Source organism: Muscardinus avellanarius (assembly GCF_963383645.1).
Source record: "Muscardinus avellanarius genome assembly, chromosome: 11".
Classification (NCBI taxonomy): Eukaryota; Metazoa; Chordata; class Mammalia; order Rodentia; family Gliridae; genus Muscardinus; species Muscardinus avellanarius.
Window position 1 is genome coordinate 89937718 of NC_137797.1, and position 118362 is coordinate 90056079.

Consider the following 118362-nt stretch of genomic DNA (forward strand, 5'->3'; position numbering starts at 1 on the left):
CTATACCCCCAACCCTATTTTTATTCTTTATTTTGAAACAGGGTTTCCCTAAACTGTGGAGGTATAGCTAAGTCCCTGAGGCTGGCCATAAACCCGGATTCTCCTATCTCAGCCTCCCAAGTACTGGGATTACAAGCACACACCACCACGCCCAGCTGGATTTAAATGTTTTATTTATTATTATTATTATTATTATTATTATTATTATTATTTATTTATTTATTTTGGTGGCACTGGGGTTCCTGGAAGCCCTTCTACCTCCGGGCTACACTCCCAGACCTATTTTATATTTTTATTTGGAAACAGGGTCTCTTAAACCAGCGCGGCTGGCTTCGAACCTGCGCGATCCTCCTGTCTCTGCCTCCCAAGCGCGGGGATTACAAGGGTGCGCCACCACGCCTGGCGGTTTAAGTGTTTTAAACAACATGTTCAATGATTCAAGAAGGCACTATGAATCCAAAAGGTAAAGGTAAACAGTTCATTTGTGATTGTCCAACGTTTTTGTGTGTGGTGCTGGAGATTGAACCCAGGTGAATTCTACCTCCAGTCCTTTTTAAATTTTTTTGTTTGGAGACAGGGTCTCACCAGGCTGCTGAGAGTCTTGTAAATTACCTGAAGTTGACCTGGAATTCGCAATCCTGTCTCAGACTCCTAAGTGCTGGGGTCACAGGTGTGCACCACCGCCATGCCTGGTGAGATCAACCAGCCTTCACCTAATTACAATATCCTTCACAAAATGCTGGACTAGTTTTGTTTTGGTTTTTAAATAAGTTAACCACTATCATAGAGGAACAATCAGTATTTTATTGGGGAAAAAGTCGGCAGGGTAACGGTAACTAACCTCCATATCTTTAGGAGGGTAATAAGTCTTCCACTTCCAAATTCAAGAAAGGCGTGATCATCTGCCGTAGCTCCCACACTGCACTGCGCCCGAGCACACTCGGGAGCATCCTTTCAAAGATAAACGTCGCATCAATAAATAGTATGTAACATGAAATTCCGGTGAAGGTGAGGATGTAAAACATGACGAAAATTCTCAGTACACGTTTCCTAGGAGGAAAGAAAACATCTGGATTAAGAAGATCCTGTAGCCGGGCGTGGTGGGCACGCTTGTCATCCCCACGCTTGGGAGGCGGAGACAGGAGGATGGCGCAGGTTCGAAGCCAGCCGCTGGTTTAAGAGACCCTGTTTCCAAATAAAAATATAAAATAGGTCTGGGAGTGTAGCCCGGAGGTAGGAGGGTTTCCAGGAACCCTAATACCACCAAAAAACAAAACAAAACAAAACAAAAAACAAAAACTGCACACGTATGTCCACACAAAAACATGCAAACAAATGTTTGTGGCAGCGGTATTCATAATAACCAAAGGGGGACTATCCAACGCCCATGGACTGATGAAGGATAAACAAGATGTGATACAACCACTCAACAGAATATCAGCCAGCCACAAAGGAGGAGGAGTGCCCACCGTGCCGCCACGTGGGCGAGCTCAGGGACCCCGCCACGCAAGAACCGGGGCGAGGGCGTGAGGATGCCCGTTTTCCCTGCAGCGCCTTCAAGGCTCCTTCTCAGTTGTTTTTACAAATGGCCATCTCAAGCCGGGCGTGGTGGCGCATGCTTGTAATCCCAGCATTCGGGAGGCTGAAACAGGTCGCGGTTCTCAGGCAGCCTCAGCTACTTAGTGAGGCTCTCTGCAACTCAGTGAGACCCTGTTTCTAAATAAAGAATAAAAAATAGGGCTGGGGGTGCAGCTTGGAGGTCTAATGCCTCTGGGTTCCATCCCCAGTACCGCAAAAAAACAAATATATAAACAAACAAATGGTCATCTCAATGGGTGTAAAGTGCTCTAGCACCTCAGTGTGGGTGTGCTTTTCCTTAATGACCAGTGGCTTTCATTGGACATCTTTTCATGTGCTTTTGACCAGTTGTATAACTTTGAAGACATGTCTATCTATGCCCTTTGCCTTTATTTATTGATTTATTGATTATTTATTTATTTATTTATTGTGTGGATCTGGGGATGGAACCCAGGGGAATTCGACCTCCGAGCTACACCCCCTGCCCTATTTTGTATTTTTATTTTGAAACAGGGTCTCACTAAGTTGCAAAGGGCCTCCCTAAGTAGCTGAGGCTGTCCGTCCGTGAACCTCAATCCTCCAGTCTCAGCTTCCTGAATGCTGGGATTACAAGCGTGCACCACCACGCCTGGCTTATTTATTGATTTTTAATGGTGCTGGAGAACGAACCCAAAGGCATTCTACCTCAGAGCTACCCCCCAGCCCTTCTTATTTTTTTTGTTTTGAGACAGGGTCTTACTAAGTTGCTGAGAGTCTCACTACAGTGTTGAAGCTGGTCTTGAACCTGTGATCTTCCTGGCTCAGCCTCCCAAGTACTAGGATCACAGGTGTGCACCACTACATCTGGCTCTAAGAGTTCTTTAGATGTTCTGGATACTAAGTCCTTAATCTCCAGAGTTCTGAAAAAGTTGTGATCATTCCCCTAAGTGTCTCATTAATCTTACGAAGGAGAAAGTTTTCTGGGTCTTTAATCTACCATTTTCACTGATGTCACTTCTTTCTCTTTCCTCCCTCCTTTCTTCCTTCCTCCTTCCTTCCTCCTTCCTTCCTTCTTTCCTTCCTTCCCTTTTACTTATTTATTTATTTACTTGACATTGGCTGGCCGGGCATGGGGTGCACACCTGTAATCCCAGTATAGGAGGCTGAGACAGGATTCCAGGTTTGCGGCCAGTCTCAGCAACTTAGTGAGGCCCTCTGCAACTTAGTGAGACCTTGTTTCAAAATAAAAAATAAAATAGGGCTGGGGATGTGGCTTGGAGGTAGAATGCCCCTGGGTTTCAATCCCCAGTAACACACACACACACACACACACACACACACACACACACACATTAAAAAAATTAAAGCCGCAGGTATGGCTTGGAGGTAGACTGCTCCTGGGTTCAATCTCCAATACCAATAACAACAACAAAAAAATCCTTAAAGATATAGATAGATCTTATATAGAGATAAACATAAAGGTATTGCATATAGTTAGATTTTTTAAAACATATATGTATATATATGTTCGCTAGATCTACAAATCAATAAGCCAAGGACTAAAACACCAATAAACAAACAGATTTTTAAGGAGCGTCAATAGATGACTTACAAAAGGAAACACAATTTAAGGCAATGCTTGAAAAGCTTTGGTCCTGCGGGAGCTGTGTGCAGCCCGGGGCCTTCTCGACTCACCACACCGCCAGGCGGGGGCTGGGCAGGGGGCTCCGCCGTCCTGGGGGCGCCGCGGCCTCGGGAAGCTCTGGCTCCATCTCTTCCACATCCATCTCTCCCGAACTGCGAGAGTCTGATTCTCTTTCTTGCACGTGGTACACCCCCAACTTAGTATTCAGCAGACTCATGTCCTTATAAAACTTCTGGAAATTTTAAAAAGAAGCAGTCAACTATCTTGTTTTAAAAGTCGTTTGTTTGTAGCCGGGCGTGGTGGCGCACGCTTGTAATTCCCGCGCTTGGGAGGCAGAGACAGGAGGATCGCGCGGGTTCGAAGCCAGCCGCGCGCTGACTTAGGAGACCCTGTTTCCAAATAAAAATGTAAAAATAGGTCTGGGAGTGTAGCCTGGAGGTAGAAGGGCTTCCAGGAACCCCAGTACCACCAAAAAAAAAAAAAGTCGTTTGTTGTTGTTGGTAGTAGTGGTGTTGTTCTGGTGTTGGGGATGGAAACCTGGGCCTGTGTACAAGCTAGACAAGCCCCCCACTGCCAAGCTACATCCCCATCCCCCTGGCTAAATTTTAATTTTGAGGCAGGGCCTCTGTAAATTGTTCAGGCTGGCCTCAAACTTGTGATCCTCCTGACTCAGTCTCCCAAGCAGCTGGTATGACAGGTGTGCACCATTGTGCCCGGCTTTCACAGTCTTATTTGTAGGTGAAGCAGGTGCTTTTTCTCGAGACACCTCAGGCACCCACAGGACAAGTCATGTGTGTGCGTGGGTCCCGGAGGTCACTGGCAAGTGCACGCTCACTTAACAAGAGAGTGTATCTTGTTACATGTTCACAGTGTAAGGCAGCATCATGGTAGAGTTAACACCCACACACTCGTCTGTACCTATGGGATTATTTAGTGTAGCTATGTTCTTTTTCGAGATTGTTTTGGGTATTTAGAGTTCATATTTCATGTTAGGATAAATTATTTCTGGAAAAAAAATAAATGTATGATAGTTTAACCTTAAAAAAAAGAAAAAAGAAAAAATATCCTCTGGTAAGAAAGAAAGCAAAAAGAAATATTGAAATGTTCTAAGTGATCAAAAGCTTGATATCAGACAAATTAATCTGTTATGTGAGATTATCAATGTTAATATTGGATAAATTGCTATAATACTAGATGTCAACCACTAAGCCAAGCATGGGAAGGAGGGATGGGGAGGGAACGGGGTGGGGATCGGGTAGGGGCTAACTGGGCGATGTGTGCATGTATGTCTATAAAAGTTTTTTTTTTATCCCAATATGATGTATGAATACAGTGCACCAATACAAAAATTAAAAAAAAGAAATCCTTAGCTGGGCATAGTGGCACAGGCCTGTAATCCAGTACTTAGGAGGCTGAGACAGGAGGATCACACAGGTTCAAAGCCAGCCTCAGCTACTTGGTGAGGCTCTCAGCAACTTAGTGAGACCCTGTTTCCAAATAAAATATAAAATAGGTCTGTGAGTATAGCCTGGAGGTAGAAAGCCCCTGGGTTCCACCCCCAGTACCACAAAAAGAAAAGAAAAGAAAAAGAAAATACACAAGGAATACGTAACTGATTACACATACAGATATAGGGGCCGTGCAACACACGCCAGTAATTAAACTGCACATCCCATGTTGTGAAGTAAGAGGCACCCAAGGGATGAAATGGAGCAGCTGAGGTTTCGGGGCCAAATGTTCTGGGTAAGTGGGAGGAGCGGGGCCTCCAAGCAGGAGACAGGCTGGCAGGTCCTTCCTTCATCCACCTGTCCACATCCCTCCACATCTGAGATCTTGGGGAAGGAATTTAAAGAGGGGCCTTTTTCCTGGCTGCGAGCTGAAGAGAGGTCTGGAAGAAGACGTGCCATTTGAACTGAACTTGGAAGAGCGGGTGAGCAATGGACCAGGAGAAAGCTCCAGACAGAGGGCGAGAGGTGGACACGGCTCAGGAGTGTGCGTGCCTGGGAGTTGACTGGAAACAGGAGACATTCTGCCAGCCCAAAGAACGGGAAGGGGGGAAGGAAGGTGCCAAGACTAAAAAGACTTGCGATCCCGGTACTTGGGAGGCTGAGATAGGAGGCTCTCTGTAACTTAGCCAGACCCTGTTTCATTTATTTATTTATTTATTTATTTATTTATTTATTTATTTATTTTGGTGCTACTGGGGGTGGAATCCAGAGGCTTTCTACCTCCGGGCTATACCCCCAGACCTTTTTTATATTTTATTTGGAAACAGGGTCTCACTAAGTTGCTGAGAGTCTAAGTAGCTGAGGCTGGCTTCGAACCTGTGCGATCCTCCTGTCTCAGCCTCCCGAGCGCAGGAATTACAAGCGTGCGCCACCACGCCTGTTTCAAACTAAAAAACATAGGGCAGGAGGTGTAGCTCAGAGGCAGAATGCTACTAGGGTCTATACACACACGACTAGAAAGAACGGAACACACTGTGGCTCAGATTCTAGGGGCAGAAGTACCTCTGCATTTAGGTGTAAACCATCTGGGTCTTTGAAATGGTCTCCTGGTGAACTCTTACCTCTATCCTTTCAATGAGTTTCTCCTTTAACTCATGAGCTTCATTACAATCGCCTACCTGAAAAGACAGCCATTATTCTGGGTAAAATAAAAGTTGTACTTTTCTGGCTTATACAATAAAACCTCTCTCTCATTTTGGTATATCTTATAAAGTGACTATGTTGAAATTGACTTTTGCTCAGTAAAATAGTTACTCTGGCCGGGCGTGGTGGCGCACACTTGTCATCCCCGCGCTGGGGAGGCGGAGACAGGAGGATGGCGCAGGTTCGAAGCCAGCCGCGTGCGCTGGCTTAGGAGACCCTGTTTCCAAATAAAAATATAAAATAGGTCTGGGAGTGTAGCCCAGACGTAGAAGGGCTTCCAGGAACCCCAGTACCACAAAAAAAAAAAAAAAAGAGTTACTCTAACAATGAATTCATGAATTGCTCATGAACTATGAATTGTAAAATCCAAAAGGAATGATCAAAAGACTGGCAAGCTTATTTTCTCTCTCTTTCTACCTCCAAGCTGCACCCCCAGCCCTTTTTATTTTTTGTTTGGAAACAGAATCTGACTAGGTCACTGAAAATCTTGCTGTGTTACTGAGGCTAGCTTTGAACCTGTGATCCTCCTGTCTCAGCCACCCTAGTACTGGGAACTAGGGTGCGTCACCACATCAAGCTAAGGTCATCTTCAGTGTATATGTTGATGCCAGGCATGATGGTGCATGCTTGTAATCTCAGTACTTGGGAGGCTGAGAGAGCAGGATCTCAGGTTCCCAGGCAGCCTCAGCTGCTTAGTGAGGTCCTCTACAACTTAGGAAGGCCCTGATTCCAAATGAAAAATAAATAAATAAAATAGGGCCAGAAGTATAGCTCAGAAATAAAACACACTTCTGTTCAATCCCTAGCACCCCCCTCCAAAAAAAAGTATACATTTAGCCAGGCATGGCAGCACATGCCTGAAACCCCAGTATTTGGGGGGCTGAGATAGGAGAATCACAGGTCATGGCCAACCTCAGCTACTGAGTGAGGCCCTCAACAACTTAGGGAGACCCTGTTTCAACATAAATAAGATAGGGCTGGAAATGTTGCTTAGAGGTTGAATGTCCCTGGGCTCAATCCCCAGCCCCCCCCCCCACAGTATACATTTATATAATAGCCACTTATAAATCATCTATTACTCTATTTATTATACTCCTACTTTGTTCCTTGGGGGGGGGGACCTTCCACCAGGACACTAGTTGGAGAAACAGTATGTTTCTGAAATAATAAAAAAGTATTTACTTTATTTTTAATTTTTTGCAGTACTGGGTGGGAATGGAACCCAGGGGCATTGTACCTCCTAGCTACACCCCCCAGCTCTGTTTTTTTCTTTCTTTTTTTTTTGAAACAGGGTCTCATTGAGTTGCAAAGGCCTTGCTAAGTAGCTGAGGCTGTGTGCGAACCGTGATCCTCCAGTATCCTTCTGTCCCTGCCTGCCAAATGCTGGGATTACAAGTGAAAGTATTTAATTAATTAATTTATTTATTTATTTATTTTACAGGTCTGGGGATGGAACCCAGGGGCATTCAACCTCTGAGCTACACCCCCTGCCCTATTTTTTAATTCTTTAATTAATTAATTAATTTGGTGGTACTGGGGGTGGAACCCAGGGGCTTTCTACCTCCGGGCTATACTCCCAGACCTATATTTTACATTTTATTTGGAAACAGGGTCTCACTAAGTTGCTGAGAGCCTCACTAAGTAGCTGAGGGCTGGCTTCGAACCTGTGTGATCCTCCTGTAAGACAGGTCTCACTGAGTTGCAAAGGGCTAAGTAGCTGAGGCTGTGAACCGTGATCCTCTGGTCTTAGCCTCCCAAATGCTGGGATTACCAGCGTGCACCACCACACCCGGCTTATCTACTATGCTCTTCTTTATGAACTGTGTTTTAAAACCGTTTAACCAAGCTTGTAATCCCAGCATTTGGGAGAGGGAGACCAGAGGATGCCGGTACCAGGACAGCCTCGGCTACTTAATGAGGCCATTCGCAACTCAGTGAGACCTTGTTTCAAAAACTAAACAGACTAAAAAAATAGGGCTGGGGGTGTAGCTCAAAGGTACAATGCCCCTGGGTTCTATCCCTGGTACCGCAAAAATAAATAAATATTTTAAAACATATAATTTATAAATGTAAGTCCTTATTATATAAGACTGAACATTCCGGTTCTATGGCTTAGCAAAAGAGCTGTCTGCAGGGAGGGGCTTGTTCCTGTGTTCTTCCTGTGTCTCAACATCTGGTAGATGGTTTTGTGGTGTCTGTCAATAGATCTAGACGGGGCCAAAAGCAAACCCACCCCTTCCAAGACACGAGTGCCCGCTGCTATGTCTTGGCAGAGGGTGGTGGTGCACTCCTGTAATCCCAGTACTGGGGAGGGTGAGACAGAAGGATCACAGGTTCGAGGACAGCCTCAACAAGTAGTGAAACCGTCACCAGCCTAGCGAGACCCTGTTTTGAAATAAAAATAAAATAAAAGAGAGCTGGGGGTATAGTTCAAAGGTAGAATGCCCCTGGGTTCAATCCCCAGTAATACAAAAAAAAAAAAAAAAAAAGAAAAAGGAAAAAAAGAAAGAAAAGAAAGGAAGAAAGAAAGAGAAGAATGAATCATGCTTTCAGACGTTTTAATGAATCATCCCATTAGAGATTGGCAGGATACCGTGATAGCATTCCTTTCTAGGTCTGCCCTTCTGAGTAAGCAGTTCATTAAAGTTAGATTCCATTCTCTAACATTCTCTGAATTTTACATTTCTTTGAAGAACTGTCTTTCCTCCTCGGTTGTGAAGCCATTTTATTATTACCTGGGCCAGTCTGTTACTCATTTCCCTCAGTTGCTTTCTAATTTCCATGATCTTCTTCTATAAATCAAGAGGATATAAAATAGAAGTTATAATAAATACAAACAAAACATATTATTATTAGGAGCAAGCACATCTATGGTCAAAAGGTTTCCAGTTTAGCCGGGCATGGTGGCACATGTTTGTCATCCCTGCAGTTGGGAGGTGGAGACAGGACGATCGCACAGGTTTGAAGGAGACTATGTTTCCAAATAAAAATAGGAAAATAGGTCTGGGAGTATAGCCTGGAGGTAGAAGGGTTTCCAGGAACCACAGTACCACCAAACAAACAAACAAACAAACAAACAAACAAATAAAATAAAAGGTTTCCAGTTTAGCCAGGCAGGAATACTGGTGCATGTCTATAATCCCAGTACTTGGAAGGCTAAGGCAGGAGTATTGTAGGTTGGAGGCTGTCCTCAGCAACTTGGCAAAAATATGTGGGGAGGTAGAACGCCCCTGGGTTCAGTCCTCAGTACCAAAAAAAAAAAAAAATTCAGGTTTATTAGAAACGGCCCCTTTTCCCCATTTTAGGTGCTAACCTACAAACCCAGCATTAAATCAAACCAGCAAGATGCTATGGGCTACGTCCTACCTAAGTGGCCGCTGAGCTCGAGGCTGAGCTGGTCGATACACTAATGGAGCCCGGGCATCCATTAGCAGCTCCCAGCCCCCAGCAGCTGGGAGCTGCACGGATATGCAGGTTCCTTACGCTTTCTACCAAGTGAGCGCAGCACCAACCTTGAATGGAGTGCGTAATTACTTAGGTAAGAGCTACGTTGTGGTCATTGATTTTCATTGATGGTTCAGTTTATTTATGTAGTAAGATTCATTATACAGAACTTGTCAGAGACAGCTAGAGAGAGACATCTCAGAATGGAAATTTGGAGTGTTCACATGGAAATTTCCAACAGCTTTGTGGACTTGGGGGCTAAATATCAAGCAATAACTAAAGGCTGCCTTCAAGTGCATTCCACAGCTTAATAGACTGTGTGGGTGTGTGCTGCTGCTAGTGGTAGTGGTGGTGGTGCTGGAGACTGAACTCGGGCATTCTTTCTCTGAGTTACACCCACAGCCATTTTTATTTTTTATTTTGAAATACTCTTGCTAAGTTGCTGAGGCTGGCCTCTAACCTGCGATCCACTTGTCTCAGCCTCCCAGGTACTGGGATTACAGGCATGCAACATCACATCCAGCTAAACATTCCTCCAATGTTTGTTTTGTATTTTTTTGGTGGTACTGGGGTTCCTGGAAACCCTTCTACCTCTGAGCTACACTCCCAGACCCATTTTTATACTTTTTTAAAATTTGGAAACAGGGTCTCTTAAGCCAGCGCGGCTGCCTTCGAACCTGCACGATCCTCCTGTCTCTGTCTCCCAAGCGCGGGGGATTACAAGCGTGTGCCACCATGCCCAGCTCTTCCAATGTTTGAAGCTGCCTTTTTTGTTTTGTTTTGTTTTTTGTTTTTTGTTTATGCCGGTCTGGAGATGGAACCCAGAGGCATTTGACCTCCAAGCTACACCCCCTGCCCGATTTTTTATTCTTTATTTTGAAACAGGGTCTCACTGAGTTGCAGAGGGCCTCACTAAGTAGCTGAAGCTGGCAGCAAACCCAGATCCTCCTGTCTCAGCCTCCCAAGTACTGGGATTACAAGTGTGCAGCACCACGCCCGGCTCATCCTCTTTATTTTTTCATGATTTGCAATTTCCTGGGCTCAAGGGTAATGGAAAAAAAATTTTTCTCTTCAACTAGGGCAAAATGAGACTGTGCCTCAAAACAGGGGAACTTATCACAATTTAAAGTAATTTTTCCCTTGATGGTAAATCTGATGTGCGCATGACCTTTGCTTTGCTTTGCTTTGCTTTGCTTTGCTTTGCTTTGCTTTTTCTAGTACTGGGAGCTGAACCCAGGGACCTACCTCCAAGCTATACCCTCATCCCTTTTTACTTTTTATTTTGTGTGGTACTAAGGATTGAACTCAGGGGTATTCTACCTCTGAACTATATCCCCAGATCTATTTTATTTCTTTATTTTGAAACGGAGTCTCACTAAGTAGTGGAGGGCCTAAGTTGCTGAGTGTCCTGTCTCCGCCTCCCAAGTACTGAGAGCACTGGCGAGTGCCACTGCGCCCAGCTACAGAGGACTTAGGTACTGAGGGATCTGCAAAGCATTACCTTACTGTAATAAAGAGACATTTCTCCTTTCCTTTTTCCATAGCTCACTTAATGTAAAGTCACGAGCTTGAATAAAGCAGAAACTGGCAATTTACAAGAGGTAGTTAGAGCCTGGTGCGGTGGCTGGCGCACATTTGCAATCCCAGTACTTGGGAGGCTGAGACCAGAGAACCGCAACAGTGAATAGGGCTGTGGGTGTGGCTCGGAGGTCAAATGCCTCCGGGTTCTGCCCCCAGTACCACGCGCATACACACATACAACACACACACACACACACACACACACACACACACACACACGAGGTAGTTATATACAGAACGTTTTTTTAAAATTTTTTTATTTTTAGGGACTTCTCTTCAAAAGTCTTCCAGGAGCTCAAAAAAATTATTAGCCAAATTCTGAAGTCTCTTCCATGTCCCAGATTGATTGCTACCTATCAGGTATAACACTCAGACTCCTTTTAAAATGAAGAATAGGCCGGGCGTGGTGGTGCACGCTTGTAATCCCCGCGCTTGGGAGGCTGAGACAGGAGGATCGCACGGGTTCAAAGCCAGCCTCAGTTACTTAGTGAGGCTCTCAGCAACTTAGTGAGACCCTGTTTCCAAATAAAATATAAAATAGGTCTGAGAGTATAGCCCGGAGGTAGAAAGCCTCTGGGTTCTGCCTCCAGTACCACCACCCCCCAAAAAAAATAAAAAATAAAATAAAATGAAATAAAATGGAGAATAGCCGGGCATGGTGGCGCACGTTTGTAATCCCCGTGCTTGGGAGGCGGAGACAGGAGGATCACGCAGGTTTGAAGCCAGCTGTGCTGGTTTAGAGACCCTGTTTCCAAATCAATATATATATATATAATATATATAATATATATTATATATAATATATATTAATAATATATATAATAATATATTATATATTATATATAATTATATATTATATTATATATATTATATATATAATAATATATTATTATATATAATAATATATAATATATACAATATAATATATATTATATATATAATATATATATTATATATATATATAAAAAAATAGGTCTGGGAGCGTAGCCCGGAGGTTGAAGGGCTTCCAGGAACCCCAGTACCACCAAATAAATAAATAAATAAATAAAATTTAAAAAATAAAATGGAGAATAAGACCTTCCTCTGAAAGCCGGGCATGGTGGCACACACCTGTAATCCCAGTACTTGGGAGGCCATGACAGGAGGATAGTGGTTTGCAGACAACCTCAGCTACTTAGTGAAGCCCTCTGCAACTTAATGAGACTTGGTTTCAAAATAAAGAATAAGAGCTGGGGCGAGGTGGCGCATGCTTGTAATCTCAGCATTGGGGAAGCTGAGACAGGAAGATGGAGGTTCGCGGACAGCCTCAGCTACTTAGTGAGGCCCTTTGCAACTCAGTGAGACCCTGTTTCAAAATAAAGAATAAAAAAAATATTTCTCTGACAAGCATTTGTAAGAACCGTAAAGAGGCCAGGCTGTGGTGGCCACTGCCCGTAATCCCAGTAGTTGGGAGGCTGAGACAGGAGCATCACAGCTTTGAGACCACCCTTAGCAATTAGTGAGAATCTCAGCAATTTAGCGAGACCCAGTTTCAAAATAACACATAAAGCCGGGCGTGGTGGCGCACGCTTGTCATCCCCGCGCTTGGGAGGCGGAGACAGGAGGATCGCACAAGTTCGAAGCCAGCCACGCTGGCTTAAGAGACCCTGTTTCCAAAAATAAAAAAGCATAAAAATAGGTCTGGGAGTGTAGCCCGGAAGTAGAAGGGTTTCCAGGAACCCTAGTATCACCAAAATAAATAAATAAAATAAAATGGGGCTGGGGTATATAGGTCAGAGGTAGAATGACCCTGGGTTCAAGCCCTGGTACCACACACCCATACACACAAAAACAGAAATGCAAGGGGACAAAGTGATAGGAAAATTTTGTACATTGTGAGAACAGCACAAGAGCTCTCCAGAAAGACACACTTAAGAGCCCAGGCATTGTGGCATACACTTGTAATCCCAGTATTTGGGGAGACTGAGATAGGAGGATTGGAGGTTCAAGGTCAACCTCAGCGACTTAGTGAGGCCCTCTGCAACTTGGTGAGACTGTTTCAAAATTAAAAAAATAAAATAGGGTTGGGGGTCTAGCTCGGAGGTAGAAGTCTCCTGGGTTTAACCTCCAGCACCAAAAAAAAAAAAAAAAAAAAAAAACCCTAAAAAACAAAGACAAAAAACAACACTCAGAGAGCCAGGCATGGTGGTATACATCTGTGACCCCAGTACTGTGGAGGCTGAGACAGGAGGATCACAAGTTCAAGGTCAGACCCAACAATTTAGTGAGGCCCTCAGCAAGCTAGCAAGACCTTTTTTCAAATTAAAAAAAAAAAAATAGGGCTGGAGTGACTCAGAGGTCAAATGTCTCTGGGTTCAACCTTCAGGAGAGGAATTAAAAAGAAGACAAATATAAGTAAATCTCTTTTGGTCTAAGAATGCAGTGTGTGTGTGTGTGTGTGTGTGTGTGTGTGTGTGTGTGTGTGTAGTGTATGTGTGTGTGAGAGAGAGCCCAGAGATGCCTTCAATCGACACCCTAAACGCTTTTTTAATTTTTGTTTTAGAAACAGGGTCTCCTCTGGTTGCTAGAATCTCACTGTTTGCTGAGGCTGTCCCTGTACCCGCCGCTCTCCTGTCTCTGCCTCTCAAGGATTGGGATTACAGATGTGCACCACCATGCCTGGCTAAGGATGTGGGTTTTGACAAATATTTCTATTTATCATGTGTTTTCTCTGTAGCGGTAGAATACCAAGAGTAAGAAGTTCTCGGCCACATGTGGTGGTGCTGTAATCCCAGTACTGGGGAGGCTGAGAGAGTAGGATCGTGGGTTTGAGACCCGCCTCAAAAAACTTAGCCAGACTGTCAGCAACTTAGTTACTTAGCTACTTAAAAATAACCCTTCCAGAGTGGACAAGGTGAGGGAGGAGGCAGGCAGCCCCGAGCTTCCAGTTTACCTCCATGTTGGCCTCCTGAGCAGGATCAAGGTCCTGGTCTTTCAGGTTTTCAGTTTGGCCCTCTAGGGACATCACTTCATGTAATAAGCTGCAATTAGATCAAGAGATGGACCGAGACTGGTATAACATTGTTCAGTAGGAGAGGTACTTTTGATGTTTCAAACGTGAAATGCTATTGGGTAATAACTGTATTAGAAGGTGAAGTCATACTTGAATTCAAGAAAAGGAAAAGCACTCTACGTAATCTAGAAAATATTAAGGAGATGTGAGGCTAAGCCAAACCCTAAGCCAAACACTGCTAAGCATATAAAGAGACAAGCCACAGATTGGGAAGGAAAAGTTTGCAAATCATATACTGAATAGCTGGGCTTTTATCCACAATATATTAAGAACCCTCAAAGCTCAGTAATAGCCCACTTTTAACTTTTCTTGCATTTTTCATACAACTTTTTTATTTTAAAATATTTTTATTGGCACATTGTAACTGTATATGATACACAGATTCATACTGATACATGAATATATGTGCATATCATCATTTGGTCTGTTTTATTCCCCATATCTCCTCTTTCTCTCCTCTCCTCCCTCCCCATGCATAATAGAGATTGGCAGTGATTGATTCGTATATGCAGCTAACATTCAGAGGCAAACGATGTGAACAGACATTTCATCTAAAAAGATGTCCATATGGCTAATGAGTGTAGGAAAAGATATGCAATGGCATCAGTTATTAGCTAAATGCAAATTGCCAAGCACAATGCAATACCACCGCACTCTATTCCTTATAGCAAACAAACAGAATCAGATAGCACCAAGTGTTGATGAGGATGTAGAGAAACTGGAACTCACTACACTGCTGGAAGGCACACGGTTTTCAGACCAACCTCATCGCCCTACATTTACCTTTTCATCGTGCTTTCTGTTGCATTTATTTTTTGTATAGTGTTGCTAATTTTCTCCATCCAGTCGATGTGATCAACTCCCAGCTGTTTTGCTTGTAAACCCATCTTTGCTTTCCAGTAGTTCAGCTTGAGAAACGTGCTCTCTTGACTCCTGCAGAAATATCCTTATGATCATCGGCAGGTGGATGATGGGTAAATTCACCTATCCCAGGATGCTCTTCTTCTGAGCACCAAGTTGGTCTGCTCATTCAGTTTCTATCACCAAAATGGGCCAGGAGGAGCCAGGTACGGTGGCACACACTTGTAATCACAGTACTTGGGTGGCTGGGGAAGGAGGATTGTGGGGCAGCCTCAGCAACTTAGGGAGGCCCTCTGCAACGTAGTGAGACCCTGTTTCAAAATAAAAAATAAAATAGGGCTGGGGTTATAGCTCAGAGGTAGAACATCCCTGAGTTCAATCCTCAGTAACACATATCATGTATATAAAAAAAATGATGGAAATAAATTTTAAAAAGTAAAAAGGGCTATAGTAAGAGCATAGTAAGAGTGTAGCTTAGTGGTTGAATGTCCCTGGGTTCTATCCCCAGCAGCAGAAAAACAAACAAAAACCAAAAAATGGGTCACATGGGAAATCGGGCCTCAAGAAAAAAAGTTTGAGCCTTTGTCTGATATAGATTTTAACAGGCCTTTAAAAGGAAGAAAAAAAAGAGAATATTTTACACTTAGTGAAAAAAGTATAGATGTATTTTTAAGTTTCATCCACAGAATAACTTAGATATTAGTATCAGGATAATAGTCACATCTCAGTATGTGTGTAGGAAGGGAGGTTGTATCACAAGGATATAAGGATTAAGTCTATAAGGGCTTAACAATATGCTTTTTTTTTTTTAATTGGAGGTTGACCCTAAGGACCTTCTACCTATGAGCTATACGCCTGGCCCAATTTATTTATTTATTTATTTATTTAGAAACGTGGTCTTGCTAAGTTGCTGAAGCTGGCCTCAAACCTGTGATCCTCTCAAGTACTAGGATTACAGACATGTGCCACTATGCCCAGCTGAACACTAAACTTTTAAGGATAATGAGAATAATTTTTTATCTAGAAATTTATCTGAGAGTGTCAAGATATATAGTAATTTCAAGTTCCAAAAAAAGTTTGCAAAGAGAACCCCTGGCTCTGTATCTATTCCTGGAAATGTCCGATTTTGCCGTTGTGCTAGACCACGTTACCTTACGGTTTAAGATGTCTAAGGATTTTAAACCCTCCAGGCTTTCCCTGAAGACCGCGCTAACTTGCACCGTCCCTCCCACATCATCTGGCGCCTCCTCACGTGTGGCTCAAGGCTTACAGTTCAGGGATGCTCGTCTCTGAAAACGGCACAGAGGCAGATGCTCGCGGGTCCTCACAAACGAGATATGTTTCTTGTTCCCCCTGCTTGTTCTGCAGGTCCCAGCGGCGCTCGGCCTCCAGCCCCGTTGTGTCCTGATTAAGGTGATGGAGGAAGCAAAGCAGAACAAGTAGGTTATCAAGAGGGCGGCGGAGCGCCCACCCGCCGACCCCTGCTCCCCGGGAGCAAGCACAGGGCCCGCTCTGAGGCCAGAGTCTCCCAGCATCCCTGTAAGATACCCAGACATAGGCCGGGCGTGGTGGAGCACACCTGTAATCCTGGCACTTGGGAGGCTGAGACAGGAGGATCACAGGTTCAAGGTTAGCCTGAACAACTTAGTGAGGCCCTGTCTATTTTTTTTTTGGTGGGGGGGGGTATTGGGGGTGGAACCCAGAGGCTTTCTACCTCTGGGCTATACTCCCAGACCTTTTTATATATATTTTATTTGGAAACAGGGTCTCACTAAATTGCTGAAAGCCTCACTAAATAGCTGAGGCTGACTTTGAACCCATGCGATCCTCCTGTCTCAGCCTCCCAAGCACGGGGATTACAACCGTGCGCCACCACGCCCAGCCTGAGGCCCTGTCTAAAACTAAAAAATAAAACAGGGCTGGGGTGTGGCTCTGAGGTTCCATTCCCAGCAGCCACAAAGAAAACCCCACTATCTCTAATTCTTATACACCAATTTAAAAAGAGCCTTAATGTCATGGAAAAGACAAGGTGGTAGGAATGTTTAATATCAAGAAGCCTAAAGAGATTTAATGATTGAATGTATTTCATACAACTGGTTTGTATGCTGGGTGTTTTTTTGTTGTTGTTTGTTTTGGTGATGAAACCAGGAGCATTCTACATCTGAGCTACAACCCTATCCCTATTTTTTATTCTTTATTTTAAAACAGGGTCTCACTGAATTGCAAAGGGCCTCACTAAGTATCTGAGGGTGTCCATGATCCGCCATCCTCCTGTCTCAGCCTCCCAAAGGCTGGGATTACAAGCGTGCGCCACCACACCCGGCTGTATGCTGGTTTTATTTATTTATTTATTTTTGCGGGTCTGGGGATGGAACCCAGGGGCATTTGATCTCCAAGCTACACCCCCTGCCCTATTTTTTTTTTAATTCTTTATTTTGAACCCGGGTCTCACTGAGTTGCAGAGGGCCTCACTAAGTAGCCGAGGCTGTCCGCGAACCGCGATCCTCCAGGTCTCAGCCTCCCGAATGCTGGGATGACAAGCGTGCCCACCACGCCTGGCTGTATGCTGGTTTTAAAAATACAGCTCTAAATATTTTTGGGCCACAATTGAAGAAAGTAGAATATTGCAAGAACTGAGGACATTATATTATATAATTATTGTTAGTAATGACTGATTTTGATATGTAGAAGAAAGTCTATTTTTAGAGATGCTTTTTAAGCTAAACAGGGATGAAGTGTTATGTTTTGACCTACTTTTAAAGGGCTAAAAAGCCCATGTACATAAAGATAAAGCAAATGTGATAAAACGTAACCATTTTAGAACATAGGTGTGGGAATGTGAGGGATTGCTGGATAATTCACTTAAGTGGTTTTTTGTTTTGTTTTTTTTGTGCTGGGGATTGAACCCAAGGCCTGGCATATGCTAGAAAAGTGCTCTACCACTGAGCTACAGCCCCAGCCCAAGTTATTTTTTAATTTAAAATCCTTTCATATTAAGGTAATATGAACAGCATACTCTAAGTTTGACATATACATTTTCAAAATTTATTCTTCGTCTTGTTTTAGAGAAATATTCAAGGCATTTTCTGCCACTTCAATTCTAGCCATGCAATCATTAGCAATGATTTATCATTGAACACATCTCTTTTTTAAGAAACTGTATTGTAAGCCGGGCGTGGTGGCACACGCTTGTAACCCCGGCGCTTGGAAGAAGGTGGAGACAGGAGGATGGCGCTGGTTCGGAGCCAGCCGTGCTGGCTTAAGAGACCCTGTTTCCAAATAAAAAAATATAAAATAGATCTGGGAGTGTAGGCCAGAGGTAGAAGGGCTTCCGGGAACTCCAGTACCACCAAAAAAAAAAAAAAAAGAAAAGAAAAGAAAAGAAAAGAAAAAAAAGAAAGAAAGAAAAAAGAAACTATTGTAAAATATCTCGTGTCTTTTGAAGAAGTTTGATCTAAAATTCCCAAATTTCAGCAAAACTATTTTTAATTGGAAAGAAAAACATTTGCAGTAGGGGGAACAGATCAGTCTTTTGTTGAGCTCTCTGGCTGGGCATGGTGGCGCACTCCTGTAATCCCAGTAGTTGTGAAGCTGAGAAAGAAGGATCACAAGTTGAAGGCCAGAATCGGCAATTCAGTGTGAACCTCAGCAACTTACCCTATTTCACAATATTAAAATAAATAAGTAAAAAGGACTGCGGGTGTAGCTCAAAGGTAGAGTGCCCCTAAATTCAATCCCCAGTACCACAAATTTTTTTTATTTGAAAAAATACCTGCATAAAGTACTGGCCATGTCAAAAGAATAATTAACACCCTATAACTCTATGCAGATGGCTATCCTGGGCACTGTATTTGTCCATTCTCATGATCAACCTCAGGGAAATAAAGGCTGGTAGTGAAATCCTCTGGGCCATTTATATGTAGTGACTCGTCCAAGTTCATATGATGCGTAGGTTAAGTGGTAGCCCCAAGGAGATATGCCCGTGTCTTATACTAGGACCCTGCGAATGTTAGTTGGAAAAAAGAGTCACTGCAGGTGTAATTATGTTAAAGATCTTGAGATAAGGCCATCCTAGAATATCTGGATGGATCCTAGATCCCAGGACAAATGTCCTAAGGAAAGACAGAAGAGAGCTGGGCATGGTGGCACATGTCTGTAATCCTAGTACTTGGGAAGCCGAGACAGGAGGATTGCGGGTTCTTGGCCAGCCTCCGCTATCTAGCCAGGCCCTCTGCAAATTAGTGAGACCTTGTTTTCAAATAAAGAATAAAAAATGGGCTGGGGTGTAGCTTGGAGGCAGAATGGCCCTGTAAAAAATAATAAAAAATAAAAGTAAAAAGCCCCAGTAAAAAAAAAAAGTAACAAGCCCCAGTAAAAAAAAAAAAAAAAAAAAAAAAAGAATGAATGCTACTGAAAGACAATTTACAGGCACAGGGTGATTTTACATAGAATGATTCGCTCTAAGATGAAAAGTGTCAGTTATTTTATGAATCGCCAAGAGCAAAAGTAACACATAATACCTATTTCTCTCCCAAGGGCAAAGGAATAAGTCCCTTTTGTGTTAGCAACAGCACGGAGTAGAGCCTGCCATCCTCCGCCTCCTTCCTGGCACGGAACTCCAAAGTTCCATCCTATGGCGAGGAAGCCCCCAGGCCTCGTCCCACCACCGGGAGCTGGGAGAGGCGAAGGGCCCTCTCCCGCACTGTGGCATTAAAGGGCTCACTTACCCACTTTTTAGCATCCACCCGGTGAAGGGAGTCAGTGTGAGGACTTTCCGAGTACACACAGTCTTTGTCGTCTGGTCTGTCCAAGGTGCGGTCCATTTTGTTCATTTCCCTTAGCAAACTGCAAGTCACACGGTGCAAACAGGTTGTTACTGCGCACAGGACCCGAGTGTCGCCAGCCCCGCGCTGGGCACCTCCGGAGGGAGGACCCTCCAGACCCTTCCCAGCCCCAGGGAGCACCTGCTGCCCCTGGACTGAGTTCATTCGGTAAGAATAATGAATCTGTAGTATATCACACAAAAAAGAAATGAAGGGCCAGGCGTGGCGGTGCACACTTGTAATGCCAGTACTTGGGAGGCTGAAACAGGAGGATCTAGCCTCGGCTACTACTTAGTGAGGCCCCCCACAACTTAGCGAGATCCTGTTTCAAAATAAAGAATAAAAAATAGGGCTGGGGGTATAGCTTGGAGGTAGAATGCCTCTGGGTTCAATCCTGGTATTGCAAATAATAATAATAATAATAATAATAATAATAATAAAAGAAAAAGAGAGGGGCTGGATAAGTATTTGTTGACTGAATCCATGAATTATTTAATAATGAGACCCTGAATTCCCAAGTCATTGAAACTGTATGTATATGCATGTGTAAATGTGTGTGAAAAATAAACAATTGTCTTTTCAAACAATAGAGTTAGGCAGGCATGGTGGCACACGCTTGTAATCCCTAAGTTTGGGAGGCGGAGACAGGAGGATCGCGCAGGTTCGAAGCCAGCCGCGCTGGCTTAAGAGACCCTGTTTCCAAAAATAAAATAGGTCTGGGAGTGTAGCCCGGAGGTAGAAGGGCTTCCAGGAACCCCAGTACCACCAAAAAGAAAAAAAAAGTAGAGTTAAACCAGGCATGGTGGTGCATGCCTGTAATCCCAGTACTTCAGAGGCTGAGACAGACAGATCACAAGTTCGAGGCCAGCCTCAGCAACTTAGTGAGATCCTGTTTCAAAAAAAAAAAAAAAAAAAAAGGCTTGGGGGTGTAGCTCAGAGACAGAATGACTCTGGGTTCTTCAGTCCCCAATACCACAAACTAAAAAATTAGGTGAACTGTAGCAAGAATGTGCACATTGAGCCTGGTGTGGTGGCACATGCTTATGATTCCAGTACTTGGGAGGCTGAGACAGGAAGATGGCAGGTTTGAGGACAGCCTCAGCAACTAGTGAGACTCTCATCAACCTAGCAAGACCCTGTTTCAAAATAAAAATAAAATAGGCCTGGAGTTGTAGCAGAGAAGTAGAATGCCCCTGGTTTCAATCCCCAGTGCCACACACAAAAAGAAAAAGGAAAAGGAAAGAGAAAACAAAAGAAAATAAAAGAAAAGAAAAAGAAAAAATGTCTTCCTTGACTTGCCCCAGCTGGCTGAAGAAGGCCCCAGGTGATTTCCATCCGTGACCACCCCGCCAGCTCTGCCCTGACATACCTCCTTGGGCCTCCCGTCACGTGGAGATTTTGGAGAAAGCCACGGTTTTTCTCAGCGAACTGTTGTTCCTTCCCAGCTGTCCTCATCTGCAGAGACGCCTCATCACTTAGATTTGGGGGTGTGAGAGCCATTTCTTCAGACTGCAAGGACAATGGTGACCAAGGTTTTCACACAGGACGGCAGTTACAGCCTCGGCTCTGACGCCAGGCGGCTTCTTTCCCAGGAGTTCGGCCTCGGCCCCTCCCTGCCAATCGGCCAGCTCCCAGGATCCTCTGCCCGAGTATACTGAGTATACCCGGGTATACCCAAGGAGGCCTCCCGGAGGCTCCCCTGGCACACCGCCTCACATCTGCCTGGAAAGCAGGTTTTGAATCCTCGAACGGGAACGTTATGGACAAATATACAAGAGCCAGACTAGGAAACCTCCATGTTTTTTCTGATTATATAATGATATATACATTGTAAAATAAATAGATGAAAAGAAGAAAATAAAATCACTGGTGTTCCAAGGATAACCAGAGGCATGTCACTTACCCTTGTGAATTTCTTTTCCTTTCTTTTTGGTACTGGAGACTGAGCCCAGAGGCAGTCTACCTCTAAGGGACACCCCGGCCCTTTTTTAAGTTTTGGACCAGGCTCTGGCGGCCTCCACCACACCTGGCTAAACCTCTTTAATATTTTGGGAGATCACTTTCTGTTTCTAATTTAGATATTTGTTTTACTCTTTTCCGTTGTTTACTAGATCTTTTCTACTGGTGTAAATACAGCGATGAATATCCTTGTTGGGAATTTTCCGACTCTAATTAAGTGTAATTGCTGGGCTAAAGGTGCCTAGTGCAGGATTTTAAGGATTTAGAGAAATATTCCTAGACTGCTGTCTTAAAGGTTCAAACAGTATATATGGCCACCAGGGGCAGGTGAGGACGTAAACCCTCCCCCCGCCGGGTAGGCAAGTGTCTCCTGGAGCTCACAGTACTCATGTAGTGCAGGAAAAAAAGGGAAGGGGACAGGAGAGAAGGGAGAGAGGTGTGAGGCCGACCCCAGAAGTGCACAGGAAAAGCTACAGGGGAAGACAGGCACAAAACCTAACCCCGGTTATCAACAGAGATTGAAATGGCGGGACCCAGAAACAAATGGGAAGAGACCTTCTCCTCTCCACCCTCAAACAACTGAGAGCTGAGGACCGGCCTGGACCTGGAGGGTGGCCTAGTCCCCAGGACCCTGAGGGACAGAGGGGCCAGTGGGCAAAGAAGAGGGAAGAAGAGGGATAGAAAGATAGAAGGAAGGGTTTTCCTGGAAGACTGGGTTATGGTCAAAACTACGAGCAGGGAGCCACGAAGAAACACACAGGTGGCAGTACTTCTTGGGCAGCCCAGGGCCTGGTGGCTCCTCCTGGGACAAAAGTGGGCTTCGATGCTGCACGTGGCGGCACACACCTCTAATCCCAGTATTTGGGAGGCTGAGCCAAGAGGGTGGCAGGTTCGAGACCAGCCCCAGCAATTCAGTAGGACTCTCAGCAACCTAGTGACTCCCTGCTTCAAAAACAAAATATAAAAAGGGCTGACAGTGTAGCTTGGGGGTAGAAAGACCCTGGTTTCAATCTCCAGTACCAATCAATCAGTCAATCAATCAATAAGAAATTAATAAAGCAAGCCTTGATCAGTGTGGTGATCCACGGTGGCTGTAGAATGAAGCAGCTCTGAGAAGGAGGAGCACCAGGGAAGGGCTAGAACCTTCCACTTGTGACACAGTAAACCTTCCATCTCCTCCAGCCAGGTCACCGTGGCCTGCCCGGGTTTTTCTATTTCCCAAAGGCCTTCAGCGTTACTAAGACAATTCCGAGTGCTGAAATGAATGGGCACTAAACTCTGCCTCGTATACCGTCTTTCTTGTTCAAAAACCAAAATTCTGTACAGATATTGAGTTCCTTATTTTGCCAAATCTCTGTCATCTCAACGGCTTCCCCCAAGAATGATTTAAAAGCCAAGCTGGGCCGCGCGTGATGGCCCATCCCTGTAATCCCAGTATTCGGGAGGCTGAGACACGAAGATTACAGGTTCGAGGCCAGCCTCAGCAACTTGGTGAGACCTTGTTTCAAAACAAAAAATTAAATGGGGCTGCAACTGTAGTTCAGAGGAAGAGTACCCATGGGTTTAATCCCCAGGGCTAGGGAGCGAGAGCCTGGAGAAAAGAGTACTTGGTTCTCCAAATTTAAGCACCCTACAAATAATTTTTCTTCTTTTTCTTCTTCTCCTTCTTCTCTTCCCCCATCATTATCTGGGGATTGAACCCAGGGGCATTCTATCTCTAAGCTACAGCCCCAGCCCTTTTTACTTTTTCTTTTGAAACAGGGTCTCACTAGTTGCTGGGGCTGGCCTGACACCCACGATTCTCTTGTCTCAGTCTCCCAACAGAGGGATGCCACCATGCCTGGCTGCTCCCTGAAAATTCTTTTTTTTTTTTTTTTTTTCGGGTCTGGGCCTGGAACCCAGGGACATTCGGCCTCCAAGCTATATCCCCTGCCCTATTTTTTATTATTTTGAAACAGGCTCTCACTAAGTTGCAAAGGGCCTCACTAAATAGCTGAGGCTGTCTGCTAACCATGATCCTCTAGTCTCAGCCTCCCGAATGCTGGGATGACAAGCGTGCGCCACCACGCCTGGCTGCCCCCTGAAAATTCTACCTCAGACGTTTTCTCACAGTTCAGACAGCAATAGAATCTTAGCTAGCTCATGTTTTTCAGCCCTCGCAGATAACAAGGTGTCCTCTACCTGTTTCTCACTCAGTTCCCACAGCACCCCAGGAGGAAGGTCTCCACACTGGACGTGGCCTTAACCAGCATGCGCTGGGAGGCGGTGTAGTTTCCTTGGGGTCACGCAGCTGGATGACTAGCAGAGCCACAGCCCAGAACTTCCCTGCCCCCAGGATTTGCAAGGGGTGCTCCTGCCGCCCCTCCACGCTGACCCAGGCCAGCGCTGCGCAGCCGCACCTTCTGTGATGATGGACAGGTCCTCTGCGGTGCCACCAGCCACAGATTTCTATTGCGTCTCACTGCAACTGCGAGTTGAGTTTGTAACTACGTGTCCCTAGTGACTGCCACCTTGCACAACTCAGAAATTTCTGCAGCAGGCAAAGCAAACAGGGGCCCGCAGGCCAAATCCAGCAGCCACCGGTTTCTATAAATGACATTTTATTGGGATGCAACCACACTCATTGTGTGTGAAGGGAGGGGCAGGGAGGTACTGGGCATGGAACCCAGGGGCATTCTGCCTCTGAGCTGCACCTCCTACCCTACTTTATTTTTTATTTGAAACAGGGCCTCACTAAGTTGCTGAGGCTGGCCATGAAGCTGCAATCCTCCTGTCTCAGCCTCCCGAGTACTGGGATCACAGGCATGTACTATCAAGCCTGGCTCACACTAACTTTTGAGCATGTCTGTGACTGCTTTTACACCACAGTGACAGAGCTGAACTGCTGCAACAGAGCCCATTTGGCGTACAAAGGCCAAAATATCTTGCCCTTAACCGAAAAAAAAAAGAGCAACCCCAGTTCTAGACCATCACCCTCTTCCATGGTCCTAGGTGTTTGCTATAAATAATCAGCTGGTAGAGTTGAATCAGCTGGGTTTGGTGGCCCACACCTGCATTTCCCATACTTGGGAAGCTGAAACAGGAGGATCTCAGGTTTGAAGCCAGTCTCAGCAACTTAGCAAGATGCTGTTTCAAAATAAAAGAGGCTGGGGGTGTAGCTCAAAGGTAGAATGCACTTGGGTTCAATACCTAATGCCCAAGGCAAAGAGAGACAGAGAGAGGGGACACACACACACGTACACACACAGAGAGAGAAAGAGAGAGAGAGAGAGAGAGAGAGAGAGAGAGGGAGGGAGAGAGAAATGTTGGAGAGTCAGGCTGAGTTCATAGCTGACATCAACATTTAACAGCTGAACCTAATCTTACTCTTCTAGGCCTCATCTTCCTTGTCTGTAGCATGGGGCTAATATTAGTACTACTAATTCTATTGGAGTTGTAAGGAGTAACCCAAGTGTCCCTTGTTTTAGGTTTTTTGTTTTGTTTTGGTGGTACTGGGATTCCTGGAAACCCTTCTACCTCCAGACTACACTCCCAGACCTATTTTTTAAATTTTTTTTTTATTTGGAAACAGGGTCTCCTAAGCCAGCAAAGCTGGCTTTGAACCTGCGCGATCCTCCTGTCTCCACCTCCCCAAGCGGGGGGATTATAAGGGTGCACCACCATGCCTGGCCCTTGTTGTGTTTAACATGGTGTCAGCAAATATCAAGCACCAATATTACCTATCAATCAAAACAAAAGTAGCCACTCTTGTACTAGCCCATCGGCTTGCAAGTGTTGAAAGGAAACCTTGCTCCCCCCCACATTTTTGTCCAGCCTGGCTCCTCTTGGCCTCCCCCTCTCACTGATAATCAGGGATTTGATGCCAACAGAGACTCTTTGGTGGGAGAATGAGATAGTACCGCTGGGAAATAGTGTATATACCTGGTGATCTCCTCATTCTTCCCAGTATGGTAATTGAGAATGCCTCTGAACTTAGGTAGACTGGCCCTGGTCACGTTTCACTGGAAAGTTGTGGTGACAGCAAAGCCTCCTTTCTCCAGCACCGAAGGCAGAGAGGAGGCCATTGAAGAATGGCCTCAGCCAGGCTGGTGAGTTGCAGTTGGGCCCCGCACCCTGACATTCCACTCGGAACGGGCTCACGCCGCCTTCAACCACCTCCTCAGGTCCTAGGCAGCTTCACTCTCCTGCCTTTCCTCTTCTTCCTTTTTCTCCTCCTCTTCCTTTTCCTCATCATCTTCCTCCTACACCTTTCCCCTCTTCCTCTTCCTGCTCTTTCTTCTCCTCCTCCTTTTGAATTGAACCCAGGGGCATTTTATCCCTGAGCTATGTTCCAGCCCTTTAATTTTTTTTTTTTTTTTTGAAACAGGATCTCACTAAGTTGGTGAGGGTCTCTCTAGATTGCTGAAGTTGGACTGGAACCTGTGTTCTTCTGGTCTCAGCCTCTCAAAATCTTTGCCAGCCCATAGGGAGTTTCAGAGAAAAGATTGCCAGTTAGAGGAGTCACATGTTAGGCAGAAATGGCCAGGCCAGCAGCCTTGCTCAGTTACTGGCCTGGGCTGCTCCAAGTATGAAGTACCCTCTGGGGCACAGTGTGGTGGTGCACACCTGTGATCCCAGGACTTGGGAGCCTGTGACAGCAGGATTGCAGTCTAGAGGCCAGCTTCAGCTACTTAGCAAGATCCTTAGTAACCTAACAAGACCGTGTTTTGAAATAAAATTTAAAAAGGACTGGGGGTATAACTCAGAGGTAGAATGCCCCTGGGTTCAATCTGTGGTACAAAATCAATCAGTTACTCAATCATTATCAACATCATTAAAGTAACCTTTTGGCAAAAGCAGAGCAAAATCTGGAGGGAATAAGGATTGGGCCCTATTAACCCGTCGTCCTCCTGTGAGCAGGCAGAGGTCTCTCCTGAAGGGAACCTGAGCCACTCGGCTTCCCATTGGGTCTGTGATGCTCCCTAAACTCCCTTTGTCCGAGTGCTGGACCCAGCACCCTGGTACTTCATCTTCTTTCTTAGAATCCAGCCAGCCCCATCTCCAGAAGGCTGGGGCAGGTGTCAGCATTCTCACCCCTGTGGCCCAAACACCAGATACACAGAGCTTAGAGGGAGAAACGTTTATTTGCTCACAGTTCTGTGGATTTTAGTTCATGTTATGCCAACTTCTGTGGGGGACTACCAGTCCTCAGGGCTTCATAGTGGAGAATAGAGAGAGAGAGGAGAAGGGTTTATGTCAGCTCCTGGAGGTGGATGGAAGAGAATGAGAAGCTCCTGTGATCTACCTGGAAAATCACTGTTCTTGGCCACATCCCCAGGGGCCCCTTCCCAGAAATTAAGCCCTTCCTCCAAAACGGCTGCCTTGTCTAACACATGAGGTCTGGGGGACATGTAAATCCAAATCATAACAAGCTATTCTCTCTCTCTCTCTCTCTCTCTCTCTCTCTCTCTCTCTCTCTCTCTCTCTCTCTCCCTCTGAGATACACCCCCCAGCCATTTTTATTTTTTGTTTTGAAACAGTGTCTTGCTAGGTTGATGAGTCTCACTATACTGCTGAAGCTGTCCTTGATCTTATGATCCTCCTGTCTCAGTCTTGCACATACTGGGATTACAGACATGGGCCACTATGCCTGCCTTACTTTACGATTTTGAAGCAGTCTTGCTAAGTTGCTGAGAGTCAGTACGTTGCTTTATTTTTGTTTTTCAGTTTTGTGCTTGTTGGGGATTTCTTTTACTAAAATGGCCTACAAGTGTGGCAATGAAGTGCTGGCCCCTGTCTCTAAGCACAAGAGGCTGTGATAGGCCTGGTGGGAAAATACATGTGTGAGATCAGCTTCCTCTAGACAAAGGTTATAGCACTATTGGCCATGAATGGGTGTCAGTGATTCACTTCTTTAAATGATACTTTTTCATGGCATTGGAGATTGAACCCAGGGGCATTCTAGCTCTGAGCTACACTCTCAGCCCTATTATATTTTTGAAACAGGGTCTTACTAGATTGATGAGAGTCTCACTATTTTCTGAGGCTGTCCTCAAACTTGCAATCCTCCTGCAGTCTCCCAAGTACTGGGATTACAAGTGTGCAGAGCCACACCTGGCTTAAATATGATGTCTTTAAATAGGAACACACATCTAGCAAAGTGACGTAGTGACTGATAAGTTGGGTCCTGCACTCATGTGACTTTGTGTCACATGACCTCTGCAGGGCAAGGGAGGGGCTGAAACCCCCACGAGAATTGGGCGTTCCCGCGAGTAAACCCTCCTCTCGCGAGATGCATACCTTGAAAAGGAGAGCCCGCGTCCTCAAGCTTCGGACAGGCGCGCGGGCCCCACGGTGCCTCGCCCTGATCCCCGGGAGAGCCGTGCCATTAAAACTTTACATGCCATGTGTACCGGACCTCTCTCGTGTTTTTCACACTCCACCATACGCACATTATTTTTATTTTACTCGCATTTAATTTTTTATTTTACTTATCAGTGACTAGTTGATGAACACATGACCAGTGGCTCAAAAGACCTAACCTTGCATTTTCCCTGGACCAGTGCCTCCATATTCATTAATGCAGTGTCCATGGCAACAGGGAACACAACTACCATTAGTAGTGAGGACTGACTGTAATCAGACATTTTCGGAAGGAGGATGCTACAGTTTGGTTCCACTGCGGTGGGTTCTTTTCCTCAGCTCATTTAGAAAGAATGAACCGGGAAACTCAGTTAAGATTTAGTGCGAGGCAACGAGATTTGTCTCAGAAGCAAAAGTAAAAGTGCCATGTCTCAAAGAAAGAGGGAGGAGGAGCTCAGCACTATTGCCCAAGACCCCCCAAACCCTAATCTTAAAGAGGGCTTGTCCTATCTGGTGTTCCTTATCTGGGTTGCTAAGTTTCCAGGCCAGTAGCCCCCGTGATATGTGAGAGGATAATGTTTCTTTAGCTTTTCCCAAGCCTATGGCCTTCTAAGTTTTAACACCAAATGTATCAATAGGCTAGTCTTGTTCTTTAGTCTGTTCTTTGTTTCAATATTACCCATGAAAGATGCATGGTGTTTCAATTCCTTAACCTTTTTGTGGGTCTGTAACTTTTAGGATTATCTAATCTTGTTGCCATGGTGACACCAGAGCAGACAGCTTCAGAGCTTCTGCCTGCCGATTTTAACCCCTTCACTGCTGCTCTGCTTTTGGATGGGGCATGGGATGAAATCATCTACCCATAACCGGCTATGAGAACAGATGGCAAATGGTAAATAGCTTTTCAATAGTGGTAGAATAAATGGCAAATGTACTGGTATCTTTCTTTTATTTACATGAGAAAAGGTGACTGAGAGCCTCAATGACCTGCAATAGCTCAATCTCAGATGGAATCTAAAATGTCTATTTCAATTCCCTCAAGCAATTATTAGCCCGCCCTCCCTCACTCCCTCCCTCCCTTCCTGTGTGTGTGTGTGTGTGTGTGTGTGTGTGTGTGTGTGTGTGTGATACTGAGGATTGAACCCAGGGCATTCTCTTTCTGAGCTATGCTCTCAGCCCTTTTATCTTATATTTGAAACAGGGTCTTGTTAAATTACCATTTTCTGGCCTCACACATCCTGTCTCAGCCTTCCATGTACTGGGAATACAGGAGTATGCCACTATTTCCAGTTCTAGGAATTATTCTTTCTCTGAGATGATGGTCTCATTTACAGCCACATTTTGCAATAATTGCTGTATGAAGCCAGCAGTGCGAGAAACCACCACCTCGAGCCGGGCGTGGTGGCGCACGCTTGTCATCCCAGCATTTGGGAGGCTAAGACAGGAGGACCGTGGTTCGCGGACAGCCTCAGCTACTTAGTGAGGCCCTTTGCAGCACGGTGAGATCCTGTTTCAAAATAAAGAATAAAAAATAGGGCTGGGGATGTTATTCGGAGGTAGAATTCCCCTGGGTTCCATCCCCAGTAACAAAAAAAAAAAAAAAAGAAAAAGAAAAAGAAAAGAAAGGAAGAAAGAAAGAAAGAAAAAAGAAAAAAGAAACCACCACCTTAAAACACTTAGTTCATTTTATCTTAGTATTCTCCTATAACTTTCAGAATTATATATCCTATGAGAGGCCAATATGCCTGAAAAGCAGTGTATACATAACCATAGGAACAGTCTCTCACCAGTGAACATTATTTTTAACATTGCATACATAATTAAGGAATCGTCCATTCTTGATTTATAGATCTGTTCTCTCTGTGAGAACTCTTCCTCATGCTGATGGACCACCTCTGAGGCTTGGGTTATCAAGAGCCCTGGGGTTACAGATTAATATTAATATAGAGCAGGGCATGGTGGTACACACCTGTAATCCCAGTACTGGAGAGGCCGAGACAAGAGGATCACAAGTTCAGAGCTGGCCTCAGCAACTTAGCAAGGCCCTCAGAAACTTAGAAGACCCTATTTCAAAACAAGAAATAAAAATAGGGCTGGGGGTGTAGCTTAGAGGTAGAATGCCCCAGGGTTTAATCCTCAGCAATATATGTGTACACTGTGTGTGATCTTAATTTATACACATCTTCATATTATTGCACTGAAGTGACACTCCTAGACATATTAGTGTTGGAGTCTAGCGAACTAGATGGGCTGGTTGGTCACAATTGTCCACTAGATGAATTGAGACACCTAGGAAGTTAGAACACACCCTGGGGGTGACTGTAAGGCCGTTTCCAAACACTGGCACACGGCACAGTAGATTAAACATGTGCCGCATCACCCCACAGGCCGGGACTCAGCTGGGACCGAAGTGGGAGGAGCAAGTCGGCCAGCAGGTACAGGCGGGCACCTGCCCCGCGGGTGTCAACCTCCATGTGGGCCCCCATGAGGATGCGGCAGGTGCTCCCGGGCTTCGGCCTCTGCTGGGCCTGCACCACTGCTCCTGCTTGTTCTGAGGCTCCCAGATTCTCAGACTGAACAACACTGCTGTCTCTTGTCCCCAGCCTGCAGACGACCTTTGCGGGAGGATCGTGTGAGCCAATCCAATCTATCTACCTAGCTCTATTCAAATATATAAATACCTCAGTTTGACTCTGGGTGATGTGTGGGTGGGGAGCACACAGAAGCTTTCTGTGCCCCATAGATTAGTTCATACTGTCTAGCCATTGTTATATATATATATATATATATATATATATATATATACATTTTAGTTACAATTGGTGAGTATTAAAGGATAAATTCTAATGCCCAAAGTATGTTAGAAATAGAAAACCAAACCCTATGTAATTGTCCTTTTGTTAGTTTTTAGGAAGAGCTCTCTTCTGGGATGGCCTTTGTTAACCCATGTCTTAGAGCGAGGGGCGGTCCTTTTATTGGAATGGGGAAGAGGGAGCGGAGGATGGTGTGGGGAGGAGCTCATTATTAGTACCTCTGTACCTGGAAGGCAGTTTTAGATTCTAACCATGAGTTTCTGTGTGTATTTTTGGTACGTACTTGTGTTCGTTGTGCACAAAGTTCCTATTTATGTCCTAACACCTTAGCTTCATAGATGTCCCAAAGTGACAGTGTGTGGTAGTAAGTAGAGCTGAGTGAGTTAGCCAATTGTAAATACCTTTTTGTTACCATTGTTAGGAAAGATGCACCGTGGGCATGGAATAGTGACGCCTCTGGACAGTGCGCGTCAGGACTTGCTCATCCGGCTGGATGCAGAGGGGCAGGAGGAAGTGCGCGGAGGTGGAGCAAGTGTTTCTCAGATTGATATTTTGATTTTGATGTGAGCCAGTGGTGTGTGCCTCTTCTGTGCTGTCCCATAGTAACACTTAATTCACTGGGAACATGCTTCCAAACTAATATTGTAGTAGTAGAAATCCGATAACTCTCAGAAACACGCTGGTATACTCTCGCTTTCTATCTCCTTTTAAATAGAGCATTCAGAGAATGCAGTGGTTTACTCAACTCTGCCAATATGTCTACCCAAAGGCCCGTTGCTATTTCTACCTTCGGTGAAATTTTTGTCCCAAGAAAGGCAAGATCGCAATTTTTTCCAACAGGTTGAGTTGGTGCGCTATATCGTTGGTTATTGAAAATACTCTTGTAGCCTTGGGATTTTGAATTGAATATTGATGTGTGGAAAAGCACGATACTGCGATCTTGATCACACAAGTGGCATGTTGGGGGATGTGTACACAGGAATGGGAGGCCACAGCCATCTAAGCTGCTCCTGGCTGGATGACTTTGTTTTTTGCTTCTTGTGTTTTTGTTTCCTGTAGTGCAAATAGGAACTTTAAAAAATTGCCGGGCGTGGTGGCACACACTTGGAATCCCAGCATTCAGGAGGCGAAGATAGGAGGATTGCGATTTGTGGACAGCCTCAGCTGCTTAGTGAGGCCCTCCACAACTTAGTGAGATCTTGTCTCAAAATAAAGAATAAAAAAAAAATAGGGCAAGAGGTATAGCTTGGAGGCCAAATGCCCCTGGGTTCCATCCCCAGACCTGCAAAAAAAAAAAAAAAAAAAAAAAAAAAAAAAGGTTATTGTATAAACCTGAAAAAAACCCCAAATATATGTAATACCTACCATCTATATACATACACACACACAATCTCTATTGGCTCTGCTCTCCTAGCAAACCCTAAAACACTAGTTTAGAAGAAGCCTCAGCTAATGGATACAGTTCATTAGTGACGCGTTCACAAGTGGCTCAGAGGAAACCGGGCACGAGAAGAAGCTGAGGTCAAGTGGTGCTTGTGAGGCTGCCCAGTCCAGTCTGCAGGGGGCAGGCGGGAGGGGACGCTGAAGGAGTGAGGTGCACAACCCCGGGACTCGGGAGGCTGAGACAGGACGGTGTCAGGTTCGAGGCCAACGCGTGGCAACTTAACAAGACTTTGTCTCAAAATAAAAAATAAAAGGAGCTAGAATTGTAACCCAGTGGTAGAATGCCCCCTGGATTCCAGCACCAGCACCAGCACCGCACACGCAAAGTAACTTCTACATTAAGCAGGGTGGCACATCCCTGTAATCCCCGGACTTAGGAGGCTGAGACAAGAGGACTGCAGGTTGAAGGCCAGAGTGTGGTAACTTAGTGAGGGCCTGGATTCAATCCCCAGTAACACACACACACACACACACACACACACACACACACACGGGAGGGATGAAGAAAGGGAGGAAGAAAAAAGGAAGGAAGGAAGGACAGGCAGGCTTGCCTCTCAGCCTCGAGATGGTTGAGAAAGCCAGAGTTAGGGCAGAGTGGGAATCCCGTGACCAGGAATGACCCAGGACAGGACGGCTGAGGCCGAGAGGAAGCGACCTGCGCAGACCTTACTCCTGGAGGGACATCTGTGCCCTGGATGAACCGCGTGCCTGCGCGTGGTGTCTGGCCTTCATTCCTTACAGCGTTTGATAAGACGGGCTTAAGAGGAGGCTGTTATGCTCAGAGCAGAGGTCACGAGCTGAAACTGGCAGATGGAGAGAAAGACAGAGCATAAAAAAGGAGGAAGCGGCCAGAGCGGCGCCACCTGCTGAGCGGAGAGCTCTGTGTTTGGAAACTGCTGGGGCGGTGGCTGGAGACACAGCCAGGCGCGCGCCCCTTGTCTTGGTTCTCCAAAAGGGAAAGACTGACAACTCCGCTTTCTTCTTCTTCCTTCTCCTCCTTCTTTGCCTTCTGTTCTAACAGGGTCTCCCTATTTTATTTGCGGTCTCCTGTCTCAGCTCCCAAGTACTTCCTTTGATTCTGGGGTTGCCCATTAGCCATTTTCATTATTTGGTCAACTGTTAGATGCGGTGTGGGAATGGGAGGTTGAGGGGTTTGGAATCATGTGTTTGGAAAATGAGGGTAGAGGATGTTGAAGTGACCTTCAGGCGCAGGATGAACATAACTAGAAGACCTTTCTCAATGCAGATTTTATCCTTCAGCTAGTAGATATATTAAGTAGACTGTTCTGCTTAAAACTTGCTCACTGCCCCCACTTGAACCACATTATAAAGACCGGAGAAAGAATTAAAAATTCTCAATCCCAGGGGTCCAGAGTTTGGCTGGGACACATTGCAAACATATTTCTGAAATGCAAGGAACATTTCTGGCCAGCCATGGTGGCACATGCTTATAATCCCAGTACTTGGGAGGCGGAGACAGGAGGACCGCGGGTTCAAGGCCAGCCTTAGCAACTTGGTGAGACTCCCAGCAACCTAGCAAGACTCTGTTTCAAAATTTTAAAAAATAAAAAGGGGGTAGCCTGGAGGTAGAATGCCTCTAGATTCAACCCCCAGGACCACACACACACACACACACACACACACACACACTCAAGAATGTGCAGAGATCCAGATAAAAAAAAAGCAACAAGATCAGCTTCAGGACTAGCCATTGCCGCAGTGAGTCTGGACCATGGAGCGCGGGGCGGTGAGCACGGGGCTGGAGGTGGGTCTGGAGAAGGAACTCAGACATGCATCACCCAGGCCCGGCAGGACTTGGCGAGGAGCTGCGTCTAATCCTGCGATGCCATTAAATGTTTTCAGCTGATGGGTTTATCAGGTTGGTGCTTTCCAAACAACACGCTACATCGTGCCAAAAGCACTTGGAAGTCCTTCCACCCCTGTCTGCGCGGTGGAGTCACCCAAAGAGCCTTGAAAGGAAAGGTCGCCTCACCCACCTCAGGCAATTGGAAAGGAGAGGGGTCTGCGGCAGTGGTTCCCGAAGCGCGGCCCCTGGCCCCGCGGCAACAGCATCACCCGGGAATCTGCTAGACACACGCCCCAGGCCTCGTCCCCGACATGGAATCAGGAGTGGGAGTGGACGCTGCAGTCTGGGGCTTCCCAAACCCCAGGTGACACGATGCAGCTATTGTTTGAGAGCCATTGGGCTAGAGGGATGAGTTGGGGGAGGGAGATGGCGCTCCACTCATTAGAAACAGACGATGCTGTCACAGACCCCATCAAGGGTCAGTAGGCTCCTTGATGAAGGGACAATGTCATCTCGGCCTAGTCCCAGCAGTGTCCTAAAGCGGGACAGCCGGGGTGCTGGTTAGACATGGGACAGTTCAGACAGGGCGCCACTGGGTGACATTTGGGCAGGGACTGATTGGATTCCCAAATGAGGAAAGTTCCTGTGTTCTAGACTGAATAGCTGTTCTCCCGTACCCTCCCCCGCCTGGCCCGACTCCCCAGCCTGAACCATTTGGAGAGCAGCCTTCAGAGGCTCACCGGGTTCAGCTGAGCTCAGACAGGCCGTCCCGGGAGTCGTGACCTGATGGACAGACGCCCAGAGAGCTCGCTTGGTGTTTCTCTCCCCACACCTGCCACCAGAGGACACAGCCAGAAGGTCACCACCTGCCAGCCAGGGACCACGCCGACACCCTGACCTTGGACTCCTTTGCCATGAACCGTGAAAAGTGAATTTCTATCGTTCTGTTTGTTTTTGAGATCCAGGCTGCTTGAATGCTCCACTCTCTCCTCTCAGCCACCCAAGTGGCTGGGATTACAGGCCTGCCCAACGTGCCTGGCTCATTTCCATGGTTTGAGCCAGTGTATGGTATTTGTTTAGCTATTCTGGAACAACTAAGATAATTATTGTGGAACAGTAAGTGCTCTCATGGGGACACGTGGGTCCCTGTGAAGTAAATTGTTAAAATCATGCGCCTGTGGTTTTATCTGGGAACGTATGGGTCTGAGTTGCAGCTATAACAAATTGAGCTTAGGTAGCTTGTGTTCCAAGTTATCAGAAATTGTGACTTTTGTTTCGTAAACTAAGGCGTAGATATGAATAATTACAATTAAAAATTTATAAGAAGGTTGCCCGATAAAATATAGAAAGCTCAGCTAAATTTCAGATAAACAACATTTCAGAATAATATATTCCAGCCGGGCGTGGTGACACACGCTTGTAATCCCAGCATTCGGGAGGCTGAGACCAGAGGATCATGGTTCATGGACAGCAAAGGGAGGCCCTTTGCAACTCAGTGAGACCCTGTTTCAAAATTAAAAAGACTAAAAAAAAAAAAAAAAATAGGGTTGGGGTTGTAGCTCGGAGGTACAATGCCCCTGAGTTCCATCCCCAGCAAAGAAAAAAAAAAAAAGAATTATATGTTCCAAATAGTACATAGAATAACAGAATATACTTATACTTTAAAAAGCATTTATCTGGGTGTGGTGGTGCTCATCTATATAATCCCAGTACTTGGGAGCCGGAGACAGGAGGATCGAAGGGTCAGGCCCTGGGATGTAGCTTGGAGGCAGAATGCCCCTGGAGTTCAACTCCCAGTACTGGAAAAAAAAAATAAAAGTATTCATTGTTTATTTGTGTACAAGTTTCTTTTTCCCCCACATCCTCACCAGCTTTTGTTATTTTTTGTGTTTTTGTTAATACCCTTCCAACTGGGGTGTGATAGAGTCTTACTGAAGTTTTAATTTGCATTTCCCTGATGGGTAATGATACCAAGCATTGTTTCATATATGTATTGGCCATTTGTATTTCTTTTGAGAATATCTATTCACATTATTTGCCCACTTGTAAATCAGACAATTTAGCCGGGAGTGGTGGTGCATGTTTGTAATCCCAGAAGTTGGGAGCCTGAGATAGGAGGACCGTGGGTTTGTGGTCAGCCTCAGCTACTTAGTGAGGCTCTCAACAACTTAGTGAGACCCTGTTTCAAAATAAAGAATAAAAAATAGGGCTAGGGGTGTCTGTAGAGGTAGAATGCCCCTGAGTTCAATTCCTAGTACCATAAAAACAATCAGACAACTTTTTTAAAATTAAGTTTTTAGTTCTTTGTATATTCTGGACATTAAAATAACTATCCAGAAATCTTAGAAATTCAGAGCTCGATAAGCCAAATAAAAAATTCAGTGTAGGAAGGTATGGTGATGAATACCTGTAAACCCAGCACTTGGGAGGCTGAGACAGGAAGATCACAGGTTTGAGGCCAGCCTCAGTAACTTAGCAAGACCTTCTTTCCAAAACAAAAAATCAAGAAGGGCTGGGGATATAGCTTGAAGGTAGAATGTGCCTGGGTCCAAACCAATCTATATCTTTCTGCTGAATTTCTCACTCCTGCTCTGTTTCCCTGATTTCATCGAGTTGTTTCTTTGTGTTCTCTTGTTTGTCATGAATCATTGAACAATTTTACATTCTCTCTTTTACATTCTTTCTCACAATCCCATCCGTTTCAGTTTCTTTGGGGTCTGTAGTAGCGTCTCTTTGGGGATGTCCTGTCACTTTGCTTTTTCGTATTTCTTGGGTTCCTAGGTGAAGTGCGCCTCTTCTGCCTTAATGGGGAGCCTTCTTCCTCTGCTGCCTGGAGTATCCCTGGGTAATGCAGCGAGGCTTTTCCATCTGACATCACCCAGGAAACCCCTGCAGCTTCCTCAGCTGGAATTAGTGAATCTGGGCTCAGTGTGCCCTGTATCCAAGATCCGCACCATTTCTGTGGGCCCCGCGGGGGTGGCGCAGATTTCACAGATGAGGCAGAAGGGCGGAGCGTGGTGGAGCCCATGCACGTGCTGTTTCTTAGTGGTCAGGCAGTGAAGGCCCAGGACCTTTGTGGAGGGAGGTGGCGGTGGAAAGCACGGACCCCTCCATGGTGGGCACCTGGTCCCATCAGCAGACAAGGTGCAGGAGCGGGGCATCCGGATACTCCCCATCTGTGCTGCCTGCAGGGCTTGGGCTTCCCTCCCGCGGAGCCAGGGCCATTCTCCTTGGGGCCTGCCTGGGCTGTGGGCAGGCGGCAGTGGGGCAATGGCCTGGGATATGCCTCCTCCTCCTCCTCTTTCAGCTGGAGGGCCCCAGGAGGGCCGCAACTGCTGGCTTTAGAAACGTGTATCCTGAGCCAGATGCAGTGCCACATGCCTGTAATCCCAGCGCTTAAGGATCACAAGTTTGAGATCAGCCTCAGCAACTTGCTGAGACCCTGAGCAGTTTTTGTGAGACCCTGTTAAGAAAAAGGGGAGGGGAGCTCAGAGGTAGAATCTCCTGGAGTTCAGTGCCCTGGAACAAAAATAGAAATATGTGTCCTTACCTGCCGGAGCCAGCCGGCAAAAGTATGGGTTCCGAAGAGAGGAGTGAGGATGAAAGAATTCAATTCTAAGAATGTAATTCAAAGAATTTTAATTCAAGCATGGAAGGATTGCCAGTCCACTCCCGGGTCGATATCTCTACTGGCCGATCCCGGGTTTATCTCTCTTGTCCTATTTATACAGCTCCAGGTCAATCAATCCCTCGTGCCATCACCACCTGAGCTTCTCTGAGACCTTTTACTTTGAACTTTCCATAACCCCAAACCTTATTGACTCTGGGCAAAGGACAGTCAGAAGTATTCTTTTAGGGGAAAACCTTACTGGCTCCCCACACTCACCAAGTTGCTCGATAATGCCTGACATCATTACTAGGAGTGGCACAATGAGTGTGTGTGTGTGTGTGTGTGTGTGTGTGTGTACATGTAGGGGATATTCAGGGAGGGGAGATACATACAGAAACAAGAATCTTTTTTTTTCCTTTGGTGGTACTGGGGACCGAACCCAGGGACATTCTACCTCTGAGCTACACCCCCAGCCCTATTATATTTTAACAGGGTCTTGCCAAGTTCCTGAAAGCCTAAGTTGCAGAAGCTGACCACGAATCTGGGATCTTTCTGTCTCAGCCTCCGAGTATTGAGACTACAAGTGTACACCCCCACCCCCGGCTGAGGAGTGGGTCTTAATGAAGATAAAAAATAGGAGGAAGGATTTTTTTCCTGCCTCATTTAGCAAAAGAGAGGTAAGTCTATACATAGAACAGTGGTTCTCAAATTGGGAGGGGGAGAGAGAAGAAATTTGGCAATATCGTGTGTGTGTGTGTGTGTGTGTGTGTGTGTGTGTGTGTGTACTGTGAAGTACTAGGTACTAGGAATTGAACCCAGGGACTTCTACCTCTGAGCTATACCCCCAGCCTTATTTTATTTTTTATTTTGAAACAGGGTCTTGCTAAATTGCAGAAGCTAGGATCAAATCTGTGATCCTCATGTCTCAATCTCCAAAATACTGGGTTTTCTGGCATGTGCCACCACTTTCAGGGCGGTGACATCTTTAACCAGTCTTGGTTGTCACAACTAGGAGATGCTGCTGACATCTAGTGGACAGAGGACAGGGATGCTGTCCTCTAGACATCACGAGGAATTATCCAACCCCAAAAGCCAAGACTGCCGTGCCAGAGGAACCTGCTTCAGAGCGTGTATTACAGCCTGGACACTATGCAGTGTCCCTGCAATGGAAACACAAACCAGGAGCTTCTAAACATGCTTAGCAGCCGGGCACGGTGGTGTACACCTGTCATCCTAGACCTGGGAGGCTGAGACCGCAGGGTCACAGGTTCAAGGACAGCCTCAGCAACTTAGTGAGACCCTCAGAAACTTAGCAAGACTGTTTCCAAATAGAAAATAACAAGGGCTGGGGGTGTATCTCAGAGATAGAACGCCCCTGGGTTCAATCTCCAGCCAGTACTACACACACACACACACACACACACACACACACACACACAGTACTTGGCTAGGGGAACCTTGGTTTCTCAGCATGGTTTACACTCCTATAAAAGCAAGTGTGAATGTGTGCAAGAATGCAGTTAGATTTCAGAGGCCCTGGGGGAGGTGCTGGCTGCAGGTAGAGCCTTCAGGCTACTGGCTACGGTCTGGCACCAGGGGCCACCTATGTGCAGCGGGCAGCCTCGTGCAGACGCCCCATGCTGGGGGAAGTCCCTAGGGTGGAGACGCCCTCTTTTTTTTATTTGGAGGTGGCCCCCACTACCTAAAATGTCCTTTTTCTATTTATGTAACTTTGGATTGTTCATAGCTGGGAAGGGCTACATAATTTTCTCCTTAAGCTGTCACAGAGAATATTAGTCAACTTCGTAGCTATATTCTTTCCCCGCTGTTTTTCTTCCTATTTATAGACTAATCATTGAAGTCTAGGCATAAAAAAGAACGGGTCTTTTCCAGTTGGGTTATTTTCTGAAGATGCCAGCCATTGTTCTTTGTGTTCTGAAGACACGCAGACAACTTGAGCCCTCTGTTTTGCTTCCGAGGGAGGCGCATCGTGTGGTTGCTCATTAGATGTTATATTTGGAAAGATGTTTTCGTATTCTCCTCAAATACGAGGAAATTCTATTACTGAGATTGTGCAGGGTAAGAGGCCTCAGCAAATCTGGGTAAAGCGGACCAGCCTGACACTGTGCACAGACCAGAGCTACCGGAGTTGTCGAGTCGTGGTGCGTATCAGAATTGCCTGAAGGGGAGCCACGGGTGGCAGCGCGCGGTAATCCTAGTAGCTGGGAGGCTGAGAAAGATTATAGGTTCCAAACCAGCTTCAGCAACTTAGTAAGACTGTTTCAAAATTTAAAAAAAGTGTTTTACATGTCATATATATGTGAAATTATGTTCAGTTTCAGTGTATTGTAAGAGTTTCACATATGTTTAGAACTAGGATTACAGTTAGCGTTAGGACGAATATAACATTTAGTTTAGTTTCTTATATGCATTAGTTTCAGCTATGTTTAAAAGCTCAGAAAAGTGTTTTATATATCATATATTTGTGCAAAAAATAAAAAAAAATGAAATAGGGCTGAGGGCATGGCTCAGAGGTAGAATTCCTCTGGGTTTAATGCCCAGTAACACACACACACACACACACACACTGCCTAGAGAGAGTTTATTAAAACAATATTGTTGGGACCTGTACTCAGAATTCCTGATTTAGTAGACCTAGACTGGGGCCCTGAAATGTGTGATGTGTGTGTGTGTGTGTGTGTGTGTGTGTGTGTGTGTGTGTTGGGCATTGAATCTAGGGACGTTCTACCTCCGAGTTACACCCCAGCCTTATTTTATTTAATTTTTTAATTTTTTGTGGGCCTGGGGATGTAATCCAGGGGCATTTGACCTCCGAGCTGCACCCCCTGCCCTTTTTTCTCATTCTTTATTTTTTTGAAACAGGGTCTCACTGAGTAGCTGAGGCTGTCCGTAAACCGTGATCCTCCTAAATGCTGGGATTACACGCGTGCGCCACCACGCCCGGCCAGCCTTATTTTATTTTTATTTTGATACAGGTCTCACTAGGTTGATGAGAGTCTCACTACTTGCTGAGGCTGTCCTTGAGTCTGCAGTCCTCCTGTCTCAGCCTCCCAAGTGCTGGGATTAGAGACACCGAACACTGCAGCTGACTGGATTCTGCATCTCGGAGGACCTCCCAGGTGCTGCCGCGATCATGGTCCTGGGACCACAGACTGAGAACTAGCGCAGGTTTTTACCTTTAATTTGGATCAATTCTGCTTTGGGTTAGTGTTTAGAAAGTCGCTTCTTTATACCCCAGCATCATAGTATATTGCCATGAGATAAAGGCTAGACGTAGTTCTCTCTCGTTTTTAAAAAACTTTTTATTTTAAACTGGTGCATGTTTTAGCTTTTTTAAATTGCTGTGACTAAAATACCTGCTAAGCACAACTTAGAGAAGTTTATGTTTCTGTTAAATATAAGGTTTATTTTATGTCAAATAAGAGGTTTATGTTATTTTATTGGGGGACACAGAAATTGAACCTAGAGGCAATCTATCTCTGAGCTAGACCCCCAGCCCTTTTTATTTTTATTTGGAAACAGGGTCTCACTAAGTTGCTGAACCTGGCCTCAGATCTGCCATCCTCCTATTTCAGCCTCCCGAGGATTGGGATTATAGGTGTGTGCCACTGTGCCCAGCAGAAAGGTTTATTTTATGGCTCATAATTTGAGAGTTTCTCAGCAACTTGATGAGATTCTCTTTCAAAATGAAAAGGACTGGGGGGGGGGTGTAGCTCGGAGGCTGAGTTCAATCCCTAGTACCACCAAAATTTAAATATTTTTATAGAGACCAAATTATTTTTGTGTGTGTGTGCTACTGGAGATTGAACCCAGAGGCATTCTACCTTTGAGATACAACCTCCAATCCAATTTTATTTCTTATTTGGAGACAGGGTCTTTCTAGGTTGATGAGTCTTACGACTTGCTGAGGCTGTCCTTGAACCTGCGATCCTCCTGTCTCAGCCTCCCAAGTACAGGGATTACAGGTGTGTGCCACCACGACTGGCTCGTGGAAACCAAATTCTATAAAATAGGTAAGATATAGAATAAAGTAAATTTGATTAACTTCTTTCAGAGAACCAACAGCAATTTATGATTATTCAGTGGGAAATATCAAAATCTAATTCCATAACATCATCTCATACAAATCAGATTTCATAGTATTTTAATAGGAATAATGAGGCAAAAACAGGCATCCACACTCGAATCACTGTAGGAAATGAGTCACCAGCAAAACAGCTTCTATCTGGGGGAATTCCTCTGCGAGTCTGATGTGCTTGCGATCAGCTGCGCCTGTTTTTCAGCGTGGCATATTTGGGGAATTTTGCTTTAGCTAACATGTTTTTGGAAATGTTTTTGCGAACTGGTAACAAATAGATTACATCTAATTTGTCACCTCAGTTTTTTTTTTTTTTGTGTGTGTGTGTGGTACTGGGGGTGTAGCCCAGGGGCTTTTCTACCTCCGGGCTACACTCCCAGACCTATTTTATGCTTTATTTGGAAACAGGGTCTCACTAAGTTGCTGAGAGCCTCACCAAGTAGCTGAGGCTGGCTTCGAACCTGCGCCATCCTCCTGTCTCAGCCTCCCAAGCGCGGGGATGACCAGCGTGCGCCACCACGCCCGGCACCTCAGTTGTTTATGAAAGGTTTCCTGACACCCGTGTGAAGAGGTGTCCTGGAGCCCATTTAAGTTCAACAAGAAAATCCTTCTTTCATTCCTTCCCTTTTTTTCTCCCTATCTTTTTGGGTCTGGGGGCTGAGCCCAGGGGCCCTCTACCTCCAAGCTACACTCCCAGGCCTGGTTTGTTTTGTTTTTGTTTTTGATGTATTAGAGATGTAAGCCGGGGGGGCATTCGACCTCCGAGCTACACTCCCTGCCCTACTTTATATTTTTATTTTGAAACAGGATCTCACCGAATTGCAAAGGGCCTCACTAAGTAGCTGAGGCTGGCCGGGAACCGTGATCCTCCAGTCTCAGCCTCCCGAATGCCTGTTTTACAAGCGTGCGCCACCACGCCTGGCCCAGCCCTGTGTTTGTTTGTTTGTTTGTTTGTTTGTTTTTGCAGCACTGAGGATGGAACACAGGGGAACTGTACCTCTGTACCCTAGCCCTATTTTTGAATCATTATTTTGAAACAGGGTCTCACTAAGATGCAAAGGGCCTCATTAAGTAGCTGAGGCTGGCCGCGAACCTGTGATCCTCCCGTCTCAGCCTCTGAAGTACTGGGATTACAAGAGACTGCCTCCATGCCTGGCTTTTTTTTTTTTCTTTTTTTTTTTTCATTTAAAATAGGGTCTCACTAAGTTGCTGAGACTGGCCTCAAACCTGAGATCCTCCTGTCTCAGCCTCCCAACTACTGGGGTTCCAGGTGTGCGCCTCTGTGTCCAGTAAGATGTTTCTTTATCCATTTCTGCCCGGGCCTGGAGGGGATGGCGGCACAGATGCTCTCACTAGCCGTCCCCTAGACGGCTTGGGGGGACTCTTCTCGTTTCTTTTTATATGGCTGTGTAATACATTAGCCTCTCATATTTATGATGCTGAGCTAAGGAATGATATATAAATACAATTTCCATACTATCTATATCAAAAATTTTCTTAAGGTTTTCAAATTTCATTTCACAGGCCGGGCATGGTGGCGCACGCTTGTAGTCCCAGCATTCGGGAGGCTGAGACCGGAGGATCGCGGCTCGCGGACAGCCTCAGCTGCTTAGTGAGGCCCGCTGCAACCCAGTGAGACCCAGTTTCAAAACTAAAAAACTAAAAAAAAACCAGGGCTGGGGGAGTGTAGCTTGGAGGTACAATGCCCCTGGGTTCCATCCCCAGACCCGCAACAACAACAACAACAACAACAAAATTCATGTTGCTATAATAAGTTTTTAATGTATTTTTTAAATTTCCAAATAAGCAGAACATGTGTTTTAGCAATGGACGTGGAAGCAGATCTCAAGGGCCTCGGCAGCGGGGCCGGGTGCTGCAGCTCAGCGAGGGCACTTGCGAATGCTCTCGAGGGCCGGGCAGTCCTAGCGCTGCAGTGAACCGTCCCACAGGCAACGAAGCCAACATGGACCGAGGACCACGTCTAAGAGAGCCAGCCACAGAGAGAAGGATGCTTGCAGGCCTGGGATGTAGTTCAGTGATCAGTGGTTGCCTAGCATGCATGAGGCCCTGGGTTCAATCCTTGAAAAAAAATCATAAAATTTGTGTATATACGTGTGTGTGTGTGTGTGTGTGTGTGTGTGTGTGTATACATTTGTCATGAATCTGATAAGGTTTTAATATCCAGAATATATAATATAATATAATATAATATATATATACACACACACACACACACATATATATATATATATATATATATATATATATATATATATTTCCTACATATCAACAAGACCAAAACCAAAAATCAATTCACTCAATTAAATGTGGCCAGAAGACTTGAGTTATTTCTTCCAAGAAGACACACAAATGGCCAAAAACATGGCAAGGCCCCAACATCCATGATCACCGGAGAAATGCATACAAAATGATAGTGAAGCATCGCTTCAAACCTGTTAGGAGAGCCACTACACACGCACGCACGCACACACACACACACACACACACACACACACACACACGGCCAAAGTCATAAAAATGAGGTAGAATGGTGGTTTCCAACGCCTGGGGATAGGAGGAAATGGGGGCTTGTTGCTCGGTGGGTACAGTTTCAGTTTTGTAATATAAAAATGTTGTCGCGATCTCATGTATAACGTAAATAGTTAACACTACTGGAGTGTACACTTAATGGTTAAGATAGTAAATTTTGATTTTTAAAATTTAGAAATATGTATTAAAAAAAAAGAAACTGCTACCTATTAAGGGGGTTGGGGAAGTAGAAAGGCCCTGCAAGTCCCCCAATAGCCCTGTTTATCAAAGTGCCCACGAAGGAGCGTCAGGCGGATGCTGGGTCTGGATTCTGACTCCAACCATCACGATCTCGTCCAGTCGCGTAGCTCTGGAGCTCCGGTGCCCTTGTGTGTGAACTGGCGATAGCACCAGCATTTATCCGCGGGGTATTATGAGGCTTAACGTGTGTAAGAGGCTCAGGAACACTTAATGAGGGTCGGACTTCTCATCCCTCGACTTCAGCTGAAGAATATGAACTGTGTCACTGGGAAGATTGTTCTAAGCATATCCACACTGGAATTAGCCTTCTACGTCCCACAGAAGCTTAGAAGAATGCTAAACAAATTGGAATGATTCTTGGATCCAGCCGCGTAACTCACTGATGTGACGCATATGTGTATTATAGATATTTATATACAAACTTAAGGCTGATGTCAGAAAAAGCCACTGCTTCCCATGATCTTATGAATGGTACCTAAATAAGTACATGGATAAGAACTTTTCTTTCTTTTTTTTAAAAAAGATTTATTTATTTAGCCGGGCGTGGTGGCGCACGCTTGTAATCCCTGCGCTTGGGAGGCAGAGACAGGAGGATCGCGCAGGTTCGAAGCCAGCCGCGCTGGCTTAGGAGACCCTGTTTCCAAATAAAAATGTAAAAATAGATCTGGGAGTGTAGCCCGGAGGTAGAAGGGCTTCCAGGAACCCCAGTACCACAAAAAAAAAAAAAAGATTTATTTATTTATTTATTTTGTGGTACCGGGGGTGGAACCCAGGGGCTTTTCTACCTCCGGGCTGTACTCCCAGACCTATTTTTTTTTTTAATACTTTATTTTGGAAACAGGGTCTCACTAAGTTTCTGAGAGCCTCATTAAGTAGCTGAGGCTGGCTTCGAACCTGTGCGATCCTCCTGTCTCAGCCTCCCAGGAGCTGGGATTACAAGCCTGAGCCACCACGCCTGGCAGATTAGAACTTTTCATACTTTAAAAACTTTTCAGAAAACAAGAGAAAAAATGATACATTATCATGTCATGGGAAGCTTACTATCAAAATCCATTGCATTTAATTAACCTAAGTGCTTTGGCTCTGGTAAAAGGATTGCTAGATTAATTCAGCAGATTGAAAGTCCTCCCTTCCTACCCATCGACACCACCACCTCCTCCCAGAACAGGTCGCAGAAAGCAGAAAACGTAAGAAGTAAACAGCTGGCAAACACAGACCTCAAATCACTGGGACAGAGAAAGGACCAGTACTGAGACAGGATCGCAGTTCAAGGTCAATCTTAGCAACTCAGAAAGACCTGGTTTCTGAATAAAAAGGAAAAAAAACAAAACAAAACAAAACAAAAAGACTGAGGGTGTAGCTCAGAGATAGAATGCCCAGGGTTCGTTCTCTAGTGCTGAAAGAAAGAAAGAAAAAAGTAGTTAAGGGGCAAACTCTTTTGGAGGATAGAGTTTATTAACTAAATAAAAAACCACAAACTAGTTATTAGTATAAAATATAATTTAATTCCATTCTTTATTTACCACAAAATTTAAAAATAGCAATATACAGACAAGCGCAAGTGAACTTAATCGTATAAGACAAACCTCCCCTGGGGCGCGCGTGGGGGCGGGGCAGGTCTCAGGTCGGCGCTGACCGGCAGCGCATCTGGAAGCTCCCTAAGCCACAGCTGTACACCCTGTGGGAGGGCCCGGGCCCTGCAGGCATTTCTCATCAACCCACACACACCTGAGAAGCCGGCTTCTAGGCACTAGAGTCATTGTTTCTGGCGGCCCTGCTCTGCCCCTAGCACCGTGCTGGACACATCTGAGTTCCAATTCCGAAGCTCAGGGACGACGTACCGGAGTGACAGACACCTCCGGAGCAGGACCTGAAATCAGACGTCACCAAGCACGGGCCAGTCAGCAGACGTGGCCCAGAGCAGGGCCACCGTACCTTCCTTTCCTGATGCAGTCAACACACGCTTCCCTTCAACCTCATTATTTACTAGAAGACTCTATTTTCCTGTTTCTCAAAGGATTTCCACATTTGGTGACCACCATATCTACAACTTGAATCTTATGTGACTTTAAGCTGTCATCCTGTAACAAAATATCTGGTCATATTTTTAAGTTTGCTACTTTCTTTTTGCGTTTTCTTTTGGTGTACTGGGGATTGAATCCAGGGGTTCTCTGGTCTTGTTAAGTTGCTGAGGCTGGCCTTGAACCTGTGATCCTCCTGTCTCAGCCTCCCAAGTACTGGGATTACAGGCCATGCATCAGCGCACCCAGCTGAAGTTGACTATTTTTCAAAAAAGTTTTAGATTTGGCATATGGATTGAGGACCGTGGTTATTTGAATTTACTCAATCAAGGACCAATAAATAACTGTCCTTTAAACAAAGTATTTTGAGGTAAATATCATCCTTAAGGTATAACTTTTGGTCTACACCTCAATACCAGCTACTTCATGAAATGCTCCAGCGCCCCCTGTCCAATGGAAAGACGATGAGCCACGTGCAAAAATGTAAAATCTTCTAGTAGCCATATTAAAAAAGTAAAAAGAGCCGGGCGTGGTGGCGCACGCTTGTAATCCCCACGCTTGGGAGGCGGAGACAGGAGGATCGCGCAGGTTCGAAGCCAGCCGTGCTAGTTTACGAGACCCTGTTTCAAAAAATTATATAAAAAAAAATAGGTCTGGGAGTGTAGCCCGGAGGTAGAAGGGCTTCCAGGAACCCCAGTACCACCAAATAAATAAATAAATAAATAAATAAATAAATAAATAAATAAATAAAATAAAAAAGTAAAAAGATACAAGTACTAATAATTTGAATGGCCTACTTAACTCATATATCCAGACTATCCTTTGAATGTGCAATCAATATAAAATTGTCGGTACAAGGCTTTGCCTTCTTTTTGTGCTACCGTCTCTGAACTCTGGTTTGTAGTTTAAACTCACAACACCTCGCAGTTTGTACTAGCCACACTGTGTGCCTTGTAGCCGCACTGTGTGCCCCGTAGCCACAGCGGCAGGTGGGTCCAGTGCTCAAGTCCTGGGGATCAGGAACAGAGACTCGGAGCCGGACATGAACACAGAGATCAAACCTCCTCTTACAAATGGTAAACTGAGGCACAGGTGTCAAATGGCTCGCGGTTGCATGACCGCAGTCCAGTTGAAGGGTGTTTTCTGATTCTAGGTCCTCTTCCCCTACCGCATTGTTACAGTGGTAATTTTTAAGGTTAAGTAAACAGAGCAAAAAAATGGGTATTGTCTTTATGATGGTTACATATATTTTGTAGATGTATGCTTTCTCACCCAAACTCAAGAAATTAGTCACACCTGTAACTCCAATACTTGGGAGGCTGAGACAAGAGGATTGAAGGCTCAAGGCCAGCCTCGGCAACACAGAAAGACTCTTAACAACCTAGTGATACCCTGTCTCAAAAGTAAAAAGGGCTGGGGGTTTAGCTCAGAGGTGGGATGCCCCTGAGTTCAATCCTCAGTGCTACACACAAACATTTTTTTATGTGTATGAAAAAAAGGCCCCTGGTCTTCGGGACTATAGCCCAGGCCTTAATTTTTTTATTTGGAAACAGGGTCTCGCTAAGTTTCCGAGAGCCTTACTAAGTGGCTGAGGCTGGCTTTGAACCTGCGATCCTCCTGTCTCAGCCTCCCATGTACTGGGATTACAGGCATGCACCACCATGGCTGGCTCAGAAATTATTATTATTATTATTATTATTATTATTATTATTATTATTTTGGTGGAACTAGGGGTGGAACCCATGGGCTTTTCTACCTCTGGGCTATACTTTTTTTTTGGAAACAGGGTCTCACTGAGTTGCTGAGAGCCTCACTCAGTAGCTGAGGCTGGCTTCGAACCCGTGCGATCCTCCTGCTCAGCCTCCCAAGCGTGGGGATTACAAGTGTGTGCCACCACATCTGTTTTCAGAATTAATTTATAGGAGAATTAATGTAGTTTAATCCACAAAAATATGTCACTCCTAAAAATGATAAAAAAAAATTAATGGAATGAATTCCAAGAACCACATGTCAGTAGCGTCCCGATTCATGCAGTTACTGCAAATTTCACACCTGAAAGAACAGTTTTTTGTTGACTGTTGATATGTTTGTCACTACAACATCTGCCAGAAGTTCTAATTCATCACTCGCAGCCTACAGAAGTGTCACGCAGAGTTGAAATGATACTAGCCTGGTGTGGTGGTGCTCGCCTGGAATCCTAGTGCATGGAAGGCGGAGACCAGAGGGTTACAGGTTCGAGGGCAACCTCAGCAATTTAGCAAAACCCTGCTTCAGAATAAGAAATAAAAAAGGGCTGGGGTTCCAGCATGGAGGTAGAATGTCCCTGGATTAATCACTTGTATTCCTCTCACACAGAAATAACACTTTGCTTTGGTGAGGAGCTCAGGGGGAAATTTTCTGGCAAGATATAGCACCATATGGGGAAAGGAAAGCAGATATAAGGCCTACCCTGGAAGCTGAGGCCTTTCCTGCTAATTTCCTAACCCATTTGTGAAGCACAAAAGAGAATATATGCAAATGCATTTGGTAAAGTATAAAGAGTTATTAAAATATAAAGTATACCAGGCATGGTGATAAAGTGATAGATCTGTAATTCCAGTACTTGGGAGGCTGAGACAGGAGGATTGAAGGTTCAAGGCCAGCCTCAGCAACTTAGTGAGACCATGTTTCAAAATAAAAAATAAAATAAAAAGGACTAGGGGTATAGCTCAGAAGTAGAATGCCACTGGGTTTAATCCCTAGTACCACACGTATATCAAAAGATATTATATAAAAATATGATACCCAAGAAGATAGATACATGGAATTTCAAATAAGCTTAATTTTTACACCGAATCTGAAGTACCTCTGGATTGATTGCTATTTGCTATTTAAAATAATGCTCTCCAAATTTTTAATTGTAGAAAATAGTTTTTGAAAAATTTGTTTGATGATGACGACGATGATGATGACGTGTGTGTGTGTATGTGCGGTACTGGGGATGGAACCCAGGGGCATTCTACCTCCGAGCTACGCTCACCAGTCCAATTTTTTATTCTTTATTTTTGAAGCAGGGTCTCACTAAGCTGTGCAAGCCCTCAGCAAGCAGCTAAGGCCGGCCGCGAACCTGCGATCCTCCTGTCTCAGTCTTCCAAGTACAAGGATTACAAGCATGTGCTACCACACTTGACTGAAAATGGGTTTTTAAATGAATTCTTCTTCTTCTTTTTTTTTTTTTTAAATATGTGTGGTTGCCGGGCGTGGTGGCGCACGCTTGTGATCCCCGCGCTTAGGAGGCAGAGACAGGAGGATCGCGCAGGTTCAGAGCCAGCCTCGCTGGCTTAAGAGACCCTGTTTCCACATAAAGTTAAAAAATAGGTCTGGGAGTGTAGCCCGGAGGTAGAAGGGCTTCCAGGAACCCCAGTACCACCAAAATAAATAAATAAATAAATAAATAAATAAATAAATAAATAAATAATAAATATGTGTGGTACTGGGGATAGAACCCATGGGCCTTCTACCTCTGGGCTACACCCCCCAGTCCGATTTTATTTTTCCTTTGGAAATAGGATCCTGCTAAGTTGCTGAGGCTGGTTTTGAGTCTGCGATCCTCCTGTCTCGGCCTCCCAAGTAGTGGGATTACAGGCGTGTACCACTACGCCCGGCTTGTCTTGATCTTTAAAAATGTACTTACCAGTCATTTCCTTCTCTTTGGCTACAAGCAATAAGAATTAATTGCCTAATACTCTAGAAGGCCACAACTATTTCCCGGGTCAGTTAATTGAAACCACTACTTTAAGAGGTGTTTTTTTTTTTTTTTTTTTTTTTTTTTGGTACTGGGGATGGAACCCTTCTACCTCCAGGCTACACTCCCAGACCTATTTTATATTTTATTTGGAAACAGGGTCTCTTAAGCCAGCGAGGCTGGCTTCAGACATGCATGATCCTCCTGTCTCCTCCTCCCAAGGGCAGGGATTACAAGCCTACGCCACCGCGCCCGGCCACAGGTGTGTTTTAAAAATGCGTTTAAGCCAGGCGTGGTGGCGCAGGCAGAGACAGGAGGATCACGCTGGTTAGAAGCCAGCAGTGCTGGCTTAAGAGACCCTGTTTCCAAAAATAAAAAGGTATAAAATAGGTCTGGGAGTGTAGGAGTGTAGCCCGGAGGTAGAAGGGCTTCCAGGAACGCCAATACCACACACACACACACACACACACACACACACACACACACACACACACAAAAGGGTTTATATACATTAAGAATTTTTTTAAAAATCTGTGAATTTTTGATGTGCTGATGATTGAATCTGGGGTATTCTACCTCTGCGCTATATCCTTAGCCCTATTTTACTATTTATTGTTAAACAGGTTCTCACTAAGTTGCGGAGGGCCTCACAAGTTGCTGATGCCGGCCACGAACCAGCGTCGTGTCTGGTTTAAAATCTGTGAATTTACTGTGTGACTTTACACTAGGCATTCAATCTGCCTGGACTTATTTCTTCTTTTAGGAAGAAATGTCAACATAAGCATGTTTTCAACAGTGAAAACCTGTTCTGTGTATAATGAAAATCGCGAGTAACAAATCTTAAGCCGGGATGGTGGTGCACACGTGTAATCCCAGCACTTGGGAGGCTGAGATAAGAGGACTGCAGGTTGGAGGACAGCCTCAGCAAGTAGTGGGACTCTTCATCAACCTAGCAAGACTCTGTTTCCAAATAAGAAATGAAATCGGGCTGGGGGTATAGCTTGGAGGTAGACTGCTTCTGGGTTAAGTTCTCAGTACCCTCCCAAGAAGAGCAAATCTTGTATGTAAAGGTTAATCACCAAAATCTAGGACCTAAGATTGTTCTGTTCTGTAAACAAAGTAGAAACTCTCTTGGCCTTTTCTGTTTAAGTCATCTCACTTAAAATTCATCTTTTTTTTTTTTTTTTGGTGGTACTGGGGTTCCTGGAAGCCCTTCTACCTCCGGGCTACACTCCCAGACCTATTTTTACATTTTTATTTGGAAACAGGGTCTCCTAAGCCAGCGCGCGCGGCTGGCTTCGAACCTGCGCGATCCTCCTGTCTCTGCCTCCCAAGCGCGGGGATTACAAGCGTGCGCCACCACGCCCGGCCTAAAATTCATCTTAAAGTGCTTGACTGAGCCTAAGTCTTCTGTGTTCTTGCTAAGCTTACAGACTAAATGCGGTATTCATCACGATGACTATGAATTGGACTGTCCTTTCACATATTCAAGTACTCGCCATTTTCTTAAGATATATAAGCAATAGCCTCAACTAAGGAAACGCTCAAGAAATAGAGATATTCTAAATTAAACAAAATTACATTATAAATCTGCTTAAATGAATCTTAGACACAGGCAAATGCCAACATACTGCACCAAAAAATACTGCACCAAAAAAATAAAAACAAAGCACAAGTAATATGCATGTGGTATTCTCAGTAAGAAACATTTTTGCCAAAAATATGGCAGCTGGTTAGTTTTAAGCTTAAATTTCCTTATATAAATGGGATTTGTAATAACTCTGATCAGTTCTCTTTGGAGGAAAACATGAAATGCCCCCTATCCTTGTGAGGATAAGGTGCAAATTTATAAAACTTGGTAGTCTTTAATAAAAGACTAGAACAGCATCAACACGGTATTGAAGAACTGACAGTGTTTTGTCAATGAAACACTTAAAATGTTTCTCATTTCTGGAGATAACGTCAAGTGCTAGAGTGTCCATGAGATGTCAGTGAAGTCCCCGGGGTCTCCCAGGCCCCCGTCGGCTTCTAAGTAATTCATGAAGGTGGCCATGGCTGTGTTGTCGCCGTCACACAGGGCATCGAAGTCCAGCGGGGCACCGTCACCTACTGAATTCAAGCACAGGCAGTCTATAAAAGTGGTCCATCACACTCACAGAGATGCAAGCAAGATGACTCTCAGAAATGGCAGAGCCAGCAAGAAGACCACGCGGTGCGCTTCCAGGAGGCGTGCGCGCGCCCTCAACGGCAGGAGGCTGACGTGCTTGTAAATGGGTCACCTATTTTTATGACAATCTGCTGTCAGATCAGCTGCACTTAACTCATCTGATGCACAGAAGTGACGAGGCTCTGTCTTCTAATAGAAGATGACACTGCTGACGGGCACAGAGCCTGAGACAGTTCCAAGTTAGAGGGGAGGGAAGGGGAGGAAGAGGAGGGGAGGAGGGGGAGAGGAAGAGGGGGAGGGGAGGAGGGGGAGGGGAGGAGGAGGAGGGGAGGAGGGGGAGGGGAGGAGGGGGAGGGGAGGAGGGGGAGAAGAAAGGGAAAAGAGGGAGGGAGAGAGGGGGAGAGGAAGGAAGAGAGAAGGGGGAGGGGAGGAGGGAGGGGGAGGGGAGGAGGGAGGGGGAGGGGAGGAGGGAGGGGGAGGAGAGAAGGGGAGAGGAAAAAGAAAAGAGGGAGGGAAAGAGGGGGAGGGAAAAGGGGAGAGGGAGGGAGAGAGGGGGAGAGAGAGACCTGAAGGACAAGTTTAACCTTAATCTCCTTCATGAAGAAGTGCCATTTGTTTAATGCTGAAGTGAGAAGGCTGAGACAAAAAGTATCATCTCCCATCTTCCCTAAATTTTGAAATAGAGGGTAGTTCACCAGATTTTCAATAAAAAAGGAAATAAGGAGAAACCATAGAAATGAGATTTAAGTTGGAGATAGGAAAAAGTTCTAGAAATTGAGGGTTAAAACACAGATGAAGATTCACTAACTGTTCTTCATTTTTGGTGGGGGGATACTAGGGATTGAGCCCGGGGGCATTCTATCTAGAATTATACCCTCAGCCTTATTTCTTGTTTTGAAAGAGTCTTACTAGGTTGCTGAGTCTTGCTACATTGCTGAGGCTGGCCTCAAATCTGACATCCTCCTGTCTCAGCTTCCCAAGTACTGGAATTACAGATATGCACCGCCACATCCAGCTCACTGTTTTCTGGATATCAGGTTCTAATTGAATTTGAGAGTTTATATTTTTATTTGGAAACAGGGTCTCTTAAGCCAGAGAGGCTGGCTTCGAACCTGCGTGATCCTCCTGTCTCCGCCTCCCAAGCGTGGGGATTACAAGCGTGCGCCACCACGCCCAGCCCTGGTTTGACTTTGAAACAGGGTCTTGCTAGGTTTCTGAGGCTGGCCTTGAACCTGGGAAACTTCTGCCTCAGCATCACCATGCTTGGTTTAAGTTATATATGTTTTAAAAGCAAGAGTGCGATCACTGTATTTGGAATTCAGAGCTGGGCATGTTGGCATATGCCTGTATCCCAGTACTTGGGGGGGCTGAGACAGGAAGATCAGATGTGAGGACAGCCTCAGAAATTTAGGGAGACTCTCAACAACCCTCTTTCAAAAATAAGTAAGTAAGCTGGGTGTGGTGGTGCACGCCTGTAATCCCAGCATTTGGGAGGCTGAGACAGGAGAATCGTGATTCTCAGACAGCCTCAGCTACTTAGTGAGGCCCTTTGCAACTCAGTGAGACCCTGTTTTAAAATAAAGAATAAAAAAGAGGGCTGGGGGTGTAGCTTGGAGGTTGAATGCCCCTGAGTTCCAACCCCAGTACCACACATAACCAAAAAAAGTAAGTACATAAGTAAATTAATTAATTAATTAATTAAGGGCTGGGGTATAGTTTGGAAGTAGAATACCTCTGGATTCAATCCCCAGGAATGAACTAACACTCACACACAGACACATAATCTTGGTTTTAAAATACTTTTCTTTCCTGTAATCCTAGTACTTGGGAGGCAAAGAGAGAAGGATTGCAGGTTCGAAGCCAGTCTCAGTGTTTTGTGAAGCTCTCAGCAACTTAGACCGGCTCCAAAATAAATAAATAAATAAATAAACAAACAAACAAATAAATAAATAAATAAAATAAAGCTGGTGTGTAACTTGGAGGCACTATGCCCCTGCGTTCAATCCACAGCACCAAGAAGAAAAGAAAAAAATCCTCAGGGCCTGAAAACAGTGATGAGGAGGAAGGAAGGTTCTGAGGAAAGCCCAGAGACGGCTTACCGAGGAGGGGTTCGTGGCCGAGGGCTGCGCTCTGCTTTGGCCCGGCAGCTTCCAGCGCCCCTGTTTCGGAAGGGCTCAGGGAGAACAACTCCTTACTCAATGTCTGAAAGGACAGGATGGTAAGGTCAGGGAGGCTCCTCCTTGTCTGATGCGGCCCCACCATCATCGCCAGGGGGCCCAGCTCCCGGGAGCTCCTGCGGGCCGAGCGAGGCCGCCTTCACCCAACACTACTCCTAAACTTTGCTTGCGGAGGGGCCAGAGCGATTCTGATTATTTTTCCAGAATGGGTCCTTTTCTCCGCAAGGAGCAATAATCCAAGGGACAGATGTCCTCACTCATTTCCTGACTGTCAGTCCTGAGGGGACTTACGTCCTCGCAGTTCACAGCGTGATTGTCTTTCATTAGGTCTCCTGGACTCGAACCACCGAGGGATGGAGACTGTGACCTTTAAAAAACGACACACAGAACATCTGCTCTGTTTATATGTTTCTCGAGGGAAGTTTTCTTCTCCAAATACATAACACTGTACTAATAAAAATACAGCAATGAACTTGAGACCACGTATCCTGACAGCTTTTACAATCAGACTGACTGCTAGGCACGAGATTTATTATTTATTTATTTATTTATTTATTTGTGGATTTGGAGATGTAACTCAGGGGCATTCGACCTCCGAGCTACACCCCCTGCCCTATTTTTTTTTTTATTCTTTATTTTGAAACCGGGTTTTTGACTATGGATTGCTGAAAGACACTCCACCATAAACAGTAAAATAAAGCATTGAGATACAGGCTCTCAGCTAGTCACGTCACCTATTAATATAAACAAAGTAACAGGCTGACAGGGCACAGGGTCAAAGGGGACTCTCACACACACACAAAAATAAAATAAAAAAAGTTTTCCCAGACATTAAATGGTAGAACTGAGAGTAAAGGAAGATTTATTTACATTCTATTATCATTTTTAAGTGGAAGATACAGTTTTACTGTAACAGGTCATCTCCAAGGATAAAATCAATGAGACGCATACCCAGAGAACAGAATGGCATAAACATACCGCTATGTCTTCATTCTCAAGAAAGCAGATGATGAAATTATAGAGGAAGAAATGGACACAAACGAAATGCCTTGGGCAGCAAAACAAAAATGCAGAGCCTGGCGACCTGTTTTGGGGATTTTCCACAGGACAGTCACTGTGAAGTGCTTGGCTGACCCGTGTGTGTGTGTGTGTGTGTGTGTGTGTGTGTGTGTGTGTGTGTACACTTCCCCTTTCCTTTCCTTTTCGTTTTGTTGTACTGGGGATTGAACTCCAGGGCATTTTATCTCTGAGATATACCACATCCCCTTTTTTTTTTCCTTATAGTACTGGGAGTGGAACCCAGAGGCTTTCTACCTCTGGGCTATACTCCCAGACCTATTTATATTTTATTTAGAAACAGGGTCTCGCTAAGTTGCTGAGAGCCTCACTAAGTAGCTGAGGTTGGTTTCGAACCTGTGCGATCCTCCTGTCTCAGCCTCCCAAGCACTGGGAATACAAGTGTGCGCCACCACGCCTGGCCCCTCGTCCGTTTCTTATTTTTATATTTATTTATTTATTTATTTATTTATTTATTTTCGTGGTACTGGGGATGGAACCCAGAGGCTTTCTACCTCCAGGCTATACTACCAAACCTTTTTTTTAATATTTTATTTGGAAACAGGGTCTCACTAAGTTGCTGAAAGCCTCACTAAGTGGCTGAGGCTGGCTTCGAACCCGTGCGATCCTCCTGTCTCAGCCTCCCAAGCGCGGGGATTACAAGTGTGCGCCATCACACCCGGCTCTTATTTTTATTTTGAAACAGGTTCTCACTAGGTTTCTGAGAGTCTTGCTATATTGTTGAAGCTGTCCTTGAACTTGCAATCCTCCTGTCAGTCTCCGAAGTACTGGGATTACAGGAGGTGCCACCATGCCTGCAACCCTCTCCCCTTTTTTTCGAGTGCTGGGAATTGAACCCAGGTCCTGGTAAGTGCTAGGCAAGGGCTCTAGGACTGAGCTGCATCCCTAGCTCTGGACACTTCTTATAAAACTGACAACTTAAATATTTTATCTTTTTTGTTGCTACTACAGCAGCGATCATCTCTTATATTAGTAAGCTGGTTATTGCTTGCTTATAGAAAAACTGATTTTTAAGTATTGGTTTTGTAAATATGATCATTTTACTTGTAAAGATATTTGCAAGAATAAAGCATTACCTCTGTAAATTCAGGATTTCATTTGCAATGTCCATCCCGATACTACCAGCACCAGGTACCGTCCCGGCAGGTGTTCCCGGCACGCTGATACAAGACTGTTTGGAGGATTCTAAGCAACATAGCACAAAAAAAATTTTTTTTAAGAAAATAATCAATTTAGGACTTTAAAAAAGTATGTCAGTTTGGTTACTATCTTTCAGTTCAAATAATTTCCCAGCTCTTCTTAAAAGGAAGAGACTAGACACACCCTAAAATGCGAGAAAATGTTATGCTCACATCACACACAACTCACGGTGCTGAGATACCCGTGATGTGCAGGAAGCTGCTGGGGGCGTGATCGTGACCCTGGACCCTTAGACAACCCTTCTGCTTAGCCACACACCGGGGCCAAGGCAATGCTACTGCTCCTATTCCCCAACATTTTTATTTATGCAAATAATAAATGAATACTGTCCTGTGGTGGGAAACTAGCATACATAAGTAAGAACCATCCCTTAAAACTTTGAATTTGACTAACAGATATTTAATGAGCACCCCATGGCCAAGGAAGAATGTTGGCCGCTAGGGAGAAAGACACCATTCCAGAGCACGCCTGGAACCCCAGGACCTGGGGGCTGAGACGGGAGGACTGCGAGCTTGAGAACACGCTGGCAATTTAGGAAGACTCTCAGCGACTTAGTGGGACCTTGTTTCAAAAGAAAAAATGAAAATAAAAAGGGTTGGGGGTATGACTTAGAGGCAGAATGCCCCTGGGTTCAATCCCCAGCGACATAAAAAACAAACAAACAAACCCCACCATTCCTGCTCATGGACACACAGTCCAGCAGGAAGCCCGTCCAACACGCGACTAACTGCAACGCAATGTAAGGTTCTAACAGAGGCAGGGACAGGGCGCCGTGGGCTCTCTGAAGGGACACATACACCCCTAGATGTTCCACATATAGTATCTGTTTCCTTTTTAACTTGTCCCTTGCTTCTAACCTAAGTTTGGGATAGCTATAGCTCAACCCAAAGAAGTTTTCAAATTTCCTCTTGAAATCCCCCCAAGACAAAAAAAAAAAAAAACCCTTCATAATATATATATATATATATATATATATATATATATATATATATTGTGTGTGTGTGTGTGTGTGTGTGTATGTGTGTGTGCGTGTGTGGTACTGGGGGTGGAACCCAGAGGCTTTTCTACCTCCAAGCTATACTCCCAGACCTATTTTTATACTTTATCTGGAAACAGGGTCTCACTAAGTTGCTGAGAGCCTCACTAAGTAGCTGAGGCTGGCTTCGAACCTGTGCGATCCTCCTGTCTCAGCCTCCCAAGAGCTGGGATTACAAGCGTGCGCCACCATGCCCAGCTCATGATAATATTAATAATCTTTGGTGTGTATATGATGCGGTAGATTGAACCCAGGGGCATTCTACAACTCTGAGCTATACCCCAACGTGTGTGTGTGTGTGTGTGTGTGTGTGTGTGTGTGTGTGTGTGTGTTACTGGAGATTGAATCCAGGGGCATTCTACCCCCAAGCTATACCCCCTGCCCTATTTTTTATTCTTTATTTTGAAACAGGGTCTCACTAAGTTGCAGAGGGCCTCACTAAGTAGCTGAGGCTGGTTGTGAACCTGTGATCCTCCTGTCTCAACCTCCCAAATACTGGGATTACAAATGTGTGCCACCATGCCTGGCTACCCCCATCCCTTTTTATTTTTATTTTGAAACAGCATCTAAGTTACTGAGGATCTTGCTAAATTGCCGAAGCTGGCCTCAAACCTGTGATCCTCTTTTCTTTGCCTCCCAAGTACTTAGAATCCCAAGTGATTATAGACACGCACCATTGTGCCTGGCTTTATGTAATACTTGTATTTATTTATTTATTTATTTGGTAGTGGGGGTTGAATCCAGAAACATTCTACCTCTGAGCTATACCTCTAGCCCTACTTTATTCTCAAATAGGGTTTTCCTAAATTGCTGATTCTGGCCTCAAACATGTCATCGAACCTCCTGTTTCAGCCTCCCAAGTATTGGGATTACAGGCATGGACCACCACACCTGGCCTTAAGTAATAATCTTAACGTGTGTCTTATTATGTGTCTTTTGCCATCTAAGACTCAAGCCTACCTTCTGATGACTGAGAGCTGTGCTGAGATGACAGTGTCTCCCTGCTCCGACTGTGGCCCCTAAGGAAGAAACAACTTGAGAGGTTTTCCCCCGAGGGTGGAGGAAAGTGCTACAGCAACTACATTAAGCTTTATATATCTGATTAACCAATTCTTGGCCCATTTATGCGCACATACTGTGAATATCACCACCAGAGAGATCAAGTGCCGGGGCCTTTGCCAAATGCCCCGTTACCGCATAAACCGCGTGCTGCTTCATGTCCTAGTGATACAAAGGCAAGATTGTCAGGGTGGGTTGGCAGGTAATACTGGAGGCACACAATGTTTAGTGCTTTTTTTTATCTAAATATTGCAAATAAGGAAACAGAATTGGTTTAATACAACCTTAGAGCGATTCAAAAAAGAAACTTAGAGAAAATAAAACTTAGAACAGGGTCTGGCTAGCACACTGGGCCAGTCATGAAGAGCTGGCTCCTCCTTCAGGCTACAGACCGGCCCTGCCAAGCAACACCTGGACGGGGCTTTGGGCACTCCCTGCACAGTCACACAGGGTACCTGGGCTTAGAAGATGGGTATGCAGAAATGGGGGAGGGGGGTGAAGCAATTTCTAACAATGATACCATTTAAGGACAAGACAGGGCTCTCAAGAGTAGGAAGAAAATTCTTTTTTTTTTTTTTTTTTTTTTGGTGGTACTGTGGTTTCTGGAAGCCCTTCTACCTCTGGGCCACACTCCCAGACCTAGTTTATGTTTTTTTTTTTTTTTTTGGATACAGGGTCTCTTAAGCCAGCACGGCTGGCTTCGAACCTGCGCAATCCTCCTGTCTCCGCCTCCCAAGCCCAGGGATTACAAGCTTGCGCCACCATGCCCAGTGGAAGAAAATTCTTTTACCATCATACATTACACCAAATAAAAAGGAGAATGTTATAAAGGAGGGAACTTTTAGCTTAATTCAGAGAACTCATGCCAATCAAATAGTTGGTCCTCAGCACCCAGGTCAATGTGGGTTCAACCAACTGCGGATCAAACATATTTGGAGCAGGCACGGTGGCACGCGCCTGTGATCCCAGTTCTTGGGAGGCTGAGACTGGCTGATTGCAGATTTGAGGCCGACCTCAGCAACTCAGTGAGATCTATTTCAAAATAAAAAAATAAATAAAGTAGGGCTGAGGGTGTAGCTCAGAGGTAGAATTCCCCTGGGTTTAATCACCAGTGTAAAAAAAAGAAAATACAGCCAGGTGTGGTGGCGCACGCTTGCAATCCCAGCGTTTGGGAGGCTGAGACCAGAGGATCCCGGTTCGCGGACAGCCTCAGCTACTTAGTAAGGCCCTTCTCAACTCAGTGAGACCCTGTTTCAAAGTAAAGAATAAAAAAAAATTGGGCAGGGGGTGTAGCTCAGAGGTCAAATGCCTCTGGGTTCCATCCCCAGACCCACACACACACACACAAAATCCTTTTAGAAAAAGAATTCTGTCTATACTGTTTACGGACTTTTCCTGTCATTATTTCTTAACTATTATGCTACTTAACAGCATTTACATCACTTGAGGTTTCTAAGATCTCGAGAGAGGAGTCAAAGTGCTGTTGACACGCAAGTACTACACCACTTCATAAGGGACTGAGAACACTAAGGTTTTGGTAAGTGAGACGTTCTAGAGTCAATCCCCCGGCGACACCAAGGACAGCTGCAGGTATCTTAAGTACTCATACAAGTCCAGAGTCTCACACTGTGTGTGTGTTAACAAATACTAAACTCAGTATTCTACCTCTGAGCTACATCTCCAACCCTATTTTATTTTTCGATTTGAAACAGGATCTTGTTAAATTCCTGAGAGCCTCACTAAGCGCCTGAGGCTGGCCTTGATCCTACAATCCTCCTGTTTGAGCCTCTCGAGTACTGGGATTACAGCCATGTGCAACCAGGCCTGTCTGGACATATACTTTTAATGCTGTTTTTTTCTCTTCACATTTTTCTAATGAGAAGGAAAAAAAGCAAAGATACCCATTAGAAAGTAACATAAAGGTCTTAACAAAAAAATAACTTACAAAACTAATGTGTTAACAGACACGATGTATTCCAGTTCTTTGGTCCAAGGGTTAGTGAAACTGAACCACTGGCTGTTCAAAGTTACAAAGGAGCCATCTTTCACTCTGAATTTGTATGAGTCCGTAAATATTTTCTCCTTACTCTGCAGAACTTAATGAGAAAAGATAATAATCAGCATACTAGTGTAAAAATTAGTTCTTCAAGGATTAATTCAAATTTCCAATTTAACAGCAATAAGAAATTCAGAGTTGAATCTGTAATAAAAAAAAATAACCCCCAGAGTTGCCCCCTCCGTGCACACCTACCGGCTTTGTGCTTGTCGGTCAAATTACTGTGGTCATCTTGATGGAAATACTCATAACAAGAAGTTCCCAGAAGTTCCTGAGGTAGATAGCCTAAAATCGCTGTTGCCCTGGTTTTAAAATTCAAAGTAAACTTCAGAATTGGTGAATGTCCTCCCTTCAGAATACTCAGAGACCACTCATGGTCAGGACAGTAGGGCAGGGGCCTGGGCCGGGGGAGGGAGGTAACCCATGCTCATCGACCCCCGCCCCAGGCTAGACCTGCAAAATAAACACCCAGCAGGGCCCACACACAACCAGGAGAGACCCCACTACCATTCACCAGGGAGGCACTGGCCGCAACCACACCGTCTCTGCACCACTGGCTAAGAAATGTTTTTCAAGTATACGTTTGGGCTTGAACAAACTTATTAACATATCCATATTATTATTTCACATATTTTCTGCTCAGAAGCCTTAAATACAAAAAAAAATCCAGCATTATTACTAAACCGCACCATTGGTGTGTGTGTGGTGGGGTAGTAGGGATCGAACCCAGAGGCATTCTGCCTATGAGCTATTCCTCCAGCCTTGTTTTATTTTATTTTTATTTTGAGAGAGGGTCTCACTAAGTTGTGGAGGGCCTCACGAGGTTGTTGAGGCTGGCTTTGAACATACGATCCTCTTGTCTCAGCCTCCCAAGTACTGGGATTACAGGTGTGCATCATTGTGCCCTGTGCCACATCTATTTTTGTTTAATGTTATTATTATTTTTTTTTGGTGGTACTGGGGTTCCTGGAAGCCCTTCTACCTCCGGGCTACACCCCCAGACCTATTTTTTATACTCTTTTATTTGGAAACAGGGTCTCCTAAGCCAGCGCACACGGCTGGCTTCGAACCTGCGCGATCCTCCTGTCTCTGCCTCCCAAGCGCGGGGATTACAAGCGTGCGCCACCACGCCCGGCTGTTTAATGTTATTTTTATTTTTGGTAGTAGGTATTCAACCCAGGGGCATTCTACCCCTGAGGTACACCCCCATCCACATTTTATTTTATTTTGAAATAGGGCCTTGCTAAGTTGCTGAGGCTGATCTCAAACCTGTGATCCTCCTGTCTCAGTCTTCTAAGCACTGGGGTTACAGGTGTGTGTCACTGTGCCCAGACAAACCTCATCTTTTTTTTTTTTTTTGGTGGTACCGGGGTTCCTGGAAACCCTTCTACCTCTGGGCTACACTCCCAGACCTATTTTATATTTTTATTTGGAAACAGGGTCTCTTAAGCCAGCGCGGCTGGCTTCGAACCTGCGCGATCCTCCTGTCTCCGCCTCCCAAGCGCGGGGATGACAAGCGTGCGCCACCACGCCCGGCCAAACCTCATCTTTAACACCCTCAAATGAACTCTAGTCTTCACGCACAGAGATGCTCACCTTTGGTCTACATAGACAAACTTCCCATTCATTGCAAACCGAGTTATGAACTCGGTTGGTTTCACTTTAATTCCTCCACTGTTCTGTGGGACGACATACGGATGTAATCTTCCAACTGCAACCAGGCAGGTAAAACGACTGCTGTCTTTCTTTCTGTCTCTTTCTTCTTCCATTCCAACCACATTTGGAGGCCAGCTTCTCAAATAACCAGTGCAGTGGATGGTACAGAATTTTCTATGATCTAATAAGAACATTTTAGAAATGTCAAAGGTGAAGAGAACTACATAAAAAAAAGCATCAGTAATTTCTCCAACAACTGTATGTATGTGTATATGCATGGAAGTCTGTATGTATTTAGTGGTACTCGGGGTTGAATCCATTATACCACTGAACTACCTGCCCCCTGCCTTTTTAATTTTTCTGTTTTGAAACAAGGTCTTGCTAAATTTCCAAGACTGGCCTTGAACCTGCAGTCCTTTTGTCTCAGCCTCCAAAGTATTGGTATTATACAGGTGTACACCGTGCCTCGTTTGAACGACTTTATTCTTTGTGTGTGGGGGGGTACTGGGGATGGAACCCAGGGGCATTCTACCTCTACACCCCAAGCCCTATTGTTATTCTTTATTTTGAAACAGAGTCTCACTGAGTTGCAAAGGGCCTCACTAAGTAGCTGAGGCTGCCCTCAAACCGTGATCCTCCTGTCTCAGCCTCCCTAATGCTGGGATTACAAGCATGCGCCACCATGCCCGGCTTAACAACTTTATTCTTTTTTTTTTAACAGTACTGGGGATGGAACCCAGGGTCTTTCTACCTCTGAGCTACACCCCCAGCCCTATTTTTTATTCTTTATTTGGAAACAGGGTCTCAATGAGTTGCAAAGGGCCTCACTAAGTAACTGACGTGGGCTGCGAACCTGGATCCTCCTGTCTCAGCCTCAACAACTTAGTTCTTGATGGGTTATTTTTCTCAGGAGCTAAATTATGTATGTCAGAAAGCTAACAGACTGGTTTAATTTAGGATTAAGTATAGCTTAATATGTTTCCAAGTGAGATTTTTTTTCTCTAGTACTGAGACTGGAACCCATAGCCTTGCATGTGCTGGCAAGTGTTCTACTGAGCTACAGCCCCAGCCCTTTTCATTTTATTTTGAGACAGGATCTCGCTAAGTTAACCAAGAGTTGAGATCTTCCTGCTTTAGCCTCCTAAGCATCTAGGATTACAGGTGTGTGCCACCACGCCTGGCTTCCAATTCAGTTTTTAAAATTAACATTTGTTAGAAAAAGTTAAATGTCATGTCTTTCATGGTACTGTCTTTATTTATTTATTTATTTTGGTGGTACTGGGGTTCCTGGAAGTCCTTCTACCTCCGGGCTACACTCCCAGACCTATTTTATATTTTTATTTGGAAACAGGGTCTCCTAAGCCAGCGTGCTTGGCTGGCTTCGAACCTGTGCGATCCTCCTGTCTCCGCCTCCCAAGCGCGGGGATTACAAGCGTGCGCCACCATACCCGGCTATGGTACTGTCTTCAATTGATTCATTTTTTATATATGACAATTTATATTCAAAAGTTTAAAAAAGGACGCTGAAATCATTATGCATACATTCCTAAATTTCCTATGTTAGTACTTATAATAGTTAGTAGATATACACGGTCATAGTAGATTATAGAAATATTTTTGGGAGCCTGGCGTGGCAGCGCACACTTGTAATCCCAGCATTTGGGAGGCTGAAACAGGAGGATCGCGGCTGGAGGACGGCCTCAGCTACTTAGCAAGGCCTTCTGTAACTCAGTGAGACCTTGTTTCAAAATAAAGAATAAAAAATAGGGCTGGGGGATGTACCTTGGAGGTAGAATGCCACTGGGTTCCATCCCCAGTACTGAAAAAGAAAAATTTTAGGGAACATTTGGAGATACTTTTTTTTTGTGGTAATGGGAATAGAACCCAGGAGCATTGTACCTCTGAGCTACACCTCCCATTAGTATTTTTTCATTTTTTTTGAAACAGGATCTCACTGAGTTGCGAAGTAGCTGAGGCTGTCGGTGAACCGTGATCCTCCAGTCTCCACCTCCTGAATGCTGGAATTACAAGCCTGCACCACCACACCCAGCCTGGAGATACTTATAATAAAAGGTATAAAAATAAAAACTGACTAAAATACTTCACTCTTGCCGGGCGTGGTGGCGCACGCTTGTAATCCCAGCATTCAGGAGGCTGAGACCGGAGGATCGCAGTTCGCGGACAGCCTCAGCTACTTAGTGAGGCTCTCTGCAACTTAGTGAGACCCTGTTTCAAAATAAAGAATAAAAAATAGGGCAGGGGTTGTAGCTTGGAGGTCAAATGCTTCTGGGTTCCATCCCCAGACCTGCGAAAGAAAGAAAGAAAGAAAGAAAGAAAGAAAGAAAGAAAGAAAGAAAGAAAGAAAGAAAGAAAATACTTCACTCTTCATAAAAATCCCAAGCAATTAACTCAAAGGAAACAGAAAGCCAAACAGTTCTATTGGAATAAAAACCCAGAAATAATCCATATGCTCAGATATCAGGAAGTGCTTAAGAAAAAAAATGAAATACAACAAAGGCATAAAAGATGAGTGGCATTTCTGGCATTCCTTTTATCCTCTTTTTAAAGTTTAAAAAGCAGGGGGATAAAGCCTGATTTAAAAAAAACTATTTTTGTGTATCGCCCTATTTTTATTTTTTATTTTGAAACAGGGTCTCACTAAGTTACCAGGATGCTGGCCTCGATCCTCTGATTCTCCTGTCTCAGCCTCCCAAGTACTGATATTACTGTGCCTGTCTCCTGAAAAGACTATTATTTATTTATCCTAACATAGTTGTTTATGATTAGGTTTAGGAAAGATTAAATTGGCATGATTTGGGAAGATTGTTACCACAATAAAATATTTAATGTAACTAAGATAGCAGCTAATAACAGCAAAGATCCATTGAAAATTCTGTATTGCAGTTTTGAGTGCTTTATTTTATTTTATTTCATTTCATTTCTACCTCCGGGCTATACTCCCAGACCTATTTTATATTTTACTTGGAAACAGGGTCTCACTAAGTTGCTGAGAGCCTCACTAAGTAGCTGAGGCTGGCTTCGAACCTGTGCGATCCTCCTGTCTCAGCCTCCCAAGCGCAGAGATTACAAGTGTGCGCCACCATGCCCGGCTGTTTTGAGTGCTTTAAATGTGTTACTCATCCCGTCTTCTTCACAGTCCAATGCGAGGTCCTATTATCCCTGTTGTCAGGACAGGCCGGCTCCAGAGCTCTGTTTCTGAGCTGCTCCTGTCCTGGGCGTTGTGTGACGGCGGTGAGTGCTCCATCACAGAAGGTGTTCAAACAGGAGCTGCCAGGGCAGGAGGGAGGAATACAGAAGATGTTGCCCCAGAGGGCAGCGTGTGCCAACGGAGGCCGGAGCAGCCAGATGTGGTCAGTACAGAGGCTGCAGGGGAAGTAGCTGATACACAGAGGTGAGGCCTCTAAGCAGTGCACAGGAGCTGGTGTCCTACACCCAACAGACGCCACCCCTGAACCCTCTGCAGGAGACCATGCTTTCAACACAGGAGCCTTAACACAAAACCAAACGTTAATAAGTGGTTTCATTCATACTAACAAAAATGGATGGTAGTCAAAAATAATAAGGCATGAGCCGGGCGTGGTAGTGCACTCTTGTAATCTAGCATTAGGGAGGCTGAGACAGGAGGATCGTGGTTCGCAAACAGCCTCAGTTACTTAGTGAGGCCCTTTGTAACTCAGTGAGACCCTGTTTCAAAATAATAAAATAGGGCTGGGGGTGTAGCTCGGAGGTAGAATGCCCTTGGGTTCCATCCTCAGTACTGATAATAATAATAATAATAATAATAATAATAATAATAATAATAATATAATGGCTTGCCAGGCGTGGTGGTATACACTCTGAACTCAAGTACTGAGGAGGCTGAGGCGTGAAGGTCATAAGTTCAAGGCCAGCCTGGGGAACAGTGAGACCTTGTCTCAAAATGTAAAAAGAGGACCGGGGATGGAGGTCAGAGGTACAGTACTCATGAGCTCAGTTCTAATAATAATGATGATGCACTGAGTTGGGCATTTCTGCAGATTCACAAGTGATGCTGCCTGAAAAATTCTACAATACTCCTACTTAAAAGGACTTTAAGTAATGTGGAGAGAGATGGTAGAATAGCGGAAGGGGATTAGGGGAGAATTTGGACGGGAAAAAGGAGGACCGAGGAAGTTAACAGTTCAAATAATCTTACAACACTATATGCAGGTTATCACTACACGTACGGGAGGAGGAGCTGGGTGGGATGGAGAGGGAAACGCACCAAGAACTGTGTGCGTCTATGCTTCTATCAGTTTGAATGTCACTATGATGTGTGATTACAGTGCACTAATAAAAAGTATAAATAAAAAAGGGTGCCTAAATTGAGAGAGAGAGATCGATTTTAAACAACCTACTTATGCATCTCAAGGACTTAGGCCAGAAGAAAACAATCCCAAAATTAGTATGAGGGAAGAAATAGTAAATAAATTAAATAGAATCCAAACAATTCAAAAGATCAGTGGAACAAAGGGCTGATTCTTTAATCAACAAAATGAACAAACCTTTAGGCTAACCAGAGGGAGAAAAGACCCAAAGAAATAAAGCTAAGGATGAAAAAAGAAACACAATGGATACCAGAGAACGTAAGAGAATCATTAGAAATTGCTTTGAAAAACTATATTTTAACAAGTTAGAAAAACTGGAAGAAATATACAAATTTATAGACATATATGATATACCAAAATTGAACAAAAAAGATAAAGAACCTGACTAGATAGACCAATATTGAGAATGAGATTAAAACAACAACAACAACAATAATAAAAAACTTAACAAAGAAAAGCTTATGACCAAATGGCTCCAGTGACAAATTTGTCCAAACTTTTAAAGAACTAACCAATACTTTTAAACTATTTCACTGACGTTAAAAGGAGGAAATTCCTTCCAAACTCATTCTATGAGGACAGAATTATGCAATTTACAAATTTAACATAGACGCAACAAAAACAGACAACTACAGACCCACATCCCTAATGAACGGAGATGTCAAAATATACAACAAAATGCTATCAAATCAAGTGTAACAGCACAAAGGATCATACACTGCGACCAAGCTGGTCTCATTCCAGGCATGCAAGGATGGTTCAACATACCCAAATCAAAGTAACACATCACAAAAACAGAATAAACAACAAAAAAATCATGTGATCATCTCAGTGAATACAAAAAAGCATTTGATAGCATCCAACATCCCTTCACAATAGAAGCCCTGAATACATTTGATTTTTAATTTTAATTTTAATTTAATTTAATTTTTATTTTTTTATAAGTGGAACATATTGAGAGTGGTGTACATTTAGATTGTGCTTCATGCCCTTCCCCCTCCTTTTACCTCCACCCCCAATAGAGAGGGTCCAGGTTAACAATGTTGTATGTATTCTATTACACATATTGGCATGTAGCTCCTCCATTGAACAACCTCAGCTTTCTTCCTCTCCTCTCCTTCCATTCAAGCTTTGCTGAGATTTCCCCTCCATCATCTGGAGGCCCTCTGGTATTACCACTGCTCCCTAGCTTGGGCATATTAGAGAAAACATATGCCCCTTCTCTTTCTGTGCTTGACTGATCTCACTTAACATAATGTTCTCTAGTTCCTTCCATCTTCTTGCAAATGCTATTATTTTATTTTTCTTTATATCTCTGAATACATTTGAAGGATCATCTCTAAACATAATCATGGAGATATATGTTATCACACACACACACACACACACACACACACACACACACCAATTTTTTTTTTTTTTAATTACTGGGGATTGGACCCAGGGGCATTCTACCTCCAAGCTACACCCCCCATTTTTTTTTCTTTATTTTGAAACAGGGTCTTACTAAGTTGCTGAGGCTGGCTGCGAAGCTGTGTTCCTCCAGTCTCAGCCTGCCAAGAACTGGGATTACAAGTGTGTACTACCACACCTGGCTTAATGGCTATATATGATACACCCAGAGCCAGCTTCATAGTGAACGGAAGAAAACTGAAAGCATTCCCTCTAAGACTAGGAACAAGACAAGAATGTCACGCTCACTGCTTGTAGTAAAAAAAAAGCAGTGCTAAAACTTTTAGTGCTAAAAGTTTTCACCAGAGCCATCAGGAAAGTTTGAAAGTACACACGTCATGCTGAACAAAGGCTCCACCATTATGACTTTGTTTAACCTTAATCACCTCTTTAAAGATTCTAACCACAAATACAGACACATACAGACACACAGGTGTCACACTTCAATATAAACATTTGGGTAAACACGGTTCATTCTGTAACACCCATTTTCTGTGTATTAAAAGGAACTTGCCTAAGGGTGCAGAGTTGCTAAGTGGCACACCTGACACTAAAACCCCCTAAAGTTCAGAGCTGGGTACTCCCTACTCTGCCCAAAGCCTGTCTACCAGAATGTCTGTTGTGAGAGAGAGCATGAAATGAGAACTGGAAACAAAGATAAGGACAGTGTTTTCATGGGGTGAGTGTGCAATTCAGTAGTAGGACAGTTGTCTAGCATGCTTTGGGCCTAGGATCCTCAGCATTAAAAATTTTAAAGGTGCTTTCGTGAGTATTAAAACACTTAGCACAATTCAGGTGTGGTAGCGCACAACTGTAACCCCACTACTTGGGAGGCTGAGAGAAGGATTTCAGGTTATCACAGCAACTTAGTGAGACCCTGTTTTAAAATTAAAAATTAAAAAAAGGAATGTAGCTCAGATGTAGAACACCCCTGGGTTCAATGTCTAGTACCAAAAAAAAAAAAAAAAACCTGCTTCAAAATAAAAATAAATAAAATTGGGCTTGAGCTCAGAGGTAAAATGTCCCTCGGTTCAATCCCAGTACCACAAACAAAACAAGCAGAAGGCACCTAGTACTGTATTTGGCACAGGAAAAGTACTTACTAACTCGATATGAGTGATGATCATTTTAAGTGGTTATCAAGAAATTCGGACCGAAATCTGTAAATAATTTGAATCTTGTAGCTCCCCTGGGTTCAATCTCCAGTAATACAAAAAAAAAAGTTGGTGTGTGTGTGTGCGCGCGCGCGCGCATGTATAACATATATCTCCATAAAAATATCTTTTTTTTTTTGAGTGTCTGGGGATAGAACCCAGGGGCATTCAAGCTCCGAGCTACACCCCCTGCCCTATTTTTTAATTCTTTATTTTGAAACTGGGTCTCACTGAGTTAGAAAGGGCCTCACTAAGTAGCTGAGGCTGTCCACGAACCGCGATCCTCTGGTCTCAGCCTCCTGAATGCTGGGATTACAAGCGTGTGCCACCACGCCCGGTTAAAATATCTTTTTTAAAGGATGAGAAAGTAAATCTCAAGTTGAAGTCACATAAGGAATCCTATATAGTTTAATATGTTATTAGTAAAAATATATTTATCAAAGAATCACAATGTCATAAAAATTAAAACCACATCTAGAACAGTCTAAGAAACTTTCATCAAAATTAACTAAATCAGGCTCTTGAACTACTTAAATTTTAAAAATAAGATCTACTTTCTTTATTTTATTACTTACTTATTTGGCACTAGGGAATGAACCCAGAGGCATATCCAAGCTACACCCCCAGCCCTTTTTACTTATTACTTTTTATTTTGAAACAGGATCTTCCTAAGTTGTTGAGGGTCTTTTTAAGTAGCTGAGACTGGCCTCAAACCTGTGACCCTCTCTCTTGTCTCAGCCTCCCAAGTACTGTGATTACAGGCATACACCACCATGCTCAGACCTCAACTACATTTCCAACAACACCAGAAAGAAAGAAAGAAAGAAAGAAAGAAAGAAAGAAAGAAAGAAAGAAAGAAAGAAAGAAAGACAATACATTTTATATTCATGCTTTACATCATTTGACTTTGCAAAATGACCATACCTTTCTTCTTTAAGTTGGGTAAGCATCCATGTTCTTCTTTGACAGAGATTTTACAGCTCTTTATTCGACAGAAAAAGGATCGTCTGGAGCCAGAGTATACACGTGTTCTTCCAGGGTGGCAATTACTGTGAGCTGGCAAACCAGCTTCACAGCAGAAGGGGCAAGAGAATACATGCAAAGAATATTTCAAATGTTTTCATTATTTTTATTATGTGTGTGTGTGCATGCGTGTGCATGTGACTGAGATTGAACCCAGGTACATTCTACCTCTAAGCTACACCCAGTCCTGTTTTATTTTTTATTTTGAGACAGGGTATCACTAAGTTATGGATGGCTTCACTAAGTAGCTGAGCCTGGTCATGAGCCTGCGATTCTACTTTCTCAGACTCCCAAGTACTGGATTACGAGCATGTGCCACCACACCTGGCTAAATACAGTTTTTTAAGAAATTGAAAAAAGAAATAGTTAGCTCAAATTGAAACACATTTTAAAAAAATCTACTGGTCAAGTAATGCATTCTGACAATTTAAAACACTTGGAATTTATCCCCCACTCAGGGGTAGACAATACACTTAAGTGAAATAAAATAAAAATTGAATTAAAAAATGAAGAAAAACTCAACGATAACAGCTATTAATGGCATAGAACATCATTATTGTTGTATCATAAGTAATTATTTGGCACTAAGTATTTTCAGACATGAAATATGAGCAACTTATACAGGTCTTTCCTATAAAAAGACCGAACCTGTAAAAGAAAGAGAACTGTCTCTCAGCATATAATGAAAACTCCAGCAATATTTTACTCAAAATGATACTTCATATTTTTAATCTCTGAAATTGATAAATGTAAAGTTTACTAAAGAATTCTCATCTTCATGGAGCAGGCCTCTAATCCCAGTATTTGGGAGGCTGAGACAGGAGGATCACAGGTTCATGGCCAACTTCAGCAACTTAGTGAGATCCTGTTTCAAAACAGAAAATAGAATAGGGCTGGGGGTGTAGCTAGAGGTAGAATGTCCCTGGGCTCAATCCCCAGGACCTCATAAACAAACAAACAAACAAACAAACAAACAAACAAATATTATCCTCTTCATAAAATCCTTAGCTGATTTTAAAACTTTATATAGTTTATATATATATATATATATATATTAAATATATGTGTGTGTGTGTGTGTGTGTGTGTGTGTGTGTGTGTGTGTGTGGTACTGGGGCTCCTGGAAACCCTTCTACCTCTGGGCTACACTCCCAGACCTATTTTTATATTTTTATTGGGAAACAGGGTCTCTTAAGCCAGCGCGGCTGGCTTCGAACCTGCATGATCCGCCACCACGCTGGCTAGTATATATATTTTTGGTACTGGAGATTGAACCCAGGAGTATGCTACCTCCAAACCATACCCCCAGTCTATCTGTCCTCCCTCCCTCCCTCCCTCTCTTCCTTCTCTTCCTGGGGATTGAAGTCAGGGTTGCTCTATCTCTGAACTACTTTTTGTCTACTCCTCCCCCTTTTTTTTTTTTTTTTTGTCTTTTATTTTGAAACAGGGTCTCATTAAGTTGCTGAGGGTGTCACTAAATTGTCGAGACCGGCCTGGAACCTGTGATCCTCCTGTCTCAGCCTAGCATGTACCGGGATTACAGACACGAGCCACTGCACCCAGCTTATGTCACTGTATTTTTAAGTAATAATTAGAAAATGGCAAGGATGCTGAAGCGAGCACTTACTTCTGGCATCTATTAACTTCTCTCTTGGTGAAATATCAGAAGAAGAAAGTTGTTCCTTTACTTTGGCGACATCTTTCGGATGTAAGAAGTCGAATAAGCTTTGTCCAGTCAAACTAGCCTATTCATAAGGCAGATATTCATTCAAAATCGGCACCATAAAATTTTAAACAATTCCTCACACAGACATATGATAAATATCCTTTCTTTGTTAAAGGTTGTGTTTTCTTAATCTCAAAGATACATCCAGCGTACGGTAGTACATTAACTTGGTGGTCGGGAGAGGGTAATACTCAGAAAAAGACACATGCATTCAGAATCACACCTGGACGTACACAAACCACATACAAATGTCTAACGGCTGATGCCTTGATACATCTTGTTTACTATTCTTAATACTCCCCAATTCATGTTATTTATTTATTTTTGTGGTACTGGGGATTTATCCCAGGGGCATTCTACCTCCGAATTATGCCCCAGCCCTTTAAAAAAAAAAAAAAAAAAAAACTGCCACAAGGCCTGGAACCTGTAATGCGATGACAGGCCTGCGCCACTGTGCCCGGCTAGCCAGGGAGACTCTCGAGCGGCCTTTGACGTGCAAAGTTAGAGTCTAGAGGAACTGAACTCCAAGTATGTCATTAATTGGAACTTCAATGCTACCCTGAATTAAGGTGTCGCTTTGGTGAGAGGGAGGAGAGAGAAGGGAGAATCGCCATGTGTGTGCGTGCCTGTGCACACGCCGGGCTCCGTCTCCAGCCAGGAGCAGCAGCCCTGGCCCTCTCTCGTGTCCCCAGCTGTATCCAGCTGCTTGACTCACTGGCGCTCCGTCTTTTCTGTTATTTAACTCACTACCTCTGAATGCCTTATATCCCCCTAAACCTGAAAACAGAGGGCGCTAAGGAGAGTTACTCAAGGCCAAAGCCGGGCTTTACCTGATTTCTATCACTAGTTGTTGGACTAGGTTCCGGACTAGAGCTTTTGAGCAGCTAGTTGAAAGGATATTCAGTAATGAAAAGGTCCTCACCAAGCTGCTTAGAGAAAAGATACAATCTGCCAAACACTGTTGCCAGAGATTAGCTCAAAAGTTACCTTGCATATTACTTAATAAGCAATATTGCCAGCAGTTGAAAGAGGTGCAGAAGGGTGATTTATACTTTTCAGATATTCTTAAATATGATACCTTACTTAGTCATCACATCCGAAGAGACAGGTATAATCTTTCCACTCTTTTTTTTTTTTTTTGTACTGAAAGTACCCAGCTCATTCTATTTCTGAGCCACATCCCAGCCCTATTTTATCTTTAAAACAGAGTCTCCCGAAGTTGCTGAGGGTTTTGGTAAGTTGCTGAGGCTGGTCTCGAACCAGTGATCTTCCTGTTTCAGCCTCCTCAGTACTCAGACACTTTTTACACAGTAGGAAGCTGGGGGCTCAGGAAAATGAACCTGCTAAAGGTTAGGAAAGGAACTCGTGCCGCCCTTCCCCATACAACTTCTCATCTGTCTTGGAATTCTAACTTAGCGGAAACCACTCCTACATCCCAATGGGAAGAAAGCTTCAGAAACAGCTTCAAAATATGAGCTTGTTCTTTTTAAAAAAAATTACAATGTGTGGACGACATACACTGTTTTGGATACCTGATCACAATTAAGTATTTTGGAGACTGACTTAGAAACGAAGAGAATTTTTCCTCTTTCACATCCAACCACAAACAGGAAGCCTTCTGCCATCTAGGATAAAAAAGAAAAGTGAAAAGTTCAGAAGAGCCCTGACTCTCTTACACACACTAATTCAGAGTTTGAGGAAATCATTGTGACATTAAAACTAACTGAATGGTCACAGAGCTAGTAAAATTAAGAAATTTTCTTTGAGATATAAAGAATTGGGAGGAGTATCAACTTGTATCCCAGTGTAATGTTTTTGACAGGGCAAGTTCAGCCATGGAATATTTATTTATTTATTTATTTATTTATTTATTTATTTATTTATTTATTGGTGGTACTGGGGTTCCTGGAAGCCCTTCTACCTCCAGGCTACACTCCCAGACCTATTTTATATTTTTTTAAATTTGGAAACAGGGTCTCTTAAGCCAGCGTGGCTGGCTCCAAACCTGCGCGATCCTCCTGTCTCCGCCTCCCAAGCTCGGGGATTACAAGCGTGCCCACCACGCCCGGCAGCGATGGAATATTTAGCTGAGACATTTCCTAATATAAAAGTTACTGTTACCGCATTCCTACCCAGGGGACTCTGTAAAGACGGGGACAGGGATGACCGCCGTGTCGCGCTGTGCTGAGGCTGAGCGGCTGCGCAGACAGGGCCAGGAAGGCCGGGCACACTTCACTCTGTGTAGACTCGGGACGGATGGAACCAGGGCATCCTACCACGGAGCGACGTCCCCAGCCCTTTATATTGAATGTTGAGACAGTGTCTCACTAAGTGGACGAGGCTGGCCTTGAACCTCTGATCCTCCTTCCTGCCTTGGCTTCCCAAGTAGCCAGGATTTCAGGTGTGTGCCATTGCATCTGGCCTTTTCATGCTTTTTGATGTCACTTGTTCAAAAAGAAATATAGAATTTTTTTTTTTGCGGGTTTGGGGATGGAACCCAGAGGCATTTGACCTCCGAATTACACCCCCCGCCCTATTTTTAATTCTTCTTCTTCTTCTTCTTCTTCTTCTTCTTCTTCTTCTTATTATTATTATTATTATTATTATTATTATTACTATTACTATTATTAATTATTTTGGTGGTACTGGGGTTCCTGGAAGCTCTTCTACCTCTGGGCTATAGTCCCAGACCTATTTTTATATTTCTTTTTATTTGGAAACAGGGTTTTTAAGGCAGTGAGACTGGCTTTGAACCTGCTCGATCCTCCTGTCTCCACCTCCCAAGTGCAGGGATTACAAGCGTGTGCCACCACACCTGGCTATTCTTTATTATTATTATTATTATTATTATTATTATTATTATTATTTTGAGGGTCTGGGGATGGAACCCAGGGGCATTCTACCTCCAAGCTACACCCCCTGCCCTATTTTTAATTCTTTATTTTGAAACTGGATCTCACCGATTTGCAGAGGACCTCATTAAGTAGCTAAGGCTGTCTACGAACCGCGATCCTCCAGGTCTCAGCCTCCTGAATGCTGGGATGACAAGTGTGCGCCACCACGCCCGGCTTTATTCTTTATTTTTTGAAACAGGGTCACACTAAGCTGTGGAGGGCCTCACTAAGTAGCTGAGGCTGTCTGTGAACTGCGATCCTCCCATCTCAGCCTCCCCAGTGCTGGGATTACAAGCGTGTGCCACCATGCCCGGCTAAAGCCTAGAATTTTTTAATGGTGCCTCTACTCCTATTAAGATCTACCCAGTGAATTCCATGATATAGCTGACAGGACAGGACAGGCACAGCCCAGCGGCTGGGCATCGCTGCTCAACTCAGCACCAAGCCTGACATTCTCATTCAATATTCTTTTATGGTGCTGGGGACTTGGGGACTGAAACCAGGGGTATTCTGCCTCTGAGCTATACCTCAGCCCCTTTTTACTTTTTGTTATAAAACAAGGTCCTTCAAGGTTGCTGAGAATCTTGCTAAGTTGCTGAGGCTGGTCTTGAACCCGTGACCCTCCTGTCTCAGCCTCCCGAGTACTGGGACTACAGGCGTGCGACGCCATGCCTATTCCCACTTGGCATTCTTTGTACTTATTTTTACCAACTGGAAACAAAAGGTGAACCAGGCAGGCACATTCTAGGAGGGAAGAACTGGGTTTAAATGAAGTTATGACAGAAAAGAAAAAAACACTTAAATATCAGTAAGAAAGCTTCCAAAGAATACTATACATTTCCCTCTCCTTAAAAATTGTTTTGTTAAGCCGGGCGTGGTGGCGCACGCTTGTTATCCCAGTGCTTGGGAGGCTGAGACAGGAGGATCGTGTAGGTTTGAAGCCAGCCTCGCCTGGTTTAGGAGACCCTGTTTCCAAATAAAATATAAAATAGGTCTGAGAGTAGCCCGAAGGTAGAAGGCCCCTGGGTTCCATCCCCAGTACCACCAAAAAAAAAAAAAAAAAACTGTTTTGTTAAACATGCTTGTAATCCCAGTACTTAGGAGACTAAGACAGGAGGATTGCAAGTTTGAGGTAGGCCTCAGTACTTGATAAGACTGCTGTGAAATAACAAATTTAAAAAGGGCTAGGAGATGCCAGGCGTGGTGGCGCACGTTTGTAATCCCCGCGCTTGAGAGGCGGAGACAGGAGGATCGCGCAGGTTCGAAGCCAGCCTTAGCTGGCTTAAGAGACCCTGTTTCCAAATAAAATATAAAATAGGTCTGGGAGTGTAGCCCGGAGGTAGAAGGGTTTCCAGGAACCCCAGTACCACCAAAAAAAGGGGGGGTGGCTAGGAGTATAGCATAGTGGTAGAATGCCCCTGGGCTCAGTCCCCAGTACCACGCACACCACCAACCCCACCAGACCAGCAGCTCTGAACACCCTGCACAGGAGGGGTAAGAACAGAAATGTCAGCGCGTTGGCCAACAGCCCGCTTAGGGAGCAGGGCTGGAAGCTTCAGAGAAGGGACCCCAAGGAGCCGGAACTGGTTATGTGGCTCTGAGAGTGACAATAGTGGGGAATAGATCTAAGGCAGGGACAGGAGTGCGTTAGACAGCTTAGGGATCACAGTAGACGCGAATGCCCCTTCACCTCTGCCTTCGTTAGCCAAACTAGTATGGCATAGATACTTTTATATCTTAAGTTTCTACATACATACATACGTACATACATACATACATATTTCTTTTAATTTTTGCAGTACTAAAAACCTAGGGGCATTCTACCTCTGAACTATACCTCCAGCCCTATTTTTTATTCTTTATTTTGCAATAGGGTCTCACACTAAGTTGCAGAGGGCCTCACTGAGTAACCGAAGCTGGCTGCGAACCTGCGATCCTCCTGACTCAGCCTCCTGAGTACTGGGATTACAAGTGTGCCACCACGCCTAGCTCTATATAAATAATTTTTTTTCCTAACGGTTCTAGGTTCTCAGGACTGAACTCGGGCGTTCTACACCCTCACACCCACCAAGTCCTATTTTTTGAATTTTGAAACATCATTTCACTAAATTTCTAAGGCTGGCCATAAACCCGCGTGCCTCCTCTTTTGGCCTCTCAAGTATTGGGATTGTAGGCATGTGCCACCACACCTGGCTTACATTTCTATATTTAAGAAAATGTGGTATAATAGAGTCCAGTGTGTTTACAACAGAAGCAAATCAAAATATTCCTCCCATTCAAATAAAAATGAAAGGACAAATACAACCTAGATAAATATATCTCCTTACTTACCTTAAGAATTAAGTGTCTGAGCTCATTGTCCTCGATAAATGAAGGTCTATAATTATCTCCTAAATAAGAATTTGTCATGCCTAAAAATAAACAGACCAAAAAGCCATTACAAATACAGTTGAGCCGGGCACGGTAGCACACGCCTGTAATCCCATCACTTGGGAGACCGAGACAGGAGGACTGCAAGCTCAAGGCCAGTCTCAGCAACTTAGTGAGGGCCTCTGCAACTTAGCAAGACCCTGTTTCAAAACAAGAAATAGAGAGGGAGGGGAGGGAATGGGATGGGGATTGGATAAAAGCTAATTGAATGATGTGTGCTTGTATATCCTCACAAGTCTTGTATTCCATTGTGATGTATGACTACAATGCACATATATATATATATAACAAAACAAAAAATAGAATAGGGTTGGGGATGTAGCTCAGAGATAGAACATACTAGGGTTCAAATCCTAATACCAAAAAAAAGTACAAACACACACACACACACACACACACACACACACACACACTACTGCAGATTTGAAGCTAGCCTCAGCGACTTAGACCATTTGAAATATATATATTAGTACATATATATATAACATAAATAATATATATGTGTATGAAAGGGCAATGTAGTAAGTAGTAAGCGCTCAAAGAACACTAGTGATGTCACTACGACCACTGTTAACAACATTGAGGATGATGGTGGCGGTGGCGTCTTGTCTTCTGGCACATATTAAGATTAATTCATGGAAAAGCTACATTTGGATATGTGTATACATGTGAATATACGTCGTTAAACTGGACACTCAGTATTGGGAGGGAGGGAAAAGGGAAGCGGGGGGGGGCACCAAGTACTGTGTGAATATCTGCCACTGTCAACGCGGTCCACGTTGATGTGAGACTATAGTGCGCCAATAAAAAGAAAAATGATGTCTTCTGTAGACATTAAATGTCCTCTTTATTATTACTAGGTTAGAATATCTGGCTTTTAGGCTATAAATCCTTGGAACTACTTATTCCTTCATACTCAAATGTGCAGAAAGCAAAAGCTTTAAAAGAAAACATCATAATAAGCTGGTGCGCTCATGTTCCAGAACTTAATAGAGTTATTTTGATAATTCTTAAGCTTAATAAAACTCGTCGCATGAATTCCTAGAAGCTGAGAAATTCTGTAATTATACACAAATTTCATGGACTTATATTCTTTTCAACTAATAAAATCCCTTTAAAGACATGGAGACTTCGAATAATACACATATATGTGCAATAACTCATTTTAGCCCTTTACACAAAGATTCTAATATTGAAATAAAAGTCTCTAAAGTAGCTGCAGAGTTAGCAATAAGATAAGGAATTCATGAGGCCAAAACTTAGGTAAAAGTGTGACCGGAGACCAGCAAGGGCAGGACCCGGAGCGCCTGTCCTTGGGGACCCACCGACCCTGGCGGGGCACCCTCCGTGGCCATGAGGGGTGCAGGGGCCAAATCACAAAGTCGGGGTGCAGCACCTTGACTTTTGAAATTCAGAAGCATTTTTCCTCCTTTACACGCCCCAACTCCCATGCCCTTCTCCTGGGGGGGCCGCCGCAAAGGTGCTCACAAGAGATAGGTGGGGTAACACCCAGACATGTGCACCACAAACTAGCCCTGAGATATTTGTCACCTGGGTGGTGGGGGGAGGGAGACCAGGAAAACCCAAAGCAATTCACGCTGTGACTGGGTCAAGTTTTCTCAGTTCGCTTGCTTATCCCAAGAGACCGGGATAAGCAAAAGAACTCTTCTCTGATGTAATCTACTGCATCCTAGGCCTTGAGAATCGCCCCGGACGTCTCCTCATTATTACAGCAAGGCAGCCTGGTGTACTGCGGCACCGGAAGCAAGGCGAGGACACTCCAGGCCCTGTCTGAAGTGAGTTAAGGAAACCCTGTTGGTGTAAAATGCACCAGAATGGGTGCCCTGACCACGGGAGCGGGTGCTGAAGAGAGAACGCGGGCAATACAGTAGGACTGGAGCCTTGGGAAGGCTGACTGATAGCACCTGCCCATGAGCACTACACCTGTGCTCTCTGGATCCCAGGCCAGGCATGGCGGCACATCCCTGCAATCCCAGTATCTGGGAGGCTGAGACAGGAGGATCATAGGATGGAAGTCAGTCTCAGTAACTTAGCAAGACCCTCAGTAACTATGTGAGACCCTGTTTCAAAATTTAAAAAAAGGGCTGGGCTTGGTATAGCTCAGAGGCAGAATGCCCTGGGTTCAGTCCCCCAAATCAATCATTCAGTCAATATAAAAAAGGGCTGGGGGTGTAGCTCTGAGGTAGAATGCCCTTGGGTTCAAGCCCCAGTACAAAAAAAAAAAAAAATGGGAAGAAAGAAAAAAGAAAAAATAGGTAACATGATTGTTTCTTTTTCCAGAAAGTTGGTTATGGTATGAGGAGATATTGAAAGTGACAGTAATAACTAATAATACTCTCACTACCACTTCTCCCATTAGTGGACACTCTCTTTATACTAGATGCCTTGTTATGCTCTTAAGAACAGCCCAAGGAGCTGGGCATGGTGGGGCATGCCTGTAATCCTAGTACTTGAGAGGTTAAGTCCGGAGGATTATAAGTTCGAGGCCAATCTCAGCAACGTTCTGGGACTCAGCAACCTAGAAAGACCCTGTTTCAAAACAAAAACTAAAAAGGACTGGAGGTTTAGTTTGGAAGTAGAATGCCCCTGGGTTCAGCTCCAGGTATGAAAAAAAAAAAAAAAACCACCCATAAAACAAATGTATAATCCCTATTCTAGAGCTAGGGAAGTCGAGGATTCGAATGTCAAATAACTTGAGTAAACCAACCAGCGAGTAAGTCAGGGAGCGGGGATCTGAAGCAGGGTTGCCACCAGGCCCTACCAGCATGCAACTCTGCCCTCTACCACCCTGGCAGGCAGACTGCAGACACCGGGCGCTCTCTAACAGCACCTGATGTTCCAACGCCGTCTGTGACCCGGGTCATCAGAAAACCACAGGAGAGACCAGGGGCTTAAGGATAAGCGCTGAGACACGGGCAGAAGTCTTAACCTCTCCCTGCCATCGAGCCCTGGATCCTTCTCCCAGTAACTGTACTCTACGGTGGGTAGGGTGGAGCAGGGTACCTGCATCCATCCCCCATTACCTCGAAAAGCTGCCGAGCGTGTAAAGACAAAACTGCTTTGCCATCTTTCTGCCTTGAAAACTATTATGCTACGGACCAAATGAACAAACTCCACACACGGCCCTCTGGTGATCCGGCTCCTAAGCGCTGGCCAAGCCAGCCTGGGCACACAGGAACAGGCGCACTGAATACAGATCCGCTCGTTTACCTGTGAGCAGCACTGACCGAGGACCTGGTCAGGTGTACATGGGTATCTGAGCACGCTAGGCCGCGCTGAAGGGCTCATGGTAAATCTGCTCCAAGGAATCCCTGTGGATTTAGCACCAGGGGCCCGCATTCCCCTCAAAGCCTGCTGCAGTATTTACCACACTAGGTTTTAATGATCTCCCATGGGTCGGCTCCCGGTTCAGACCATGAGCCCCCGGAAGGGCAGGGACCTGCGCTCATTGTTAAGTGCCAGCAGAGCACGGGCAAGTAGCTGGATGAGTTGACTGACCCTGGCTCAGGTCCCTCCCCTTGGGACACTGCTAATGTGAAAATCCTTGTGTAATTTCGGGGCTGCAATCAAAGGACCTCACTGAGCCTGCAGATTTTAACTGCTAAAAGATTCAAGGGAAACAAGGCACATGCTTTATGCAAGCCCCAGTTGTAGGTAAAAGAGAGTCTTATTTCCCAGTAGACTGTTGTGAAAATAAGACCTCTAGCTGGGCTCCCAACAGGAAGCCCCGGAGTGATTCTGCACCCACTAGGTCATTTCAACTGGACCTGGCGGAGACGCTGGGGTGAGGCCACAGAATTCCCGTCTCTGAATAGATCTACCCTACAATCCAACTATCCCATTGCTGGGTATCTTTCCAAAGGGACTAAAATCAGAAAATCAGCTGGGCGTGGTGGTGCATGCCTGTAATCCCAGTACTTGGGAAGTTGAGACAGGAGGACTGAATGCCCTGCAAAAAAAATCAGAACATTATAGTAATATATGCATATCCATGCTTATAGTGGCATAATTCACAACCGCCAAATTATAGAACCAACCTAAATGTCCATCAACAGATGAATAGATTACAAAATTATGGGATATATATGCGATGGAATTCTACGCAGCAATCAAGAAGACTGATGGCATTTTCAGGAAAATGGGAGGACGTGGAGAACGTTCTGTTAAGTGAGATCAGCCGGTTACAGAAAGTGAAGGGCCACATGTTTCTATAATATATGGCAGCGAAGGGGCAACTGGGAAGCCAGAGGGATTTCAGATACTGGAGAAGAAACTCCTATGGAGCCCGGGAGGTGGGCTAGGGAAGGGGGAGGGGAGAGGGCCAGTGAGGGAAGCATCCCACTGGTGTCATGCACCTCTGTGAGCATGCCAACCTCAGAGCCCTGGGTGGGGAGCGGGGAGGGAGCCGGGGGGAGCCTGCCAAGTGCTGTGCGCATGCAGGACACCTCACTGTGATTTACACTGGTGTGTGTGTGTGTGTGTGTGTGTGTGTGTGTGTGTGTGTGTGTGTGATTTCCTGTCCCTGGAATCAGTGTTGCTTGCAGTGTAGGACAGTTTAAAAACCTTGGTCAACCTTTTCTCACTCCTTTTTGATATTCCTTGAGCCAAATTTTGCCATAATCTTTCAGATCTTCAAAGATCCGAACTTTCAGCATCTTCTCTGCGGGCTTCAGCTTGTTACTTGGTCAGGTCTTTTCTTCTGACCCCAAGTTTATGTCATAAACATTAAAATATCTGAAACTCAATTCTATATCCATTACCTGCTCCTCAAGTTAGACTGGGCTATTCCCAAAGCAAATGTGGTTTCCCCCCCTCCTTCATACTGGTGATCGAAGCCAGGGCCATTCCACCTTTGAGCTACAGCCCCCACCCTTTTTATTCCGAAACGGGGTTTCACTAAGTCGCCGAGGCTGGCCTCGAACCTGCAATCCTCCTGTCTCAGCCTCTCGAGCACTGAGATTACAGGCGTGTGCCAGTGTGGCCAGCTGCATGTTTTTTTTTTTTTTTTTTTTTACATACATGCATTTATATGCTTTGGTTTAGGAGTTGAGTTCAACTTGGGGAGCTGCTAAGGTTAGAAACATAGACGTACACCAAGAGACAAGGATGCCCACACCCCATAAATGGGAGAATATCCAAGAATAGTAAGGTGGGGTGCACTTAGGGTACTCTGACAAATCTGATTGAAGTCCTAGGCAAAACGCTACATTTAAGGGATCTTTTTCCTTTTCTTTCCTTTCTTGTGTGTGTGGTAGGGAGATTAAACTCAGGGGCATTCTATCTCTGCACTATACTCCCAGCCCTACTTATTTTTTATTTTTTGCAGTATTGGGGATGGAACCAGGGGCATCCTACCTCAGACTATACCCCCAACTCCATTTTTTATTCTTTATTTTGAAACAGGGTCTCACTGAGTTGCAAAAGGCCTACGTAGTAGCTGAGGCTGGCCTCAAATTACCATTCTCCTGTCTCAACCTCACAAATGCTGGGATTACACGTGTGCGCCACCATGCCTGGCTTATTTTTTATTTTTATTTTTATTTTTATTTTTTCTTGCAGTACTGGGGATGGAACCCAGGAGCGTTCTACCTCCGAGCTACACCCCAGCCCTATTTTTTATTCTTCACTTTGAAACAGGGTCTCACTGAATTGCAAAGGGCCTACGTAGTAGCTGAGGCTGTCCTCAAATCACGATCTTCCTGTCTCAACCTCCCAAATGCTAGGATTACAAGTGTATGCACCATGCCCAGCTTTATTTATTTATTTATTTATTTATTTATTTATTTATTTATTATTGTCAATACTGGGGATGAAACCTAGGGACATTCTACCTCTGAGCTATACCCCCAGCTCTTTTTTTTTAAAAAAATTCTTCACTTTGAAAGAGGATCTCACTGAGTTCCAAAGGCCTCGCTAAGTAGTAGCTGAGCCCGACCTCAAACCGCGATCCTCCCGTCTCAGCCTCTCAAATGCTGGGATTATGCGTGTGTGCCACCACACCTGGCTTATTTTTTATTTTGAAACAGGGTCTCGCTAAGTTGTTGAGGACAGCCTCAAACCTGTGAAGTCTCCCAAGTACTGGAATTACAGATATGAGCCATGGCACCCAGCAAGATTTTCTTTTCAAATAACAGAAATTTCCAAATGCCGCTAAATTTTAAAAATAACACTATGCTCCAGAACTTTAAAGTAGCGAGAGGTGTATAGGACAGGCAATAGTAAAACAAGTATTAAAGACGTTTCAAGTGTAAGTTGCAAGCCTGAGATAAAGCTTTAAATGAAGTCATGTTGTCCAACATACAATTCCATATCTTTTCACATACAGAATATGGAAAGGCTGCTGGGCGTGGTGCGCACGCTTGTAATCCCAGCATTCGGGAGGCGGAGACCGGAGGATCGCGGTTCGCGGACAGCCTCGGCTACTTAGTGAGGCCCTCTGCAACTCAGCGAGACCTGGTTTCAAAATAAAGAAAAATAGGGCAGGGGGTGTAGCTCTGAGGTCGAATGCCCCTGGGTTCCGTCCCCAGACCCGAAAAAAAAAAAAAAAAAAAGGAAAGGCTTCAAAATCAATCCCTATAAAGTGGAGAGACACCTTGTATAGAATCTCGGCAGCCATCAACAATGAAACAAACCAGAGACCTCAATTGCAGAGGAGACACTGCGAGCTGAAGCGGGAGGCCCAGGTCAGACTCACCTTTCAGAGATTTCAAGTGCTGGACGGCCATCCGTAAAACTGTAAGTTTGTCCAGTTTCCGGGCCACGGGTTTGCACTGTGGGATCATGGCGGACAGTTCCTCAATCAAGTTGTTCATCTTATCCCTCCTCCGCTTTTCCGTCTGGCTATGAGCTTCTCTAAGAGGGAGAAAGAAGCTCCTTTTTATTTAATGGTCTGCACACGGCAGTCACCCCGTGTGCCCCCTGAGGCCTGCGCGCCCTGCGGGCAGTGCTCGTCCTCCCATCTGGTCCTGCAGGCGCCGCTGGGGGGAGAGGAAAGAGCTGTCGGGTCAGGAAAAGCACCCAGAAAAATCCAGCAGGGAGGGCTCATTCCTAGTGTGCTGGGGCCCTGGCTTCCATCTGTCCAATCTGTCACCTCCTTGCGTTAATTCTTTGCACTACCTCAGAAGCCTGTTCAAGCGACGTCCCTTTTGCTAATGTTTTCTTCTCTGTCTATTATACACACGATTTCCACGATCATCTGAGTCTACTGGGTGAAACTGCTCAGTGCATCTGCTCAGCGCATCTCAGGGAACGGCCAGTCCCTCCCTTCATCTCCAGGTTCACCTTCCCCGACCTTCCCGACAGCGCCAGGTAGCGCTCGGCAGCAATGGCCCAGGCGACGTGCAGTTCTCACACGCGCGGGAAGCCTCAACCCCCAGGCTCGCTCCTTCCTGGGCTTGGACTGTCTCGCCCTTCCGCGTTCTATTTCTTCTTCAAGTCCTATTCCTTCTTCAAAGCAAGCTCAGGTACTCTTCTGGGAAGCTTTCTCTGACCGCTGTGTGATTGAGCGCTCCCCCTCTCAGCTGCCCTCGTACCTCTTATACCGCTACCAAGTTCCATCAGATCCAACACCATCGACTGCGAGATTCACTATGTGACGACTCCCAAGGAAAGAAGAATGCCCTCAACAGATGCCACAGATGAGAAGGCATGTCCACAGATGATTTTAAAGTGTAGAGAAAAAGGTGGATCCTAGACTTCAAGATAAGTGTTTTACTTCTCAGATTTGGGCGTAAATTTTGTCTATTTCCCCTGCTGTACTCAAGTCACGGTAACTGTAGAATTTCTATAGAGGGGTTTAGGAACTAGGCCCAGTAGTGACCACCGTTTACTGCGTAATCCTGGTACTTGGGAAGCTGAGACAGGAGAATCACAGGTACAGTGTGTAGTAACTTAACAAGACCCTGTTTCAAAATAAAAGAAAATAGCCAGAGTCATGACTCAAATCTGCAAGCCCAGTATTTGGGAGGCTGAAATAGGAGGATCAGTTTGGAGGCTGGCCTCTGCAAGTACTGAGATTCATCAACCTAGGGAGAACTGTTTCAAAATAAAAATAAAATAAGGCTGGGGTTATATGTTGGAGGCAGGGTGCCCTCGGGTTCAATCACCAGTACCACAATAAATGATTAAATAAATAAAATGAATAGGTTGGGGTATAGCTCAGAGGTGGAATGCCCTGGGTTCAGTTCCCAAGTACCACAAAATGAAAGAGGAAGAGGGAGAAGAAAAAGATGGAGGAGGAGTTGTTGTTTGGGAAAGAGGTGAAGTGGTCTATATCTGTAATCCCAGTACTTGGGAGGCGGAGAAAGGAGAATGGTGGGTTTGCAGTCAGCCTCAGCTACTTAGTGAGGCCTCCACGACTCAGTGAGACCCTGTTTCAAAATAAAGAATAAAAGATAATGCTGGGGTGTAGCTTGGAAGTACGATGCCATTGGGTTCAATCCCCAGTTGCACACACACACACACACATCCCCAGAAGGAGGAGGCTTGTTATCATCTGTTTTAACAAAGACTTTAAATGTAATGGAAAAGAGGTGGGGCGATGAGGGGAGGAGCCCTGGCGCAGACTGCCGGAGCTCAGGCTCCCCACCGCCACCCAAGAGTTACCCTCAGTAGTGCCAGGCCTGAAACAAAATAGAAACAAAATACATGCTTTGGAGTGAACTGAATGAAACTCAGCTTCCAGTGTGTTTCCATAAAACTTAAGTTACCTACTCGTCCTTTGGTATCCTCATAAGCAACTTTTAGATGAAAAAAAGAAAGAAAGAGAAAGAGAGAAAGAAAGAGAAAGAAAAGAACAAGATAAAAACCTAACCAAAGCTGGCGTGGTGGCACACAGCTGTAATCCCAGTACTTGGGAGGCGGAGACAGGAGGATCCAGGTTGGATCCTTCCCTTCCTGCCCGAGGAGGCTATGGCTGCGAGCAACCTCTGCTCCGTCATGATGCTGGGCCAGCAGCCCCAAGCAGGCCTGCCTGCTGTGCGCGTATAGCTTTATTAAATCATGCTTTTGCTTTGATTATTTGGATTTTAATAAATGAATTCACTGAGAAAACTCCTCTTAGAGAAATTCAAATAAGGTATAGTTATGAAATCTAAATACGCTTCTATCTAATGGTCTCTGGTAGAAGTAGAATGAAGCCAAGCTCTTCTTAAACAATCTATTTGTGTCACAAACCTAGATAAATTAGTAAATTACTTACACATTTTTTTCATGCTAGTATTTAGTCTATAGCCACATTTTGTGTGTGTGTGTGTGTGTGTGTGTGTGTGTGTGTGGTTCTGGGGCTGGAACCCAAGAGCGACAGATGAGTCCTGTTTTTTAAGTGGCAGCGGAAGCTGGATAGACAATAGCACATCAACACGTTCTGCAGAGCTTTGGGACCATTTGGATCACATGACAGTTTTCCACGATCTTAGACCATTTCTAAGTAGCAATCCACTGGACCAAGATAACAGATCTCATGAGAGGGGTCACCAGACTCGCACTGACTCATGGGGATCAAGTTGACCTCCGAGGCTGCAGGTCTCAAGGAAGTACTCCTCCCGACAGGTCGCCAGCGGTTGAGGAATAACGCAGCAGGTCTTTGCAGGATTTTTTTTTGCAAATTCTGCGATTCCTGGATCCTCACACCCTTTGTTTTGGAGCGGGATGCTGCACTCCACCCTGGGGACTGTGCCTGGGGTCAGGCAGGGCTTGGTGCCATTGTGACCCAGCTTTTAGGACAACTGGAAAATACAGGGCCTCCCCCAGCTGACAAAGAAAAGATCACATCTCTTCCAACAGTGGCAATAACTCAGGAACAAATTGGTATGGGTTTAGAATGTTACCTTGCAATCATTTCTTTCAAAATACGCTCCAGATTTGCCACCTTTCATGTGTCTTCTTCCTTCCTTCCTTCTTTCCTTCCTTCCTTCCTTCCTTCCTTCCTTCCTTCCTTCCTTTCTTTCTTTCTTTCTTTCTTTCTTTCTTTCTTTCTCTCTTTCTTTTTGGTACTGAGGACTGAACCCGGGGGAGGGGGGGATTCTACATTTAAGCACTATTTTATTTTGAAACAGAATCTCACTGAGTTGCCGAGGGCCTTGCTAAGCTGCCGAGGCTGGCCTAGGACCCTCCTGTCACAGCTTCCCAAGTCCTGAGGTCACAGGCACGTGCCACCATGCCTGACTTCACGTCTCCCTCTTCTTAAACCTTGCTTCCCAGCCAGGCGTGGTGGTGCACGCTTGTATCGCCAGCATTCAGGAGGCTGAGGCGGGAGGACTGTGGTTTGTGGCCAGCCTCAGCTACTTAGTGAGGTCCTCTGCAACTCAGTGAGATCCTGTTTCAAAATAAAGAATAGAATATAGGGCTGGAGGTGTAGCTCAGAGGTAGAATACCCCTGGGTTCCATCCCCAGTAACACACACACACACACACACACACACACACACACACACACACCTTGTTTCCCTTGGCTGGGAGACCCCGCGTGCACTTGGAGGCACACCTTCTCCCAGCTGGGGTCTTCAGCATAGCCTCCAGCCCTGCTCTTCCCGCTCCACACCTTCTCCCAGCACTGTCGTCCACGATGTCCTTTCAATTACTTCTGTTCAGCAAGGACATCTGAATCTCTATCTCTAGATCCCCATGTCCGGTTGCCGATCTGAAGTCTCCATAAATACCCCATTCACAGTCTGTCCCAAACTGAACGCTTCTGCCCTCAATCTCAGTGGAAAAAAAAAAAAGAAGAACTTCCTCTGGAAACGTGGATACCTTTCATATTCCTTTTTTCCCAAGCAACAGCTGCAGGCCTCAGAGACCTGCGTGGTCCCTTCCTTTCCACGCCCTTCTTACCCAGAAGGGCTCCTAGACTAGTGCTCGAACACCACGCCTGCAGCGGCCCCAAAGCTGCCCTCTCCGCCGGCCGATTTCCCTCCTTCCACCTCGCTTTTTTCATACAGACTCTTTGAGAATGTAAATCTGTACATTTCACACCTACTATAACTTTTTTAAATGAATATAATAACTATCAAAGAAGGTGTGAAGAAACTGGGATCCTTGTACGCTGCTGGTGGGAGTGTAAAATTACACAGCTACTGTGAAAAGCCACGTAACCATTTCTTAAACACTAAACAGAAGCAGAGCGCATGCCTGTAATCCCCGTACTTGGGAGGCTGAGACGGGAGGACTGTAGGTTCAAGGCCAGCATGTGGTAATTCAGGGAGACTCTGCTTCAAAATAAATAGGGCTGCCAGGCGTGGTGGCGCACGCTTCCCCGCGCTTGGGAGGTGGAGACAGGAGGATCGCACTGGTTCGGAGACAGCCTCGCTAGTTTAAGAGACCCTGTTTCCAAATAAAAATATAAAAATAGGTCTGGGAGTGTAGCCTAGACATAGAAGGGCTTCCAGGAACCCCAGTATCACAAAAAAAAAAAAAAATAGGGCTGGGGTATAGGTCAGAAGTAAAATACCTCTGGGTTCAATCACCAGTATTACAAAAAAATGGAACCCAAAAATTCTACTTCCAGGTATATACCCAAAACACTAAAAGCAGAGACTCAAACAGGTATTTATACTAATGTTCATAACAGCATTATTCACAATAGCCAAGAAGTAGAAATAGTCCCCGTGCCCATCAGCAGATGAAGAGCAGGTACAATGTGGTAGCAGGGATACACACACAGATAGAGCTGTGTATTCAACAACTATGAAGTGAAACTCTGATCCATGTTACAACACAGGCGAACCCTGAAGATATGACACTAAGGGAAAGAAACCAGACGCCAAAGGACAAATACCACTCGATTCCATCTGTACACAATACGGAAACCAGGAAGCAGAACATGGGTTACCGGGCCTGGGAGAAGGGGGATGGGAGCGTTGTTTAAGGAATATGGAATTTCTGTTAAGAGAGGGTGAAAACGTTTTCGGAATGTCTCTGGGTTCAACCCTCTGTAACACACACACACTGTTATATTCAAAGTCCGGGACCCCTGGGGAAGAGACACCACCACCACACACAATAATGCAAAGGCAGGAAGGGGGGGGTTTATTGGGGAACTAGCTCGAGCTAGGGTCCAAGTCCTCCAACGCAGTGGAGTCTTGACAAGGACCCGAGTCTTTGTTCCAAGGCAGTTTTATCCATTTCAGTCACCCGGGCTGTGATTTACAAAGGAGTTATCTTTAGACCAAAAGGAATTTTTACTGCTGTTATCACAAGCAACGGACAGGATACGTGGTGCCTCCCATGTGGTTCGTGCCTCCTGGGGTTGGTTGGGAGTTTTTCATCCTGACCCAGGTGCCAAAACTGGCACTTAACTGTTAGTTGTATTCCTGGGAAACTGAGACTTAGGCCTAGCGTGTTTGCTGTATGGATGAAGCCTGTCATGGCCCCACTTCAGTCTTATAACACACACACACACACACACACACACACACACACACACACACACATGAGTATTTCAAGCTGCAGCAGACAATAATAAACAAGGAGATGGTAAGTACTCTCCACACTGACTTTATTATCTGCTTGGCTTAGCAAATATAGAAGCAAGAGTTTTATATGACTAAATTGACTAGATAACCAAGGGTCGGTTATTATATAAACGAGTAAGGTGATAGGTGGTGGTTATTATTATTATTTTGTGAGCGTGGTACTGGGAATGGCCCATTGGCATTCTACCTCCAAGCTACACCGCCAGCCCTATTTTTTTATTCTGTATTTTTCAAACAGGGTCTCACTAAGTTGCAGAGGGCGTAAGTAGCTGAGGCTGGCAGTGCACCTGCGATCCTCCTGTCTCCGCCTCCCAAGTACTGAGAATACAAGCGTGCACCACCACACTCAGCTTGCTGGTTATTATTTTAAGCCAAAACATACAAGCTGTTCTCTTCATGTGTAACTATTTCAATAAGAAAGGCAAGTATCTATGATGATAAGCACGAAGCAAGTTAGTCTCATGTACCTACATCTCTCTGAGATTCCAGCCGACCCACCCAGACACCCAATAATCATCAGAGTTGGATGGGAAAGTGCCAGGTTGGCCACTGGCAGGATGCAGCTCGGTGGATAGCTACCTTGTTTCCATGTATTCAGGAATAATAATTGAAATACTAATCCTTTGACTTATTTTTCCCCTACAGTCAAAGATTTCACGAGGTTAAGAGCAATGATTCACTTACTGAGATGGGTCTGAATCACTTCCTTTGCGTTTCCGTGGAAACTTCATCCCGCGAGAGCTGAAGGACCCAACAGCTGCTGGTTTGGTCCCTGGGATTCTGAGACTGGAAATCGGAGGAGTCCCATGCTGGTTCTCCTCCAGCAACACTTCACCTGAGACACAAGCACAATGCAACATGCATTTTAGACATTAACTTGTACTTTGTATGTGTGTGTGGTACTGGAAATTGAACTCAGAAGCACTTTACCTCTGAGTTATACACCCAGCCCCATTTCTTTATTTTGAAATAGGATCTCACTAGGTAGCTGAGGCTGGACGTGAACCCGTGATCCTCCTGTCTCAGCTTCACAAGTACTGGGATTACAGGCCTGCACCACCAACTTGTACTTTTTATATCACCATATCACACAATTTAAATGATCTTTCTGTCTTGACATTTAAAAAATATCAGCCAAGCCAGGCTTGGTGGTGCACGCTTGTAATCCCAGTACTTGGGAGGCTGAGACAGGAGGATCAACAAGACCCTGTTTCAAAATAAAAAATAAAACAGTAGGGCTAGGGGTAGAGCTCAGAGGTAGCATGCCCCTGAGTTCAATCCCTAGTGTATCCTCCACATACACATACAAATACATACATATAACAACATAACAAACGGGGCGAGGTGGCACACACTTGTAATCCCAGTACTTGGGAGGCTGAGACAGTAGGATCACAGGTTCGCGGCCAGCCTCAGCTATTTAGTGAGACCCTCCACGACTTAGTAGACCCCGTTTCAAAATAAAGAATACAAAACTACGGCTGGGGGTGTAGCTTAGAGGTAGAATTGCCTGGGTTCCATCCATAGTACCACACACACAAAAAATATAGCAATGAAAGACTAGTTATATATACTCAAATATTACTTAGAAATATATTTGTTTATCTATTTTTAAGTTTGTTTTCCTTATTTATTGTAATTTTTTATTTTTTAGATAATCTGAAAAACAAAGTAGAAGAAAAAAGTAAAACCAAGTTTTACCAAACAATGATATATTTCCCTTAACTTATTTTTGACTGATACATAAAAATATAAAAATTATACATATGAATGGAGTACCAACCAATGTGTCCATTTTCAGATACTTCCTTTTAAGACTTTTTCTATAGTTGTCTTTAAAGAAATTAAAATAGAGTATAGCCTTTATTTACATATTATTATGACATAATAACTCGTGTTTTACAAATTCATTATCAATTATTTTAATGTCTCATAATATATCATTATGTGAACAGATATATCATAGTTACTTAACCATCTCGTATTGATAGAACCCATGTTTGCTTTATTTATTTTTGCCATGGGTAATATGTATTTTGGTACATAAAACTTTTTACCTACTTCTGGTCATTTCTTTTGGCTAGTAGCCCAGAAATGAGTGTGGACACTGAGATCTTGCTGGTGAAAGCCCAGAACAAAGGAAAAAGACTGCAAGAAAAGTCCACAGGAAAAGACCACAAAAGAAGAAAGGCATGCTCCTAATCGTTATCTTGACGCCCAGCCTGTAGGTTTACAAAATTTGGCCTGGTGTCAAGTCCACCAATAGGCTGTGGACACAAAGGCTGCTCCTAGACCTTCGTTCCACCCGTCAGCAGAACACGTGATTGCTCCTGAGCCCTCCCTCCCTAACCCCATAAAAAGCCCCAAGTCTGTAAGAAAGCAAGCTTCTGACTTTCCTGGGTTCTCTCCCCAGTCAGTTGCTCCCTCCCAGGCTTTTGCTCCAAATAAAACCTGTTCCTCGCTATCGAGCCATGTCCCTTTGTCCCTAATCTTTTCTAGCAGTGAGTTCATAAGATCAAGTGACATGAATATTTTTAACCCTGAATTGCTAAATATGATACCAAACTCTTTCTCTCTCAAGTGTGGCTTACTAAATATTTTTCAAACTAGTATCCCCCAAATCAATCAGAAGTAACCACTATCCCAAACTTGCACAAAACATACAGCATATTTAAAAAAATTCAATCAGAACAAATATCTTTACGAGGTATCCACATTAGCTGCCCCCTCCATGGAAGAGCAAGGGACACAGGTCAGGACGGCAGCTCTCTGGGAGAGGAAAGGGGGACATGGTCAGCAGTGAGCATTGGGGCTTGCAAGGATTTCATGGTTTACTTCTCTCACAGACAACAGTATTTAGTTTAGTTTGGTACTGGGCATTGAACTCAGAGGCAGTCTACCTCTGAGCAATACTAGTTTTTTTTAAATTTTGAAATAGGGTCTTGCTAAATTGCTGAGGCCAGTCTCAAATCTGCAATCCTTCTGTCTTGGCTTCCAAAAACTAGGATTATGGGAGTGCCCACCATGTTTAGCTTTGTTTATAGTGCCCACCATGTTTAGCTATGTACACACAGCTGGGCATGATGGTACACACTAGTAATCCTAGTACTTAGGAGATTGGGGCAAGAAGATCACAGGTTCTTGGCCAGCCTCAACTACTTAGTGAGGCCCTCTGCAACTTAGTGAGACCCTGTTTCAAAATAAAGAATAGGAAAATATAGGAAGATGGCAGTGGACGTGGCCACAGCGGCGAACGCTGGCAGCGGCTGAACAGGACATGTATTCCTCTGAGAAACCCCGGACAACAGATTTTGGTTTAATATCTGATTGGAACAACATACAGAGACATTTCCAGCCATGACTTCCTATCTAAAATATAAGAAAAGATGGACCAAGATGGCGTTGGCAGCAGAGGCCAGTATTCGGGAGAGGCAGACAGATCCAATCCAATCTGCCTTGAACTGTTGGAGAAATCTCCCCCAAAAGTAGACTACACCTGCCCCACATGCTCAGGAACTCTGGACAACATACTATGTACGAAAAAGGTTCGGGGTGTGTCAGAGGGAGCCCTGCATAGCCGGCGCGTCACATGTCCCGGGAGCCAAGGGCGCTCCTGGCTCCTGTACCCCGCTGGGGGCCGGGGTGCTCTCGGAGCAGCAGAACCTGCTCTCCGTGGTGAAGCTGTGGGCCTCCGCTCTTGGTGGGGAGATAATACCCATTGTTGCTAGGTGCTCGGGTGCCAACTTCTGCAAGGGACACGTACTGTTTTCTTTTATTAAAAAATATTAAAGAGGGAGGAAGATGGCAGTGGCTGCGGCCACAGGGGTGATCATAGGCCACAGAGGTGATGGTTGGCAGTGGGCGAATAGGACATGCATCCCTCGGAGAGACCCTGGACAACAGATTTTGGTTTAATAGCTGATTGGGACAACATACGGAGACATTCCCAGTCATGACTTCCTATCTGAAATATAGGAGAGAGAGTGAAAAATGGTGGAATTAGAGGCAAGACAGCAGCGCGGTGCCCGCCACTACAAGAAAAGTGATTTTTGGATGCTTTCCCTAATATGTGAAAGCTAAGGAGAAATGGGTCATAGGAGGAACCCTAGATGAAAAAGGAAATCCTATAGAGGAGCAAACAAGACAACCTAAAGGAGGAGAAAGGAGGGGGGAAGAGGAAAATCTCTAAAACACACAATGTACTTAAACATATTGATGGCAACCACTAAACCAAGCAAGGGAAGAAGGGATGGGGAGGGAATGGGGTGGGAATTGGGTAGGGGCTAAATGGGTGATGTGTACATATATGTCTACACAAGTTTTTACCCCAATATGATGTATGACTACAATACACCAATAAAAATTTATTTTAAAAATATAAAGAATAAGCCAGGCATGGTGGTGCACGCTTGTAATCCCAGCATTCAGGAGGTTGAGACAGGGGGATAGTGGTTCATAGACAGCCTCAGATACTTAGTGAGACCTTTGCAACTCAGTGAGACCCTGTTTCAAAATAAAGAATAAAAAATAGGGTTGGGGGGTGTAGCCTGGAGGTAGAATGCCCCTGGGTTCAATCTCCAGCCCCCCCACCCACAAAAAGATGACACCATGTGTTAAGAACTGAAATTGTTAATCCTAGTACTTGGGAGGCTGAGACAGAATTATCGCAGGTTCAAAGCCATCCCCAACAACTTAGTGAGGCCCTCCTCAACTTAGTGAGACCCTTTTTCCAAATAAGAAATAAAATTGGGCTAGGGGCTTAAGTCAGAGGTAAAATGCCTCTGAGTTCAATTCCCAGTGCCACACATAAAAAAAAAAAACACTGAAATTCAATTCTGCTTTATATATTCATTTTGGAGATTATGATTTAATATTTGACACTGTTTTTCTTGAGTCATTTCTCAATGACAAATATGTTATTTAATACACAATAAAATGATACAGAACTGAGATTGAACAAAGATATTGTGGTTGTCATTTAAAAAGAAGTTTTTATCTGGGTGTGGTGGCGCACACTTGTAATCCCAGTATTCATAGGCTGAAACAGGAGGATCATGGTTTGCGGACAGCCTCAGCTACTTAGTGAGGCCCTTTGCAATTCAGTGAGACCCTGTTTCAAAATAAAGCACAAATAAAAACAAGGCGGGGGGGGGTGAGCTCAAAATTAGAATGCCCCGGGGTTCCATCCCCAGGACTGAAGAGAGGGAGAGAGAGGGAGAGAGAGGGAGAGAGAGAGAGAGAAAGGGAGGGAGAGAGAGAGGGAGAGAGGGAGAGGGAGAGAGAGAGAGAGAGAGAGAGAGAGAGAGAGAGAGAGAGAGAGAGAGAGGGAGAGGGAGAGAGAGGGAGAGAAAGCTTGTGATCTTAATCCCCACTCTATGGTACATGTATCTCCCTGGTGAGAGTAATTATACTCAAAATACTTTAAAGGTCTACACTTAGCACTGATTTAAAGAAGAAAAAAATGGTGAGAAATGGGCCAGTTGGGTCATAACACGGAAGGCCAAGCAAGCACTGGGCAGTTTAGATTTGTGGTTACAAAGGGAATCGAGTCCAGCATTTGATACTACACTTGAAAGAGAGCACACGTACACTCATGCACACACACACTCGCAGAAGTGCTGTGGCAGAACAGAAAAATAGTTATTTTTTCAGTACTGAGGATGGAACCCAGGGGCAATCGACCTCCGAGCTACACCCCCAGCCCTATTTTCTAGTCTTTTTTTTTTTTTTTTCTGGTACTGGGGTTCCTGGAAGCCCTTCTACCTTCAGCTACATTCCCACGGGCTACACTCCCACACCTATTTTTATATTTTTTTATGTGGAAACAGGGTCTCTCTTTTTTTATTTTTATTTTTATTTTTTTTATTTATTTATTTATTTTTTTTGGTGGTACTGGGGTTCCTGGAAGCCCTTCTACCTCCGGGCTCCACTCCCAGACCTATTTTATATTTTTGAAACAGGGTCTCTTACGCCAGCGCGGCTGGCTTTGAACCTGCGCGATCCTCCTGTCTCCGCCTCCCATGCGTGGGGATTACAAGCGTGCGCCACCACGCCCGGCCTCTTTTTTTATTTTTTAATTGGTGCATTTTAGTCATATATCAATCACATTGGAGTACAAGACTTGAGAGGATATACAAGCACACATCATCCAATCAGCCCTCATCCAGTCCCCATCCCATTCCCTCCTCCTCCCTAGATCCCATGCTTGTTTGGTGATTAACTTTGATACATTTGTTTATGTACCTCCTGCATTTTAAAGAGGCTCCATCCTCCCCTGTTCCATAACCTCTGATTGGTTACCTTAGTTGCTTCACTATAAGGCCCTTTCTATAGCTCAACCTCTTCCTGTTGCCCCTTCCCTCCTAGTTATTGCTGATTAGGGGAAGCATCTGATTTATATTTTCTGCGATATTTCACTGTGCATGCTGCGTTGCAAGTACCGATCCCAATCTTGACGGCCCCAGTAGTGGCCTGGCTACCCGGTGGACTGATCCAGACCTCGCTGACTCAAGCAGTGGCCTTGCCTCATGGGAGATCCCGATTCTGGTCTCGCTGGCCCTGACACAGGCCTAACCCCTCAGCTGGCTCCGATCCCGGACTCGGAGGCCCCAGTAGCGGCCTTGCCTCACGGCAGGCTCCGATGCTGGCCATTGGCCCCGGCACCAGCCTAACCTCTCAGCAGGCTCTTATCCTGGCCTCGGAGGCCCCAGAACCAGCCTTGCCTCACGGCAGGCTCCAATGCTGGCCACTGGTCCCGGCATCGGCCTAACCCCTTGGCAGGCTCCAATCCCAGCCTCGGAGGCCCCAGTAGCGGCCTTGCCTCACGGCAGGCTCCATTGTCGGCCTTGCTGGCCCCAGCACTGGCAGGGTCCGATCCCGGCCTCGGAGGCCTCAGTAGTGGCCTTGCCTCATGGAAGGCTTCGATGCCGGCCGCTGGCCCCGGCACCAGCCTAACCCATCGGCAGGGTCTTATCCTGGCCTCGGAGGCCCCAGCACCGGCCTTGCCTCATGGCAGGCTCCGATGCCGGCCTCGCTGGCCCCAGCACTGGCCTAACCCCTCAGCAGGCTCCGATCCTGGCCTCAGAGGCCCCGGCACCGGCCTTGCCTCACGGCAGACACCGATACCAGCCTCACTGGCCCCAGCACCGGCCTAAACCTTCGGCAGGCTCTGATCCCGGCCTCAGAGGCCCAGAACCGGCCTTGCCTCATGGCAAACTCCAATGCCGGCCTCGCTGGACCCAGCACCGGTCTAACCCCTCGGCAGACTCCGATCCCGGCCTTGGAGGCCTCAGTAGCAGCCTTGCCTCACGGAAGGCTCCAATGCTGGCCGCTGGCCCCGGTACCAGCCTAACCCCTCGGCAGGCTCCAATCCAGGCCTCGGAGGCCCCAGCACTGGCCTTTCCTCACAGTGAGCTCTGATCCTGGCCTTGCTGGCCCTGGCACCGGCCTAACCCCTTGGCAGGCTCCAATTCCGGCCTCGGAGGCCCTAGCACCGGCCTTGCCTCACAGCAGGCTCCGATCCCAGCCTCACTGGCCCCAGCATAGGCCTAACCCCTCGGCTGGCTCCGATCTTGGCCTCAGAGGCCCCAGTAGTGGCCTTGCCTCACAGCAGGCTCCAATGTCGGATATTGGCCCCGGCACCGGCCTAACCCCTCAGCAGGCTCCAATCACTGTCTCAAAGCTCAGTACCGGCCTTGCCTAATGGCAGGCTCCAATCCTAGCTTTGCTGTGTCCATCGCCATCCTCACCCCTCGGCAGGCTCCAATCAGAGCACCCTCTTTGCCCAACCAATTGTCCCACATTCTCGAGGGTGCGTGGTGGTAACATTCTGCCTCTGGGGTTATTATTTCAAAGTTTCCAGGTGTACTGCATCAGATCTCTGCCTCCCCTGAGTACTGGCCACTGCCATTGCCACTGCCTCCACCATTTCAAATCCTTCCCAGGCTCTTTTCCCACTCTGAATGTTGTCCAGTGTTCCTAAGCATGTGTGACGGTAGCATTCAACATTTGGTGTAATTTCTCCAAAAAAAATAAGGTTGGTAGGACCCGATTTCTGCTTCTCCTGAATACAAGTCTCCACCGCCATCGTAGAGACCGCTTTCAACACCGCCTTTCTCCTTGGTCTCCACTAAACTCTCTCCTTACAGGTGATGTCCAAGATTCTTAACAATATAGAGAAACAGCAGTCCTCCTTCACGGGGAATTTTTCCATAAGTTCCAGTGCATTTGGATAATTTTGGTCTGCATCTCCAGTGTCCTGGCATCTGCCACGGCTTTCTTAACTCCTCTCCGATATTTTTTCTTTTTCTTTTTCTTTCCCCCCTTTTTTTTTAATAAGAGAAGACAGTATATGTGGTTTGAGGAGGTAGTGGGATCAGGCACTCAGTAGCACTGTGACCCGAAGGTTTTCCCATGGGTCCAGCGTGCTCCTCACTACTCCGCCTGGGGCCCAGAGTCCCGCGACCGGGGCCCTGGCTGGCATGCCCCACGCGACCCCCGCCCAGGACCCAGAGTACTGGGCCCGGTTTCTCCAGGGGTCTGGTGTGCTTTGCATGGTCCGGCCCGGGGCCCAGATTCCCACGACCCAGGCCCCGGCTGGCGTGCTCCGCGTGACCCCCGCCCGGGACCCAGGGTACTGGGCCCGGTTTCTCCAGGGGTCTGGCGTGCTCCGCACAGTCCAGCCTGGGGCCCCGAAATAGGGTCTCTTAAGCCAGCATGGCTGGCTTCGAACCTGCGCGATCCTCCTGTCTCCGCCTCCCAAGCGCAGGGATTACAAGCGTGCACCACCACGCCTGGCTTACTCCTTTATTTTGAAACAGAGTCTCACTAAGTTGTGGAGGGCCTCACTAAGTAGCTGATGCTGGCCACAAACGTGCAATCCTCTTGTCTCAGCCTCCCAAATACTAGGATTATAAGCGTGCACTATCATACTCCACGGAAAAATACATTTTTGATACATCTTAAAACTTTTGCTTCATTGCCTAATTTCATCGCCAGTAGGGTGCTATATGTCAAGATAAAATCATCATTGTCGTGTGCTTAGCACTTTATTAAAAATGATCCGGATCCAGGTATAGTGGTGCAGGCCTATAATCCCAAGTACTACTGGAAGGCTGAGGCAGGATTAAAGTGGGTTTGAGGCCAGCACGTGGTAATTTACCAAGACCCTGTTTCAAAATAGTCTGGAAGTGTCGAACATTGCTGAGTTTAATCTCCAGTGCCACGTAAAGAGGGGGGGGCACTATCTTAGGCTCCCAAGTATGGGAATTACAGGCATTTTATTGCTTCCAGCTCATTAAGATCCTGCTCTTTAGTACAGCTGTAACCACAGTTCTTAGGAGGCTGAAACAATAGGATCACAGGTTCAAGACCAGCCTCAGCACGTTAGTGAGACCTTCATCAACTTAGTTCAGTGAGAGTACAAATTCTGGTCTCACATCTTTCAGATCCTCTTTTGGTTGCCTGGGGTCATAAAGTGAAGGTAATGCATTCTTTCACCAAACTCTCAACGCTTCCATGTGTTAGGCATTCCGTCTGGGGCTCCCCACTGAGTTTAGGATGACATGGAGTGCAGGGTTTGGCAGTGCACAGCGCTGGCCATTAGCCTCCCCCAGGGCCAGGCAACAGCAAAGCGTGTCCCAAGACACTCCTGGTCCTCATCCCCCTTGGCCCTGTATCTCTGAGCATGTTCATTCCTCACTTGAAATGCCAGGCTCCCAAGCGAGGTTGGCACAAGTTTGCCTATTGAGACACAGGTGATGTTTTCATTCATCTTGGATAAATATTTAGGAGGAGCCCAGTGTGATGGTACAGTACTTGGGTGATTGAGATGATTGAGAGAAGAGGGTCACAGGTTCGAGGCCAGCCTCAGCAATTGAGAGAGACCCTCAATAACGTAGCAAGACCCCATTTCAAAATAAAAACTAAAATAGGCCAGAGGTGTACATCAGAAGTAGAATGTCCCTGGGTCGAATACTCAATACCCAAAGAAATAATTAAAGGACTGCATAATCTGGGCATGGTGCTATATGCCTGGAGTTCTAGTACTTAGGAGGCTGAGACAGGAGAATTGCAGGTTGCAGCCCAGCCTCAGCAACTTAGTGAGAACCTGTTTCAGCTGCCGCTGTCATGAAGAATAAAAAAGCCAAAGAGAAGGCAGCAGGAACTGTCCTCACTGTGGCCAAAGGCAGAGGCAGAGAGAGCCTAGGCAGAGAGGCAGGAAGTCACAGCTGCAGAGTGAGGGCAGGGAAGCGCTGGGCTGGGCCAGCCAGGTGCACACCTCACAGCAGGTGGGAAGGCTGAAGGAGGAGGCGAGACTGTTGTGACCAGGCCGCGGTCAGACAGCCTTGGGATGCTGCTGGGCCTCAGGGCTTAAGATGACCAGAAGATCTGGTCGCCTGGAGGCTGCACCTGCCCTCTAGTCAGGAAGGGCCAGGGATTTCCCAGGCTGGCTGGGCAGCTACACGCATTCCAGAGCAGGTGCACTCCCTCACGTCGCTCCACCCCGATATCAAAAAAGAAAAGAAAGAAAGAGGAAGACTACTCCTTCATAGACCCGAAGCTCTGGTAACAACTCCTGTGGAGCCTCGAGTCCTTCCTGGAATTAGCCAATGGCATGAGCGCCAGGGCAGCATGGGGAAACGGAGGGGAAGGTCAAACCATTGAGAAATGGTACCATCTACACATACTGGTGGGGAAAATAGGAAGCCCAGTCCTGATGTTTTGAGTCAGGGAGAAGGGATGTCAGGGTCACTGCGAAAGGCGGTCCTCCCTCCTCCTGCTGGACACACGTTTTGGAGGCAGCTGTAGTTCTGCACTGATATGCCAAGAAAAGCTATAAACATAGTGTCTGAACTTCAGCAAGACATTTTTTAAAGCTGGAGAGTAGTGGGCTACTTTAAGCTCTCATGATGGCCTTAAAAAAGAAAATAGAGATGGGTTAGAAGAGGTTTGAGGCAAGAATACCAGGTTAGAAAAAAACCATTGCAGAAAAAGTGGTCACTGGCTCTCATGGTCTCTCTGCCGTGTGGACTTGGCTGGGTGATGGTCCTCGGTCACTTGGGCAGACACTTATCCTAGGTGTTGCTGTGAAGGTACTCTGCAGATGGGATTAAGGCCCAGAATTTGCTGATCATCTACAAGGGAAGCCATTGTAGGTCATTTGGAGCCTAATCTTATCAGTCAAAGGCCTTACAATCCAAGCAGAGGCTTCCCTAAAGAGCTTCTGTCCCTGGACAGCAATTTCAGCAGGGTTCCAGCCTGCCTACTGGAGAGTTGTAGGCTACTTTAAGCTCTCATGATGGCCTTAAAAAAGAAAATGGAGATGGGTTAGAAGAGGTTTGAGGCAAGAATACCAGGTTAGAAAAACAACCATTGCAGAAAACGTGGTCACTGGCTCTCATGGTCTCTCTGCCGTGTGGACTTGGATGGGTGCAGCCAGGTCCACAGCTGCATAAGCCATCTCCTTGCAAAGGTCTCTTAGTACAGACCTCCTGCTGGTTCTGCTTCTCTGGTGGAACCCTAACTGTTACACCTGCCAAGCATCACAGGATTACGGAGGAGCGAGCTCGGATTCTCTGAAAGCCTCGAGGCCAGTATTCCACACGCCCTCCTAACAGAGGATCAGTTCAAACATCAGCACTCCACAGAAAGGCGCCCACCCAAAGACTGCAGCCTAGGGCAAGAAAAGGCGGGCTGCAGAAGCCAGTGCACCGGGGCTCCTGCCCTGGTTCTGCACTGCACCCCCACCCCAGGCATGTGCTCAAATTCCCAGTGCCTCGAGCTCCTTATCATGGATCAACAATAGCGCCTTCCGTAAGTTGATGCAGATTCAACGAATTACAGCACGTAAAACACTGAGGACGCCTCGCACACAAAAAATAATAAAGAAATAGCAACCGCTTAGCTAAGCCAAGAAGCTGAGAAGGATGCACGCCGCGCATGTGCAATGGGCCCAAGAGGGAGCCGCGGCAGCCAGGATGACTGTAGGGATCAAGGATCAGTCATAGGAAACAGCGTGATGCGGAATGTAATGAGAGAACGCTCCTGACGGCGGCTGTTCCTGCAAAGGCCACCACCTCACAGACTGTACTCAACCCAGGGACAGGCGGAAGCAGGAAACGCGTTCGTCAGCACCTGCTCTACGTCAAAGCAGGAGTGTCCCCCCCAACCGGACCCAGGCCTAGATGAGCCTCAGGCAAAAGGGGAATGCAGGGGAAGACATTTTCAAACCCAGCAGGGATTGAAAAGAATATAAAATGTAATTAAAATCTGGAATATAAAATGTATATCAAAGAATATAAAATGTAGCTAAAATCTGGATGATGGACACCTACATTGTTATGCAGGGGAAAATACAGTCTAAAAAATTGCAATTGCTGCAGGGTCTGAGTGAATGGAAGACATGATGTGAGCCTTGAGGATGATAAATATTAATTATCAGGCATGGCCGGCTACCCCATATCTTACACAGAATACATAGAAGATCCATGGTTCCTGACATCTCAGGTATCCAAAAGGAACACCTTCAGTTTTAGCTCTGGGTGGCAGGTGGGATTCAACAGCGTTCATAAAAACATGTGTATGTTTTTTCACTGAATAATCATTATTTATGAAAAAGGAAAATGGCTTTTAAAAAAGGAAGGAAGTGTGACATTACAACGGGCAACTGTTAAACTGAAACACAATGTGAATTTTAAAAGCAATAAAATCAAAACTGTCATTTGTAGCTCTAATGCCAGTTAAGCAAGACACCGTGGGGACAGACTACAGTCGCTATCACTACCAAGACAGTCACTTCTGAGTCTTTTGATCACTACTTTGCCCTTCGGAGATGTGGATTTGAACACTCCTCTGAGGTAAGGAGTACACACACCCCAGCGGTAGTTAGAATTATTGCAAAAAGGAAGAGACAAGCCCAAGACACTACCATTCCAAGTAGGAGTCTAAAGAAAAGAAGAATCCTCCCAAAGAAGCCACAGGCACCATGGAACAGGGAAAATCGGGTTTGGTCTCCCTTCTCCAGGTCAGTGTGGTTGCCTGGGTGTCTCGTTACAGAAGCGATGGCCTACCTAGAAAGCAGTATCTCCATGGCATCTCCATGTTCATCTCCATGGCAACATAAGCACAGCCTTCTTTTGGGTACCAAGTAAACTCAGAGAGGAAATTTAGTTCTCTACCCAGGAAGCTGGAATGTGTTCAGAAAACAAAAGCTGATCTGGAGATCACCTTCACCGAAACTTCTCCCTAGGTCTTTGATGAAACAATAACAGCTCTCGGCAATCTTTTATTCCTTTTAAATTGCCGATGATACCTATGCTGTAAGGTATCCTCGATTTCAACTCATCTACAAACTACTAATTGACCTTTTAAAATCTTTATTTTTGTAAAATATACTTGGGTACTAAGCACAACACCATATTCTCCCTAAAGTTTTTTTTTTCTAAGAAAAGAAGATTAAAGGTGTATTTTGATGTCTATTGAGATGCTGCTTATACGTAGCTTCTAAGCCACAGTCTCTGTACTACATCTCCATCGATCCAGAAGAACCCCTGGCATCCCCAAGCTCAGGTGCTTCCACAAAAGCTCCTTCCATGTCAGGAGTACATTCGAATTGCAGGCACCGTATTCCTTGCTGTTGATAAACCTTCACTGAGCGTGTGTACTGGGAAGTCGAGACTGAGGGTCGTGAGCTCGGCCCCATGGAGCCGTGTGGGGAGGGTCTTTGAGCATGGCATGCTTTCTTTCTTTCAAAGCACACCCAGGGCATATGCTCACATCCAGGTTATGCGAGAGGGACAACACGGGTCATTCTGTGGGGCAGCCAGGGACAGGGCAGAGGCCTGCATCCCAACAGGTGTAATAGGAATGAACTCAATAATAGTTCTTGTGATGCTCTTCAAAAGAAAGAATGTGAGGTGGGTCTAAAGATATGAGCAGCTGCTCTTTCAGGGAAGAAAGGACAATGACAGACAGGGATTCAGGTGCAGGGAGGGCAAAAGCCAAGGCCAAGAAACAGAACCTCTGCTCTCTGGTTTTCTTACTTGTCAGAAATGTGCTGAGCCTTTCAGGATGATAGGAGGGCTCTGTTGCAGGCTCTGTTGCCCACCAGGAACCAAAAAGAAGATGTGTGTATGTTTCATTTTGGAAAATCGCCTTCCCCTAAGATGGGCTTCCTCGTTGGCTAAGCCGGCCTGCACACCTCTCAGGTCAAGCCCACACCAGCAGGCAGCTTCAGCGGGCCGTCTTCCTTTTCCAGTTTTCCTACCCAGATAAACCAAAGAATCACTGGCGTTTCCCTTCCCATGCTTAGTCTGTCCCCTGAGAAACCTCTTCTCCACTGGTCTCCAACAGATGTCTATCCATCCATGCTAAAGTGTTCCCTCCTTAGCCGGGCACGGTGGATGTGTGCTCTCAATGTTTGGGAGGCGGAGACAGGAAGATCGCGGGTTGAAGGACAGTCTCAGCCGCAGAGGGAGACCCGCACTAACTTGCTGCAAAATAAAAAGGCCCTGGGGGTACGGCTGGTAGGTACAGTGCCCCTGAGTTCAACCCCCAGGACCCAAATAAACAAATCAAATGTTCCCTCCTTCGCAAACTAGACACTTTCTCCTGACTTTGGAGGTAGGGCTAAGTCTCAACGTTAGCCTATGTAATACGTACATAAAATTTGCCATGTTCTGTCTTGTATTATAAATACATGGGCTGCCTTTCTCACCCGGCCCAATACATTTTGCAAGCTCTTTAACCACTCCTCTTGCTTTATCCAACTCTCCGTCTATTTGCTGGCAATCAGTAGGTATGTATTTAATGGATCCTTTATTAATGAACCAACCCTGTCCACACCTTAAACAGTCATTCATTCAAAATCTACAAACCTTTATTAAGCACGTAATAGGCGCAAGGCACTGGAGATTAGAACAGTGAGTAAGAACCAACCCTGCCCTCCTAGGAGCATAGGTTTCTTATGTGCAATCTAAGGGCGGAGCGAAGAAACCTCTGCAAATAACCTTTGGCGAACACAAAAAGACCGCAGTGTGCAAACGGGGTGAGGGACTCGCTTCCGTTTTGGAAGAGGAGGTTCTGGGAAGGATTCATGAGGAAAAAGAGAAAAAGCACTTGTGGAATGTCGGAGTACAGGAAACAGTTCGCAATCATTCTTTGAACTACTACAACCACTTTCTGATGTCGAGTTTGTTTGGTTTTGTAGATTTGTTTGTTTTATTTTGCTTTTTGCACTGAGGATTGAACCCGGGGGCATCTGACCTCTGAGATATACCCTGAGCCCTTTTTATGATTTTTTTTTTTTTGAGACAAGTTCTAAGTTATGTAGTTTGTCTCAAACCTGAGATCTTCCTTTCTCAGCCTCCCAAGTACTGAGATGATAGGCATGTGCCACTGGGCCCAGCCTGAGTTAGGTGTTTTTACTCACATTTTCTACGTAAAGAAACTAAGTTTCATAGAGCTAAATATTTTGATCAATATAATTGAAAGCTAATGATAATGAAAATCACACCCAAAAAGTCTGGTAAGGCGGGTGTGATGGTGCACGCCTGTAATCCCAGTACTTGGGAGACTGAGACAAGAGGATCAAAGGTTTGAGGACAGCCTCAGCAAATACAGAAACTGTCAACAACCTAGCAAGACCATTTCAAAATAAAAATAAAATAGGGCTGGAGGTGTGGCTCAGAGGTAGAATGCCTCTAGGTTTAATCCCCAGTACCACACAAAAAAAGTTGGGTAGGCAGATGAGATATTTTAGCCTAACATGCTAATAAACTAGCATGCATCAGGAACCAGTAAATGTGATAGCATCCAGGTAGGAGAAGAAAGCAGGATGGGGCCTGCACATGGTTAAGTGTGTCATGACTGACCAGTGAATACCTAGAAAAACCCCTCACCACTGTGGAAAACGCATTCCACCTGTGCTCCCAGTGCCAATAAAAGCTGAAATGGCGGGCTCTTGTTTTCCATAGCCTCCTATCACTAGGGAAGAAGGGCTCCTGGGCCAGGCAGGGGCTCTAGAGAGCTGGGATGCTGAGAGCCCGGGGAGCCGCTCCAGGTGGCAGGCAGCAAATCTGGGCCTTACGAGACAGGCCGGCAGGTGTCCCAGGCAGCCTGGCCTCTGAGTCCCCAGTGACGCCGGCGCTGACTAGTGCTCCGCATCCCAAGCACCCGAGCACCTCAGCGTGCTCCACGTGCAAGAAGGAGTCAGCCCGTCCCGGTTTATCTGGAGTAAGTCATTTCTGGCTGAGCCTCTGCCTGAGCGCCCAGGCTGGCATCCGGAGAAGGTTGTGCAACAGAGATTGGGACAGGACTGTGGGTTTCTGAGTCACAGAAGTGGATTTAAGCAATCGGAATCTCTGAACCACACTTAGAGCGTTGGGTCTGATGCTGTCCTGAGTGGAAACACGAGATGGTAAAAAGAAAAAAGAAAAAAAAAAGGAAACTTCTGGAAAAAGCTGCCCACAGATGCCTAGAGCCAACAGGCCACCTCTGGCTCTCGGTCTTGAAGATAACCACCCCGTCAAGATGTCCTCTCACTGGCTCCAGGGCCTCTGGAACATTTACCAGGAGGCCCCCCAGTCACTCGGCGTTTACTGTAAGCCTGTAAAAGAAACGTAAGTGAACAGGCAAGTGGTTGGCAGCCATCTTCAACCCAGCCCTGAAGTTTGTTTTTCAATAGAGCGCGCTAAACTACGGGCTCTCCACCACCACCACCACCACCACAAGTTTTTTTTAATCTTTATTTTACCACAAGAAGCCTAAAGGTGAAATGCCTCGGAAAAGGAGTCTTTGGGGACTCTGTCTGAGGAAAGCGTGGCTCTGCTATCTGATGCAGGGCCCTCCAGCGGTGGGGAGAGACAGCAGGGCCTCCCTCCCCCGTCCTGACGTACAGAAGTGTCTGGAAGGAAAACACAGCTGCTCATCAGCACCACCCGGTCCGCGCAAGGGACTGGAGACCACGCCGCTGACTTCACAGGGCGTGAGCGGAACTGGGAGGTGCCCCCCGGCCCCAGGACCACTCTGCCCCCAAACCCGGCGATTCCGACCAAGATCAACTGCACATCTGGTGTTCAGCCAAACAGCAACACGCTGCCCAAAAATATGTCCCAAGTCTGTTCCTAGAACTACTAGGAAAGCAGTTCCTAGAATTACTACTTGCATTTTCACTTTTCCTTCATTAAACACACACACACTCACACACACACTCACACACACACACACACACACACACACACACACACCACATATTCTTTCAATTTGGCCAACTTTAACTCACATGGGACAACACTTTAATGATTCCACAAAGCAAATTAAAGCTGTAAGTTAATAGCCACATTCAGCTAATATATATGGAGCCCTTAATCTTTCTCAACTACTGGCCTAAGCGTTATATGCATATTTAGATCTTATTTGGGGATGTGTGTGTGTGTTCTGTTTCTGAGCGACACCCCCAGCCCTTTTATTTATTTATTTTAATTTGGAACCAGGGTCTCACTAAGTTACCCAGAGCCTAAGTGGCTGAGGCTATGCTGGAACCTGCAATCTTCCGTCTTAGCCTCCAAGCCCTGGAGTCGGGGCCTGCGGTGCCACGCCCAGCTTTTGTTGTTTTGAAACAGGGTCTCCCTAGGTCGCTGAAAGTTTCATTGAGATGCTGAGGCTGTTTTCAACCCTGAGATCCTGCTCTCAGCCTCTCAAGTCCTGGGATGACAGGAATGGGCCACTGAGCCCAGCTCATTTATATCTTGTTTAATCCCAGCCATCCTATAAAGCAGATACTGCAGTTAGCCCCAGCTTTCTTTACTAACAGTAAAGGAGAGCTCAGTCACAAGCCGGCAAGGGGCTTCTTCTTCTTCCTTCTTCTTCTTCTTCTTCTTCTTCTTCTTCTTCTTCTTCTTCTTCTTCTTCTTCTTCTTCTTCTTCTTCTTCCTCTCTCTCTCTCTCTCCCTCTCTCTCTCTCTCTATATATATATATATATATCCATCCCCATACCCACATATATAAATATATATATATATATATATATATATGTGGGTATGGGGATGGAACCCAGGGGCATTTGACCTCCAAGCTACACCCCCTACCCTATTTTTTATTCTTTATTTTGAAACCGGGTCTCACTGAGTTGCATAGGGCCTCACTAAGTAGCTGAGGCTGTCCACCGACCGCAATCCTCCCGTCTCAGCCTCCCGAATGCTGGAATTACAAGCGTGCACCACCATGCCTGGCTCAATCTTCTCTTTTTAAAGAAAGGCTTACCCTTTCTTTGAAAGAAAGTTTTGCCTTTTGCATCACCCAGAAAACCTATGCATATTTATTTAGCAGTACTGGGGATGGAACCCAGAGGCATTCTACCTCCGGATTATACCCCCAGCCCTATTTTATATTTTATTTGGAAACAGGGTCTCACTAAGTTGCTGAGAGCCTCACTCAGTAGCTGAGGCTGGCTTCGAACCTGTGCGATCCTCCTGTCTCAGCCTCCCAAGTGCCGGGATTACAAGCGTGCGCCACCACGCCCGGCTCCTATGCACATTTAAATGACAGAAGGTCTGAAATGTCCCTCTGGCTTAATTCTCACTATTAGAATTAAGAGCTGCCTCTTCTTCAAGCCATTTTTCAGAGACCCGCCACTCATATGCTCAAAGGAAGCAGACATTTTAACTGCCTCTCCCTTGGCCTTCTCCGTCCCTGTCTTCCTCAGTTATTCCTGCTTTCTCCTGCCTCCCATCTGCCCTCAGCGCCAGCTTTCTGAAACCACTAAAACGTAATTGTGAGTCGTGGTCACAATGGCTGCATGGGAGAAACCGCAGAATATAAGAGAGCGCCAGAGAGGAGAAAAACGCCCGGACTCCAAGTCCAACTCACGAAAGCACCCGAGACATGAAACAGACCACGGGCTGCGGCCGGCGCGGGAGGCCGGGTCCGGAGGAGGCGATCCCCGGATCCCCAGGTCCCCAGATCCCCGGATCCCCAGGTCCCCGGATCCCCGGATCCCCAGGTCCCCAGGTCCCCGGATCCCCAGGACCCCAGATCCCCGGATCCCCAGGTCCCCAGATCCCCGGATCCCCAGGCCCCCAGGTCCCCAGATCCCCGGGTCCCCAGATCCCCGGGTCCCCAGATCCCCGGATCCCCAGAGCGGCTCCTCCAAGGCTAAGCAGAGCCAGGCGCCCGGCTCCAGGAGCCCGACTCCCGGGGACCAAAGTAAAAGGATGCCGGCCGGCGGGCGGGCGCACCTGCCACCTGTACCTGGGTGCTGGGGGGCGGAGGCAGGGTAGAGGCCAGCCTCAGCACCTGGGCGAGGAGGCCCCCGCCCGGGGGAGCCCCGGATTCAAAATAACCGGGGGGGGGGGGTTGCCGGGGGGGGGTGTGTGTGCTCCCGGGCTCCATCGGGGAGGAGGGAGGGGGAGGAAGAAAGGGGCCGGGGCCAGGCCGCCCGGCGGGTCCCTCCGAGCCGGCTCCGCGGCGCCGCCCCGGCCCGACTCACCTGCCGCCGCCGCCATCCCGAGCCGCCGCCCCGCCCGCCCGGCCGGCCGGCTCCGGCTCCGGCTCCGCGGGCTCCCGGCTCCCGGCTCCCGGCTCCCAGCCCCGGCGCAGACGCACTGGGCCAGGCGGGCGGGGCGGCGCCGGCGCCGCGCACCTGCGAGCCCGGGTGCTGGAGGCCCGGACTGGAGGAGGAGCGCGGGCTCGAGGCCAGCCTCCACGGCCCTGCTTAAAATAAAATAGACCTGGGTGCAGCTCGGAAGCAGAACGCCCTTGGGTGCAATCCCCAGCACAGTGCGGGGTGCTCTTTTCTGGCTAGGGAAGGGCTTCACTGAGGAAACGAGGAGGATGTGGACGTCAGGGAGACTGTCACCGAGCAAGATAGCTCCGAGGTACTATGCCCCTGGGTTAAATGCCCAGTACCACAAAACGACAACAGAAATCTCAACGGCCCTACATCCTATGCAGTCGTTTCTAGAGTACACGCATGCACCCCCATCCCAACGATTCGATTCCGTGGTCACAGTGGCCCCAGCGGAGGTAACGGAGCCGAGAATCAAGCCGCTGAGTTTCCTGCAAGGCCTCGGGCTGAGGGCGGGGCCGGCTCACTCAGTGTGGGCAGCGAGGGGCTGGAAGCTGTCCCCGAACACACGCACAAAGGCACGCTTGAAGCAAAGCCATGGAAACATCTCGCTCCCAGCCGGGCGTGGAGTTGCACGCTCGTAACCCCGGCATCAGGGAGGCCGAGACGGGAGGATCACAGCTGGAGGACAGCCTCAGCCGCCTGGCGAAGCCCTTCGCGACCCAGTGAGACCCTGTTTCAAAATAAAGGATAAAAAGTCAAAATAGGGCTGGGCGTGTCGCTTGGAGGTAGCATGGCCCTGCTTCCATCCCCGGTACCGCAGAAAATAAAAACCTCATTCCCTGCTTGGACTCGTCCACCCCAGGTCTCCCCACGGCGTTTCTGCTGGCCTTTAGAAAGAATCCTCCCAGGCAGCCTGGCAGAGGCTACCCGGGGCCTTTGGGAGTAGACTCGGGGTCCTGCTAGGTTGAAAGAAAGAGGGTGTGTGGGGGGCAGCGGGGCCCTGGCAGGGCGTCCACCTCGCCTTACAGTGAGGCCGCATCGCCAGGACCCCGGGCGGGCGCCATCCCGCAGCCCTCCTCCTCCTCCTCCTCCTCCTCCTCCTCCTCCTCCTCCTCCTCCTCCTCGCAGCTCCTCCTCAGCTCCTCCTCCTCCTCCTCCTCCTCCTCCTCCTCCTCCTCCTCCTCCTCCTCCTCCTCCTCCTCCTCCTCCTCGCCTTCCCTCTCTGGGCCCCGCACAGCGACCTCAGGAGGGCTGCACACCGGGAATTCCCGCCTATCCCCGCGGCCCAGCGGCCTGCAAGGACGCGGGTTCGGGCAGAGGCCGGACAGGACAACCCAGGTCGCCTTCCCAGGCGCTCAGATGCCCTGCGGTGCCCGGTGACCCCGCCTGTGGCCGGCGCGTCATCCCCGCCCTGGGAGGCCGAGACAGGGGGACCGCGCTGGCTTAGGAGACCCTGTTTCCAAATAAAAAAGTATTAAAAAAAAATAGGTCTGGGAGTGTAGCCCGGAGGTAGAAGGGCTTCCAGGGACCCCAGTACCACCAAATAAATAAATAAACAAATAAATAAATAAATAAATTCGCCTGCGAAGCACTGCAGTTTCTTTCTTAGGAATGGCGATTCACTTCCACCATTAGCCTGAGAGAAGATGGGGACTCCAGATGCTAAACTCGGAACGCAGGAAGTGGAAGGCCCTGGGAGCCGACCACAGGATCTGCTGGGCCAGTCACCCCGGCGGATTGTGCCTGCAGATTGAATTCCTACTTAAGCTTTGTTCTATGCTCTGGGGCCTTACTGCGTAGAGATTTTTGTTGTTGTTGTTCTGGGGATTGAGCCCAGATGGGCTTTGTACATGGTAAATACTCCGCCACTCACCCGCAGTTCCAATCCTTGTTTAGTTTGTTTATGGTACTGGGGATTGACTGAACCCAGGGACATTCTGGCTGTGAGCTACACGCCTCCAGACCCCTTTTTTGAAAGGGGGTCTTGCTAAATTTCTGAGACTGGACTCGAACCTGCAATTTTCCTGTCTCAGCCTGCCAAATACTGGGGTTATAGGCCTATGCCACCATGCCAAGAAAGTGATTTTATGAACATTTGAGATTGTGTGTGTGTGTGTGTGTGTGTGTGTGTGTGTGTGTGTGTGAGAGAGAGACACACGGACGGACAGACACAGAAGCTAATTAATCATGGGGTAAAGCCTGGCACAGTAGCATATACTTGTAATTTTAATACTTGGGAGGCTGAGATAGGAGGATTTTTGCAGGCTCATGGCCAGCCTCAGAAACTTAGTGAGCCCCTCCACAGTTTAGTTAAGACCTATTTCAAAAATAAAATAGGGGCCAGGCATGGTGGCACATGCTTGTAATCCCAGCATTCGGGAGGCTGAGACAGGAGGATTGCGGTGCGCAGACAGCCTCAGCTACTTGGTGAGGCCCTCTGCAACTCAGTGAGACTGTTTCAAAATAAAGAATAAAATATAGGGCGGAAGGTATAGCTCAGAGGTCGAATGACCTGGGGTTCCATCCCCAGACCCGCAAAAATAAAATATAATAAAAAAAATAAAATAGGGCTGGGAGTATAGCTCAGAGGTAGAATGCCCCCCTGGGTTAAATTTTCCCAGTATATATATAAAAAAGCACTCCACAAAACAACAAACAGGGCACTCTATTACTGAGCTATACCCGTATTTATTTATTCTTGCCCTGGAGATTGAACTCAGGGACACTCTACGCTCAAGGTACACCCCCAGCCCTTCTTATTTTGAAACAGGGTCTCGCTGAATTATTGCATTGACAACTTAGTAAGACCTTGCTTCAAAATAAAACAAAATAGTACTGGGAGTGTAGCTCAGAGGTAGACGCCATGGGTTCCATCCCAGCGCTCACGCCCCCCCCCCTCCCACCCCGCCTGCCACATGCGTGCTGGGGGAATCCGGCGAGCGTGTGGCTGAATGGGTCTAGAGTGTGAAGAGACGAAGCGGCCGGGTCCCCTCTGCAGAGAGAGGGACACACAGTGAACGACGGGTATAGGGAAGATCAGCTGGAGTTGGCCTAAGAAAGGGAGGAAAAATAAGGAGGAATTGGATGAGAGTGTGCCCAAGGGAGAGAGGGCAGAGGAGGGTAAAGCCGGCTGCGGGGCGCACATGGCAGAGGGAGCTTCATAAAGAGTATTTTAGGCCGGGCGTGGTGGCTCACGCTTGTAATCCCCGCGCTTGGGAGGCAGAGACAAGGAGGATCGCGTAGGTTCGAAGCCAGCCGGGCGGGCTGGCTTAGGAGACCCTGTTTCAAATAAAAATGTAAAAGTAGGTCTGGGAGTGTAGCCCGGAGGTAGAAGGGCTTCCAGGAACCCCAGTACCACCAAAAAGAAAAAAAGAAAAACAAAAACACAGAGTATTTAAGGCGCTTCACCCTGTACTGCAAACCTCTCGCGTTATTTTCCTGGCAAACAACTTAAGCAAAAGTAGCATTCTTCTTTTTAAAAATGCTTTTGGCATTGTATTTGTTTTTTTTATTTTTATTAAAAAGTAAAAGCATTTTGAGATGGCCTCCAGTGGGAAGTGGGGCCACCCATGGGACGCAGTTATTTAATTCACTCGTTCGCCAGTATTTGCAGCGCCTGCCAGGCGCCTGCACCTCACCTACGCCCATCAGTTGCTTTAGATAGATATTCTCACGACAGTGCAGGAGGCTGCAGCGGCGAGCTCTCCCCTCCACTCAGGGGGTCCCCAGGCCCATGTACAGGGCAGCATGCAGAATTTCAGTCTCCTCTCCTCACCCAGAGATTCTGACTTTATCTGTGGGGCGAAACATACTACATCTTTTGTGTGTGCTGGGGTTGGGGGTGCTGAGGAGCATTCTACCTTGGAGCTATTTCCAGCCCTATTTTACTTTTTTATTCTGAAACAAGATTCACTAAGTTGCTGAGGCTGGCCTTGAACCTGCAATCCTCCTGTGTCAGGCTCCTAAGTAATGGAATTACAGGTGTGTGTCACTACGCCCTCATTTTAAGATAAATCTGAGTTGGTCCAAGTTCTCTACTTTAGCAAATATTAGTTCCATTTGTTTAAAATGAATTTTTCTAAGCTTAAGTTGTCACAAAGTGTGACATAAGGTGTGTTGGGGTAGGGTTAGTGTGGTTACAAGCCAGGAGGCAGGGCTGGCAATAGACTGGAACTCGGGGAAAACAAGGACCATAACTCAGGTTCAGAGCCAAGGAATCACCGTGTAACCTCTCTGTATGCGGAGGTCTTGCTTACCATCATTTTCCTCTTAGAGATTTTGTGTGTGTGTGTGTGTGTGTGTGTGTGTGTGTGTGTGTGTATGCGTGTGTGCACACACATGCACATGCAAGGAGGTGTATAAAAACCTGCACTAATACCTATTTTTGTACTTAAACACTTAAAGCAGGCATGGTGTCCCCAACCCTCCTCAGTCTTCCAGGTATAGGATTGTACAGGAAGAGCCTTCAAGTTCTGTTCAAGGTTATTTGATCAGATGCCAGTGATGCTCAACACTGAGTTTCTTCTCCCTTTGGAAGAGACTCAGGCCGGGCGTGGTGGTGCACGCTTGTAATCCCCGCGCTGGGGAGGCTGAGACAGGAGGATCGCGTGGTTCGAAGCCAGCCTCAGCTAATTAGTGAGGCTCTCAGCAACTTAGTGAGACCCTGTTACCAAATAAAATATAAAAAAAGGTCTGGGAGTATAGCCCAAAGGTAGAAAGCCTCTGGGTTCCACCCCCAGTACCACACACACACACACACACACACACACACACACACACACACACACGAAGAGACTTAGTCATCTTCTGAACTGGGTGTGGTGGCACACACCTGTGATTTCAGTACTTGGGAGGCTGAAACAGGAGGATTGAAGATTTGAAGCTAGCCTCAGCAACTTAGTGAGACTGTTTCAAAAATCAGTCAAGCCGGGCATGGTGGAAGGCTGAGTCAGGAGGATCGCAGGTTTGTGGCCAGCCCCAGCCACTTAGTGAAGTCTTCCACAACTTTCAAAATAATGAATATAAAGTAGGGCTGGGGTTGTAGTTTGGAGGTAGAATGTCCCTGGGTCAATTCCAGTACCATACCATAACACACACACACACACACACACACACACACACACACACACACACACAATCAATATGGCTGGAGGGATGTAGCTTGGAGACAGAATGCCTCTGCATTCAATTCCGACTGCATCATCCTCTCTGCTTGAGGGTCTGGTCATGAATGTCTTGATAAAAAGGCTAATCAAAGCCCTTATTCCCAGCTTAGCAAAAACAAGTGAGCCAATAGTGATTAGACCACTGCACCCCTGGGAAGGTTGTGAGAGAAATGACATGGATGACGGCCAGCCAGGAATGGTGGTGCATATAATCCCAGTACTTGGGAGGCTGAGACAGGAGGATAGCAGGTTTTCTGTCAGTCTCACCAACTTAGTGGGACCCTGCATCAAAAGAAAGAAAGAATAAAATCGGGGTAGCATGACTTTGGGCTCCATCCCTAATTCCACAGATAGATAGATGAGAGTCTATCTATTGATGAGAGTCTCTGTTTCTGATACAACAGCTTTAGAGAGGAGAGACCAATAAAGACGTGATCTGCTCTAATGAACGGGATCTAGGAAACATGGCCAAGGTAACTGGATTTGACTGAGTGGCGTAGCTGTAAACAGGCTACATACCCAGCAAATACCTAAAATTGTCACTTATAATTTGTGTATATCTTTTCTGCTATAGATTTGAATGATTTCAAATATAAACTTGTTTAACTGTCTTTTTTTGTTGTTTGTAGTGTCCCGTAAGCGAGGCGCTTGCTCTCCCAACTAGGCGGGTCCCCAGCCCTCTTGAATGTTTAAATAACTACATTCACAAAGGAGTCTTCCTCGAGTTTTGAATAATACTTACCTCAAAACTCAAAAACAGAACCAAAAAAGCCTCATCAACAGAAGTTTTGTAAACACAGTTTTTATTCTTGTCTTACCTTCAATGAAAAGCCCTCATGCCACCAAAACATAATTTTGAGATACTGAACTCAGTAGCCTGATGATTATGCTTCTAGACAATCACTGAACTGTATTGCTTAAAAAAAAAAAAACTAAGATATATTTTTGTTACTTTATTCCTTCTTAGAGCAGCAATATTCCCTCAAATTTTTGTCATAAAAATCTAAAATATCTCTAATAGTCCCAAGTGCCCTGTATTTATATTTGTTCTAAGTGTTTGTTCCATGAAGATTTTTCAGAAATAAGTGCACTTCTAAAGAGAAAATAATTTTTAAATAAAGAAAACAGAAAACAATCATGGTTGCAGCAAAACAGTCATTTTGAATGTTTTGAATTTTAACAATTAAGAGAAAGTGTCTAGTAGCCACGGACCTCTACTGATGAAGTTCACGGACCTCAGTGAACTTATGTGTAGGCCATCAAAAGATATACAGCGACTTCCCCTACTACTAGAGACGGATCGATTGTCTAAAGGTTTTCTACACTAATGCACCCAAAATAAATGTACTTAATATATTTTAAAACTTACAGATTTACACAAAGATAGGCAGGTGTTAAATAAAAACATTAAAGGTATGCTATTATGGAAATAAATGAAAGCCTAGCTGGAGCCTCAGCAAAGAATGTCTTTAATATTCCAGAGTTGGCATTCCCATTCAGCTAGCTTGATAGAACAGCTACATGTTCCATTTAGAAGTGGCCACTTTAAAAGTGATTTCCTATTCTCAGACAGCACAGTACTTCCATACATTTAAAGACTTAAAACTATGTTAATAATAAATGCATAAAAGAAAAATATCATTTGCTTTAATACAAAAGCTTTTAATAAAAAAGTCAGAGGCTACATTAAATCAGGAAACCAATAAATCTGAATTATACAAGCTTTCTATATACTTAGAAAAACCAAAACACACAGTTTATAATAAAACTCTTTTAATTAAAAATAGAATCTAATTTAAAGAAAATGTCATTATTCCCAGTTGATAGGATAGGGTTCTGTCATTTAAATTAAATGATTCACCTGAAATATGGGAAATGTATAATAGAGATAATTCAATCTCAAGGGTACTTTGCAAATTATCGAGTTAATTTGCATCAGGAATCAAATTCTTGCTTCCAAAGGGCAGACACAGTCTTTAATTGCTTTTGGGTAGGCACTTAAGAAATGCTTCCGATGAGAACTTCCTAAAGACTGCGAATCACTCTAGTAACGCCAAAGGAGACTATACAAAGAGAACTTTTCAACGTGTCCCTTCTACTGCCAAGAAATCATAGCTATTTCCAAGTTCTTCCTGATAATAACAGGGAGATGAAACTAAGATGCCCACTTCGTCTGCAATTATAAAGTTAATCTGGGTGCTTCCTTATATTAATCTCCATCTCTCCATCAACTTAAATTGTGTCTTTCTGTACTAGACTAGTTATCATACTTGAACTAGAGAATTGTGCAATTTCTCATATCTATTCATTACCACACTAGCAAAACAGTCCTTTTTGAAAAGAAAATATAAAATTTAAATAAAGAAAACAGTCAATAATCATGGATACAGCAAAACAGTCATTTTAAATATTCTGAATTTTAACATTTCAAAAGGAGAATGTGTCTAGTAGCCGCATAGCTCACCCCATAAAAGGCGGGATGACTTAGAGGAAGAAAACATCATAAATCTCAGCCAAAGTGATAGAATTAAAAAAAAAATTAAATTAAAGGTAGCTATAATTAGAGGCATCAGTCAAACTGAAATAACCCTAGAGTTTTCCTAGCTTTCACTTCTAAATATTCAGCCACACAGACTAGAAAAAAATGAAGATGACTATTTGATGAACACATGGTTAAGTACTCAACAAATGTTTAGACAAGAAGAAACAAATGAAAGGCGGGGCACGCCAGGGTGGCCTTTCCGAAGCACGCCGGAGTCCGCTGAGCAGCGGTGCTTATGCAGGCTCTGCAGGTCTGCATAACGTGACTCTTCCCCCTCGGGAAAACATTCCTACGAGTAAATCACCAAGTGTGGTCTGATCACAGATCATCTGTGATTCAACTAGCAGTTATGGTAAATAGTGGGCCATTCTTTGATCAAATGTTATTCCTCAACTAGTACTTAGGAGAAACCAAAGCCTCAGAAGGTCATTTTAGAATTAAAACGCTTAGGGAAGCAGCCGCAGAGCTGAGGTGACACGCGGCTCCCTTATCCTCGCGCGCCCCAGCCCGCGTGCGCTTCCTTAAGCCCATAGTGTTGACCACGGTGACGTAGCTGACCTCCACCCAAGACCGTCCAGGTCTGAATACAGGATCCCCGCAGGAAAGATTCTGTTCCACGTGGACATCTACTCTGTTCAGGATCTTTGGTACATTTGGAGCATAAGAATATAATGGCACAATAATATAAATACTATCAAAGGAAAACTTTTTGTCAAAAGAAATTAAAGGTAACTAGCCATGATATGTAACCACTTTCCAGAAAACCAAATAGCTCTTTGTTCTCTACAAGTCCATTTTACATGATCAGAAGTGTGACATTTAAAAAAATAGTTTAATAAAAATACACTAGGTTCTACAAGCAGCCTTCATGGTCATTTCGGAAATTCAACTCACCATAAGCA

At 45.5% G+C, this 118362-nt stretch overlaps 2 protein-coding genes across 2 annotated transcripts; both read right to left on the bottom strand.

The window, feature by feature from the left end:
- Positions 1-851: 851 nt before the first annotated feature.
- On the bottom strand, positions 852-28199 carry SMCO2 (single-pass membrane protein with coiled-coil domains 2; the record flags this gene model as incomplete). Its single annotated transcript, XM_080704942.1, has 8 exons — positions 852-1050; positions 3253-3434; positions 13811-13898; positions 14714-14863; positions 16062-16195; positions 19519-19636; positions 20984-21123; positions 28095-28199. The coding sequence occupies 8 exons, from the start codon at positions 28197-28199 to the stop codon at positions 852-854; spliced, it is 1116 nt and encodes a 371-aa protein (XP_080561068.1).
- Positions 28200-52191: 23992 nt separating this feature from the next.
- Positions 52192-103887, bottom strand: BMAL2 (basic helix-loop-helix ARNT like 2; the record flags this gene model as incomplete). Its single annotated transcript, XM_080704943.1, has 16 exons — positions 52192-52352; positions 54489-54591; positions 54858-54933; positions 56720-56828; positions 58840-58898; positions 60884-61034; positions 61190-61296; positions 62591-62831; positions 70548-70691; positions 72273-72390; positions 73904-73996; positions 77597-77676; positions 84411-84568; positions 90870-91020; positions 103256-103371; positions 103709-103887. The coding sequence occupies 16 exons, from the start codon at positions 103885-103887 to the stop codon at positions 52192-52194; spliced, it is 2046 nt and encodes a 681-aa protein (XP_080561069.1).
- Positions 103888-118362: the final 14475 nt, after the last annotated feature.